Below are 138,628 nucleotides of genomic sequence, written 5' to 3'. Positions count from 1 at the left end.
TGTTTTTTGTTTTTTGGTTTCTTTTTTTGGCTGTGCCACACGGCTTGAAAGATCTCAGTTCCCCGACCAGGAATCGAACCCACGCCACAGCAGTGACAGCCCGGAGTCCTAACTACTAGGCCACCAGGGAACTCCCACTAAGTAAATATTTTTTAATGCGTGGTGGAGTTGGCATGAAAGTAGGGGGTATCGTTAAGGGCAGAAATAATAAGAAAGCAAGAAAGCCATCTCATGGTTTTGAGGCAATTGACCATTTGAACACTAATTACAGCAGAAAACTGAACACTCATGATATTAGGAAATTATTATTTAAAATTTTAGGTGTGAATACAGATAGTGGGGCTCTGTTTTGAAAAGAGTCCTTATCGTTTGGAAATGCATATTGAAGTATTTTCAGATGAAATAGCATGATGTCTGGAATTTGCTTCAGAACCATAGTGAGGACGGGTGGGCTTCGAGACTGGCCACGGGTTAGTGGTTGTCAGCAACGTGTGATGAGTTTGTTGGGGTCATTATACGCTTCTTTGTATGTTTATATATATTTGAAACTTGAAATTCTCCATTAAAAAATATATATATATATTTTATAAATGTATATATTTATTTTATTTTTGCGTTGGGTCTTCGTTGCTGTGCGTGGGCTTTCTCTAGTTGCGGCCAGCGGGGGCTACTCTTCGTTGCGGTGCGCGGGCTTCTCACTGAAAATATGTGTATATATATCAGGACGGTCTGCAGGTAGCCTTGTCCTGGCGGCACCTCCACTCCCAGGAACCTCCCTGAGCAAAGTGGAAAGTCAGATCAGAAACCCCCCCCAAATCTGAGAAACCTCCAAAAACGGACATTTCCAGTGGGTGAACAACAGCAAAAAAATCTCCTCCACCAGGTGTCTTGGGGGTGGGAGGCAGAAGATGTCCCATGTTGGCCTTGGCTCTGAGTAGAACAGAAAAAGTTAAAAAGAAGAAAAAAGTCCCTGTGAGCGTCTCAACACAGCGCTACGGTCCCAGCGCGTCGGAGCCAGAAGCCACATCAAGACTCACCCTCCAGAGCCTGGCAAAGCAGAGGAAACTCCGGAACAAATGCACCTCAGACCCAGCCCTCAAAGAGTTCCCAGTAATAAAGCTATAAAACTCCCTGAGCCCGGCAGAAAATGAGCCACCATGAGCGAAAGTCAGCAGAAAAAGCGAACTGCAGCCCCAAGGCTGTAAAAACTGCATTCTCAAACTGTCGGTGTGAAGTCTTCTTCCAACATTTAAAGAGATGAAAGAGGATATTCAAAGTCTGACGAAGAAGCAAGAAACCATCAAATTTGCAGAAAAGGACTATTCCAGAAATAAAAATTACAATTGAAATCAGAAACTGAACGCGTAGGTAAAACGTCAGGCAAGACCTGAGAGTGTGCTGGAGAGGGACGGACAGAACTACCCAGAGGGAAGCACGGAGGGATGAGCAAATAAAAAAGACATGGACTCACGTGTTCCTGGGGAACGTGAAATGGGGCAGCCACTCTGGAAACAGTCTGGAATATTCTCAGAAGGTTAAAAGTAGAGTTACCATGTGACCCACCAATTCCACTCCTAGGCGTCTATGCAAGAGAAACGAAGGTGTAAATCCACACAAAAATTTGCACTGAATGTTCATAACAGCATTATTCATAATAGCCAAAAGGTGGAAACAATCCAAATGTCCATCAACGAATAAACGAAATGTGATATACGTATACAATGGAATATTATTCATCCACAAAAAGGAATGAAGTAACAATACATGATGAATCTTGACAACGTTATGCTAAGTGAAAGAAGCCAGGCACAAAAGACCACATATTGTGTGATTCCATTTACTTGAAATGTCCTGAATAGACAAATCCATAGAGACAGGAAGTAGATGACTGCTTGCCAGGAGCTGGGGGGAGGCGAGAATGGAAAGTGACTGCTAACGGGTATGGGAGTTTTGGGTGGGGGAGGGTGATGAAAACGTTCTAATGTTTTTCACTTTTTCTGTTCATTGTGGTGATGGTTGCACAACTTTGTGAGCGTACCAAAAACTGTATTGTACACTTTAAATGGGTGAATTGTATGGTGTGTGAACCATAACTCAGTAAAGGTTTTTTTAGGGAGATTGACACATAGATGGAGAGAGATCTAACGGCCCAAATCGATGTCATAAAAGGAAAAATCAGAGAGGGGGGCAGAGGCAATATTTAACGTTATAATGGTTGAAAGTTTTACAGAAGTTATAAAGCAAGCTATCACGTCTTTGGATTCAAAAAACCCAATAAATCCGAAGCAGGATTTTCAAAAGAAAGGAAAGAAAGAAAGAGAGAAAGAGAGAAAGAGAGAAAGGAAGAAAGAAAGAAAGAAAGAAAGAAAGAGAACGAGAGATAGAGAGAAAGAGAGAGAGAGGGAGGGAGGGAGGGAAAGAGGAAGGGAGGAAGGAAGGGAGGAAGAGAGGAAGAGAGGAAGAGAGAGGGAGGGAGGGAGGGAGGGAGGAAGGAAGGAAGGAAGAGAGGAAGAGAGGAAGAGAGAGAGGGAGGGAGGAAGGAAGGAAGGAAGGAAGAAAGAAAGGAAGAAAAGAAAGAAAGAAAGAAAGAGAGAGAGAGAACGAGAGATAGAGAGAAAGAGAGAGAGAGGGAGGGAGGGAGGGAAAGAGGAAGGGAGGAAGGAAGGGAGGAAGAGAGGAAGAGAGGAAGAGAGAGGGAGGGAGGAAGGAAGGAAGGAAGAGAGGAAGAGAGGAAGAGAGAGAGGGAGGGAGGAAGGAAGGAAGGAAGGAAGAAAGAAAGGAAGAAAAGAAAGAAAGAAAGAAAGAAAGAAAGAGAGAAAGAAAGAAAAAAAGAAAGGGTGAGAGAAAGAAAGAAAGAGAGAAAGAGAGAGGGAGGGAGGGAGGAAGGAAGAAAGAAAGAAAGAAATCCACATCTAGACATGTCATAGGTGTATCATTCAGGGTCCCAATCAGGAGACAGAAATCACATAGTCACTGGACAGGGAAAGTTTATTCTAAAGAGTAATTAACCATAGCAGGGCATTGGAGTCCTGGGGGATTGGGTAGCAAGAGATAAAGACAACTATAAAGAAGGCTGGAATAGTACATATAAGGAGCAGCACAGCCCCAGAGCTGAGACAGAGGCCCATCCAAGAGGGTCCCTGGGCAGAGGCCGGACCTCACTGCAGAGGGCGGTAGAGGGAGGAGAAGGCCACTGAGATGTGCCCCCAGCTCCCCCTGGAAACCCAGCCCCAGGGTGACAACCCTCTGCTGCCGCCCCTCCAGCCCCCTCTGGCCCCATTACCACAGAGCAGGCAGTGAGGGGTGGGTTTGGGGCTGGGAGGCAGTAAATTAACTGTCATACCAGGAAAGCAGCAGAACAAAAAGAAAACTCTTAAATCCAGCCGAAGAAAATGACAGAATGCCAAAGAAGAAATGCCCGTTAGACTGACAGTGCACAGCAGAGAACAGCCTTCGAGGGGCAGGAAGTAATCTCAACCCAGCATTCTAAACCCAGGAGAACGGTCCTCAAGAACGGGGCCAAATAAAGATTTTTCCAGACAAAACTAAGAGAGTTGACCAATAAGCCCTCAGTGGAGAAGTGGCTTGACAATGTCCTTCAGTGGGAAACAAGGTCTGAATTACAAGAGGGAATGGTGAGCAAAGAACACGGTAGACATTTGGTTAAATTGAAACAAATTACTGTACAAAATAATGGAAACATCTGATTCGTGGGAAGGAGGAAACGGGGTAGGCCAAAGAAACTAGATAACAGCATTCTCCCCCATTTATTCACTTTTTTCAGTTATTTATGCCAATATGGACTCATGGGTGTTGGTTTTATTCCCTGGGTTATAAAAGCATGCTATCATTATTGATTTTGTTACCTTAGTTGCTCCAGCTTTTGTCATTGGGACCACTTCAGTTGGCTCCTATGTCCCTTTGACTTCATTGTGGATACCTTTTTTTTTTTTTTAATAGCACTTCCTTACTTTCTGGCTCTCCAGGACTATCTTGTATATTTATTCCCTGCCCCAGCACTAAAATCAACCAGTTAACCAGTTTTCCAAGGAACCTGGTTCCTTTTACAAAGAAGGATATTTAGAAACCAAGACCTGGGTGCTAGGTGTGTTTTGTTTTGTTTTGTTTAATTTTAGGTTTATTATCGTGGGCTTTCTAGCTATTTAATCATACCAGCTTTTAAAAAAAAGGATGATTTAACTACTTCTTTTCCAATGTTTATACATATTATTTCCTTCTTTTTTCTAACTGCACTTTTTATTTTGATCTTTATATTTTAAAGCAGGCACGTAAAATTCACATAAAATTCATGAGATACCAGAGTAATTGCATTTTATAGGTAATTTTTATCTCTTGCTTTTTTTACACTTAACACGATGTCCTGAGCATTTCCCAATATTATTAATGGTTCTTTAAAAGCATTATTTGAATAGCTGTTTAATAATGCCTCTGATGGACATACTACAATTTACTTAAGCATGCTAGGTAACTTTTAGCCATCTTCCAGTTTTCCAGTGTTAGACCTGATACTGCCACTAACATCCCTGCACGTACATCTTTAGTTCTCTCCGGTTATGTCTTCATGGAGAGGTAGGTATGAGAGTCACCCTAGGTCAGACTTTATTTAGACTCCAGGCTACATAGCTGTGGCATCAGGCTGGAAGTTGATGAAGCCTCAGGGTTTAGGGTTCAAACCAGAGCCGAGATGAAGTTAAAGGTACATACCTTGACAGCTCCTGTGTGCTCTGTAGGCGCAAGATTTGGATGCATGTTTCTTCTTTTCTATCAACCTGGCATTTATTCATCATTCATTTACTCACTCCACAAATATTTATTGAACACCTACTATGTGCCAGGCCAGTGCTTTGGATACCCAACAAAGACCCCTGCTGTCATGGGGCTTATACTTTAGAGGGAGGGGAGACAGATAATAAGTAAGAAATGTATCAATACTTGTGTAATATGTTAGAAGTACTACAGAAAAATGAAATGTAGAACAGGGTTGGGGGATCAGGAGAACATAGGGTGGTCAGGAAAGATCTCCTTGAGAGGCGAGACAAAGAAGTAAGGGAGGATGAGGTCAAGATGTCATCCGGGGGAAGAACATTCCAGACAGTGGGTACAGCCAAGGCAAAGTTCTTGGGTTGAGAATGTACCTGCTTTTTTTTTTTTTTTTTAAAGAGCATTCAATTACAAGGACATTTTTCCATCTCATTAGATGTTACAAAACTGTTTTCTGAACTCTATGAAGTACAAGTAAGCCTGATGCTCTCCCCCCCACCCCCCAGATAATTAGGGAAGAACTCTCTTTCCCACACCGCTGTCCATGTGCCCCTGGGCTGTAGGGCAGGTCCTGGGAATGGTGACTAGAGTACAAGGGCTGTGAAGTGTCCATGCTAATTCCAGCTCAGGTGGCAGGATGACAAATAAAAGAGTTAATTCTTGGCTTTTGACTTTCAAAACAGACCCTTGAAACTCACAGAAGAGGGAATAAATGCAGAGAAGTCAGAGGAGGGGGTGAGCTGGACCAGGGAGCAGGGCCAGACCCTGAGGAACAGCAGCCTTTCCAGCACTTAGTCCCAAACATTGTGGTCTCAGGACCCCTTTCCGCTCAAAATTGTTTGAGGGTCCCAAAGAGCTCTATAAGAGTTCAATCTGGGGCTTCCCTGGTGGCGCAGTGGTTGAGAATCTGCCTACCAATGCAGGGGACACGGGTTCGAGCCCTGGTCTGGGAGGATCCCACATGCCGCGGAGCGACTAGGCCCGTGAGCCACAGTTGCTGAGCCTGCGCGTCTGAAGCCTGTGCTCCGCAACAAGAGAGGCCACGATAGTGAGAGGCCCGCGCACCGTGATGAAGAGTGGCCCCCACGTGCCGCAACTAGAGAAAGCCCTCGCGCAGCAACAAAGACCCAAAACAGCCATAAATAAATAAATAAATAAATAAATAAAAAGAGTTCAATCTGTTGCTATTTACCACATTAGAAATGAAAACCAAGAAATCTTTAAATGATTTACTCATTTAAAAATAACAATGATCGGGGATGGAAAAAATATTCCATGCAAATGGAAATCAAAAGAAAGCTGGAGTAGCAATACTCATATCAGATCAAATGGACTTTAAAATAAAGAATGTTACAAGAGACAAGGACACTACACAATGATCAAGAGATCAATCCAAGCAGAAGATATAACAATTATAAATATATATGCACCCAACATAGGAGCACCTCAATACATAAGGCAACTGCTAACAGCTATAAAAGAGGAAATCGACAGTAACACAATCATAGTGGGGGACTTTAACACCTCTCTTACACCAATGGACAGATCATCCAGACAGAAAATTAATAAGGAAACACAAGCTTTAAATGACACAGTAGAACAGATAGATTTATTGATATTTATAGGACATTCCATCTGAAAACAGCAGATTACACTTTCTTCTCAAGTGCACACGGAACATTTTCCAGGATAGATGATATCTTGGGTCACAAATCAAGCGTTGATAAATTTAAGAAAATTAAAATCATATCAAGCATCTTTTCCAACCACAACACTATGAGATTAGAAATAAATTACAGGGAAAAAAACGTAAAAAACACACACACGGAGGCGAAACAATACATTACGAAATAACCAAGAGATCACTGAAGAAATCAAAGAGGAAATCAAAAAATACCTAGAGACAAATGACAACGAAAACACGATGATCCAAAACCTATGGGATGCAGCAAAAACAGTACTAACAGGGAACTTTACAGCAATACAATATCTCAAGAAACAAGAAAAATCTCAAATAAACAATCTAACCTTATACCTAAAGGAACTAGAGAAAGAAGAGCAAACAAAACCCAAAGTTAGCAGAAGGAAAGAAATCATAAAGATCAGAGCAGACATAAATGAAATAGAAACAAAGAAAACAATAGCAAAGATCATTAAAACTAAAAGCTGGTTCTTTGAGAAGATTAACAAAATTGATATACCTTTAGCCAGACTCATCAAGAAAAAGAGGGAGAAGACTCAAATCAATAAAGGTAGAAATGAAAAAGGAGAAGTTACAACAGACACCGCAGAAATACAAAGCATCCTAAGAGACTACTACAAGCAACTCTATGCCAATAAAATGGACAACCTGGAAGAAATGGACAAATTCTTAGAAAGGTATAACCTTCCAAGACTGAACCAGGATGAAACAGCAAATATGAACAGACCAATCACAAGTAATGACATTGAAACTGTGATTAAAAATCTTCCAACAAACAAAAGTCCAGGACCAGATGGCTTCACAGGTGAATTCTATCAAACATTTAGAGAACAGCTAACACCCATCCTTCTCAAACTCTTCCAAAAAATTGCAGAGGAAGGAACACTCCCAAACTCATTCTATGAGGCCACCATCACCCTGATACCAAAACCAGACAAAGATACTACAAAAAAAGAAAATTACAGACCAATATCACTGATGAATATAGATGCAAAAATCCTCAACAAAACACTAGCAAGCAGAATCCAACAACACATTAAAAGGAACATACACCATGATCAAGTGGGATTTATCCCAGAGATGCAAGGATTCTTCAATATATGCAAATCAATCAATGTGATACACCATATTAACAAATTGAAGAATAAAAACCATATGATCATCTCAATAGATGCAGAAAAAGCTTTTGACAAAATTCAACACCCATTTATGATAAAAACTCTCCAGAAAGTGGGCATAGAGGGAACCTACCTCAACATAATAAAGGTCATATATGACAAACCCACAGCAAACATCATTCTCAGTGGTGAAAAACTGAAAGCATTTCCTCTAAGATCAGGAAAAAGACAAGGATGTCCACTCTCACCACTATTATTCAACATAGTTTTGGAAGTCCTAGCCACAGCAATCAGAGAAGAAAAAGAAATAAAAGGAATACAAATTGGAAAAGAAGAAGTAAGACTGTCACTGTTTGCAGATGACATGATGCTATACATAGAGAATCCTAAAGATGCCACCAGAAAACTACTAGAGCTAATCAATGAATTTGGTAAAGTTGCAGGATACAAAATTAATGCACAGAAATCTCTTGCATTCCTATACACTGATGAAAAATCTGAAAGAGAAGTTAAGGAAACACTCCCATTTACCATTGCAACAAAAAGAATAAAATACCTAGGAATAAACCTACCTAGGGAGACAAAGGACCTGTATGCAGAAAACTATGACACTGATGAAAGAAATTAAAGATGATACCAACAGATGGAGAGATATACCATGTTCTTGGATTGGAAGAATCAATATTGTGAAAATGACTATGCTACCCAAAGCAATCTACAGATTCAGTGCAATCCCTATCAAATTACCAATGGCATTTTTTACAGAACTAGAACAAAAAATCTTAAAATTTGTATGGAGACACAGAAGACCCCGAATAGCCAAAGTGGTCTTGAGGGAAAAAAATGGAGCTGGAGGAATCAGACTCCCTGACTTCAGACTATACTACAAAGCTACAGTAATCAAGACAGTATGGTACTGGCACAAAAACAGAAATATAGATCAATGGAACAGGATAGAAATCCCAGAGATAAACTCATGCACCTATGGTCAACTAATCTATGACAAAGGAGGCAAGGATATACAATGGAGAAAAGACAGTCTCTTCAATAAGTGGTGCTGGGAAAACAGGACAGCTACATGTAAAAGAATGAAATTAGAACACTTCCTAACACCATACACAAAAATAAACTCAAAATGGATTAAGAACCTAAATGTAAGACCAGACACTGTAAAACTCTTAGAGGAAAACATAGGAAGAACACTCTTTGACATAAATCACAGCAAGATCTTTTTGACCCACCTCCTAGAGTAATGGAAATAAAAACAAAAATAAACAAATGGAACCTAATGAAACTTAAAAGCTTTTGCACAGCAAAGGAAACTATAAACAAGATGAAAAGACAACCCTCAGAATGGGAGAAAATATTTGCAAACAAATCAACAGACAAAGGATTAATCTCCATAATATATAAACAGCTCATGCAGCTCAATATTAAAAAAACAAACAACCCAATCAAAAAATGGACAGAAGACCTAAATAGACATTTCTCCAAAGAAGACATACAGATGGCCAAGAGGTACATGAAAAGCTGCTCAACATCACTAATTATTAGAGAAATGCAAATCAAAACTACAATGAGGTATCACCTCACACCAGTTAGAATGGGCATCATCAGAAAATCTACAAACAACAAATGCTGGAGAGGGTGTGGAGAAAAGGGAACCCTCTTGCCCTGTTGGTGGGAATGTAAATTGATACAGACACTATGGAGAACAGTATAGAGGTTCCTTAAAATACTAAAAATAGAATTACCATATGACCCAGCAATCCCACTACTGGGCATATACCCAGAGAAAACCATAATTCAAAAAGACACATGCACCCCAATGTTCATTGCAGCACTATTTACAATAGCCAGGTCATGGAAGAACCCTAAATGCCCATCGACAGATGAATGGATAAAGAAGATGTGGTACATATATACAATGGAATATTACTCAGCCATAAAAAGGAATGAAACTGGGTTATTCGCAGAGACGTGGATGGACCTAGAGACTGTCATACAGAGTGAAGTAAGTCAGAAAGAGAAAAACAAATATCGTATATTAATGCATATATGTGGAATCTAGAAAAATGAACCAGTTTGCAGGGCAGAAATAGAGACACAGATGTAGAGAATAAACGTATGGACACCAAGGGGGGAAAGTGGCAGGGTGGGGGGTGGGGAGTGGTGGTGGTGTGATGAATTGGAGGATTGGGACTGACATATATACACTAATATGTATAAAATAGATAACTAATAAGAACCTGCTGTATAAAAAATAATAAAATAAAATTTAACAATGATAAGATAATAATAATAAAAATAATAAAATAAAAATAACAATGATAAACCCATTGCATGCTGATACAAATCACAAATTTAATGAAAAATAGCTGCATTTACCAAAAAAAAATTTAGTGAAGATGGCATTGTTTTAAATATTTGCAAATCTCTTTAATGTCTGGCTTGTTGTATCTGTTTCCGCATTCAACTTATTGCAAAATGTTATTTGCGCTGAAGCATAGGAGGGAAATGTGGCCTCACACAGTTATGTGGTTAGAAAGGGGAGAGAGTCCTGATACTCTTCACCTAATTATGGATAGTGTCATTGTCACCTGGCCAGAGCTCAGCGTGGTCAAGGTGGATGCAGTCAACTTTTGGAACTTTGTAACATTAGAGTCCAATTGGATTGAGCTACCGTTGTAGCAGATAGTATTGTCCCAATACCCAAACTGGTATTAGAAGTGGGGTGCTACTGCTGGCGGAAAGAAAAAGGAAGAAGAAAATTACAATGAGTGGCTGGGCTCAGCAGTCAGGCAGCAGGCAGCGTGGAAGATGCTGTCAGACACACTCACACGATACACTGGCAAAACATCAAGTTCAACGTCTCCCATGATGATTCAGAAGGTCACCCATACTCCTCCTGAGCTTGTAGACCGAGGGGAATATGGAAGACGGAACACTAACACTAGTTAACGTTTAGCCAAGAACTAGGAGCAAGAGACAGGCACAGGCAAACTGGACCCATTTTCAAGCAAAAGGGAAAGGGAACCATGTAACTGTCCAGAAATTTGGGACCTTATAGATTAAGAAAATCCATTTGCTTCTAGACACCATGTAATAGGAAACAAGCCAGACCAAGGCTGTGAGTGGCAAAGACCCATCGACACTCAGTGGGAGGCTTCCCTGGTGGTGCAGTGGTTGAGAATCCGCCTGCCAGTGCAGGGGACACGGGTTCGAGCCCTGGTCTGGGAAGATCCCACATGCTGCAGAGCAGCTAAGCCCATGCGCCACAACTACCGAGCCTGTGCTCTACAGCCCGCGACCCACAACTACTGAGGCCGTGCGCCTAGAGGCCATGCTCCGCAACAAGAGAAGCCACCGCAATGAGACGCCAGCACGCTGCAACAAAGAGTAGTCCCTGCTCCCCGCCACTAGAGAAAGCCCGCGTGCAGCAACGAAGACCCAACACAGCCAACAATAAATAAATAAAATAAATAAACTTATAAAAAGAAGAAAACACTCAGGTGGGTAACATGGGGATGAGAGGGCTGTGGTGGTAAGAATTGCGTTGAGGAAGGGATGGGGGTGTGGTACTTGCACATGTAAACAGATGGAAACTGGTCAGAAGTCTGGTCATTCTTCGAGGGAATTGTCCTGCCAAAGAAGCCATGAAACCAGACTTTATAAAAACCCTATGTTCACAGACATAGAAAACAAACCTACGATTACCAAAGGGGAAAGGGAGGGAGGGAGGGATAAATTAGGACGTTGAGATTAACATTTATGCACTACTATATATAAAACAGATAACCAACAAGCACCTACAGGACAGCACAGGGAACTCTACTCAATATTTTGTAATACCCTATAAGGAGAAAGAATCTGAAAAAGAATAGATATATATTCTGTATATATATATATATAAAGAATCTGAAAAATAATATGTATTCTTTATATATTTTTTTATATATATTATATATAGCTATACAACTGAATCATTGTGCTGTACACCTGACAGTAACACATTGTAAATCAATTATACTTCAATACAAAATCAAGAAAATGGGACTTACCTGGTGGCGCAGTGGTTAAGACTCCGTGCTCCCAATGCAGAGAGCCCGGGTTAGATCCCTGGCCAGGGAACTAGATCCCACATGCATGCCGCAACTAAGAGTTCGCAGGCCGCAACTAAGGAGCCTGTCTGTCGCAACTAAGACCTGACACAACCAAATAAATAAATATTTAAAATAATAAATAATACAATAATAAAGAATAAATTAAAAAAATTTTTTTAATTAAAAAAAAAACCCTATGCTGTTCGGGCATTGAAACAAAAGCCACGTGCAGACCCCCAAACTTGCACAGGTGGGAAGTGGGCTGCCCAAGCTGGACATCCCCCGAGGAGGGCATGGTCCCCTTACGCACTTCAGATGTGGCCACAGGAGACAGTGGGCAGGGAAGGACGACCCGGAGGGTGGAGCCAGTGCTTTGCTGTCTCTTCAACAACTGCGCCTGTCCCTCCTGCCTCTCTTCTCTGGAGGTGCTATAGTCAGGGCTCAGTCCTCTGGATCCGTTTCCAGATCTCCTGTCTCTCTTGTCTGGATTTCCATTTTCACAGTCATTTTGCGCTACGTTGTCAGTTTTGCCACCTGATCTTTCAGAAGGTTCTCAGTGGGGACTCTCATTTTTTTCACTTCCTCTTTTGAACGTTTAATTTTGGAAGTTTCAGGAGGCCGTCTTCGCCTATTTGTACGTCCTTTGGGTTCCCCTTATTCTCTTTCAAAGCCTCTTGTGTGAGTTCCGACTTGGCAGGAGCCTCCTGGTTCAGCTGGCTGTCACCCCGTAGAGGCTGCCATTGTTTTCTCTGCTGATGTAAACGTGCAGTTCCTTTGGCTTCCGGATAGGCCGGGTTTGGGGCTTCTGTGGTGGACATTGCCAAGCTGGCCAGATCTCCACACCCCTCCTTGGGGACCTAAGCACTCTGTCCCCCCACCCACCGGCCCTGCTCAGTGTGGGAGGCCGATTGCTCTCAGGAGAGTCCCTCTCCTGGAAAACGAAAGCTGCCTCTTCAAGATCGTAACCCCTTCCTGGGGCAGCCACGTTCAATAATGGGTCACTGTTGGGGTATAAAGGCCCAGGCCCTTTGTCCCAGCTCCAAAGTCCCCTGTAAGATAAGCTGAGGCCTTCTGCATATTTTTTCAACTTCTTCCTTTGCCCAGTTTTGCCTCTTTGGCTTCCCCACAGGTGTTGATCCCAAGAACCCTCCCCAATCAACCACCCACACGCGAATCCCAGCATCTCAGAGTCCGACTTCCAGAGAACGTGACCAGCAAATGTGTCTCTTGGTCAGTAGAAAACCCACAGGTAGTGGAAGACGAGGGATTCTTTGTTCTAGGGGCCTGCAGGAAGGCACCCAGCAAGCTGGGCCCTCCACACAGGTGTGTGGGCAAGGGGCGGTCTTTTCTCAGGTGCAAGCAGAGGCAAGCATGGGAATGGGAAGTCTCTGAAGCCCCCGAGGAGGGTAACTTGTGCTGTAGTCAAAGAGGTGAATGGACAGTGTGGAAATAAACAAAGACCGCCCAAAGGAGAAAAAGTAAAGGCTACTGATTCAGAGCTGGCTATAGCAAGGGGGTCTGCCACCATCATTTGCATCTGGCAGAGACTCAAAGGCAGGCAGAGGAGTGGGAAAGCCTCATGGGGGGGAAAGGGAGACCTCAGGTGTGCCCTGACTGGAGGCTGCTGGCCTGGGGAGTTGGAAGTGGGCTGACTAGAAGTGGGGTGTCCCATGTGATTGGTTAGGGGGCATATTTGTTGTTCTCTTGTTGCTCCTAAATTGGAAACAGGGACAAAAGTTGACAGTTCATAATCAAGTCCTGGCCATATGGGGCTGATTGTTACAGAAGTTATTGTTTCTCTGCCCACATTGTTGCTAGAGATATGAATGTGGTTTCCTGCAAGTCTGACTGCCAGCAGGCTGGCTTCCTGGGCTATTCAGCGTGGATAAGGGGATTGGTTTCCTGGGCAGCTCGTGTAGACTGTGGGTCAGAGTTCTACTCTCATATATGGTTTGGCCATTGTCTGTTTGTATATTCAGTCTCTCAAAAGAGATCCTGGACAAGGGGCTCCTCCTTTGGAGCAAAATCAGGGTCTTGTCAAGGGCAGAGGGACCTCTCATTGCCTGCCCAGCAGGATTCATCACTGTGATGGACCACCAACTCCTGGGTGTCTTTCATTGTTTCCTCTCTGAAGAGAACTCTTCATTGCAATTTGCTAGTCCTGCTTCACGGTTGTGAATTAGGGGAGGCATGCCAAGGAAGAGCAGAGCAAGAAAAAGAAATTCACTCTGAGATACAGCGGACAATCAAAGACAATGAGAACATTCCTAAAAGCTGCAGGAATAAAGACTGATGGCCTTTAGAAGAGGAACAGGAAGATTGGCAGCTGACATGGCAGCAGCATCAATGGAAGTAAGACAGTGAAAGGATATCTTCAGTGTACGAAGAGAAAATAACTGTCAATCTTGAGGTTTTTATTTATTTATTTATTTTTGGCTGCTTTGGCTCTTTGTTGCTGCGCGCGGGCTTTCTCTAGTTGCGGCGAGCGGGGGCTACTCTTCGTTGCGGTGCACGGGCTTCTCATTGCGGTGGCTTCTCTTGTTGCGGAGCACGGGCTCTAGGCGCGCGGGCTTCAGTAGTTGTGGCTCACAGGCTCTAGAGCGCAGGCTCAGTAGTTGTGGCGCATGGGCTTAGTTGCTCTGCGGCATGTGGGATCTACCCAGACCAGGGCTCGAACCCGTGTCCCCTGCATTGGCAGGCGGATTCTTACCCACTGCACCACCAGGGAAGTGCTTGAGTTTCATACCTAAGGAAAATATGTTTCAAGAGTGAAGGAGAAATATAAACATTTTCGGGCAAACAAAAGCTGAGAGAATTCACAAACAGCAGACGCTCACTAGAGTAGATTTGTTTAGGCAGAAGGAATGTGACCGCAGATGGGAGGCCGGGGAAACAGGATGAAATGAAAAGAAAAGAAAGCAGTAAACATACGGGTAAATGGAAATAAACATTGTCTAACAGAGTAATTTGAAAACATCAAATTAAAATACATGACAATGGTAACACACAAATCAGGAGGGGAATAAATGGAGTTATAAGTTCCGAGAGTCTTATATCATCTGTTTAGACACTGGTAAGATAGATTATCAATGTCTTAATTCAGAGGGTAACCACTAAAATAATAGAAACACAGTGCATAAATTATACATTAGCAGAGGGGAGAAGTAGAATAATTTTTTTAATTAATCAATCCAAAAGAAATCATAAATGGAAAGACAAAGAAACACAGAAGAAGTGGGACATATAGAAAGTACAAAATAAGGTGGTAGATATAAATCCAAATAAATCCATAGTTGCATTAAACATAATTACATTACATGCAAATCCATAATTATATTAAATGTTTGAATATTCCAGTTAAAAGACAAATATTGTCAGATTGAATTTTTAAAAATCTAATAACACTTACTTAAAAGAGATATATCTAAAGCATAAGGATGGTGAAATATTGAAAGTTGATGGGTAGAAAAAGACATATATATATATACATATACAAATATAAATCAAATGAAAGATAATTTATATATTAATGTCTGACAAGGTAGACTTTGAGCCAATCCTTTAAAATAAAGATTGCCTCATAAAGAAAAATAGTCAATTCCACAGAAAAATATAACAATTCTAAATTGATAGATGCCTAATAACATGGCCTAAAAATAAGTAAAGCAAAAATTGATAGAACATCAAGGAGACATAGAAAATCTACAATCAACAGAAAATTTTAACACTTCTCTATCAGTAACTGATAGAACAAGTAGACAAAAAATCAGTAAGGATATGGAAGATTTGAACAATATAATTAACAAATGACTTGATTTACACATATAGAACCCTGAAGAACACACATTCTTTTCAAGCACATTCAGAACATTTACACAAAATGACTATACACTGATCCATAAAGCAATTTCAACACATTTCAGAGGACTAAAATAATACAGAATGTACTTTCCAACCATAATGCAATTAATCTAGAAATTGAAAACAAACAAAAAACTGGAAAATTCCTATTTATTTGGAAATTAAGAAACACACTTTTAAATAGCAAACAGATCAAGGAATAATTCAGATGGGAATTTAGAAATATTTGACACATAATGAGAGTACTATATCCCAAAACGTTGGGGTACAGCTAAAGCAGTACATAGAAGAAATTTATAGTCTTACATGCATATCTTAGGAAAAAAAGTTGAAAGTTACCGTGATAAACTTTCATCTCAAGAAGTTAGAAAAGTAGCTGAGTGTGTTTCACTGTCGAAGGGATGATGCCAGTGGCAGGGGAGGCGTGGGACATCCAGGAGGGAAGTAGTCAGTCAGTGGGGTAAGGTTCTCAAGGAGACAGGGGAGGATAGGATCCCCACACCCCAGGTGAGGAGCTAATCCTTGACAAGAGAGAACATCTCCTCCTACTTGACAGAAAAAGATGGATGCAGATTCAGGCTCATTTGCAGGTAGAGAGAGAGGGAGTTGAGAGAGTTCCCATCATTTTCTCTTTGAAGAAGGAGGCAAGAGCTTCTGCTGAAAGTTTGAAGAGGGCGGAAGGAGTGGCAGTGATCCCCTACCAGGAAAACATGGGATTTCTGGCAGCGCAGAGGGCCTAGTTGAGCCAGGAGACCACAGATCTTCCTTAGCACCCAGGGGCAGGCATGAAAAAGGGGGACAGCTGAGTCATCCAGGGGAACGGTGTCACCAAGTGGGTGCACCGGAAGGACAAGGATGATGAAGATGCTCTGCTGGCAACAGTGACTCACCTGCTGGATCACAGAATCCGAGCTGGAGGAGGAAGGAAGGGACGGCAGGGCGAGAAAGCAGAAGGGGGAAGGGGCTGCAGGTGTGCAGGAGCCCAAGATCAGGTGCAGCGGGAGTAGGGAGGTTTGAGAGCTGCAAGGATGGTTCGAGAGCAGGGATCCTGAAGGAATCATCTCGAGATGGAGCCTCTCCACCTGAACCGTGCGGGGTCCCGACTGTGGCTTTGGGAAAGGAGGCTGAAGTGGAGAAGCCATGAAGGTCATTAAGACGGACAAAGAAAGAGCACACAAAGGACAGAGTCCCCCGGGATGATATCAAAGTAGGGGTGGGGGAACTTCCCTGGTGGTCCAGTGGGTGGGACTCTGCACTCCCAATGCAGGGGGCTTGGGTTGGATCCCTGGTCAGGGAACTAGATCCTGAATGCATGCCGCAACTAAGAGCCCACATGCTGCAACGAAGACCCGGTGCAGCCTAAATAAATAAATATTTAAAAAAATAGTAAAGTAGGGGTGGGGAAGGCAGTGGTCTGATGCCATAGGAGGTGGGATGCGGAGGTTGGTAGAAAGCAGTGCCCAGGAGCGGTGAAGGGTGGTACCTCCGTGTGTATTCTTCAAGGCATAAAAAGGTTTTCCCTGGCGCTTCTCCCAGGCTGCCTTTCTGGAAACATGCAGTGGAAATTCTAAACCAGCTTTTAGGACAGACATCTCCAAAACACATGAAATCCACAGAAGAAAAAATCTTGAGGATAGGAGTGTGTGTGTGTGTGTGTGTGTGTGTTTGTGTGTATGATCAGTGAAACCTTAAGTGCCACAGGGAAACTTAAATCAGAAATTTAAAGGAGAGGCATGGGACTTTCCTGTGGCGTAGTGGTTGAGAATCCGCCTGCCAGAGCAGGGGACACGGGTTCGAGCCCTGGTCCAGGAAGATCCCACACGCTGCGGAGCAACTAAGCCTGTGCGCCACAACTACCGAGCCTGTGCTCTAGAGCCCGTGCGCCACAACTACTGAAGCCCGGACCCCTACAGCCTGTGCTTTCCAACAAGAGAAGCCACTGCAATGAGAAGCCCGCGCAGCACGATGAGGAGTAGCCCCTGCTCGCTGCAACTAGAGAAAGCCCGCGCGCAGCAACTAAGACCCAACGCAGGCAAAAAAATAAATAAAAATAAAAATAAAATAAAGGAGAGGCAGAGTGCGGTATTTACCACTGGGGTCTTGGTTAGGGTTCACTGTGATGCCTCATGTGACTTGGGTTATAATCGGGAACAGTGAGTGAGGTTTACTGTTTTGAAGTGTCAGATGTACCTGGGCATTCCGATTCATTTGGCTGGACATAAACAAATGACTGCATGGAACACAGATGAGACCATAGGGCTTATTGCTGTGAAAACCTCAAGCGCAGAAAGCAGCCATTCTGCATTTCCAAGTACACTATTGTTCAAACCAGTGACTTTTGTTGTTCACTTGCTCTGTTACACAGCTGATCAACATAATTCTTAGAAAAATCATTCAGGTTCTGCAAGACTGTAACTGATTTGTTTCTTTGTTTTTTCCTCTAAGCAAAACAGTATCAAATCATACCAAGTCAGATCAAACCTTCTCAAAGAATTATTTTTCCATTCCTTCGTCAGGTCTTTAACTTGAACTTCTAACAATAATCTAATAAGGAATGGATAGATCCAGAGAATAGGGAAAGGTTTGTGTCTCAGTGATTACATGTTATACTATTTTAAAATGTGTATTGGGATTAAGCTGTCTTTTGTTGTTGCTGAAGAACATTTTTCCTAAAAAAATTTTTATAATGGAAAACTTTTTTTACTATAAAAATAATACACATTTTATAGAAATTTTGCAAAATACAGAAAGGCATGATAGTTTCTTTGCTACTTTTACCATTTAGAGTTACAGACGAAAGTTAGCATTATTTTCTCAAGTTCCAAAAAAATACAAAATGAGTTTTTGATTAGAATTGTATTCAACCCATAAATTAATTTGAGGAAATTACATCTTTACAAGATTTTACTTTCCCAGACAGGAACATGATATACCTCTCCATTTATTCATGTATATTTTGAAGTCTTCCATACAAAGAACATTCCAAAACTTGACAGTCCTTAATGTTTCTCACTAATGTATCCCTAGCTATTTTATATTTTTGTCATCAGAGTAATTGACATTCTTTAAGCTGTTTTTTTTATTGGCATACAAGAAATCTACTGACATATACTTATTTTGCATTGGGACAGATTATTAACTTATACATTTTAGTTGATTTTAAGGCGACTCTCTGAGACATTCTAGGTAATTGACCTTATATTATGTAAATAATGAAAACTTGTCTTTAAAAAATATACTCTAGGGCTTCCCTGGTGGCACAGTGGTTGAGAGTCTGCCTGCCAATGCAGGGGACACGGGTTCGAGCCCTGGTCTGGGAAGATCCCACATGCCGCGGAGCAACTAGGCCTGTGAGCCACAACTACTGAGCCTGCGCGTCTGGAGCCTGTGCCCCGCAACAAGAGAGGCCGCGATAGTGAAAGGCCCGCGCACCGCGACGAAGAGTGGCCCCCGCGTGCCGCAACTGGAGAAAGCCCTCGCACGAAACGAAGACCCAACACAGCCAAAATAAATAAATAAATAAATAAAAATAAATAAAAAATCCTTCCCTCTAAAAAAAAAATATATATACATATATAAAAAATAAATAAATAAAATAAAAATATACTCTAGGGACTTCCCTGGTGGTCCAGTGGGTAAGACTCTGCACTCCCAATTGAGGGGGCCCGGGTTCGACCCCTGGTCAGGGAACTAGATCCCACATGCATGCCGCAGCTAAGACCTGGCACAGCCTAAATAAATAAATAAATAAATACTTTAAAAATAAAATAAAATAAAAAGTAAAAAATTTACTCTATTTATTGTTCTTCTCTCATTCCTTTGACTAGAACAATGTTCATTAGGATCTCGTTCCTGATCTCTCTAGGAACACCTCTAATTTTCAAAAAATCATTAAGTCTAATGTAGGATAATAATTTGAAATAATTATTCTTTATCATATTGAGCAAATATCCTTCTATTCCTAGTTTACTGTGAGTTTTTATCCAACTACATTAGCCCTTTTTTACTAAATTTGTAATAGAGATTCCCATCACTTCCTCCCCACCCATGTCATATGTAGTGAATACATGCTTGCAATGACCACACACGGAGTTCCTGATCAAGATTTGCAGGATCTTAGTTCCCTGACCAGGGATTGAACCCCGGCCCTCAGCAGTGAGAGCGTGGAGCCCTAACCACTGGACCGCCAGGGTGTTCCCCCTGATCAAGATATTTTTCGTGATAACCTCTTCAAAATTTTGGTAATCAGGATATACAAGATATGTTGTTTGTATAAGTAGGAGATAAACATTTAAAACCAATTTTTTTTTAAACAACCACTTCTGACAAGAGTCCCTGCTCATCCTCAAAGTCCCTCCACCCTCGATTTTCCATTTCTTGGACTCTGAGCCATGTTCCCTGGGTTCCTGGAATATGAACACCTCCAGCTGCACTGCTGCCCTTGTCCATGAAGAGCTCTGCAGCTGCTGCTGAAGGACATGCCATGTGACAGCCCCTCACATTTACTCAGAGCTGTATTTGCTGCCTGGGGCCCCCAAGGTTTGCCATCAGATATTTCTCTGTGCTGCCACCCTCCACAGAACCCTGGACAAGGTGACCCTGTGGGGTCAAGCCAAGGGCTGAAGGTTGAAACTCCAATTTTATCTGCAAATTTGATAAGCATATTCTTAATCCTTTTCCCCAGGACATCCAATAAAGCTATCAATTATCCAGTTATTAGATGGAGCGATCTATGTATGTTCATGAGGCCAGGATTTGTTAGTGATGTCATTCAAGTCTTTAATAATCTTACTGTTTTGTTTTTGTTTTGTTTTTTTTTTGGGTGGGGGGGGCGTGTGCTTGTTCTATACATTACTAAAAGAATCATATTAAAATCTCTCCCTACGTTGGGGATTTTTCCATTTCTTCTCTGCCAATTTTGCTTTATGAATTTTGAGGTCTTGTTATTGGGTGCATTCCAATTTAGAATAGTTAGAATTATACATCTTCCTGGTGTCTTTAATTTTGTATAATTAGGAAGTGAGTCTCTTTACCTCCAGTAAAACTTTGTAAAAAATCAATTTTATTGGGGTATAATTTACATACAACAAAATGCATTCATCTTACGTGTTTGTTTCCACTTATACACAAACACACACACACTCATGAAACTACCATCACAATCCTGTTTTCACTTCTGCCTTTCTTTACAGCAGAGTGTTTTGTTTTTTAATTAAATTCATTTAGGCAGAATTTACATTCAGTAAAATTCACACTTTCATGAGTTATGACAAATGTATACAGTTGTGTAACCATCACCATAAGCAAAACATATAATAGAATATTTCCATCAAAAATTTCCCTAATGCCCTTTTGTTGGGGCGGCCAGATTTAGCAAGTTTAGCTGAGCAACCTGCATTTTATCTGGCAACACTGAGCCAATTCCTCTTTTCTCATCCCATTCCCTGGTGACCACGGATTTCTGTCTCCATACTTTTGTCTTTTCATGAGTATCCTATAAATGAAATCATATGTCTCTCTCTCTTTTTTTTTTTTCAGATGCTCTGTGAAGAAATTCACTTTAACACTTATAACTTTAAGACTTTGCATGCATTACAACAGTGCATTAGTGACACAAGCTGTAAAATACTTTTCCATTCCTTTGGATTTTGCATATGACGGTTCTGCATCAGTCACTGCAGGTAAACTGAGCAAGCTTTGTCTTTGTGTTTGTTTGTTTTTTAACATGCATTCAACTAGATATGATTCAGAATAGATTAACACTCCCTTCTTATCATTGCAGTTAGCTAAAAAATTGCCTGGCAGCCCACCAAACAGGATTTGCTTTAAGACCAACCCACAGAGTCAGTTGGAGACTGAGGGCACTGGGACATGCTGGGCCGGCCGTAGTAGCATATGTCTCTTCTGTGTGGTTTCTTTCTCTTCGCACAATGCTTTTGTGATTCATCGGTGTTGGTGAATGTATCAGTAATTCGTGCTTTTTTATAGCTGAGTATAGCTATAACACAATTTATATATCCATTCACCCACTAATTCATTTGGGTGTTTCCAGCCTTTGGCAATTATGAATAAAGTTGCTACAGACGTTTTCATACAGGTCTTTGTACGAACACGTTTTCATTTCCCTTGGGTGAATACTAGGAGTGGGATTGCTGTGTCATATAGCAAGTGTATATTTAACTTTATAAGAGACTGTCAAACTGTTTTCCAAAACGGCTCTACCATTTTGCATTCCAATCAGCAATGTTTAAGAATTCAAACTGCTCTGAATCTTTGTAGATACTTGGTATTTTTGTTTTGGGCCCGGAAGGAGGACAAGGCGGTCCTAGTACTGCCCTTTCTTATCTGACTGATTACACAGGGGGTTCAGTTGGTGAAAATTCATCAAGCTATAGACCTGTATGTACACTTTTCTGTGCATATAATAATCCTCAATAAAAAGATTTTTAAACTACACAAAATACCTTTGAATAATTCTACTAAATTAACTAAACATGTGTTGAAATTTAAAACGTGCTTTTTAAAAAACTGAAAGAAAAAAAAAACCATCAGTGTAAATCCATAGTAGCCTGGCTTCATAATCTCTAAGATTTTTTTTTCCCAGCTATCCATAGTAAATATCTGAAAGGCAAATTCATATTTCTGCACATTATAAGTGACAGGTCAGGAGGATCAATCCAATGTGTATATAATTATATTCCTGTCCTCGTCAATTATCCATTTTTATTCTAAAAATTCTCATAATTTCAATGTCCTTAGTTTTGTGTTCAGGATGTAAAAGTGAACTGTCAATGAATAAATAATGACCAGGGCTTCCCTGGTGGTGCAGTGGTTAAGAATCCGCCTGCCAACACAGGGGACACGGGTTTGATCCCTGATCTGGGAAGATCCCACATGCCACGGAGCAACTAAGCCCGTGCGCCACAACTACTGAGCCTGTGCTCTAGAGCCCGTGAGCCACAACTACTGAGCCCACGTGCCACAACTACTGCAGCCCACGCGCCTAGAGCCCGTGCTCCGCAACAAGAGAAGCCACCGCAGTGAGAGGCCTATGCATCGCAACGAAGAGTAGCCCCCATTCTCCGCAACTAGAGAAAGCCCGCGCACAGCAACGAAGACCCGACGCAGCCAAAAATAAATAAACAAAGAAATAAATAATGACCGTAAAGGGTAGAGCGTGAGGGCAAGCATTGGTCTTTTCTTCCCTAGGAGCAATGGTTCACTATTCACTAAGTCAGCGTTCACGGTGACTTTATTAAACATAACAACCACGAGTCACGAGAACTGACTGTAGGATAAACTGAGGCACAGAGTGGCTAAGCCTCTTGCCCACTGTCACTCAGCTAAAAGTGAAGGAGCCAGGGTTTGAAGCCTGGCAATGTTACTCCAGAGCCCTTTTACATGGGGGATCTAGCATGGCCTTACATTCAAATGAGATTATAAATCAACGGCTAAGAGGACCAAGCTGATTTGTTATTTAGCTATTTCTGCATAGAAAGCACCCGAGAGCATCTGTGCCCTGAGACACAGCTTGAGGATTTAAGTGTATCCTTCTCTGTCTTTAATTCATCCGCTGCCATCAGAAGCAGCCCAGCAGGCCTGCTGTCGTCCATATAATACTCTACACAAGCAGCTATGCAGTTCCCAGAGCTGTGCTCAGTGGACGCTAGGTGCCAGGTGACCCCAACCTACTGAAAGTTGCCAGATTCTCCTATGAGAGAATGAGTTTCCCTGTATTCTGGACCATCTCAGCCAGATAGTTCCATTGTTCTCTGAAATCCATTTTCTAGCAACCCCCTAGACTGGGGGCTTGCAAGCATTTTCTCTAAAGGACCAGGCAGTAAATATCTCAGGTTTTTGTGGGCCATACAGTCTCTGCTGCAACGACTCAACTCTGCCCTTGCAGTGCAAAAGCAGCCAGATAATACATAACAGAGGCGTAACTGTATTCCAATAAAGCTTTATTACAAAAGCAGACAGAGGGTCAGCACACCTCTGCTCTAGACTATGAGCTCCTTGAGAGGCTGGGCTGCGTCTTATCTTTGTAATTTCAGCCCTAGCGGGAAAAATTTTTCCAATTTTTACCAAAGAGGAAATAAAAACACAGGATCACAGAAGCTGACTTTGAGGAAGGCAAGCACAGAACTGCAACTGGCTGTTTGGGTGTATTTTCACTTGTGAATTAAACAGAGATGCTGCATTTTTCACGTTAGACCTGAGCTACTTAGGAAACTTAAAGCAAAGGATCTTGTCTTGGGACTTCCCTGGTGGTGCAGGGGTTAAGACTCCACACTCCCAATGCGGGGGGCCAGGGTTCAATCCCTTGTCAGGGAACTGGATCCTGCATGCCGCAACTGGGAGGCCGAATGACGCAACTAAAGATCCTGCGTGCCTAAGATCCGGAGCAGCCAAATAAATAAATATTAAAAAAAAAAAAAAAAGGATCTTGTCTTCACAAACCCTCCTACCTGGCCTGAGTCTCAGCAAACCTATGTCTTTGCAGGGTAAGTTCACCTACACAACCTGAAACCATGAGGTACTGGGTGGTGACAGTTTTAAATGGAGTTTCAGGTGCTCCCAGGGCTCAGAGCTGGCTAGCTGACCCTGTCTTCGCACACCCGCAGTTTTCTGTGTCTGGTTTAGTTTCTTAGCCCAGGACCCTGTTGACATAAAAAAACACACAACCTAAAAGTTGAGAATTATGTTTTATTTGGCAGATAAAACTGAGGACTTAAGCCCGGGACACAGCATCTCAGATAACTCTGAGAGGCTGCTCAGAAGACGTAGTAAGGGAAGAGCCAGGATACATTAGGAGTTTTAGCAACAAAGACCAGGGAGTCAGAACATCAAAAGATTACTGTTAATTAAAGAAAACCAGATATCTCAAGTTAAGGAATTTAGCACTTTTCTATATATGGGAAGATGCAAGAGTCTAGGCTCACTGAAATCATTCCTTTGATATGCACATTAGCTATCTGGGGCCAGTATCCTGTGCTATCTCAACCCGAGTCCCCTCAGGGCATACTGTCAGGGGTGGTTGCAGCGGCAGACTGCTATATTGCAGGGGGTGGAGGGGTGGGAGGGGGTTGGGGGGAGGGGGGTGGACCCGGTTTCTATCCTGAGTTCCCTCAGGGCTCACCACTGGAGGGCTGTACTGTGATGGCTGGATGACTACAACATCCTTTGTTTACGATAGGGCAGGCAACTTTTTTTTTTTTCCATTGATAACCCAAGACACGTTATGAAACTGTCTGAAAATAAAGCCTTTTGGTTTATTCCCATTGAGATCGTCTTTCACAGACAGGCTTTGGTTCGGATTTGGGGGAACTTGAGAAGGTCTTACACAGACTGGGATACGGTCATAAAACTAGTAACTTACAAAGCCTATTTCTTTTTTTCTTTTTTTATTGATATTTTAAATTGAAGTATAGTTGATTTACAGTGTGCCAATCTCTGCTGTACAGGGAAGTGACTCAGTTATACATATATATACTTTTTTTAATATTCTTTTCCATTATGGTTTATCCCAGGAGATTGGATCTAGTTCCCTATGCTGTACAGTAGGACCTTGTTGTTTATCCATTCTAAATGTAATAGTTTGCATCTACCAACCCCAAACTCCCAGTCCATCCCCCTCCCTCCCCTCAAAGCCTATTTCTTTTTTGTTGTTGTTTTTTAATACACGCTTTCTTTTTTTTTTTTAATATTTATTTATTTATTTGGCTGCGTCAGGTTGCAGTATCCGGGATCTTACTTGTGGCATGAGGAATCCTTCGTTGCAGCGCGCCGGCTTCTCTCTAGTCGTGGCGCTCCGACTCTAGAGCCTGGCGGCTTAGTTGCCCTGCGGCATGTGGGATCTTAGTTGCCCCACCACGGACGAACCCGAGTTCCCCTGCATTGGAAGGCAGATTCTTAATCACTGGACCACCAGGGAAGTCCCCCGAAGCCTATACCTAATGAAGGTCAAGTCCCATTCGCTTTCCTCTATACTCCGTTTTGCCCCACTGTTATTCACATCTCACAATTAAGAAACATTCTGTGAGCCTCAGTTTCAGCATCTGTAAAACGGGTGCGAAGCGCGTCACAGTGCTATTGCAGAGTTAAATCACCCAACCAAGCCCAGGTCTTGGCACGAGTAAGCACTCAAAACACGCTGGCTGCCATCCCGACTATGACTTACTCCCAGCGCAGGCCCCCCCGCTCCCCGGCTGGATAAAGTCGGAGGGATGTGGGAGGGCATGTGGCAGGGTCACGCCGTCGGGGTAGGTCTGAGATCACCCAGCCCCGGTACCTCGGTCGCTACAGCGAGGTGTCCACAGACTGTGAGACGAGCACCAGGAACCACCACTTCCGGCAGAGACCTGCCCGAAATAGCCGCTTCCAGCCGCTCTCCAGACGTAGCTGGAGCCTCTCCGCGGTGGGCGGGGCCCTGGGTACAGCCACGCCCCTCGCTTCCGGCTCGGCTCCTGCAGCGCCTGGAGCCGCTGGGCGGCTCCCGGCTCCGGCCGACGCTGCCCCGCCCTCCCGGACCCGCCCTCCCGTGACGTCACCTCCGGGGCGGTCCGGGCGGGGCCAGAGCTGGGGCGGCTGCCCTGAGCAGTCGTGGCTAGCGGTCGCGCTGCCCCGGTGCCGGCCACGTCCGCACGCCGGACCGCGGGCGCTTCCCCGCCGCCCGAGGGCCTCCGGGCCGCCGCAGGCCTGCCACGCCCGGGTAAGGGGCCCTCGCTGCTGTCCGCGGAGCTGTTGTCAGGGCTGCCTGAGCCGGCTTGGGGCTGAGAGAGAGAGGTGGGGACAGGAGGAGGGGTGCATGGGGGCACGAGAGGCAGAGGAGGGGGACAAGAGAAAAGATGAATGGGGACACAGAATGCAAGCTGGAGGTGAGGAATAGGAGGAGAGGAAAGAAGGAAGGAATCAGTTGGGGGCCCAGACTCGGAAGGAGCATGGATGGGAGCCGAAGAGGCGGGAGACAGGAGGAGGGCTTAAGGGGATCCCAAACCAGAGAAGAGACCCTGGTCCCTCCAGTTTGGGAGTGGAGGAGAGGGAAGCTGGGACACTCCCGGATGGGTGGGGAGCTAAAGGGCCCTGCCCGGCCAAGGCTGGGCCCCAGTAAGTGTTACCCTCAAAGAAAGAGTTGGCCCTTTAGGCGACCCAGGCCTCCCCCAAGCCCGCTCTATCTGGGAGGGGGTTGTGAATTTACATTTACCTGCCCGCCTCCTCCAGGTGAGTCTGGGTGGCTAGTTAGTGTGCGCAATTAGCTGTTAGGCTAGTATGAGGAATCCACATCCACATGGTTTGCCATAAGACATAAATATCTACTTAGAAATCTGCCTTTAATAATGGGTTTTTTTTTTCTCCCTGGAGGAAGCATCTCTAAAATTTCAATACAGATGTTCTGCTTATACGCCAGACTTGCCTAATGGACAAAGGAATGTCAAATCTACCCAGACTGCTAGCAAAAACTAGACTCTTGATCAGCATTTAGCCTGATACCAAAAATTCCAAAAACCTGGAAGGAAGCAATGTAATTAAGACGCTCTCCAGTGCTCCGGGTTCCCATCTGCCACACAGACACTTCCTTTGGACCACAGGGCAATGTCTATATACACAAAACCACAAGCCTGTGTTCCTTGGATTCTGATACCAAAGTTCAGCCATGTGACGTGTCAGGGCAGGTGTCTGTGGTTTGCCCTGTATTTGTTTCCGCAATCCCTATTCCTTGGTATGTATAGTTTCTCCAGCTTGGAGTAGGGACTGGGACCACATTGCCGCTGATAAATAAGTTACTAGTGTGATGGAATGTGGCGGGTAACACTTGTGTTGGGCCCAGGAAAAAGGAATTAAGCAATTTGGAGAATTGTAATCCAGAAAAAGGAATTAAGCGATTTGGAGTCTGATTTCAGGTAACTTGCACGCAGCACCCTGTATATAACAAACGGTTTCATAAAAGTTAAAAGTCAAGCCAGGGTTGGGAACATAAGAAATTGGAGATGGGAGGTGTTGAGAGGTAGCACAAAGTCAAGGACCAGAGAAGGATCATGAAGTTGGCACCCAGAGCCACATTCTGAGGGTGCCTTTCTAATATAGGGTTGCCTGGCTCATGGGGTGCTGCCCCTTCCCTGCAGAACTTGTGAGGGGCTGACCCCTGGAAACGGGAACTCCCAGCACCAGCCTAACCTCCTGTCTTTCCACCTGCCCTGCTCTCCTACTCAACACTTAGTCCTTCTTGCTTATTCCCTTCCTGCACAGGGGTCTCTTTCTGAGACCTTGATCTGCCCAGTCGCCCTGCACCAGATAATGAGGATAACTGGCCAGACCCTCATTTAAAGCTCACTAAAGCCTTTGCAGGGGAGACTATGATTCTAAGTTTTGTTAATGCTTTGTCCATTGTGAGTCAACTTAGATTAGCACGGGTCCCCACGTGGGAATCTTGACATTTAGAATACGCTGTTGGAAAGTGGAGTCAGGACCATACCAGAGGGATGAAGTCACGGCACGAGGGCCTGTTCTTGACTCCACACAGCGGCCAATTCCTGTCTCTGTGGGAGTGACCACCGGCCCCACTGGCTGAGGGAAGAGGCAGTGATGGCATCCAACAGAGGTCTCCTGAGAGACCAGTGGGGTTTCCTGAGATAGCTTTAGAGAGACGCTCCATGCGCACGCTCCCCTCATGGATGTAACTGTGTGTGATTGCACACACGTGTACACACATGGCAGCGTGCACGCAGGTGTTGCCATGTGCACATGGAAACGAGTGCGTGTGTAGCTGTGTGCGCGTGTGACTGCATGCATACGCGTGTGTACCTGTGCACATATGCGTGTGTGTGATAGAGAGCAGGCCCGTGGTGGTCCTCAGGCATCACCACCTACGCATATCTGCCACTCTAGGAGGTGCTGAGTTTCTTTCATCTCCTCCTGAGTTTACACTAGGAAAATGCCTCCCTCCTCACTGGATTTTCCCCCGTGCTTTTCCCAAGGAGCGTTGATTCTTTTTCAAACCGTAGCTGCATCTGCTACCAGAGTGGAGCATCTGCCTGGATCCCACGTGTGCCACAAAGCGTGCCATGGCCTGGGAGCGCCCTTCAGAGCCGTCCTCGCCTCCTGCAGAGCCCAACCTCGCCCGACAAGTGCACAGTGTCAAGCCCTCAGCCCCCCGAGGAAGATGGCCCGGCCTGGGCACGCGCCCTGAGCAGCTGCCTCTCGTGAGTGTCCAAAGCCCTGCGGGCAGGGCCGCCTGCTCAGTGACAGGACAGTGAGCCCGGAAAGGGCCCTGAGGGGGCTTTGCAGGGACCGGGTGGGCAAAGGAAAGACAGCGAACCTCAGAGGGCCGAGCCGTCCAGTGAGCGGGAGGCCCGGTCTGTGGCATTTCGCCGGCAGAGCTTCTGCCTTCTTGGGTGGCCCTGGTGGGGGGTCCCCAGGCAGGTATGGGAACCGTGTGGTCCTCTGGGCCGTCTTCTGTTTCTGTGAGGTTCTCTCTGGGCCTCGTGTCGTGAGACCACGATACTGTGGGAGCCCCTCGCTGCACGGGCAGGGGTGCTGCATCTCACTGATGCGGGGTGCGGAGGGGGCGCCTCATAGCAGAAGGGGCCCTGGGAGGACACCGACTAGAGACTGTCCCTGGACCAAAAATGGGTCGGCCCGTGTCTGTTCCAGGGTGAGGAACTGGACGGAAAGGCGGAAACCCATTCGGGCCCTTGAATCATTTCCCCCTGCCTTAACTGGAGCATCAGCTCTGAAGTGCCAGAGGCGGGGGTGGCAAACTGTGGCCTGTGGGCCACGTCCTCCCGCTGCCTGTTTTTGTAAATAAAGTTTTATCGGGACCCAGCCACACCCATCACATACCTATGGTCCATGACTGCTTTTGCAGACTTGAGTAGCTAAGACAGACCGTATGGCCCACAAAAATCTAAAATAGCTGCTATCTAGCTCTCTATAGGAAAAAGCATCCTGACTCTGCTCTGGAGATTTGTAGTGAGGTGGCAGTGGAAGGCCTGGGGTGCATTCAGGAAGCCCCTGTCAGATCCAGGGCTCAGACGTGGGGAGCACGTTGGGCTCAGTGGTGGTGGCATTTTTAATGCATTCAGTGGACGTGACTGGCCAAAGACAGAGTCGTTTAAATACACTTATTTACGGAGAGCCCAGCTGCATTTACTTCAGCTAATGGTGGGGGGGCGGCAGTGGGAGCTCTTTGTGCCTGAAACCTCCCTGGTTCAGTCCTTCCCCCTCATGACATTGGTCTGTTTCTTCTCTCCCCACCCCACTCCCTCTTGTTTCAGTCAGAACAAAGAATGCCTTTTGCTCTGGAGAAAACAGATGCAAATCTGTGGTTTGTAGGGCTGGGGAACCTTTTTAAACCTGTAAGACACCAGGAGCTCTTAGGGACAGTTTTGGCGGGAGAGTGCGCCATGAAGCTAAACTAAAGTTAGTGACTCTCAGGAAGGGATTAGAAGCATGGCGGAGGGGGGTGCCCAGCCTTCCAGCGGAGTTTGTGCTGAAGGGGTTTTTCCAGTCTTGGGGCCACTTTGCAAGACTCCCCGCTGCTCACAGGAGAAAGCAAGCCACCTCTAGATGCCCCTTTGTGCCGCACGGGGACTGCTTTCGCGTGGCTGCCAGCAGGGCTGGAAGTGCTCCTCGAGGGGGCCGGGCTGGGCCAGGAGCTGCAGGTATTTCACGTGTCCGGCGAGGGTGGGCGCACAGGGGAGAGGCCGGGGGTCAGACTTTGAAGGCGGCCTCGCCATGTTAAGGAGCTTAGGAGTTATCCTGGGAGAGCAGGGGGTTTAAGCATTGGAGGCAGGGTCAGCTTTGTGGGTTGCAAAGGCCTTTCTGGCAGCTGTGGCATGGCAGATGGAGCAGGCCCAGGATGGGGACGCTCGAAGGTGACCCTTGGGGCTGCTGGGAAGCCAGTGAGCCTGCCCTGCTCAGCGGGAGGGCAGCCGGGCCGCAGGGCCGTGGAGAGCAGCACTTAGCATCCGTGCCAGGGCGAGGAGTCCATCAGGACGTTTCGTTCAGAGTGACCTGAAGGCTCCCTTCCAAGACGTTCTGTGGAACTCAAGAGCTTCGCCACGAGGGCCAGGGGAAAGGCCGAGGGCCTGGGGCATCTTCAGGCAGCACTGATTGTGGAGGCACCCCCAGGAGTCGCCTGCCCTCAGACTCCCAGCAGTCTGTGCTCTGCTTGCCCTGTGCCCACGTCGAGTTTGAGTCTCGGGACTAGCCCTCGTCGCACGTGACTGGGCTGTTGTCCAAGGGGACCTGGGCCTCGCAGGCGGCCACGTGGGACTCCGGCAGTTGGGCGGGGCTGAGAACAGGATTAGGGCGCACCCAGGACCGGCAGGGCATGAAGTGAGGGGGCACTTGAGGCCACCTGCCCCCTCGGTTCCCCTGTGGTGAGGGACCTGAGCCTGCCAGCACGTGGGGGAGACCTGGGGTGCGCGTGGGGAGACCCCCGCTGTGCGCTCGGGAGGCCAGTCCTGGCTACACGCAGTCCTCATCCTGGTGAGGCTCAGCTGCGGTGGCGTCTCTGTAAGTTTCTGCAGTTGCACCATAACCCTCGGAGACCAGGGCTTCTGCGACCAGGTCCACTCAGCCCACCCTCTGTCCCCTGCTGTGGAACCCCCTTAGTGAGTCTCTCAGCCTCCTCAGGCCTTGCCCCCTATCGCCTGCATCGCCACCCCAGCTGCCCCTTGCCGGAACACCTCGCTTGTCACACCCCTGCCTCGGGCCTGCACGGGCTCGCCTCCCCCCATACCAAAATCCAGACTGCCCCGTGGTGGCCTCTCTCTCTCTCGTTTAAGCCCAGGTCTCACTGCACTGTCCCCAGGCCTCTGGCCCTGCTGTCGTCACCTGCTGCTCCTCCCATTGCCCCCCCACCCCTTTCCCACCAGGTGGATCCCAACCGTCTTTCAGAACGTGGCCCAGGTGTTACTAGCCAGGTAACCTTCCCTGGCCCCCGCCCCCACCCCCCACCAGCTGAATTCCGTGCTTCCTAGGGCCCTGCAGCACCCTGTCCTCTCCCACCCACCTCTGGGGCCTCTGCACAGAGGACCAGCCTCCACCTTACCCTTCGCAGCCTCCCAGGTGCCATCTCCTCCCTGTTTCCCGACACTTAGTCCCTCTACGCTGGCACCAGCCTGCACTGACCTCTTTTCTGTGTCTCCCATTGGAGGCAGGCTCCCTGGAGGAGGGAGCTGTGTGGCTTTCATCTTTCTTTGCTGAGTGCACTGTCTGGCACATGAGCAGGCACTCGGGGAGTACTGGACGAAGGGATGGGTGATGGGCGGTGGATGGGTGAATGGATGGATGGGTGGGTGATGGGTGGATGGATGGATGGGTGGGTGATGGGTGGATGGACAAATGGATGGGTGATGGGCAGTGAATGGGTGATGGGTGGATGGATGGATGGGTGGGTGATGGGTGGATGGATGAATGGATGAGTGATGGGTGGATGGGTGATGGGCAGTGGATGGGTCATGGATGGATGGGTGATGGGCGGTGGATGGGTGATGGGTGTTGGATGGGTGGATGGATGGATGGGTGGGTGATGGGTGGATGGATGGGTGGGTGATGGGTGGTGGATGGGTGATGGGTAATGGATGGATGGATGGATGGATGAATGAATGGATGGGTGATGGGTGATGGATGGGTGCATGGATGGATGGGTGGGTGATGGGTGGATGAATGAATGGATGGGTGATGGGTGATGGATGGGTGCATGGATGGATGGGTGGGTGATGGGTGGATGGGTAATGGGTGATGACTGGCTGGCTAAGTGGACTCTCTCCATGTGGTCAGCTGTCACGGGTGCAGAGAAGTGCTCTGGGCCTGCTTTGGGTCCTGCAGGCCACAAGAGAAGTTGAGGAAGAAGACTTGGATGATCTTGATGATTGGAAGTCTTGGCCCCACTCTTGCTGCTCTTTCATACTCTGAACTCTGAGTGGGATAGTAAGACACATAGTGAGATTGGGTTAAGAAGTGCTATAAACCCGTCAGAGCAGGCACTGGGCAGATCCCTGAACACATGGCTGAGACATGTTATGCTCTTCCTGAATGCCAGGCCCCAGGGGAAGCATTTGGCTGGGTTTGCACCCTGGGACCTGTCGGAGCCCTCCACAGCGGGTGCATTGCCAGGCCTGTGCCCCGTGCGTTACTGACCAAATGCCTTCCTTCTTGACCTTAGATTCCTCAGCCAAGCAGCAGGGAACTGTTAACAGCCTGAGGAACGGCAGGCTGGGAGCCTCGGGCACCGCCCAGCCTTGCTCCCAGCTCACCTGCAAGATGTGGACAGCCCTCGTGCTCATTTGGGTTTCCTCCTGGTCCTTATCTGAAAGCTACCTGACAATCCAGCATCCACGTAAGTGAGAAAGCCGTGTAACTGCTGGACGGGCCTGCAGGGGCCCCGGAGCTCCCAGGTGCTGCGCTGCGAAGGCTCGTTGGGCCAACGTGGGACCCGGCCTCTGAGCCTTGAGAGGGTTACTTACTTGGCCTTGCAAAATTTCATTCCTTCCATAAACCTAGTCTTTATTGGGGAGTTTGTCAATCCATACATCACATATTTAGTTGCGCTTCTCCTCTGTACCAAGCACTATTCATCTCCAGGAATCCTGCTTTGAATCCTATCATAAAGCCAAGAATTCTTGCATGGTGTGAATATCTGGGCAACGGTTTATCTGCTGTGTAAACCTGGGTGTGTGTTGGATAGGTTTTTTTAATGGCGAATCACACCTGTAATGCGAGATTATGATATTTTGGGAATTGGATCAAAAAATGAAGCTCTAAAGCCTTCCATGGGCTTGGGGTTCAGAGAGCGCAAAGGAGATTTTAACTCAAAGTGCCGAGCGCCTCTGTGATGGGCTGCGGGCCAGATGTGTGCAGGGAGGAGATGAGAGGGAAACGTGTTTGCCGGGGTAAGAAGCAAGGCACCGCACAGCCGCCCCGGCCAGCCCCACGGGCCGGAAATTAAGACAGGCTCTGAATAATCCAGCTGCACAGGGTTGAAGGTGATCATATCTTTTCCTCCCTTTTCTGACTCTAACGGTACTCAGTCCTCAACAAGACGCTGGAGAATTCAGAACAAAACTCATCCGTGGAAGCCATTACAAGAGTCTTGAATGAAACGTCTGAAAGAATGACCTCGGTGACACCTTCTCCCGTCACGTTGACCAGAGGGACTTGGGGAGGCGACCCCACCTCTCCTGCGGTCACAGCAGGGACGACGCACAGGACAGAGGCAGGCGCGTCAGCGACGGCAGAAGGGACCCCTAACGGAGCCACCTCCAGGGTGCCCACGCCGCCCGTCCCGGCGTCTGCCTGGCGGACCCCGTCCTCACCCCACACGTGGGCCCCTGGCAGCGGCACACTGTCTGGGCCAGCGACGCGCACGACACCCACGCCGGCCACGGGTGCTCCCACAGCTGCTGCGGCCCTGGCGAATGTAAGCGGCCCCTTGGGCTCGCACGGTCATCCCGGGCACACCCCCGGCCACGCCACAGCCAGCCCCGCGGTGCCCCTGAGTCCCCAGGCACTTAACGCGTCCACACGGGGCCCCACGGTCCAGGCGCCGACGCCCCGGACTGCGGCTGCCGCAGCAAGTAGGCCTGCGCCCACCCTCGTCAGCACAACCCCAGAACCCGGCTCCCCCTCCTCGGCTTCCGCGTCCGTGACAGTGGGGACCACGACCAAGGCCCCCCAGCCGGCTGCCAGCACAGCGCCAGCGCCTGCCCCTCACGCCAGCCCGGCCCCCCCGACACGGCCCAGCCCCGTCACATCCACGCTGGGGGCTGCGGGGCCGGGCACCACTCAGACGCCGGAGCAGGGCGAGCCTGAAGCCGCGCCCGGTACTGCTTCCGCGGGGCCGACCCCTGGGAGCTCAGGGGACTCCAAGGTGCCAGCCACAGACGCGTGCCAGCTCAGCAGCCAAGGCCGGTACCTGGTGGTCTCCAGCGAGCCCCTGGCCCAGTCGCCAGTGAACAGAAGTTTCCTCCTGGCGGTGCTCTTGCTGGGGGTCGCCCTCTTCATCACAGTCCTGGTTCTGTTTGCCCTGCAGGCCTACGAGAGCTACAGGAAGAAGGGCTACACGCAGGTGGATTATCTCATCAACGGCATGTACGCCGACACGGAGATGTGAGGGGAGGGCGCGCGGCCGGGCCTGGGGCTGGGCCCTTCCCCTCCTTCCATGTTGCCTCTGAGGCCAAATCAAGTGCTTCCAGATTCTTTTGGTGCAATTTAGGAGACATGCCAGTTGCTTAAACACATTTAATCGCTGTCTGATTAATTCCACGATCACTAAAGAGTTGCTGCTTTTTTCATATTTATTTTTGTAATGATCACGAGCAGGCAGTGATTCTGCCTTGGGGTGGGGTGGGCGGCCCCGGGGTGGGTCCCAACCTGAATTAAAGCAATGACCCTTTCCGCTCAGACCCTGTCTCCCCGTTTGTGTGGGCTGCGTCCTGCCCCCCCATGGCGGCCGGGGAGCCTTTTCGAGATGCACGTGACGGGGTGTGTTCTTGTAAACGTTGAAAGTAACGCGAGGCCCTGGCCATCTGCTGTGTCTGTGCCGCTCTCCTGGGCTTCGCTCTTAGGCCCAAACCTGCCCCAACCTGGGCGGGAGGAACCCCGGCCTTTGAGGGTCTCTGGCACCACATGGCGATGGAGCCCCTTCCTCTAATCCTCCTTTTTCAAGACTGAGGTGGTGGACGCATGGAGCCTGGTTTGGGCACGAGAGCCGAATGCAGCATGTAAACTACACCTGAGCTACACAACATGGCCAGGTCGGCGGGACCTGCCCAGACCAGGCTCTCGGTGACCCTGCACGGCTCATGGTGTGCCCTGGCCGAGTGGAAACCCAAGAAGCTGGTGCCGTGGGACAGTCATTACTAGCACCTCGCTCCAGGTCACCCCGGAACCCAGGGGAGCGCCAGGCCCGAGCGAGCCCAGGGCCCTCTCCTCAGCAGCACGATTGCCCCGGGGCCAGGCCTCGTGTCCCCAACAGCCCTCAGAGCCCACACTGTGCTTGTCCTGTGTCACACGCTGTCCTTGTGCTTCATGCACGAAACTCATTCAGCCCTCAGCCCCACCCCAGGAGATCAGGGCTCTGATCCCCATTTTAAAGGCGGGGCCACTGAGGCACAGAGGAGACCTGACTCACCCACTGAGGGCCAGAGTCAGGGTTAAACCAGTTCCAGAGTCCAGCTCTTTCCTTAACGATTTTGTTTTACAGCCGCCGCAGCTGCACTTGGCTTTCTAGCTTCTCTGCTTACCGGCCCGAGGGAGCAAGAGAGCTGGCGGGCAGCACGTGGGGCTGCGTTCCGAGGCCAGGTCTGCAGCCGCCAGCTGTGTGACCCGGAGTGGAGTGTTGTGGACTCAGCTGCTTCACCTGGGCACTGGGGAGACAGTCTGTCTGTCATGGCCCCCAGGGGCATGCTGCCTGGAGCGATTCCAGGTGGGGCGTTGACTCTTGCTTTCTCAACTACTCTGAACCCTGAGGAGGAGACCATTCTACCTGGAGACTCCAGTCTCCCCATCACAGAGTCTCCTGAGCCAGGCCTGCGTGTCCACTTCCTCTTATTTAAATTCTGCCTCCTCCAAAAAGGATTTCAAATGGCGCATAATAAAAGACAACGATAGTGAACTCGCAAACCATTTGAAATAACTTAAGAGCCAAGGGTGGAGAAATATACAGAGTAGGGAGGAGGGATGGGAATGGTCCTCACCCGTTTTCTGGCTCCATCCCGGGTTTCCCCAGCCCATCTTTTCTCACTGGTTGGTCCAGAGGGCCCAGCAGATCCCTTTCCCTCCCCAACAGCTATGCTGTGTGTCCTGACAGCGAGGCTCCAACCAGCCTATGCACCTGTGTTTCTCCCTGCCGTAGCGGACCCATCGTACACCTGGGCCCATCTGCTGTGTGATCACAGGTGCTGGCGCTGACTGTGGCTGAGAAAGTGTCAACCTCACTGATCTGAGCTCCAGGCCAGCCTGCAGCTCTGTCCTTGAGTCTGAGAGGCCACCTGCTGCCCGGATCAGGCAGCTCTGCACAGTGTGGAGAATCAGGGGGATTTAGGGGGCGCCCTTTCCTCTGCCGGCATCACCCCAGCCGCCTGTCAAGGGCAGGCTCCACACCCTGGCTGGTGGGGACTCACTCGACAGAGACAGAGCCTTAGACCCACGTGAGCCATGGAACACTGGGTGCCTTGTTCCTCTCCAGGGGTGTAGGACAAGGGGCAACCCACAGGGCTGGCTTTCATCCTCAGCTTGTGACCAGGGGCCTCTGCCTGGCACTCCTACCTCCAAGGAATGGGGGCGTGGAGTGTCACAGGGCCTGCCTGTCCCTCTACCCCAGCCAGGACTCCAAGTCCTTTCCTCCCAAGAATCGGTTGTGCTCTCCACCCCTCCCTCCTTAGGGGTCCTATTCCCAACCATCCACAGTCATTTTGGCTCCCATGGTGGGCCACAAATTCATAACACGCAAGGCCAAGCTCAGCATCAGCCCTCAGGGTTCTTCCTAAAACCAATGGCATCACTGCTTACCTGAGCTGGAGACCTGGGCTTCATCCTTGAGTCCGACTGACCATCCTAAATATTCCTGTGCGTGGGCCTCTCCCCGGCCAGAGTCCTTCCTGCTGTCCTGCCTGGGGCCCCTCCACCACCTGCCAGCTCCAACCCAGCTGTCTTCCACCCTGCGGCCAGGGCCCCCTCAAAATACAAACTTGACCACACCTTTCCCTGCCAACAGCCCTTCCCGAGATAAAGACCAAGCTGCCACGCCAGGCGTTCCAGGCAAACCTTCCAGTCTGTTCTGGCTGAGCGGAGCCTGAGGGAAGGAGCCAACCTCAAGAAAACTCATAGGAGATGGAGAGCACGGAGGGCCCCTCCATGCAGGCCTGTCCAGATCTAGAGGGGCTCGACTTTCCTGGCGGTCCAGTGGTTAAGACTCCGTGCTTCCAAGGCGGGGGGCCCGGGTTCGATCCTGGTTGGGGAACTGAGATCCCACATGCCACGCAGTGCGGCCAAAAAATAAAAAATAAAATAAACCAATCTAGGGGAGCTGCACGTCTGAGCCCCAGGCCATCCCCTGCCTTGGAAGCCACCAGCCTGCAGGGGCCAGGGGGGAAAGTCCCATTCAGACTCAGCTCATCAGGCCCATTCCACACTGGCTGTTTGCCAACCAGCTGGGGATTCAGACATGAAGCTGTCCCCCAGCCCCTCCGCAGCTCGCCATGTGGCGTGCGAGAGTGAGAAGCAATGAGGAAGGAAAGAGGAGGCACACGGGGGCACCTGACCCACCTGGGATGCTGGGGGGTGGGGTGGCCCCTGGCAGGGGGGCCTCAGAGCCTCTTTCCCCTGGCTCTTTGCTCCAGCGACAGAGGCTGTGGCTGGTTCAGTGCGCAGAGCAACACCGGCACGTGGGAAGAGCAGCGTCCCTGTTCAACGGATGAGAGACCGAGGGGAAGGTGCCAGAAGGTCAAGGTCAAGTGAGCCAGATTCGGGGTTTGGTTCCAGTAGAGGCTTTCTTCCCTTCACAGTGAGGAAACCGAGGCACGGGAAAGCCAAGTCACTTGCCCAAGGTCACCCTCCCAGCACGTGGCAGGACGGGATTCACTCTTGGTCGGTCCGTCTGTCTACAGCCAGTATTGGCTACCTCGCAGCGGCTGTTTCCTCTTGGGGCAGCCCCGCGTCCTCAGGCCAGCGAAGTCCACGGGCTCCCCCTGGCGGCCGAGGCTCCCTCCTTCACCCTGGGTGCTGGCCCTGGCTGGAGACACCGGGTCCCCCTCCAGCCCGCTGCACCCACCCCACCCACGCCCCAACTTTGCCCGGGGTGGGGGGACTCCCTCCAGCCCGCCTCTCCTGGCACCGGGACGCCTTCCTGGTCCCCCCACCCTGGAAGAACTCGCCCACTCACTGCTCCTAGACCGGGTCTCTTCTACGGTGGCATGGAATGTTCTCGGTGGAATTATGTCATTTGTGCCTGTAACTATCTCCCCACCGGAGGAAGCCAGGAGTCCAGGGAGCGCGCAGCCCCAGAACCCCACCAGCTGGGTTGCTTGGGGCAAGCACATTCACACTCGGACACGACTTTTATTCCTACAACTCTGCTTTAAAAGAAGGGGACCAAGGTTTATCCAGCACGGGGACTGATGATAGCTAATATTTTTTGAGCACTTGCTATGTCTTGGCTTGATTGCCTTATAGCTCTCATCTCATTTAATGATCTCAGACCCCGGCCTTCCTGCTCCCCCATCCCACCCATAGCTCATCCCACACACAGAAGCCAGATCACCATGCTCTCCTGCCTAGATCCCTCCACTGGCTTCTCACTGCGATTCGGAAAAAAATCCAAACAGGGCAACTGAGAACACATGTGGCCAGTGGGAGGCATTCATGCAAAGTCAGGGAAATGGGGGTTCCAGGTAGAGAGACCGTGAACACAGAGCCCCAGGACGGGGAACAGAGGGGCGAGGGGGAGAGGGGAGGGGACAGGTTGGAGTCAAGGCCAGGGTGAGGAGGTAGGGGCCCCGGGGGGTTTGGGCAAAGGGATAACATCATCTGATTTGGGGGTTAAATATTACTGTGCTGGGAATTCCCTGGCGGTCCAGGGGTTAGGACACAGGGCTTTCACTGCCAGCCTGGGTTCATTCCCTGGTAGGGGAACTACGTGGCCAAAAAAAAAATTTACTTTGTCGAGTGGAGTATTTACAGACGAGGTGATGTACTGTCTTGGGTGCAGCAGGGGAGCGTGGTGGGTGTGTGGAGGGAAGACACATCATCGTGTTGCTGAATACAGAAGATGCATGTAAGTTCATCGCCGGTCATCCTACCCCCTCTGTGTTTATGTATGTCCGACAGTTTCCATAATAAAATGTTAGAAAAAGGGAAAGGAGGACAGTAGAGTTATTTAACTCTCTTAAGTGAAAGATCGCTCTGGTTGCAACCTGTGGAGGGAGTGGTAGACTGGGGGCAGCGTGTATGGGAGGCTGGGAAGCTGCTCCACTGCCCGGGGGAGTGATGACACGGCCTGGACCAGGGTGTGCTCACAGATGGAGAGAAGCCCGTGAACTTGGGGACAGGTTTTGGAAGCTGAGTCAGCAGGACTGCCACTGTTTCTTTACACACATCCCACACGCACAAAGCAGAAGCCGGGATGACCCCTGTGATTTTGGCTTGATGACCTGGGATGCTGGTGATGTCATTTCCTGGGAGGTGGGGAGCAGTGAACCATGGCTCTTTACACATTAATTCATTTCATCCTGACTACGACCCTGTGAGATAACACTCTCCTGATCATTCCCCACCCCCCCATCACAGAGGGTACGCTGAGGCCTGGCGGATTAGTGATCCTGCCCCACTTCACACAGCCGGCAGGGGGCAGATCCCGATTCACACCCAGGGATGCCACCCCGGTTTCCACACTCTTACACGAGGCTCGCCTGCCTCCTGATGGGGGTGTGTGGGAGGACTTGGGGGTAAGAATGGGCAGGAAATCAAGAGTTCTTCTATGGATGTCCTGAGGCTGAGATGTCTGTTAGGTGTCAGGAGGACATAGGATATGAATCTGAAGTTCAGGAAGGTCCCCAAGGAGAGAAAAATCAGGAGCCATCAGCGCAGAGACGACCAGGGGCAGAAGGGGAGGAGGAGATGGAGGAGACCAACCTGGCCCCACGGAGGAGGAGAGAGAAAGCGCAGCTTCTTCCGCCAAGAGAGTCCGAGAAAAGAGACTGTTTCGAGAAGGAGTGGACAACCCTGTCAGCCAGGCAAGAAAGGGACAAAGGAGTGGTGGCCACTTGTCCCAGGACGTCCCAGGTAGCCTCATGAGGGCGGCTTCAGCCGAGTCCAGTGGAGGAGGGTGGAGGAAGGCAGGCAGGTGAGCAAGTGGGCAGTGACCATGGCAACCATCACGAGAGGTTGGGGACTGGTGTAGGGCCAGGCAATTGGTGGAGGTGGAGGGGGGACCAGGAAGGATTCTTTTTTTTTTTTTAATTCCATGATTTTTTTTTAATGTTTATTTATTTATTTTCTTATTAGTCATCCATTTTATAAACATCAGTGTATACATGTCAATGCCAATCTCCCAATTCATCACACCACCACCCCCGACCCCCCGCCGCTTTCCCCCCTTGGTGTCCATACGTTTGTTCTGTACATCTGTGTCTCAATTTCTGCTCTGCAAACCGGTTCATCTGTACCATTTTCTAGGTTCCACATATATGCGTTAATATACGATATTTGTTTTTCTCTTTCTGACTTACTTCACTCTGTATGACAGTCTCTAGATGCATCCATGTCTCTACAAATGACCCAATTTCGTTCCTTTTTATGGCTGAGTAATATTCCATTGTATATATGTACCACATCTTCTTTATCCATTCGTCTGTTGATGGGCATTTAGGTTGCTTCCATAACTTGGCTATTGTAAATAGTGCTGCAATGAACATTGTGTCTTTTTGAATTATGGTTTTCTCTGGGTATATGCCCAGTAGTGGGATTGCTGGGTCATATGGTAATACTGTTTTTAGTTCCTTAAGGAACCTCCATACTGTTCTCCATAGTGGCTGTATCAATTTACATTCCCACCAACAGTGCAAAAGGGTTCCCTTTTCTCCACACCCTCTCCAGCATTTGTTGTTTGTAGATTTTCTGATGATGCCCATTCTAACCGGTGTGAGGTGATACCTCAGTGTAGTTTTGATTTGCATTTCTCTAATAATTAGTGATGTTGAGCAGCTTTTCATGTGCTACTCGGACATCTGTATGTCTTCTATGGAAAAATGTCTATTTAGGTTCTGCCCATTTTTGGATTGGGTTGTTTGTTTTTTTAATGTTGAGCTGCATGAGCTGTTTATATATTTTGGAGATTAATCCTTTGTCCATTGATTTGTTTGCAAATATTTTCTCCCATTCTGAGGGTTGTCTTTTTGTCTTGTTTATGGTTTCCTTTGCTGTGCAAAAGCTTTTAAGTTTCATTAGGTCCCATTTGTTTATTTTTGTTTTTATTTCCATTACTCTAGGAGGTGGGTCAAAAAAGATCTTGCTGTGATTTATGTCAAAGAGTGTTCTTCCTATGTTTTCCTCTAAGAGTTTTATAGTGCCCGGTCTTACATTTAGGTCTCTAATCCATTTTGAGTTTATTTTTGTGTATGGTGTCAGGGAGTGTTCTAATTTCATTCTTTTACATGTAGCTGTCCAGTTTTCCCAGCACCACTTATTGAAGAGACTGTCTTTTCTCCATTGTATATCCTTGCCTCCTTTGTCATAGATTAGTTGACCGTAGGTGCATGAGTTTATCTCTGGGCTTTCTATCCTGTTCCATTGATCTATATTTCTGTTTTTGTGCCAGTACCATACTGTCTTGATTACTGTAGCTTTGTAGTATAGTCTGAAGTCAGGGAGTCTGATTCCTCCAGCTCCATTTTTTTCCCTCAAGACCACTTTGGCTATTCAGGGTCTTCTGTGTCTCCATACAAATTTTAAGAGTTTTTGTCCTAGTTCTGTAAAAAATGCCATTGGTAATTTGATAGGGATTGCACTGAATCTGTAGATTGCTTTGGGTAGCATAGTCATTTTCACAATATTGATTCTTCCAATCCAAGAACATGGTATATCTCTCCATCTGTTGGTATCATCTTTAATTTCTTTCATCAGTGTCATAGTTTTCTGCATACAGGTCCTTTGTCTCCCTAGGTAGGTTTATTCCTAGGTATTTTATTCTTTTTGTTGCAATGGTAAATGGGAGTGTTTCCTTAACTTCTCTTTCAGATTTTTCATCAGTGTATAGGAATGCAAGAGATTTCTGTGCATTAATTTTGTATCCTGCAACTTTACCAAATTCATTGATTAGCTCTAGTAGTTTTCTGGTGGCATCTTTAGGATTCTCTATGTATAGCATCATGTCATCTGCAAACAGTGACAGTCTTACTTCTTCTTTTCCAATTTGTATTCCTTTTATTTCTTTTTCTTCTCTGATTGCTGTGGCTAGGACTTCCAAAACTATGTTGAATAATAGTGGTGAGAGTGGACATCCTTGTCTTTTTCCTGATCTTAGAGGAAATGCTTTCAGTTTTTCACCATTGAGAACGATGTTTGCTGTGGGTTTGTCATATATGACCTTTATTATGTTGAGGTAGGTTCCCTCTATGCCCACTTTCTGGAGAGTTTTTATCATAAATGGGTGTTGAATTTTGTCAAAAGCTTTTTCTGCATCTATTGAGATGATCATATGGTTTTTATTCTTCAATTTGTTAATATGGTGTATCACATTGATTGATTTGCATATATTGAAGAATCCTTGCATCTCTGGGATAAATCCCACTTGATCATGGTGTATGTTCCTTTTAATGTGTTGTTGGATTCTGCTTGCTAGTGTTTTGTTGAGGATTTTTGCATCTATATTCATCAGTGATATTGGTCTGTAATTTTCTTTTTTTGTAGTATCTTTGTCTGGTTTTGGTATCAGGGTGATGGTGGCCTCATAGAATGAGTTTGGGAGTTTTCCTCCCTCTGCAATTTTTTGGAAGAGTTTGAGAAGGATGGGTGTTAGCTGTTCTCTAAATGTTTGATAGAATTCACCTGTGAAGCCATCTGGTCCTGGACTTTTGTTTGTTGGAAGATTTTTCATCACAGTTTCAATGTCATTACTTGTGATTGGTCTGTTCATATTTTCTATGTCTTCCTGGTTCAGTCTTGGAAGGTTATACCTTTCTAAGAATTTGTCCATTTCTTCCAGGTTGTCCATTTTATTGGCATAGAGTTGCTTGTAGTAGTCTCTTAGGATGCTTTTTATTTCTGCGGTGTCTGTTGTAACTTCTCCTTTTTCATTTCTACTTTTATTGATTTGAGTCCTCCCCCTCTTTTTCTTAATGAGTCTGGCTAATGCTTTATCAATTTTGTTAATCTTCTCAAAGAACCAGCTTTTAGTTTTGTTGATCTTTGCTATTGTTTTGTTTCTATTTCATTTATTTCTGCTCTGATCTTTATGATTTCTTTCCTTCTGCTAACTTTGGGTTTTGTTTGTTCTTCTTTCTCTAGTTCCTTTAGGTGTAATGTTAGATTGTTTATTTGAGATTTTTCTTGTTTCTTGAGGTAGCCTTGTATTGCTGTAAACTTCCCTCTTAGAACTGCTTTTGCTGCATCCCATAGGTTTTGGATTGTCGTGTTTTGATTGTCATTTGTCTCTAGGTATTTTTTGATTTCCTCTTTGATTTCTTTAGTGATCTTTTGGTTATTTAGTAACGTATTGTTTAGCCTCCATGTGTTTGTGTTTTTTACGTTTTTTTCCCTGTAATTCATTTCTAATCTCATAGCGTTGTGGTCAGAAAAGATGCTTGATATGATTTCAATTTTCTTAAATTTACTGAGGCTTGATTTGTGACCCAAGATATGATCTATCCTGGAGAATGTTCCGTGCGCACTTGAGAAGAAAGTGTAATCTGCTGTTTTTGGATGGAATGTCCTGTAAATATCAATTAAATCTATCTGGTCTATTGTGTCATTTTAGCTTGTGTTTCGTATTAATTTTCTGTTTGGATGATCTGTCCATTGGTGTAAGTGAGGTGTTAAAGTCCCCCACTATTATTGTGTTCCTGTCGATTTCCTCTTTTAGAGCTGTTAGCAGTTGCCTTATGTATTGAGGTGCTCCTAAATTGGGTGCATATATATTTATAATTGTTATATCTTCTTCTTGGATTGATCCCTTGATCATTACGTAGTGTCCTTCCTTGTCTCTTGTAACATTCTTTATTTTAAAGTCTATTTTATCTGATATGAGTATTGCTACTCCAGCTTTCTTTTGATTTCCATTTGCATGGAATATCTTTTTCCATCCCCTCACTCTCAGTCTGTATGTGTCCCTCGGTCTGAAGTGGGTCTCTTGTAGACAGCATATATATGGGTCTTGTTTTTGTATCCATTCAGCAAGCCTGTGTCTTTTGGTTGGAGCATTTAATCCATTCACATTTAAGGTAATTATATGTATGTTCCTATTACCATTTTCTTAATTTTGGGGGGTTTGTTTTTGTAAGTCCTTTTCTTCTCTTGTGTTTCCCACTTAGAGAAGTTCCTTTAACATTTGTTGTAGAGCTGGTTTGGTGGTGCTGAATTCTCTTAGCTTTTGCTTGTCTGTAAAGCTTTTGATTTCTCCATCAAATATGAATGAGATCCTTGCTGGGTAGAGTAATCTTGGTCGTAGGTTCTTCCATTTCATCACTTTAAGTATATCATGCCACTCCCTTCTGGCTTGTAGAGTTTCTGCTGAGAAATCAGCTGTTAAGCTTATGGGAGTTCCCTTGTATGTTATTTGTTGTTTTTCCCTTGCTGCTTTCAATAATTTTTCTTTGTCTTTAATTTTTGCCAGTTTGATCATTATGTGTCTCAGCATGTTTCTCCTTGGGTTTATCCTGTATGGGACTCTCTGTGCTTCCTGGACTTGGGTGGCTATTTCCTGTCCCATGTTAGGGAAGTTTTCGACTATAATCTCTTCAAATATTTTCTCAGGTGCTTTATCTCTCTCTTCTCCTTCTGGGACCCCTATAATGCGAATGTTGTTGCGTTTAATGTTGTCCCAGAGGTCTCTTAGGCTGTCTTCATTTCTTTTCATTCTTTTTTCTTTATTCTGTTCCGCAGCAGTGAATTCCACCATTCTGTCTTCCAGGTCACTTATCCCTTCTTCTGCCTCAGTTATTCTGCTATTGATTCCTTCTAGTGTATTTTTCATTCCAGTTATTGAATTGTTATTGTATTGTTCATCTCTGTTTGTTTGTTCTTTAATTCTTCTAGGTCTTTGTTAAACATTTCTTGCATCTTCTCAATCTTTGCCTCCATTCTTTTTCCGAGGTCCCGGATCATCTTCACTATCATTATTCTGAATTCTTTTTCTGGAAGATTGCCCATCTCCCTTCATTTAGTTGTTTTTCTGGGGTTTTATCTTGTTCCTTCATCTGGTACATAGCCCTCTGCCTTTTCATCTTGTCTATCTTTCTGTGAATGTGGTTTTTGTTCCACAGGCTGCAGGATTGTAGTTCTTCTTGCTTCTTTTATCTGCCCTCTAGGAAGGATTCTTTCTAAGCTAGAGATCTAGAGCATATTTATTTGTTGATGAGAATGAGCCAGTCGAGAGGGAGAGACGTTGATGAAGGGGAGAAAGGGGGAGAACGGCAGGAGCTGAGTCCTTAAAAGGGGGACAGGGAAGGGGTTCAGCACTCAGAAGAGTGCTTTATCCCCTCCCCATGTGGTGGGAACTCCAATTATGCCTGTTTCCAGGTGGGGAGGTTAGGTGATTGCTCTCAGTCCTCTCTCTTTTCCTCTGCACTCGGCAGTTCTCTGTGCTCCTCTCTGGGGAGCCCCTACTTCTACAAGACTTAGGGTCTGCTTTCTCCAGAGGGTCTGGCTTGTAACCTTGGCACCAACTGTGGCCCATTTAAGCTGCAATGTCCAATTCCCAGGGTCCCCTGGGGTCCAATCCACTGTGGCCAGGAAGCTCTACCCATGGGCTGTGGGTGCAGTCCAGCTGGTCAGAAAGGGGTTTGGACAGAGAAGAAAGGATGTCAACATCTCGTTGGGTTCCTTTTCCATGTGCCAGGCCTTGGGCTGAGCTCTGGGGCACCAAGATTCAAAGGATGTGGTTCCTGCCCTCAAGGAGTTGCAGGTGAGTGGGGAATGCAGACTGGGATGGTGACAGGCAATCAAGGGTTACGGGAGAAGCAGAGCCTTTGCAGGGCAATTGACAGAGGTATGAAAACTATAGATGCAGTTACACATCTCAGTTTCTGCCCTACAGAAGCACACAGGAGGCACATATCAGAACATTCTCAGCAGCATTCTTTGTAGTGGTGAAAACTGCAAATGCTGTAAATAGTCTTCAGTAGTAGCCCAAAGTATGAACAGCAGTTAAAAAGAATGAGCTAGAGTTATCTGTAACTTAGTCAACAGTTTTGCAAGACAGTATTGAGCAAAAAAGGAACAGTTACCAATAGTACTAAGTACCATACTGCTTGCATTATGGGATGACCTATTTCTTCATAACAATATCACCACAAATTTAGTAGTTAAAAATCACACACATTTGTTATCACAGTTCCTGTGAGTCAGGGCTTAGCTGGGTCTTCTTCTTCTGGATCTCAGAGCTTTAATCAAAGTGTCGGCTGGAGCTACATGCTCATCTGAGGCTCGCCTGGGGAGGGATCTACCTCCAAGCTCACGTGGTTATCAGCAGCGTTTAGGTCCCTGCTGGCCGGAGGCTGGAGGCTTCCCTCACCAACTTGCCACAAGGCTCCCTCTGTAGGCAGCTCACAGCCTGGCAGCCTGCTTCTTCAAAGCCAGCAAGGGAGAGCATCTCCAAGCAAGAGAGAGAGGAAAATATTTTATTTTATGGTGATGAAATATACATAACATAAAATGTACCAATTTAACTATTTTATTTTTTAATTTAAAAAAATTTATTTATTTATTTATTTATTTATTTGGCTGCACCGGGTCTTAGTTGAAGCTCGTGGGATCTTCATTGTGGCATGCAGGATCTTTTTTAGTTGTGGCATGCAGGATCTCGTTCCCTGACCAGGGATCCAACCTGGGTCCCCTGCATTGGGGGTGAGGAGTCTTAACCACTGGACCACCAGGAAAGTCCCCATTCTAACTATTTTAAAGTACACAAGTTCTGTGGCATCAAGTACACTCACAATGTTGTATAACTATCACCACTATCTATTTCCAGAAAATTTTCATCATCCTAAACAGAAACTCTGTTCTCATTTAGCAATAACTCTCAATTTCCACCTCACCCAGCCCTGGGCAACCCATTCTACTTTCTGTTTTTATGAATTTGCCTATTTTATTTTAAATTTTTTTTAATTAATTAATTAATTAATTAATTAATATTTGGCTGCGTTGGGTCTTTGTTGCTGTGCATGGGCTTTCTCTAGTTGCAGCGAGTGGGGGCTACTCTTCGTTGTGGTGCACAGGCTTCTCACTGAGGTGGCTTCTCTTGTTGCGGAGCATGGGCTCTAGGCATGCAGGCTTCAGTAGTTGTGGCACATGGGCTCAGTAGTTGTGGATCGTGGGCTCTAGAGCGCAGGCTCAGTAGTTGTGGCACAAGGGATTAGTTGCTCCGCGGCATGTGGGATCTTCCTGGACCAGGGCTCGAACCCGTGTCCCCTGCACTGGCAGGGGGATTCTTAACCACTGCGCCACCAGGGAAGCCCTGCCTATTTTAGATATGGTAGAATCATGTAAGCAAAACCAAACAATATTTGTCCTTTCACTTCTGATTTTAGTAATTTGAGTCTTCTTCCTTTTTTTCTTAATCAGCTACAGGTTTGTCAATTTTTGGTCTTTCCATTGACTTTCCCTACTGTTTTTCCGTTCTCTATTTTGATTATCTCCACTCTAAGCTTTATTATTTTTCTTCCTTCTGTTAGCTTTGGGTTTAGTTTGCTCTTCTTTTCCTAGTTCTTTAAGGTATACAGTTAGGTTACTGATTTAAGATCCTTCTTCTTTTTTAACATAGGCATTTACAGCTATAAATTTCCCACCAGCACTGCTTTTTCTGCATCCCATAAGTTTTGGCATGCCATGTGTTCATTTTCATTCATCTCAAGATATCTTCTAATTTCCTTTGTAGTTTCTTCTTTAACCCATTGGTTGTTTATGGGCATATTGTTTTATTTCCACATATTTGTGAATTTTCCAGTTTTCGTTCTGTTACTGGTTTCTAGTTTCTTTCCATTGTGATCAGAAGAAATACTTTATATTATTTCAATCTTTTACAATTTATTAAGACTTGTTTTGTGGTCTAACAAATCTATCCCAGAGAATGTTCCATACCTACTTGAGAAGAACATGTATTCTGTGTTGTTGTATGGAGTGTTCTGTATATGTCTGCTAGGTCTAATTGGTTTATAATATTGTTCAAGTCTTCTATTTCCATATTGGTCTTCTGTTGGGTTGTCCTATCCATTATTGACAATGAGGTATTGAAATCTCCAAATATTATTATAGAACCATCTATATCACCCTTCAATTCTGTTAATTTTTGCTTCATACATTTTGGGGCTCCTTTGCTAGGTGTGTATATGTTTATAATTACTATATTTTCTTGCTGGATTGAATCTTTATCAATATGTAACATCCTTATTATTGCTTATAATCTTCTTTGACTTAAAGTCTATTTTGTTTGAAAATTATAGAGCCCTCTCAGCCCTCTTTTGGTTACTATTTGCATGGAATATCTTTTTCCATACTTTTACTTTCAACCCCTCTGTGTCTTTGTATCTGAAATGAGTCTCTTATAGACAGCATAGAGATGGATCATGTTTTTTTTTAATCCAATATGTCAATCTCTGCCTTTTAATTAGAGTTTAATCCATTTACATTTAAAGCAATAACTAATGAAAGATTTACTTTGCCATTTAGCTATCTGTTTTCTTATCTTTTTCTGTTCTTCAATTTCGCCATTACTGCCTATTTTTTGGTATTTATTTGATTTTTTCTTTTTTTGTAGAAAACCATTTTGATTCCCTTCTTCTTTCCTTTTCTGTATAGTTTTAGTTATCTTCTTAGTGGATACCTTGGGGGCTACAGTTAACATCTTAAACTCATAACAACCTAGTATGAATGATATCAACTTTGTTTCAATAATATACCAACACTCTGCTCCTATATATCCCTACCCTTACCCCTTTATATTGTTATTGTCATAGATTACATCTTTATACATTGCCTGTTCACAGAGATTTATAATTATTATTTTATGCATGTATCTTTTATATCACATTAGAAAAAATGTGAGTTACAAATTCAAAGTACAATAATACTGGCTTCTATATTTACCTATATAGTTACATTTACCAATGTTCTTTATTTCTCCTTACAGCTTTGGGTTACAGTCTGGTATCCTTGTATTTCAGCCTGGAGGACTCCTTTCAGCATTTCTTGTAGGGAAGGTCTACTGTTAATAAACTCCCTCAGCTTTTGTTTATCTGGAAATATCTTAATTTCTCCCTCATTCTTGAAGGAGAGTTTTGCTGATGTAGAATTCTTGGTTGACAGTTTTTTGTTTTTTTGTTTTTCTTTCAGGACTTTATATATATCATCCCGCTACCTTCTGGCATCCATGGTTTCTGAGGAGAAATCAGGTGTTAATCTCATTGAGGATCCCTGGTATGTGATGAGTTGCTTTGCTCTTGCTGCTTTCAAAATTCTCTCTTTGTCTTTGGATTTTGACAGTTTCACTGTAATATGTCTTGGTGTGGATCTCTTTGGATTTATCATACTCAGCATTTGTTGAGCTTCTTGGATACACATATTCATGTTTTCTACAGACTTGGGATGTTTTCAGCCATTTCATTTTCAAATACTTTTTCTGCCTCTTTCTCTCTTCTCCTTCTCAGACTCCTATAATGCATATGTTAGTATGTTTGATGGTGTCCTATAGATCCTTTAGGTTCTGCTCATTTTTACTCATTCTTTTTTCTTTCTGCCTGGATAATTTAAATTGTCTCACTGATCCTTTTCTTTGTCTGCTCAAGTCTGCTATAGAGACACTCTAGTGAATTTTTCACTTCAACTATTATACTTTTCAGCTTCAGAATTTCTGTTTAGTTCTCCTTGTTTATATTTTCTATCTCTTTATTGATATTCTCATTTTCTTCAAACATTGTTCTCCTGATTTCCTTTAGTTCTTTGTCCATGGTTCCCTTTAGCTCATTGAGCATATTTGGGACAATTGATTTAATGTTCTTGACCGGCAATTGCAATGTCTAGGCTTCTTAAGGGATGTATTCAGTCAAGATTTTTTTTTTCCTGTGAATGGGCCATACTTTCCTGTTTATTTTTATGTTTTATAATTTTAGTTGAGAACTGGACATTATGAACATTATAATGTAGTAACTCTATACATCTGATTCTCCTACTCCTCAGGAATTGCTGGGTTTTGTTTGGCAAGGGCTGGAACAGCCCACTTGTGACTTTTCCAACTATTTTTGCAAGGTGTGCATTCCTTGTGCATGGTCATGGAAGCATCTGTTCCATTAAATTGGTGGTCAACCAGTGACCTGACAAAGCTTTCCTTGAATGTCTGGCTCCCCCACAAAATAAATAAAGGTTGTGTCTCTTTAAATCTCCCCATAGATCCTGCCAGGGGAAGCTGCTGCAGCTGAGAGGGCTGAAACCAAGGCAAGCATCTGCACTGGCCCCTCAGAGTACTGCCACACCAACCAAAATGAACAACCCCACACTTCTGGAGAAAACAAGAACCCTACTGCCCACTCTGCCACCAGCCAGCCACTCCAGAAACATGAGCCACTATCCCCACAGCTGTGGCAGGACAGAGGAAAAGAAGGTGGTAGCTGGATAGTGCACACTTCTCTCTTACCAACAAATGCAGCATCTCTCTTCATTAAACATTCCTCTGAATTGATCCACTGATTAATCAATTTCATTGATTGATCAGTGTCCAATCAGGTTCCAGAGTTACAAAATGGTTGGTTCTGGTCAGTATTGCCTGCTCCATCTTTGCTTCAGTGGAGGGTCAACTCCCAGAGCTTCCTCCTCTGCCATTTTGTGTGACATCACAGCTGTACGTAATATAATCACTTACATGTAATCACGTATATCCCGTCACCTTTGTTGTATTCTACTGGTTAGAAGAAGCAGGTCCCAGATCCTGCCAATCCTCAAGGGGAGGGGAATATGCAAGGTTATGAATATCAGGGGGCTGGGACCATGGGGGTCACCTTAGTTTGTCCACCATACTGCTTACACAATACGTTATTTCTAAATAAACAAGCATACATGTATGTATGAAAGAATGGGGAAAGCTCTGGAAGAAGATGCACTGAACTCAATAATAGGAGAGGGACAAGAATTGTTGGCAGCAGATGGGGAGAAGTAAGGAGGTAAAGTTCTAATTTTTTTGAAAGAAAATATATTCAAGTATTAACACAAAAATGACTAATGAATTGTAAGCATCTCCTTCAGAGAGGCGATATCTATTAATATTTGAGCTGAGTCTAGAGTTCCTCAGGAAGAAATAAACATCTATTAGCTTAAGAATTTCCAGTGATTCCCTTTGCCCCAAACATTTGCAGAGCCCAGCCCAAGAGTACAGATGGAAGCACAGAAAACATATGGCTAAACACTTAGAAGTTAGAAATCTCTTCCACTTTCCTGTTCTTTCCCTTCCCATTGTAAACAGTTTGGTCCAAAAACCATTAAGTAGGGCAGAAAATGGAAGGCGTTCATGCAGGTGGAGGTGGAGCTGTGATACCCTAGAGCAAGTGAAGATGCAGCGCCAGGACTAGGGTAAGGCAGGTGAGGCACTTACCTTGGGGAGAAAATGTAAGAGGCTTCCCCAAAACTAGTAATTAAGGTAAATAACATTCCTTCCCTGGCGGTCCAGTGGTTAAGACGTCACCTTCCAATGCAGGGTGTGTGGGTTCAATCCCTGGTTGGGAAGCTAAGATCCTACACACCTCGTGGCCAAAAAAAACCAAACATAAAACAGAATCAATATTGTAACATACTCAATAAAGACTTTAAAAATAGTCTACATCAAAAAAAAACTTTAAAAACAGATAAATAACATTTTAATACATTATTTTTTGAAAAAAATAAAAATGAATGCAAAAAATCTATGATGAGCAAAATATCAAAATGTTCAACTCAGGATCAGAATTGCTAATTTTTTTTCTTTTGCCTCAAGCTCCATAAGACTCGCCACAGCACCATTACTGATCCTTCATGTGAGCATATGGACCAATGTGGAGTGTCAGAACCTGACTAGGGCCCGTGAGGTGCTCAGCATGGGGCTTCAGAGCCTGAGTGAGGAGGGTGTCCACATAGGAGGCATCTGGTGTAGAGTGTCAGAGCCCTAGCAAGGTGAAAAGGACACTTGTATAGTACTGGCCAGGTGCAGGGGCTGGACGCTCAGGAAGGTAAGGAGGGTGTTCATGAAGCAGGAAGACTAACATGGATAGCTAGAGCCAGAGGGGATTGAGAAGAGTTTCCAGGTGGCTGTGTGCATCCCAACATAAGTTGTTAGAGTCTGAGTATGGTAAGGAGGGCATTCGTGGTGGGGAGCAGTGACAGAGTTGGTTACATTGAAGGGAATTGATCAAGTCAGTAAATAGATTAAGGACTTAGGGAGACATGTTTCTCATAGTTACAGAAGGGAGGTACAAATCTGAAAAAAGAAGAAAACTAAAATGATACCTATAGAGTTGGATGGGAACTGGAGATGTTGGTATGATGTCACAATTTTCAATAAACATCTAATTTCTCCATCTCATTCTTTGTGCTATATTTTTGTCACACAGACTACTTTTACATATGCTATAAATTATGCATTGTTAGTATTTTTGCTTTAGATAATTATATTTTAGGGAGATTAGAAATAATTTTAAAATGTACCTTCAATGCAACAGTTTCCACAGTTCATCTTTGTGTGTCGATCAAGTTTCTGTTTGGTATCATATAACTAACACAGGTCTACCAGCAACAAATTCTCTTAGTTTTTAAGTTTTTCTTTACAAGTCTTGATTTCACCTTCATGTTTTAAATGTATTTTCCCTGTACAGAGAATTCTGGATTGACAGATTTTTCTTTCAGCATTTTAAAGATGTCACTCTACTGTCTTCTGGCTTAGTTTCTGATGAGAATTTGGCTGTAAGTCTTATGTGTGTTCTTTTGTAAGTAATACATTTTCACCCCCCATGGCTGTCTTCAATATTTTTTCTCTATATTGGCTTTTCAGTAGTTTGAATATGATGTGTCTAGGTGTGTGTGTGTGTGTGTGTGTGTGTGTGTGTTGTATTTATCCTGGTTGGGGTTCTCTGAGATTCTTGGATCTATAATTTGTTAGCTTTCATTGTTTTTGTAAAATTCTTGGAGACATTTAAAAAATATTTGTTCTGCTCCATTCTTTCTCTCTTCTTTTGGGACTCCAATAACATGTTTAAAACTTTTTTATATTATCCCACAGCTTTTAAATGCTCTGTTCAATTTTTTCCGCTCTTTTTTCACTTTGTATTTCAGTTTGGGCAATTTCTATTGACATATAATCAAGTTCACTGATTCATTCCTTGGCTATTCCAAGTCTTATGATGAACCTGTTGAAGGAAATCTTCGTATCTGAGACTTTTTAACAATTTAATGCATTTCCGTTTGACTCCCTCCTATAGTTTCCATTCCTCTGCTGGAATTCACCATTTACTTCCTGTGATTATTGATGTTTGCATTTTCTAAAGCTTTTTATACATGGAACAATGCAGTGTATGCTTTTTTTTTTTTTTTTGGTCTGGCTTCCTTCATTTAGTATGTTGTGTGTGTGTGTGTGTGTGTGTGTGTGTGTGTGTGTGTGTATCGATTCATTGCTTTTTATTTCTGAGTAGTATTACATTGTATGGATATACCACAATTTCTTTGTCTTTTCATCTGTTAATGGACACTGGGTTGTTTTCAGTGTTTGAGCTATTAAGCTGCTATCAATATTTGTGTACAAGTTTTTTTGTAAGGATTTGCTTTTGTTTCTCTAGGGTGAATACCTAGGAGTGGTATGGCTGGATCATATGGTAGGTATGTTTAACTTTTTAATAAACTTCTAAGCTATTTTCCAGAGTGCTTGTACCATTTAAAAATCCCATCATTAGTGTATAAGAGTTTTACTTGCTCTACATCCTCACCAACGTTTGATACTGTCAATCTTTTTAATTTTAGCCATTCTAATAGGTGGGTTATGGTACCTCATTATGGTTTAAAATTGCATTTATCTTATGTCTAGTGCTTTGAGCATATTTTCCTATGCTTATTTGTTATGTATGTATCTTCTTTGGTAAATTGTCTATTCAAATCTTTTGACTATTTTTAATTGGCTTCTTTGCTTACTATTGTCTTGAGATATATATATATATATATATATACTCTCAATATGAGTCCTTTGTCAGATATAATGAGCAAAGATTTCCTCCCAGTCTAAGGCTTATCTTCTCATTCTCCTAATGATGTCTTTTGAACAGCCACAAATTGTTAATTTTGGTGAAGTCACATTTATAAATTATGGATTGTGTTTTTTGGTGTTGTATCTAAAAAAGTTTTGCTTCACCCAAGGTCACAAAGATTTTTCTCCTTTTTTTTCTAGAATTTTTATATTTTTATATTTTACATTTAGGTCTATGATTTATTTTGAGCTAATTTTTTTTATATATTGAGAAGTATGGATTAAAATGTGTTTTTGCATGCAGATGTGCAGTTGTTCCAACTCCATGTGTTGAAAAGACTACCCTTGGGACTTTGCTGGTGGCACAGTGGTTAAGAATCCGCCTGCCAATGCAGGGGACACAGATTCAAGCCCTGGTCCAGGAAGATCCCACATGCCACGGAACAACTAAGCCCGTGCGTCACAACTACTGAGCCTGCGCTCTAGAGCCCGCAAGCCACAACTACTGAAGCCCGCGTGCCACAACTACTGAAGCCCATGCACCTAGAGCCTGTGCTCTGCAACAAGAGAAGCCACCGCAATGAGAAGCCTGTGCACCGCAACGAAGAGTAGCCCCCGCTTGCCACAACTAGAGAAAACCCGTGCCCAGCAATGAAAACCCAATGCAGCCAAAATAAAAATTAAAAAAAAGACTACCCTTTCCTCACTGATTTGCTTTTGGACTTTTGTCAGAAATCAGTTGTACATGTATTTGTGGAATTCTGAAATCTCTATTTGTTCCATGGCTCTATTTGTCTGTCTTTATGCTGATACCACACTGTTTTGATTACTTAGGCTCTATATTAATTCTTCAAATCAGCTGTTAGTCCTTCAGCTTTGTTGTACTTTATGAAAGGTGTCTTGGCTATTTTAGGTCTTTTGAATTGCCATGTAAATTTTAGAATTAGCTTGTCAATTTCTTACAAACTAGTCCACTAAGATTTTCATTGAGATTGTGTTGACTCTATAGATTAATTTGGGGAAAATTGACCTTTGAACAGTATTAAAACTTCCAGGGACTTACCTGGTGGTGCAGTGGTTAAGAATCCGCCTGCCAATGCAGGAGACATGGGTGCAAGCCCTGGTCCGGGAAGATCCCACATGCCACAGAGCAACTAAGCCCATGCACCACAATGACTGAGCCTGCACTCTAGAGCCCGTGAACCACAACTACGGAGCCCACGTGCCACAACTACTGAAGCCTGTGTGCCTAGAGCCCGTGCTCTGCAACAAGAGAGGCCACTGCAATGAGAAGCCTGCGCACAGCAACGAAGAGTAGCCCCCGCTCGCCGCAACCAGAGAAAACCTGCGCGCAGCAACGAAGACCCAACGCAGCCAAAAAAAAAAAAAAAGAATCCACCTGCCAATGCAGGGGACACGGGTTCAAGCTTTGGTCCGGGAAGATCCCACATGCCACGGAGCAACTAAGCCTGTGCGCCACAACTACTGAAGCCTGCGCGCCTAGAGCTCGTGCTCTGCAACAAGAGAAGCCACCACAATGAGAAGCCCATGCATCGCAATGAAGAGTAGCCCCTGTTCACCACAAGTAGAGAAAGCCCGCGTGCAGCAATGAAGACACAACGCAGCCAAAAATTAATTAATTAATTAATTTTTATAAAAAACTTCCAACCCACGAATAAGGTGTGTCACTCCATTTATTTAGGTGTTCTTTCATTTCTGTCGGTAATATTTTGTAGTTTTTGATGTACAGGTTTTTCACTTTTATCTCATTTTCCCTACATATTTCAATCTTTGATGCTATTATACATAGTATTATTTGTTGCTAGTAGGTAGAAATACAATTGATTTTTGTGTATTCATCTGGTATCTTGCAAGCTTGTTACACTCACTTATTAATAACTTTTTGGTAGATACCCTTTGGATTTTCAATACAGACAATCATGTCATCTGTGAATAAAGGCAGTTTTACCACTTCCTTTCCAATCTGGATGCCATTAATTTCTTTTTCTTGCCTGATAACACTTGCCTGAAACTCCAGTACAGTGTTGAATATGATGAGAGTGGACTTTAAGTATGATGTTAGTTGTAGGATTTTCATAGTTGCACTTATCAGGTTGAGGAAGTCTCCTTTTATTCCTAGTTTGCTATGTGTTTTTATCGGGAATGTATACTGGATTTTGCCAAATGCTTTATGCATCTATTGAGATGAAAATATAGTTTTTCTTATTTGGTTTGTTAATATGGTGAAGTATATTAATTTTTTAATGTTAAACCAATCCTGCATGCCTGGAGTAACACACTTGGTCATGATATGTTATCCTTTTAATATATCATTTGGTTTGATTTGCTGCAAAAGTATTAAGAATGTTTGTATCTATGTTCATGAATATATTGGTTTGCAGGTTTTTTTCCCCTGTAATGTCTTTGTTTGGTTTCAATATCAGAGTAATTCTGACCTCAAAAAAATGATTTGGAAAATATTCTCACCTCTTCAAATTTCTGGAAGATTTTGTGTAGAACTGGTGTTTTTATTTCTTTCTTAAAAGTTTGGACTTCCCTGGCGGTACAGAGGATAAGACTCCCCGCTTCCACTGCAGGGGGTGTGGGTTCAATCCCTGGTCGGGGAACTAACATTCCCACAAGCCACACGGCATGGCCAAAAAAAAAAAAAAGTTTGGTAGAGTTCACTAGTGAAGTTCTGGACCTAGAGTTTAATTTGTGGGAAAAATTTAAGCTACAAATTCAATTTATTTAATAGACATATGTCTACTTAGGTTGTCTATTTCTTCTTGAGTGAGCTTTAGTAATTTGTGTATTTCAAGGAATTTGTTCACTTCATCTAAGCTGTTGTTGAATTTATTGACAAGTTGTTCATAATTCTCCCTTATCACTCTTTTAATATCTGTAGATCCTATAATGAGTCACTTCTTTCATGCCTGAAACTGGTAATTTGTATCGTCTTTCCTCTAATCTTGATCAGTATGGCTAGAGATTTATAAATTTTATTGATCTCAAAGAACCACTTTTGGATTAATTGATTTTTCTCTATTGTTTCTGTTTTTTATTTCATTGATTTCCAACTTGATCTTCATTATTTCCTTTCTTCTGCTTTCTTTGGGTGTGATTTAATCTTCGTTTATTGATTTCTTAAAGTGGAAGCTGAGGTCTTTGATTTGAGACCTTTCTTCTTTTCCAACATTCATATTTGGTGCTTTAAATTTCCCCCTAGATACTACTTTAGCTGCATTTTGATATCTTATGTTTCATTTTCATTAAGTTCAAAATACTTTCTAATGTCTCTTCCGATTTTTTGACCCATCCATGAGTTTCCAAATATTTGGAGAATTTCCAAAGCTATTTCTGCTATTCATTTCTAATTTAATTCTACTGGAGTCAGAGAACATATTTTGTATGACCAAAATTCTTTTAAATTTTTTGAGGCTTGTTTTATGGCTCAGAATATGGTCTAGCTTGGTAAATGTACCATGTGAACTTGAAAAGAATGTATCTGCTGTTATTGGATGATGTGTTCTATAAATGTCAATCAAGTCAAGCTGTTTGATGGTGTTGTTCCAGTCTTCTATATCCTTACTGATTTTCCAGCTACTTGTTCTGTCAGTTGTTGAGAATGAGGTGTTAAATCTCCAGCTAAAATTATGGATTTGTCCATTCCTTCTTCTAGTTCTTTCACTGTTTTCTTCATGTGTTTTGAAGTTCTGTTATTAGAAGCATAAACATTTAGGATTGCTATGTCCCCTCAATAAATTTACCTATTTTTCATTCTGAAATAACCTTCTTGATATCTGGTATTATTCTTTACCCTAAGACTTACTTTGATATTAATATAACCTCCCAAGGTTTCTTTTTACTAGTGTTAGCATGGTATATCTTTTTGCTTACCAACTAGTTGTGTCTTTAAAGTTGTTTTCTCGTATGTAGCATTTAGTTGGGTCATTTTTAAAAATACAATTGAACTATCTCTGCCTTTTAATTGGGAGGTTTAGACAATTTAAATTTAATATGATTATTGATATGGTTAGGTTTAAATCTATCATCTTGCTGTTATGTTCTATTTGTCCCATCTGTTCTTTGTTCCCCTTTTACTTTTTTTCTGCCTTCTTTTGTATAACTGAGAATTTTTAGGCTTCTATTTATCTCCTCTGTTGGCTTACTAGCTAAAACCCTTTGGTTTTATATTTAGTGGTTGCTTTGTAGTACGTATCTTTAATTTATCATGGTCTGCCTTCAAGTGTTATTTTACCAGTTTACATATAAGAAACTTACAGTAGTGTGTTTCCAAATGTTTAATATTTTTGTTTAAACAGTTAATTATCTTTTAAAGAAATTTAAGTAGTAAGAAAAAAACCCTTATAGTTACCATTTCCAATGCTCTTCATTCCTTTGTACAGTTTCTCTCTGATACCAATTTCCTTCTACCTGGAGGACGTCCTTTGACATGTTAGTTCCCTAATCTTTTCTTCTACCATGTCTAATCTGCTGTTAATCCTCAGACATCGCATGTTTCATCTCAGACATTGTAGTTTTAATATCTTGAAGTTCAATTTGGGTATTTTCACAAGTAGTTTCCATGACTTTACTTAATCTTTCCTTTAGTTCCCTTAGCACATGGGATCCGATTTTGATAACTGTTTTAATGTCTTTGTCTACTAATTCTATTATCTATGTTATTTCTGGTTCAGTTTCAACTGATTGCATTTTCTCCTCATTATGGCTCATAATTTCTTGCTTCTTTGCGTACCTGGCAACCTCCTTTGGATGCCACACACCATTTTTGCTAGTTTTAAGAACAATTTTATTTTGTCGTGTGCTATTTTTGTATTCACACACATATTCTTGAACTTGTTCTGGAACATGGTTAAGTTCCTTGGAAATAGTTTGATTCTTTCTAGTCTTGCTTTATTAGGCGGGAACAGAGCATGTTTAGCCCAGGGCTAATTTTCCACCACACTGAGGTGGGACCCTTCCGAGTACTTTACCTAAAGATCTATAACATTTCCACTCTGGCTAGTGAGAGTAGGGAATATATTCCTGGCCCTATTTGAGCTACTGTGATTGTTCCCTCTGATCCTTTTCCTGGCTTCAGGATTTTGCTCACATGCATGCACTGATTGGTACTCAGCTTAATTACATCTCAAGGGCTTACAGATCTCCAGAGTGCAGTCAGCCTCTCTCTTTCCGTCTCTCTCTCCTTTCCAGTGCTCTTCCTTGTGAACACTAGCCAACTCCAGCTCCTCAACTCAGGATGGCTGCCAGGCTACACCTCAGTTCTCCCTCTTTGCACCACACACTGGAAACTCTCTTCAGACAATAAGACAGTACAATCGTTAGGGCTTACCACATTTGTTTCTTCTCCCTCAGGGATCACTAGTAACGAACAAGGGCAATAAAACTCACACCATTTAAAACAACTCCCAAAAGTTTTAAATATTTAAGTTTAAATCTAACAAAGTATGTATAGAATCTATAAGCTGCAAACTACAAAATGCTGATGAAAGAAATCAAATAAGACCTAAATAACGGATACTGTGTTCATGGTTTGGAAGGCTTGATATATATATATGTCGTTAAGATGACAATTCTCTACAAATTAATCTATAGATTGCATTTGATCACAATCAAAATCTGATTTTAAAATTTATATGGAAAGACAAAGGAATTAGAATAGTCAAAACAAAGTTGAAAAAGAACAAAGTTGAAAAACTTACACATACTCCCCAGATTTTTAACAAAGATGAAAAGGCAAGTCAATGAAGAAAGACTAGTCTTTCAACAAATGGCACTGGAACAACTGGACATCCATATTTAAAAAAAAGACAGAGAGAGGAGGAAAAGAAAAAATTCCTCAACCTGTATCTCACACCTTATATAAAAATTAACAAAATGTGGAGCACAGAGTTCAATATAAAACATACAACTATAAAACTCTTAGAAGAAAACATAGGAGAAAATCTTTATGATGTTGAGTCAGGCAAAGAATTCTTAGTTACAACATCAAAATCATGATGCTTAAAAGAAAAAAATCGATAAATTGGACTTCATCAAAATAAAAAACTTGTTCTGCAAAAGACATTGTTAAGAGAATGAGATATGACATAGATTGGAAAAAATGTACAAATAACCGACCTGAAAAAGGATTTGTATTCAGAATATGTAAAGAACCCTCAAAACTAAACAATAAGAAAACAAACAATCCAATTTAAAAATGGGCAAAAGATTTGGGCAGACAATTCAACAAAGAAGATATAAAAATGACAAATAAGCCCATGAAAAAAGGTTCAACATCATTAGTCACTAGGGAAATGCAAACTAAAACTACATGAGGGGTTCCCTGGTGGGACAGTGGTTAAGAATCCACCTGCCAATGCAGGGGACACAGGTTCAAGCCCTGGTCCAGGAAGATCCCACATGCCGTGGAGCAACTAAGCCTGTGTGCCACAACTACTGAGCCTGCACTCTAGAGCCCACGAGCCACAACTACTGAGCCCACGTGCCACAACTACTGAAGTCCGCACACCTAGAGCCCATACTCTGCAACAAGAGAAGCCACCGCAGTGAGAAGTCCGTGCATTACAACAAAGAGCAGCCCCCACTCGCCGCAACTAGAGAAAAGCCCGCGCACAGCAACGAAGACCCAACAGAGCCAAAAATAAAATAAAAAAACAAACAAAAAAAGTAAAAAATAAAATAAAATAAAAAATAAAACTACATGATACAGCATTCCAGACCTATTAAATGGCTAAAATTAAAAAAAACTGACCAAACCAAGTGTGGACAAAGATGTGGAGGAGCTAGCTCTCTCACATGTGGCTGGTGGGAATGCAAAATGGCACAACATCTGGAAATGGTTTGGCGGTTTCTTTTTTTTTTTTTAATTTTTCTTACTTTTGGCTGTGTTGAGTCTTCGTTGCTGCACGAGGGCTTTCTCTAGTTGCGGCGAGCGGGGGCTGCTCTTCATTGTACGTGGATGAGAAGCCCAGTACGTGGGCTTCTCATTGCGGTGGCTTCTCTTGTTGCAGAGCACAGGATCTAAGCGCGCGGGCTTCAGTAGGTGCGGTGCATGAGCTCAGTAGTTGTGGCTCGCAGGCTCTAGAGTGCAGGCTCAATAGTTGTGGTGCGCAGGCTTAATTGCTCTGCGGCATGTGGGATCTTCCCGGACCAGGGCTCGAACCTGTGTCCCCTGCATTGGCAGGCGGATTCTTAACCACTGCGCCACGAGGGAAGTCCTTGGCAGTTTCTTATAAAAGTAAACATATAGGGCTTCCCTGGTGGTGCAGTGGTTGAGAATCTGCCTGCCAATGCAGGGGACACGGGTTCGAGCCCTGGTCTGGGAAGATCCCACATGCCGCAGAGCAGCTAGGCCCGTGAGCCACAATTACTGAGCCTGCGCATCTGGAGCCTGTGCTCCACAACAAGAGAGGCCGCGACAGTGAGAGGCCCGCGCACCGTGATGAAGAGTGGCCCCCACTTGCCACAACTAGAGAAAGCCCTCGCACAGAAACGAAGACCCAACACAGCCATAAATAAATAAATTAATTAATTAATTTTTTTAAAAAAAGTAAACATATACCATTTGGCTCAGCGACCCCACTTCTAATGATTTATCCAAGGGAAATGAAAACTTACATTCACACCAAAACCTGTGCATGAATGTTTATAGCAGCATTATTCATAGTCGTGCAAAACTGGAAACAACCCAAATATCCTTCAATGGGAGAATCGACAGACAAATAGAAGTACATCCTTACAATAGAATACTACTTAGCAACATAAAGAAACCAACTATTGATACACCAACAACATGAAAGGCTCCCCAAAGCATTATGCCAGGTGAAAGAAGCCAGTCTCAAAAGGTTACTTACTGAAGAGTTCCATTTACATAACACTCTGGAAAAGGATGGAGAACAGATCAGTGATGGCCAGAGGTTAGGGGATGATTTGACTACAAAGAGGCAGCATGAGGGAATTTGGGGGATGATGGGACCATAGTACATTCGCACTGTGGTGGTGGTTACCCAAACCTATGCATATGTTACGTCTCACGGAACTGTATACCAAAACAAAACAAGACTGTATCTAATTTTTCAAAACTCAGCTATACATTAGAAATGATTTTTGATACATTTTATCCAGCATTTCCAGGTGTTTGTAAGCAGAGCGGTTTTCAGGTTACCGTATGCCACCTTCTTACCAGAGAACTTTCCACTCTTTATTTCCTGGGGGCTCTCCCCTCCAGCCCAGCTGTCCACTCCCATGTCCACGCCCTGGATCTTACTGTCACGAGGAACCACTCTTCCTCCAAAATATGCCGTAACTTAGACAAACACTGAAAGCCAGTCGTTCTTCAACAGGGGTGACGTTGCCCCACCCCTGGCCCCAGAGCAATACCTGGAGACATTTTAGTTCATTGTGACTCGGGGTGGGGTGAGTGGGATGCTGCTGAACATCCTACAATACGCAGGACAGCCCCCAAGACAGAATTGTTTGGCTGCCGATGTCAAGAGAACCAAGACAGAGACGCTGTGCAAGCCTGTCCTTTCTCCCTGCAGCACCTTCACTGCAACCCGCCCAGACCACCCACCTCTGTTCATCAGTGGGGAGTATTATCATCTTAGTCAAGACACTTTTATTATAAGAATACAAGACAAATCAAAATAGGTAGGGCCAAGAGTGAACTTCACTGAACACCTCAAAGGTAAAACGGTGGTGGCTGAATAAGAGCTAATATTCACTGAGCGCTTACATGGACTATCCCTAAGCCTGCACAGTCTCCCTTGGAGGTAGGTACCACCCTCTCCCATTTTACAGAGGTTGTATGGAACCCACAGGTGGGAAGGGAGACTAGGCTGCCCCAGAGTTTGAAACAGGAAACCAGAAAGACACACAACATAAGTGGCTATTCTTCCAGCTCTGTCTGGGACCCCCTGGCCTTGACCTTCCATCTTTCTCTGAAAAGCTCCTCACACCTCTCTGTAGACCAACTCATTCTGTTTGCCCTGGAACATGGCATTGGGCGGCCAGCTGAGGGTTGCCAGACTTACATGACCCTGATTCAGGAGACCAGCAGGGTACAAATGGCATTTCCGACTGGCAAATTCAAATCCTCTGTTCAGTTGTTCTTTTAAATTAAAAATTGAATTTTTTCTAGAACAGATTTAGATCTACAGAAAAATTGAGCAGATAGTACAGAGAGTTCCCATCTACACCCCCTACCCCCCATAGTTTCCCCTATTATTAGCATCATGTATTACTGTTGTACATTTGTTACACTTCATGAACCAGTATTGATACACTATTTATTAACTGAAATGCATCATTTACATCAGGGTTCACTCTTTGTGTTGTATAGCTCTATGTATCCACCAATATGTGTGACACCCAACAGTTTTGCTGCCCTGGAAGCCCCCTGTGTTCTACTTATTCATCCTTCTCCACTCCCCCAAATCCTTGCAACCACTGATCTTTTCACTGTGGCTATAATTTTATCTTTTCCAGAATGTTGTATAGTTGGAATCATACAGTATGTAGCCTTTTCTCATTGGCTTCCTTCACTTAGCAATATGCATTTAAGGTTCTTCCATATCTTTTTGTGGCTTGATAGCTCATTTATTACATTTTTTTTAAAAAAATTATTGAAGTATGGTTGATTTACAATGTTGTGTTAGTTTCTGGTATACAGCAAAGTTATTATTATTTTTGGCCGCACCTCGCAGCTTGCGGGATCTTAGTTCCCCGACCTGGGATTGAACCCGGGGCCATGGCAGTGAATGCGCCGAGTCCTAATCACTGGACCACCAGGGAAGTCCCTAAAGATATTCTTTTTCATATTCTTTTCCATTCTGGTTTATTACAAGATAGTGAATATATCTGTGCTATTCAATAGGACCTTGTTGTTTATTTATTTTAGTATATAGTAATGTGTATCTGCTAATCCCAAACTCCTAATTTACCCCTCCCCCACTCCCTTTTCCCTTTGGCAACCATAAATTTGTTTTCTATGTAAGTCTGTTTTGTAAATAAGTTCATTTGTATCATATTTTAGATTCCACATACAAGCGATATCATTTGATATTTGTCTTTCTCTGTCTGACTTACTTAGTATGATCATCCCTAGGTTCATCCATGGCTCATTTTTATCACTGAATAATATTCCATTGTATGGATGTGCCACAGTTTCTTTATCCTTTCATCTAATGAGGGACATTTTGGTCACTTCCTTTTGGGTGATTATGAATAACGCTGCTATGAACATTTATGTGCAGGTTTTTATGTGGACATACATTTTCAACTCAGGTGGGTAAAAACCAAGGAGCACAATTGCCGGATGGGGTGGGAAGACTGTGTTTAGTTTTGTAAGAAACCACCAAAATGTCTTCCAAGGTGGCTGCACCACTTTGCGTTCCCACCAGCAATGACTGAGAGTTCCTGCTGCTTCACAACCTCATCAGCATTTAGCATCATTGATGTTTCGGATTTTAGCCATTCTGGTAAGTGTAGAGTGGCATCTCGTTGTTTTAGTTTGCAATTCCCTAGTAACACATGACGTTGGGAAGTTTCTCCTCTATTTTCTGAGAAGGATATGTAGGACTCATACGATTTCTTCCTTAAGTGTACACTAGAATTGACCAGTGAAGCCATCTGGGACTGGAGGAGGTATTTTGTTTGTGTGTGTGTGTTTGTGTGTATGTGTGTATGTATGTGAAGGTTTTTCATAATGAATTCATTTACTCTGATAGGTAGTGGGCTATCAAATTTTTATCTCTTCTTTGATCAGTGGCAGTATTTTTTGTCTTTCAAGAAATATGCCCGTTTTACATAACTTGTCAAACTTGTTAAAATAAAGTTGTTATTATATATGTATATGACTTGTATCCCAAGTAAATTTAAAATGCTTATAATTCAATAATAAGACAAAAAATCAGTTTAAAAATTGGCAAAAGATTTGAAGAGACATTTTGCCAAAGGAAGATATACAAGTGAACAATAAGCACATGAAAAAACACTGATCATTAGTCATCAGAGAGATGCAAATTAGAGCTGCAGTGGGATACTAGTACATACCCCTTGAAATGGCTAAACTTAAAAAGGCCAACAGGACAAATGTTGGGGAGGGTGCGGAGCAAATAGAACTCTCACGTGTTGCTGGTGGGAATGTAAAATGGTGCAGCCACTTTGGAAAAGATTTATGTGGCAGTTTCTTATAGTTAAACATACACCTACACTTGACCTCACAATTCTACTCCTAGAAATTTACCCAGAAGATATGAAAATATTTGTCCACAAAAGACTTGTACACAAATGTTCATAGTAGTTTTACTAATAATAACCAAAAACTTGAAACTATCCATTTGTTCTTTGCATCTGTGAGGCTGTTTTCATTTTGTTTTCTTTGTTTGTCTTTTAGATTCCACATATAAGTGAGATCATATGGTATTTGCCTATCTCTTTCTGACTTATTTCACTTAGCATAATGCCCTCTAGGTTCATTCATGTTGTCGCAAATGGCAAGATTTCTTTTTTATGGCTGAGTAATGTTCCACTGTATATATATCTACCACATCTTCTTTACCCATTCATCTATCAGTGGACACTTAGTTTGCTTCCATAGCTTGGCTATTGTAAATAATGTTGCAATGAACATTGATGTGCATATACCTTTTGAATTGGTGTTTTTGTTTTCTCCAGAAAAAATACTCAGAAATGAAATTGCTGGATGATATGGTTGCTCTATTTTAAATTTTTGGACAAAATTCCATACTGTTTTCCACAGTGCCTGCACCAATTTACAATCCCACCAACAGTGCACGAGGGGTCCCTTTTTTCCGTCTCCTCGCCCAACACTTATTATTTATCATTTTGATGATAGTCATTCTGACAGGTATGAGGTGATATCTCATTGTGGTTTTGATTTGCATTTCCTTGATGATCAGTGATGTTGAGTATCTTTTCATGTGTCTGTTGGCCATCTGTATGTCTTCTTTGGAAAAATGTCTATTCAGGTCCTCTGCCCATTGTTTAATCAGGTTGTGTGTTTTGTTTTGTTTTGATGTTGAGTTGTACGAGTTCTTTGTATGTTTTGGATATTAACCCCTTATTGGATATATTATTTACAAATATCTTCTCCCACTCAGTAGGCTGCCTTTTCATTTTGTTGATAGTTTCCTTTGCTGTGCAAAGGCTTTTTTATATTTTTTATTTTTTTGCGTGTATCTTTTTCTTCTTTTAAATTTTATTGAAGTATACTTGATTTACAATGTTGTGTTAATTTCTGCTGTACAGCAAAGTGACTCAGTTATACATATATATTTCTTTCATATTCTTTTCCATTATGGTTTATCACAGGATATTGAATATAGTTCCCTGTGCTACACAGTAGGACCTTGTTGTTTTTCCAGTTTGCATCTGCTAGTCCTGAACTCCCAATCCTTCCCTCCCCCACCCTCCCTATCCCTTGGCAACCACAAATCTGTTCTCTATATCTGTGAGTCTGTTTCTGTTTCATAGATATGTTCATTTGTGTCATATTTTAGATTCCACATATAAGTGATATCATATGGTATTTGTTTTTCTCTTTCTGACTTACTTCACTTAGTATGATAATCTCTTGGTCCATCCATGTTGCTGCAAATGACATTATTTCATTCTTTTTTATGGCTGAGTAATATTCCATTGCATATACAATATATACCACATCTTGTTTATCCGTTCATCTGGTGGTGGACATTTAGGTTGTTTCCATGACTTGGCTATTGTAAGTAGTGCTGCTATGAACATAGGGGTGCATGTATCTTTTTGAATTTTAGTTTTGTCTGGGTATATGCCCAGGAGTGGGGTTGCTGGATCATATGGCAACTCTATTTTTAGTTTTTTGAGGAACCCCCATACTGTTTTCCATAGTGGCTGCACCAATTTACTTCCCACCAACAGTGTAAGAGGGTTCCCTTTTCTCCACACCCTCTCCAACATTTATTATTTGTAGACTTTTTAAAAACGGCCATTCTGACTGGTGTGAGGTGGTACTTCATTGTAGTTTTGGTTTGTATGTCTCTAATACTTAGCGATGATGAGCATCTTTTCATATGCCTATTGACATCTGCATGTCTTCTTTGGAGAAATGTCTATTTAGGTCTTCTGCCCATTTTTTGATTGGGTTGTTGTTTTTTTGTTATGGAGTTGTATAAGCTGTTTGTATATTTTGGAAATTGAGCCCTTGTTGGTCACATCATTTGCAAATATTTTCTCCCAGTGTTAGGTTGTCTTTTTGTTTTTATTTTTGGTTTCCTTTGCTGTACAGAAGCTTGTAAGTTTGATTAGGTCCCATTTGTTTATTTTTGCTTTTATTTCTATTGCCTTGGGAGTCTGACCTAAGAAAACATTGGTGCAATTTATGTCAGAGAATGTTTTGGCTATGTTCTATTCTAGGAGTTTTATGGTGTCATGTTTTATGTTTAAGTCTTTAAGCCATTTTGAGTTTATTTTTGAGTTATTTTATGGTGTGTTATTTTATGGTGTGAGGGTGTGTTCTAACTTCATTGATTTACATGAGGCTGTCCAACTTCAAAGGCTTTTTAATTTGATATAGTCTTATTTGTTTATTTTTGCTTTTGTTTCCCTTGGCTGAGGAGACATATCCAAAAGAAATATTTCTAAGACCAAAGTCAAGGAGTGTACTGCCTGTGTTTTCTTCTGGGAGTTTTATGGATTCAGGTCTTACATTTAAGTTTTTAATTCATTTTGAGTTTATTTTTGTTATGGTGTGAGAAAGTAGTCCAGTTTGATTCTTTTGCATGTGCAGTTTTCTCAACATCATTTATTGAAGAGGCGGTCTTTTCCCCATTGTATATTCTTCCTTTGGGTTTATTTCTGGGCTCTCTATTCTGTTCCATTGATTTATGTGTCTGGTTTTGTGGTGGTATCACACTGTTTTGATTACTGTAGCTTTGTAGTATAGTTTGAAATCAGGGAGCATGATACTTCCAGCTTTGTTTTTCTTTTTCAAGATTGCCTTGGCTATTCAGAGTCTTTTGTATTTCCATACAAATTTTAGAATTATTTGTTCTAGTTCTGTGAAAAATGCCTTTGATAGGTATTGCATTGAATCTGTAGATTGTCTTGGGGATTATGGTCATTTCAACAATATTAATTCTTCCAATCCATGAACACAATATATCTTTCCGTTTGTGTCATCTTCAATTTCTTTCATCGTGTCATAATTTTCCGAGTACACATCTTTTACCTCCTTGGTTAGATATATTCCTAGGTATTCTAGTCTTTTTTGATGCAGTTGCAAATGGGATTGCTTTCTTAATTTCTCTTTCTGATGGATTGTTATTAGTGTACAGAAACACAACAGATTTCTGTGCATTAATTTTGTATCCTGCAAATTTACTGAATTTATTTTAGTTCTAATTGTTTTTGGTAGCATCATGAGAATTTTCTATATATAGTATCATGTCATCTGCAAACAGTGACAGTTTTACTTCTTTCTTTCCAGTATGGATTCCTTTTATTTCTTTTCTTTGTCTGATTGCTGTGTGGTTTGGTAGTTTTCTGTGTATTCTAGACTTGGGCAAATGAGTACATATATTGAGGTTAATGATACTGGGGTCTCTCAGTGTTGGGCTATTTTATTTTTAAAGGTCAACAATACGTCCATGCGGTCGATCCTCACTATTCGTGGATTCCGTATTTGCAAATTCCCCTCTAGCAAAAATGTATTTGTAGCCCTAAAATCGATACTTGTGTGCTTTTGCAGTCATTCGTGGACACGCATGTGTGCACAGAGGTGACAATGTTGAGTCTGCAGAGGCCACGGTGCCAGCCGAGGTCAAACTAGGTGATGCCCCTCCTTGTTCCCCATCTCATACTGTAAATAAATGTCCTTTTCACAGTCTAGTTAGTGCCATGTTTTCGCACTTTTGTGCTTTTTGTTGGTGATTTTGCTATTTAAAACGGCCCCCAGGCAATGACTTCCCTGGTGGCGCAGTGGTTAAGAATCCACCTGCCACTGCAGGGGACACGGGTTCGAGCCCCGGTCCGGGAAGATCCCACATGTTGCGGAAAAACTAAGCCCGTGCACCACAACTGCTGAGCCTGTGCTTTAGAGCCCGCGTGCCAAAACTACTGAGCCCACGCGCCTAGAGCCCATGTTCCGCAACAAGAGAAGCCGCCGCAATGAGAAGCCCTCGCACCACAACGAAGAGTAGCCCCCTCTCACGGCAACTAGAGAAAGCCCGAGGGCAGCAATGAAGACCCAGCGCAGTCAAAAAAATAAGCTAAAAAAAAAAAAACCAGCCCCCAGGCATAGTGCTGAAGGGCTGTCTGGTGCCCCTAAGCACAAGAAGGCTATGATGTGCTTCATGGAGAAATCACGTGTGTTACATGAGCTTCCTTCAGGCATGAGCTGTCATGCTGTTGGCCATGGGCTCGGTGTTGATGAATCAACAATATATATTAAATAAGTTGTCTTTAAACAGAAACACACAACAAGGTTGCCTATTGATCAGTTGATGAAAATGCTGTGGCCAGAGACTCGCAGGAACATAACCCTGTATCTCTCCCAGGAGCAATGATTCAGTATTTACAGCAACTGTATAACTGCAACAGAGAAGGAGAATATAAATAATTGGTGAATATGAGGAATGGGTATATAGGAATTTCTTGTACTAGACTTGCAACTTTGTTTGGAATTATATAAAAAGAAAACATTGCCCAGAAAACTGGATCATGTCCCTCTTGGCTTCTCATTGTACTTCAAATAAAATCCAGGTTCTTCAGCAAAACTTAGAGCGTCCTATGTGATCCAACATCTACTCTTTTCTCCAACTTCATCTCTGGATGTCTCCCACTTGCTCACCATGCTCCAGTGTCCATGGTCTTCTGACACTTCCTAGGGGACCACACCAAGCTCCTTCTCACTCTGGGCTCTGGGTTTGCTTGTCCCTTTGCTGGGAATACCTCTGTCCAAGTTCTTTGTGTGGCTGGGTCCTTCTCACACTTCGGGTCTCAGCTTACATGCCACCTGCTCGGAGAGTTTGACCTTGACCACTCTGTCGAAGGCAGGCATTCTGGGAATTCCCTGGCGGTCCAGTGGTTAGGACTCTGCACTTTCCCTGCCAAGGACCCGGGTTCAATCCCTGGTCGGGGAACTAAGATGCTGCAAACTTTGCAGTGAAGCCAAAAAAATAAATAAAAATTAAAAAACAAAAAGGCAGGCATCCGTCAGCATCATTCACCATCCCAACGGCCACTTTGCTTCTTTCATCCCCTTTATCACATCCCTAATTATTTTGTTTCTTTGTTTGTTTAGTTGTTGAATGTCCATCTCCCCTCTTAGACCATAAACTCCTTGAGTTCAGGAACCTTGTCTCTCATGTTTGCTGTTATTTCCCCAGGACCTGGCACATGGTAGTATTGGTTGAAACCGAGAATGAGAATCTCCCTGGGAGAGAGATTGGCTGAACTTGGATCAGATGACCACCCCTGGCCATGGGGGCAGAGTCATGCCAGAAATAACCCCTGTGGAGGCTGAGGGCACGGCTCTTATGGATGAGGAGGTCATGGATTGGGCAGAGCCCATGAAAGGTGTCTAGTCCGATCCTTACTGCTCTTGGACCCTGTGCTTTCAGCCACCTGCCTGGAAAAGCCACAGAATCCAGCCGTCTGCCTCCTTCATGGAGATGCCAAGTGCTGTTGGAAGCAATCTCATGGTGATGTAGATGGTTCCACCACCAATTCACAATTCCCTTCAGCTGCTTTGAGTAAGGCTTCCCATTTTCCTAAGCTGCTCTCCCCTCCTCCACACGAGGACCTTCTCCACTGTCCTCAAATTGCTCACCTTTTCCTCCACTTATTCTTAGCTGGCAACCTCACCTCCATCTTCACAGAGAAACTGGGTGCCATCAGAACGAACTTCCTATTCTTCTAAGCCCTTGTTCAAAGACTTGCCTACACACTCTGACTCCGTTCATCCTCTCTGCTCTCCCTTTAACCCTCTTGATCAGGTCGCCGCTCCCAACACTCCCCTGAAACTGTGCTTGTCCACATCAGGCTCTCCCTTCCCTGTTACAAAAACCAAGGCATATTTATAGTGCCCAGATTGTCTTCCTTTGTTTGCTGTCATACCTCTTCCAGCATTTGGCCCATCCTCCTTCTTATAACGATCTCTTCTTGTCACTTCCATGAGGCCACATCTCCTGGGTTTCCTCCCACTTCTCTGGAAGCATCTTCTTGGCCTCCACTGTGCACTTGTCTGCCTCTGCCCGCCCATTAAATCTGAACCTTTCTTGGCATTTGGTCCTAAACCCTCTTTTCCGTCTACGCTCTCCTGCTGAGTCATCTCATCCATTGCCAAGGCCATTCTTGGATCATCCACTTTGTATAGAGAGAGAATTGGCCAAGTTAGAGCATATATAGACTCATGGGCAGTGGTGAGTGGTTTGGCTGGCTGATTAGCGGCCCCGGGAGGAGAAATTTTGGAAGACTGGGGACCAAGGGGTAGAGGCAGGTGGGTGGCTATATGGAGGTATGCATGAATGCAGTGCAAGGATCTTTGTATTGCATATTAACATCCACCAGCAAACGTCCACACAGAAGAGTCAGCAAACAAACAAGTGGACAGAATGACCCGCCAGCTGACACCAGCCAGCTTCTATCAACAGCCACCCTAGCGCTGGCACACTGGGCGCATGAATGGAGCAGCCATGGTGGCAGGGATGGAGGCTATGTGTGGGCCAACAGCAGGTACACTCTGCTACCAAGACTGACCTAGCCACTGCTTCTGCCAAACGTCTAACCTGCAAGCAGTGATGTTGCCCGTACTGCTCACCGCATGACAGGCCAGTAAGTTGAGAGACGAGTTGTTAGTGCGAGGAATAGTGACTTTATTCGGAAAGCCGGCAGACGGAGAAGTTGGCGGACTCATGTCCCAAAGAACCATCTTGCCTGAGTTAGAATTCAGGCTTCTTTGATACTAAAAGGGGGAGGGAGTAAAGTCAAACACTTTCCAGTTCTGGTCAGCCTGCAGAGGGGATGCGTTCATTTCTTCCTCCCTGCAGTCATTCACGGGTAGACCTGGTCAGGATGTTTCCTGTGAGCTAAACAAAGATACTTTAGCTTAATGCTCGTCACCTGGGAGGCAGGGTTCCCAGAGACAGGCCATTATGTATAATTTAAGCTTATAGGCAACATTCCTTTAGTGGTTAACTTGTAATAGAATACAAAATGTTCTTCCCTATTATGCTAAGACTAAAACTGGGTCCCTGATAAGGCCTCAAAGAGACCAACCAGCCACTCGGTGACAAGTTGACTACTTTGGACCCCTTCCAACACGAAGGGCCAGGTTTCATCTTGACAAGAATAGGCATATTCTGGGTATGAGTTTGATTCTCTCCCTGCAGAGCCTCAGCTGGCACCACGGCTTACGGAGTGATCCATCAGCACAGGGTCCCCCATACCATTACATCCAAGGGACTCGGTTTACAACAAAGGATGTGCAGCAGTGGCCACATGACCGTGGGATCCACTGGACATATCACACACCAGTGCCCCTCAAGCTGCTGGTGTGGTGGAGTAGCATAAGGGCCTGCAGAAGGCACAGCCAAAGAGTCGGGCTGTAGGTGAGAACTTGGTAGGGATGGGATACCATCTTCCAGAAGGCAGTCTGTACTTTATTTATTATTATTTTTTTAAATGTATTTTCCCCATATTTTATTTTATTTATTTTAATTAATTTATTTATTTTTATATTTATTTTTGGCTGTGTTGGGTCTTCGTTTCTGTGTGAGGGCTTTCTCTAGTTGCGGCAAGCGGGGGCCACTCTTCATCGCGGTGCGCGGGTCTCTCACTATCGTGGCCTCTCTTGTCACAGAGCACAGGCTCCAGACACGCAGGCTCAGTAATTGTGGCTCACGGGCCCAGTTGCTCCGCGGCATGTGGGATCTTCCCAGACCAGGGCTCGAACCCGTGTCCCCTGCATTGGCAGGCAGATTCTCAACCACTGCGCTACCAGGGAAGCCCGGCAGTCTGTACTTTAAATCAACGACCTTTCTAAGGAGTTGTGTCCCTTGTAGGAAGAAGACACTAGTTCAGTAACCAAGGAGTGGCCCTGCTTCTCATCACTCCCAGCAACCCATTTAGGGGTTTTGTACCTCCCACGTCCACTACTGTGAGCTCTTCAGGGTTAGAGACTTCCCCAAAGGGGGGAGTTTTCTACCAGGTGACACAGCAAGAGGCCCATTGAACCAGAAGCTATGGCTTCCACCTGGGCACGTCAGGCTCCTTGTGTCCAGGGACCAGCAGATAGGAGAAACCACCACCTTGGCAGGGTGATCGTCAGGAGATAGAGCCACTGGTACATAATGGGCAGGGAGGAATGCACTTGGTATCCAGATAAACTACATGGGCTCCTCTTGGTACTCTCTTGCCCAAGTGCACAACCTTAGCCTGAGAAAAACATGGTGACCAAGGATGAGGGTCTGGGTCACACCGAGACTGGCCCTGCAGCAATAACTGTGGAGACAATAAATATCATTGTGTCCCAAGACCAGCTGAAGTGGCCAGAGCTGTAGTTCACCCATTAACCTTCTCTCCTAAGTCTCCCCTGGGAAAAGTGATCCACCTGAACCCTGGAGAAGCTGCTCCCTATATGGAGAGGGGTCCAAGCGGTAAAGGCGGGGACAATGGTGTGTGCTCCGTTGCACCACTTGGATCCCCTCCAGGAATGGAAGACATGTTGCCCAGCTGCTGGTGTGCTGTTGGCAGGCAGCCCCCTTTAGGGGTGGCCTCAGCCGCCCCACCCAGGCTCACGCCCCGGTGGCATCAAGTACGTTCACATTGTTCTGCAACCGTCACCACCAGCCATCTCCAGAACACTTTCCATCGTCCCAAACTGGAACTCTGCCCCCTTTAAACTCACTGCCCATCCCCCTCCCCCAGCCCCTGGAAACCACCGTTCTACTTTCTGTCTTTATGATTTTCACTACTCTAGGACCTCACATAAGTGGAATCATACAGTATTTGTCTCTTTGTGGCTGGCCTATTTTACTTAGCATAATGTCCTCAGTGTTCATCTACATTGTCGTGCACGTGAGAATTTCCTTCCTTGCACAGGTCGAATCATGTTCCACTGTGTGGATGGACCACGTTTTGCTTATTCATTCATCCGTCCATGGACACGTGGGTTGCTTCCACCTTTTGGCTGTTGTGAGTAATTCTGCTATGAACATGGATGTATGGTATTATTATTTTAATTAAATAAGCAAGCATTTGCAGAATGCAGACCTGAACCAGATACTGGTACCTCTCCTGATAGAGCGCCTTTGCCCTTAAGTTATATTTCATCGTTGGAAACTCTGTTCCCAGATAAAATGAAGAGGCAGGGCTCAGAAGGCATGGTGGGAGCCAGGGACTCCTGCCTCACCTGACACCAGAGCCCTGTGCCCTGTGCCCATGGCTTTACCTGCATCACTCCCGGGGCAGCCGGTCTTAATTTGGAACCAACTCTGTCCTTTTTCCTTTGCTGCAGTTACTTTTTCTCACTTCCAGGAAGGGTTTTAAACCCTTTTAAACCAATTCTGCTCTTCTTCTCCCTTTCTCCCTTCCCTTCCGTTCCTGAAAGTTCCAGTCTAAAAGCCATTAGGTGGGACTTCCCTGGTGGCACAGTGGTTAGGAATCCGCCTGCCAATGCAGGGGACACAGGTTCGAGCCCTGGTCCGGGAAGATCCCACGTGCCGCGGAGCAACTAAGCCTGCGCACCACAACTACTGAGCCTGCGCTCTAGAGCCCGCGAGCCACAACTACTGAAGCCCGCGTGCCACAACGACTGAAGCCTGCGCGCCTAGAGCCCGTGCACCGCAACGAAGAGTAGCCCCCGCTCGCCGCAACTAGAGAAAGCCCGCGCACAGCAACGAAGACCCAACGCAGCCAAAAATTAATTAATTAAATTTTTAAAAAATAATAAATAAATAAAAGCCATTAGGTGAGTTAAGGTGGGTGCCCACCTGCACGAGGGGAGCCACAGCAGAGGGTGTCTGCACAGGAGGGCAGCGGGTCCAGGGTGTAAGGAGGATGCTCATGTCGGGAGGGGTCCATTGTGGGGTGTTGGAGCCTGAGCGGGGTGACGGGGGGCACCCGTGCGGGGGGAGTGGGAGGGTGGCCCAGCACAAGGGGTCAGAGTTGAGCGAGGTGGGTGTCCACATAGAGGGGTGGTCTGGCACGGAGTAGGGGGGCCTGAGCAGGCAGAGGAAATCGTTCACTGGGGGCCAGCTGGCAGTTGCTACACAAGGTCATTACCTACAGGGGGGTTGTATGTAATAATGACAAATAAGTATTAACTACAGTGGAGCCATGTTTTCAACTGTTGGTGAAGGGAGTTACAAATGTGGAAAGGAAGAAAACTATCAATAAATTGAAACCGTGATGTTGGGTTGGAATTGGATTGAGATCTGTGTGGACTGAGATAGTTAGGTATAGAAATATAGATGTAACAGTGTGTGTGCTTGCACATACACATACAAACGCGTGTGTATACTATATACACTTATACGTGTACACACACACCCACACACACATTCTCTGGCTCGGTCCACTGAGAGGCTCTGAGCACACCAGGCACCCAGAGCTTGGCTCCCCTTAAAGGAACCAGAGCTCCCTGGAGAAAGGATTGATCCCAGGCTGGGCCTCAAACAGCAAAGGAGACCTATAGAAAGAGACAGAAGTCAGTTGGAAAGGTTCCCACTGGTCCAATCTGGGGCAATTTGGGTACCAAAATGAATAGTGACACAGTGGGTTGAACGGTGCCCCCAGAAAGATGTGTCTGCATCTTAGTCCCTGGAGCCTGCGAATGTGACCTTATTTGGAAAAAGGGTCTTTGCAAATGTAATATTTTTTTTTTTTTTTGGCTGCGTTTGGTCTTCATTGCTGCACACGGGCTTTCTCTAGTTGCGGCGAGCAGGCGCTACTCTTCATTGCGGTGCGCAGGCTCTAGGCGCGCGGGCTTCAGTAGCTGTGGCTCACGGGCTCAGTAGTTGTGGTTCGCAGGCTCTAGAGCGCAGGCCCAGTAGTTGTGGCGCACAGGCTTAGTTGCTCCGTGGCACATGGGATCTTCCCCATGATCTTCCCGGACTAGGGCTTGAACCTGCGTCCCCTGCATTGGCAGGCGGATTCTTAAACACTGCACCACCAGGGAAGTCCTGCAGGTGTAATTTTAAGTTAATGATCTCTGGATGAGATCATTCTGGATTACCTGGGTGGGTCCTAAATCCAATGAAAGGTGTCATAAGAGAAAGGCGGGGTGGGGGTGGGGCAGTAGTTCCCTGGTGGTCCAGTGGTTAGGGCTCGGCGCTTTCTCTGCCATGGCCCGGGTTCAATCCCTGGTCAGGGAACTAAGATTCCACAAGTGGGGAGAGGGCTGTGGGAAGACGGAGGCAGAGGCTGGAAGGGTGCGGCCACAAGCCAAGGAACGCCTGGAAATCCCAGAGTTGGAAGAGGCAGGAAGGACCCTCCCCTGGAGCCTCTGGAGGGAGCGCGGCCCCACCCACACCTTGATTTTGGACTTCTGACCTCCAGACTGTGAGAGAATAATTTTCTGTTGTTTTAAGCCACAGGAAACTAACAGAAGTGAGAAGACAGTCACCTCCCTCTGGGCCGAGCCCTTTCTGGGTTGAATGACTCTTCTCTGCTTGGTTTAAAACCCTTTGTAACGAGACGTACCCTGTGAAGAGCCTGTGCTGGGATCAGGCTGGAACGAGATCCCTACAACCAGGTCTCCCTTCAGAGGCTCAGAGGCAGGATGCGGCGGGGGCGGGTGGCTTGGACCAGCGTGTGACTGTGGCCGCCTGTGGTGCAAGTCGTGTGGGAGGACCTGTGCCTATCCTGCTCCAACACTCTGGGGACTCGTTTGCCCTCCCCACCCTCTGGATGCATCTATCTACACGTCCACCCGGACTTCTCCTGGAAACCTCCATCTCTCCAGCAAGTTCTCACCAGTCCCCGAAACTCACTGCCCCAAACTGGGCTCTGCTGTGTTCCGCGGTTGACGGAATGTCCAATCTCCTGAAGGCTGGCACTGAGGCCTGGGCACTGCAGCGGGCAAGGCCTGGGGGCCGGGGAGTGGATTTCGTGCCTGTGTACGGTGGGGACAAAGGAAATGAAGATTCTGCGTCTTTGGTGCTCACCCTTTCAGCTGCTCATGGAGGGGGCTCGTCACATTTCTTCCATTCTTTGATTAAACAGCAGGAACGACCCTACGGAGAGAGAGTTGAAGCCCCTTGTTTCCCCCTTGGTGAGCTAGCTCCCTCTGCCATCCTAAGGCCTTCTTGAACCTCTAGGGGCCCCCAACTCTGAAGCCAGGGTCTCCACTCTGAATGCCAGGGCCAGGGGCCCAGACACCTTCTCTGCCTGGCCACCCAGAATGCTCTGGCCGGAAATCATCTCTACCTTTGACTCAGGAAACAGCACCCCCAGGAATTTACCGGGGGACAAGCCAATAGCCTAAAGTGTACCTATGAGGTATGACAAGGGAATCATGGATGATGTGATGGAGCAAAGAGCTGACCCCATGTGCAACTCATATATCCTGGCCTGAGAAGACCAAAGTTGAATTAAATTTGGCTGGAGGTTCCCCATTCGGTGCAGGTCAGAAGGCGTCTGGGGGATGGCCCAAGGGCCTGCAGCAGGGAAACTCACCTGGTGGTAGAAATTTCCATCAAGTCTATTAGAAGCAAGGGCAGCACCCCCGCCCCTTCAAACATCAGTCAGCAATAGCCAGGTCTAACAGTGCCAGATGGCCGAGCAAGAATCTTCAGGTCCCTCACCTGCACGTTGAACCTGGAACGTGCACTCTGAACCTGGGTCACTCCCAGAAGCAATGTCTGGGGAACAGCCGAGGAAACACTATTTTGCAAAATTTACTCAACCGCCAGACAAGTCACGGAAAAATTGGAGAGGTCTTCATTGAGCAGTAGCCCAGTTCAATTCACTTTTTTTTTCCAGATTGTCCCTCTTTTGTTTGAGTGTATAATTTACATTCAGTAATTTGTACAGAACTTAGACTTAAACTGTACATACCCAGGCAACCAGCCCCAGATATAGGATGTTTCCATGACACCAGAAAGTGTCCCTACCTAGTCAATCCCACCTGCCCGGAGGCAAATGATGCTTCAGATTTCTATCCCCATAGATCAGTTTCTTTCTCTTCTAGGACATCGTATGCTTGGAATCAAGCAATTTGTACTCTATAGTTTCTGGCTTCTTTAACTGCAACATAATGGTTTTGAAACTCATCCATGTGTAGCTCATTCATTATTATTTCTGAGTAGGATTTCACTGCGTGGATAGACCACACTTTGTTTATCCATTCTTTTGCTGGTTAGCATTTGCATTGTTTCCAGTTTGGGGCTATTATAAATAAAGCTGTCATAAATATCTTTGGAGAGAGAGAGAAGGGGGGATGAGGGGGAGGGAGAGAGGGAGAGGAACACAGATTATAACTATGTAACAAAATAAGAGCCCATAAGTCCATACTGATATATTAATACTTTGAAAGTTTGATGAGAAATAGAATGTTTACATCCTCCCGAAGTTCCTCTCCACAGAATACTTACTTATTACAAAGGGAAAACAAGTGACTTTCCAGTGCAGAAGCCTGGCACACACTCCTTAAGGGACCCAAGTGAATATCATCAGCTATGGGTCAAACTGAAATCCCTCGCCACCTGAGAGGATGCAGTGAGAAAAACACAGCCTTGCTTCTGTGACATTCCTGCCAAAGATACCTGACCTTAATCTAATCACGGAGAACTATCAGAAAAAACTAAATTGAGGCACCTACTACAAAATCATTGTTCTGTAACCTTCAGGATTGCCCAAGTCATGCAATTAAAGGGAAGGTTGAGGAACTGCTCCAGAGTGAAGGAAGCTGAACCCCCAACAACCAAGGTAACTTGGGGCTCCGGACAAGCTCCCTTGCTATAAAGGACATTACTAGGGTCATTGGGAAAACTTGAATACGGTGTGAAGATGAAATTCTGGCATCCACCCACCAACGTTAATTTCTCGATTTCGATAGTAGTTGCCTGGTTTTGTCAGAGGAAATCTCAGCTGCCTGGAAACACACCCTACTCTGCTCAGAAGTCTTGGAGCATCTCGGCAACAACTCACAGTTCAGGAAAATAAAATTCTTTGTGCTATACTTGGAACCTTCCTGTGACTTTGAAATTATTGACTAATAAGAGTAAGCTTTCCCTGCCCTTGAGGAAACCAGTTTTCAGCTGCCATTGGTCCTCTCTGTGTGTATTCCAGGTGTGTCTGAAAGGACAGGGGTGGCTACGGCTGGGCTCCTTTTTGGTGGTGGTGGAAACCCGAAAGAGTACCACCCCTCAGGGGCACAGGGCTCTTCCCGGGCCCAATGGGTTGCCCCAGGCAGACACAAAGCCCAGGGCACCCCTGAGCTTGAAAGGCAGGGAAGTTTGTGCACTTGCGGGCGTGGGTGGTGGAGAAAACTCCTCGACTTGAGCTTGAGCCCCAGAAACAGGAGAGTGGTTAAAAACCTGCTTACACCTCCTTTTATCCCTGTAGCAATCCTGGAAGGTTAGCATTAGCCTTCATGGATTAAGCCTCTGTACCAGTGCCCCAGGCACTGTTCTGAAAGCTGAGTACAGAGCAGTGAACAAGGCAGACAAAGCCCCCTGCCCTCAAGAAACTTACAGCCTGGAAGAGAGATGCAGTCAGTACATGCAATGAATAAGTAAAAGATACAGGATGCTAGATGGTGATGTGTACTAAGGAGAAAACAATATAAACAAACAAAACACAAAGGACATGGAAAGAGGTGGAAGTGTGTGTGTGTGTGTGTGTGTGTGTGTGTTTTCAATTTTAGCCTTGCTATATTTGAAATGCCTATTAAACACCTAAGTGTGGTGTCAGAAGTTCAGAGACATGCAGGCTGTAGATGGGAATTTGGGCATCTTCAGTACATAAGCGATTTTAAAGCTACGAATAAGACTACTTAGGCAGGTCCAAGGACTGGCACCTTTGCACAGTTGAGGGGTTGGTGTGTAGACAGGCTGCATCATTTGCCCCAAATCACATGGCTGGTGAGTTGTGGAACTGGGATTCAAACCCAGGTCAGACTCATGCCAAGCCCCTATTCACAGCTGCCGTAAAGTTGGCTGCTGTTGCCGCTGTTGACTTGGCCTTGGGCAGGTCACTCGACCTTTCCTCATCTATCAAAGGAGGGGTGGGCAGTGGAGGGGCAAGGATGGTGCAGCGGGCCGCAGCCACCCAGACAAGTCCCCGGCATCATCCTGGGTGTGTCCCCGGCCCCTTTCCCCCGCCTCCTACTCGGGCACCTGCTTTCATCAGAACAGCTCTGCCTTCCGGGCAGGGGTGGGGGACGGAGGGGGGAGGCACGAGTGCAGAGTCCAAAAGCCAAGATATCACTTAACAATGAGAAGCCACTCGCCACCCAGCCAGGAATTCTGGGCTCAGCAAGACCTGTGGGCCACCCCTTTGTGGGCATAGGATTCCAGCAAGTAAATCCCTGCCGGCCAGTTGCTGGGTGAACCTGGTATTTGAAGAAGGGGAGATGGAGAGTGATGCAGGGTTGGTGGGATCAGGCTAGGTCTCTGAGGTGCCCCTGGGCCCTACTGGGGGGACTGGAATAGACTCTGTGGCCTCAGCCCACACCCTGGCAAGGGTGTGGCTCCCAGGTCAGCTCCGGGCTGGGCTGGCACTCCTGGCACTTCCGGGGCTGGTCTGGGCCCCTTCCGCCAACTCAGTCTTTCTTTAGAGTCGTCACCTTTCCTTCTGTCCGGGATTGGTGGGGTCCCACGGCCTCTGTGGCTTAGCACCTCCACTTGGGGCATCCAGCGGCTTCCCGGTGTAAACGCCAATGGCTCCTGTCACGTGGGGGCTGGGCAGGTGCCTGGCCACAGTACTTCCTGTCCCCCATCCCCCCTCCTCTGCCAGCTGGCAGGAGGAGGCCTCCAGCTGGCCACACTCCCTGTGGGGAAGTCGAATTTCCAGTCTCCCCCAGGAGGGCCGCTCTGGGCTCTGGCCTCTTCCCAGCTCAGCCCTGGCCTCCCTTCCGCGTGGCCCCATCCAGGTCCTGAGCTCCAGCTCGGCTCTGCAGAGAGCTCCGGCCCACCCTGGGCCTCTCAGCTGAGGCTGGAGGAGAAGCAGTGCAGGGGGGATGGGGGAGGGACAGAACCAGAACTGGGGAGCCAGAGGAACCTGTGTCTGGGTTCGCCCATCTGCCTCCCCTGCCCTTCCCCAGCCTGCTCCCTTGCAAGTCACCACCCAGCACGCTTGGCCTGGCGCTGGGCAGTTAGGGGTAGTGAACGGGAGTGCCAATGTCTTGGGAGTCTGGGGGCTTTTCAGAGTCAGGGTTTGGGTGTTAGCCTCAGGGGTCACTGTCGGGGTGGAGTCTGGAAAGCTTGGAGTGGGGAAGACATTGACGTTTGGGGCTGTGAAGGGCTGCCCAGGCATGGCTGGACTTGGGGCCTAGGCACCGAGACCCAGGGGGATCCACACAGGGCTGTGGTGCCCACTGTGCTCTCCTCCCTTGGGCATCCAGTGAGGAAACAGGGTGGCAAAGGCAGTCTCAGTGGGATGCAATTTGAGTATTTGGAGCCAAGCACTATGAAAATCTTGGAAAGAAAGTTTAGCGATAAATCAGAAGCGAATAAAACCAAAGCCATCATTCGTTAGTTGTGCTTGCAGAGAGGAACGTGGCAAGGCAATTTCTGATGTCACAGATGACCCGGAGGCTTTTAAAGAGCAGAGGGTGCAGGGCCACGTGCCTGCATCTGCTTTACCGGAAGGGTGGTGAAGGCTCTGCACCCCCCAGCCCCCCAACCCCACCAGGTGGGCTTCCCCAGGGGGGAAGGTGAGAGCAACGGGAGGAGCTCTGTTTTGTGAGATCTAGACCTCCCTTCACCTCTGTTAGATACATGCCCTCAGCAAATCACTGTGCCTCAGTTTCCCATCTGTGGAAGGGGATAAGCATCATGTCTGCCACCCAAGGTCAAGGAGGAGGGGAAATGGGGTAAGCACTTATGTTGGTGGTTGGTGTTCGTTGGACCACAGACCTTGTGGTCATCCACACTCTCCACTGAAGCATCCTTTCTGGTGTGCCTACTCTGTGCTAGGCCCTGGGGATGGCAGGAAACCATGGCAGATGTGGGTCTCTTCCCGGAATAGAAGTAACGGCCTGTGCTGCCCGCCTCCTCTCTGCAGGACCACGCTGGGCCTCCACCCGGCCCCAGGGCCTTTGCACTTGTTGGGCTCACCTTTCCTAACCACTCCCTTTTCCTTACATACTCTAATCCACTCTTCCGGTTGGGGGAGACCTTTAGGCATCTGCCCAGCTTTTGGCCACCTCAACTTCTTGACGTCTGCACTTTTGACCAGAGTACTGGATAAGGGCTCTGGCTCAAGCCCTGACTGGCTGTCTTAGAGATCACCTAACCTCTCTGTGCCTCAGTTTCCCTACGTATAAAATGGGGAAAACGGTCCCCACCTCCTGGGGGGTCGTTGTAAGGAGTAAACGAGATAGGGCACCAAAGCTTTAGGACGGTGCCTGGTATCCAGTAAAGGCTGTAATACATGTTACTCTCATTATCGTTATTTTGTAGTCATTATCATAAACTGCAGGATCCAAAGGGCGAGGCTTCGCACTCTCCCAGCAGGGCAGCACCTGGCCCGTGTAAGCCTCTCGGCAACTTCCCCACCAGCCTAAAGCTCCTGGAGGGAGCTGCATCCTTGGTACCGGCACTGCCCAACTAGAGCGAGAAGCGGAAAAACCCGTTTCTCGTAAAGCCCGGCACACAGTAGGTGCTCAAAAAATGGCCGGTTGACACTAGGAAGCCAGTGGCCCGATTAATGCAGGCTCACTCCCCCCTCCCTCCCTCCCTCCCACACTACGCGGTGGAACGCTCAGGCTGCCCACATGGTCTTTAAGGGTGTATCTGCTTCCAACGACACCCATTCCCACAACAAAGAGGCTCGCTTCCGTGGGGCCACCTCCCCTAGGCGCACCCGAGAGAAGCAGTGGGCGAGGAGCCTGCCCATTCCCCAGGGCTGTCCCCGGTGGGTGCAGCTGCTGCAGGGACCGAGTGTCGAAGGCGGCCTCGCGGGGCCCGGGTACGTAGGGAGACCTGAGATCCGGGTGGCGCCCCAGGGACGCGCGGCGGCACCGCCTCCAGCCGCGATTTAAAGGGCAGCGAGGAGCGGAGGGATCCCTGCCGACTGCTCAACACGGATCCCTCCGCCGCGAGCGAAGCGAAGCAACGACTCACCTCGTCCCCTCAAAATTCGCTTTTTGTTCCTCCGCCGCGGGAGCACCCGGCAGGGAACTCATTTCTTTCTCGGGTTTCTCCGCCTCCCCCCACCCCTGGTCCCGTAAAAGCAACAGAGGCGACCAGAGCGCCACGAGCCGAAGTGGTGTCCCTCCGCCTGGCCGCGGGCACTCCTTTTCGTGTCCTTCCACCGTTCCCGGGCGGCGTCCGAGCGGCTCACCGGGGGCGGCGACGCGTCTGCGGCGCGGGCGGTGAGGCTCTGGGGCTATGAGGTGAGGGCGCCCAGGCACCGGAGGCGGCACGCGCGGCGCCAGGACCCGGGACGCGGAGCCCCCAGGCCAGCGGCTGCCTTTGGGACCCCGAGGCCGCGCGAGAGGCGAGGTGAGGCCCGCGGCGCGGGGGCGCGGGGGCGCGGCGCGGTGGGGGCGGGGGGCTCCGGCCGCGGCTGGGACTCATTTCCCGACAGCGGATGGAGCGGGCGGTGCTGCGGCTAGGGCCGCCATCTTGGATTTTACTCTCCATTTTTCTCTGGAATTATTTTTGGTGATTAATATTCTTGGGGGACGGGGAAGTGTCGCCGGGCAGCGCGGGCCCCCCAGCGCAACGGCGGGGCGGCGGGGCCTCGACGCGCCCCGAGGAGGAGCGGGCAGCGCCCGGCGGTGAGCGGGGGGCGGGCGCCGGTGCGGGGGGCGCAGGGGCGGCGGGCTGGGGGCGGGCCGGCGGGAGTGGGGGCGCCGGGCCGGGCGGGGGCCGGGGCCGGAGCCTCGGGGGTGTGGGGACGGCCGGGGGAGGGGCGCGGCGGCGGCGGCGGCGGCGGCCGGGGGGCGCGGGCCCTGCAGTGGGCGCCGCCGCCGGAAGGGAGCGGTAGCGGCCGCCGGGCAGCGCCGGGCCGGCCCGCGGCCGCACGAGGGGAGCAGCCCCGCCGCTCGCGATTGGGGGACTCTGTTTTCCCTCTTCTCCAATGGGCAGCCGTGAATGGTCTCGCCCAATCTGCTCCCTCTGCCGCGCTCAACTTTGGGTTGTTTTTGTTTGGGCTCGAGCCTCCTTTCAGATCTCCTCCTGGGCCCGTTCTCCGCCCCGCTCCGTCCCTCCCCTGACAGCGGCTCCGGCTCCTGGCCGGGGCTTGCCTCCCGGGCCCCCTCAGTGTGCCGGTGTCTCGGGTCCCGAGAAAAGGCGTCGGTCCTCCCAGAGTGACTCGATTCTTTCCACGTATCCAGAGATGATGTATCAGCGTCACCCCTACCTATGAGAGTGGGGGAAACGTTTACAAGATGACAACTCGACCCAACTTGCTGGAATGGTAGAGAAGCATGTTGGACCCAGAGAAACTCACTCCCTCTCTATTTGAGTTTATTTGACCCCGTGTTAGAGCTCTTTTACTTCCGACCCATTGACTGGGGGAACTTTAAGAATACTGAGGGGGTGAACATGTGTTCTTCGAAGTTAATTTTTCTGAACTTGCCGTATGAAATTCACCCTGGGGGGGGAAATCTTATCTAGAGCGGTAGGCAGAGGAACTGATCGGTTGTGATCGTGCTTCTTTTCATCAGGACCTTTTTAGATTTAAACCATTTTTATATAAAGTGTAGTTGAACGTGAATTTATAGGGTCATCAGAGGAAACAGTTGCCAGCTGAAGCTTTTTTTTCCTTTGATATTAAGAACACGCCTGTAACTTTTGATGACTAGTCTTAAAAGCGTAAATATTTTGAAAAGGGAGGGGGCAATCAGTTTAGCCTGAAATAATCGCAGATAATTTGTGCATACTGGGAAGTTTACTTAAAGAGTTACTTACTATAGGTACAAGTTTACTTTGTAGCCGAATGTTTAGCAACTTCCACCACCGGTGTGGGCCCGTCATCTCTAAGCATTGTCCTTTTCCTTTCCAAGCCCCGGCCCCAGTGGTTTCCCCTGCCTGGTGCCTTTTGGTCGCACCCTGCCCGGCATTCCTGCATCCCCTCCCCCGGATTGATACTCGCCTTCAGGAAGGCCCAGAGAGAGTGTTACCTCCTGGACAGATCTTCACACCCCTTGCAGACCTCTTACAACACAAGGGCAGGGGCTGACCCACTCAAGAGAAGGCACACTTCTGCTTTGTTCCCTGAGCAGTTGTTACATTGTATCATAGTGGGTTGTTGACCGTCCCCTCAGCTTTCTTGTGAGCTTGTTATTTATCTCCTCTGCTCAGAGCAGGTATAGAGTAGGTGTTCAGTAGACACTGGATGAAAAATGTTGATTTATTAATAGAGCTTAGTGATATATACTTAGTTTTTTTTTCTTTTTTAAAAAATATTTATTTATATATTTATTTGGTTGTGCTGGGTCTTAGTTGCAGCAGGCGGGCTCCTTAGTTGAGGCATGTGAACTCTTAGTTGCGGCGTGCACGGGAGATCTAGTTCCCTGACCAGGGATCGAACCCCAGCGCCCTGCATTGAAAGCGTGGAGTCTTAACCACTGCGCCACCAGGGAAGTCCCTATATTTAGTTTTTAAAAATATGTTCATTCCATTGTTATTGAAAACGTTGTTGTCATTGACACAACAACTTAGTTTGGGTGTGAAAAGAATAATGGGGATACTTACTCTTCAAGAGGAGAATAGAGTAAGGCTTAATTTTTTATTAGCCCATAAACTTTGAAACCACACTCAAAGTCATTTCCACGTGCCCTCTTGCCTGTGTTTTCATTTGTCTTCACATACACACTGAAGTGCTTATGTTTTGAATGCTCCATACCTGAACCAAATACCAGTGGGCAAAATGGGGGGAGGGGAGGATAGGGGTATAGCAAAATATGCATGTGAAGGAAGTGGTAGCAGGTTGTGTGTCTTTGAGCTTAGAGTTTTGTGGGTGGAGCATGTTGGTTTATAAATTTTCCCTTGGGTCATCTGTATCTGGGATTGAATCTGATTTCTCTTTGAGTATCAATTTGTGGACTTGTAGGACATGAGCGTGTGGCCTGGTTGTGTCGCAAAGTCACTTTTGTGTGAAGCATCTGAGCAGCTCCCTGGCCACAGGAATGCCCTTCCCACGGCTTATGAGAGCACATCCTTCCAGATGAACGATGTCAGTTCCATTATTTTCTACTCTTGCCTGCCATATATGAGCTCTACTTTCTCTCCACTCACAAACTCCTTCCCCTTCATGGGCAAGAGTTACACGACTGTGTCAGCCCCAGAACACTAATTGTTGAGTTTTCCACACAGTGTTAAAGATAGGGACCATGTGTCTTTGTTCCAGTATGACACACTGTTGGTTCCATAGATACACTGAGTAAATGCAGGAAGAGAGTGTAGGATAGGTGTATCTCAGATAGAGCTCTATGCAATAGAAGTTTTATGTGTAAGATGTAACTTAATTTTTTTAGCCTGATTTTTAGTTATTTTTTATTTTTGGAAAAAAATGTATTTTCCTGATGTGTCTTGCTGTAGGAAATGGTTTTAATTGCAATAAAAAGCACAAACTTAAATTTATTACAGGATAAAACTAGCCAATGCACTTTAAATTTCAAGTATTAGGGAGTTCTAACCATTAGAACACAGTGATTTGAAAAGTAATTTTTTTCTTGGACAGACTGTCAACTTTGAAATCTTTGAATTGAATCTTGTGGTTTTAAATGAGTTTCATTTAACAAGCTGAATGGGGAAGGATCCTAGCGAACAAATCAGGGGACCCCGGGGCTTAGGAAGGTTTCACAACTTCCTTTAAATTCTTTCTATCAACTCTACATTCCGCCCCCCCCCCAAAAAAAAACCTCCACAAATCTGTTTTTACTTTAGTTCTTACAATAATCCCTTTTCTTCCCTGTAATTTGGTGTTTCCTAGAAGATTAGAAGTGCTGGTTGAGAGGAAACGGCATGCCTGACCAATATCTAGCCCTGTGTTTTTCTATTAATGTGATTGGAGTTTGTCCTAGTCAGATTGCAGAAAGTCTAAGTAAATTTTCACTTACAGATACATCTTATTTTATTCAACAGACGTATCCCCAGATTTTAGTCATGCGCACCTTATTTTACAGGCATTACGGGATTTTGCTGTTTTAAAGGTGCAGGATAGAGAGAATCCATCTGTGCGTGAGAGACTCATCACCTTAGTGTTGTAAATCAGCATTTATGTCTAGCTTAAAAAAAAACAAAAACTTTTCTTTTGATCCCCATATTGCTCAGAGGCAGTAAGTTAGAGTGGATATATTATCTTTACATAGTTGGTGGTGGAACCAGAACCATTTGCGTTAATTCTAAAATGTTGTCACAAAAGGGGAAAAAAAAGTCACTGATTTCCGTAGTCATTTACACTCTAAATTATGCCTTGCTTCATGATTTTCCTTCCATCGGGTTAAAGGGTTCCTAGGACCACTGGACCACTTTGGTCACTCACTGCCTCTGGTTCCCACGTCTGCCAGCCAGATTTGAAGCTGGCTGGTATCTGTGTGAGACAGAGTCAAACCCTGCACCATCTTCTAAGGTTGTAGATAATTAGAACTACAGTTATACGTATAATTCTGGGGCTGGATGAAGGTCCGCTGGAGTAAGAATCAATACCTGTGTTCCAGTCTGCTGCACCTTATTTGTGTAACACACTGACAGGGCCAAGCCTTAGTTTCTTCATCTGTAAAATAACTAAACATTAATTTCTGAGATCACTTCCAATTCTAAATTATACTTTATCTTTTACACTTGATCGCCACCCATTTTCTCACTTCTAAGAGCTAATTTAATCATATTTTGACATCTCTCCAATTGGATTACATAGTTCGTCTGTATATTCCATATAGTCTTGTCTCCTTGTTTTGAAATATTATTAAGTTGATGGTACAGCTTACATTCAGTTGGGTTTTAGAATTTGGAGACTAGGGTCCCAAAAGCCTAATTCTTAAGGTCTATATGGTTCCCACATCTCTCTGGCTCCTCCCTGTCAGTTGCATTTCTGCAAGATGTCTTGTTTTCTGTATTATAAGAGTACACAAAGAAATGAGTAAGTGGAGCTAGGAAGCATTCCCCAGTGGTAAGCCTGTTTGTTTGTGGGTGATGCACATGTGACTCAAATATTGACGTAAACCCCAGACTTAGGCCTGAATGCTAGGGTTCTAGACTCAGCCTTACCACTTAAAGCAGTTTGACTTCAGGAAGGCAACTTCATTCTGAGCTTTAGCCATCTCATTTGTAGTGATAATACCTGTCTCGCCTACCTCATAGGGTTGCCAAGCTGGTGAACCCTCAGTCATGTGTGTTAGGGTGCAACAAACACCTAACTTGCGCATCTTTATAGGAACACTGTGTCAGTACATCTCTCATGACACTAGGATTGCCTCTCAGCTTTAAGGCAAAAGATCCCTTCAGTGAAGGGTCATTCTGCTTCCTATTCTGCACTCTTCTGCTCTGTTCATCAGGTACTTGGTTTTCACATGCTTCTGTTTGGTTTTGCAAGGTCCCCCACTCCTTAGTAGCCCTGTGCAGATTTTCCTGAAAGCTGAAACTCTCGTGCGCCCTCTAGTGTTCCCTGCACACAACCAATATTCCAGCACCACGAACAGTGCCCGGTGGCTCCCAGTAGGTTCTTGATAAATGTTGGATTGACTTGATTCTAGGTCTTCCGAATGATTCATTTTGTCTGTCTTATTTTTATAACAAGGTTGAAATATATGATCTCTGAAAAGTATTAATGATCTCTGAAAAGTATTTTTATTTTCAAAAAAAATCTTTATGTTGCATGTTATGAAGGGATATGTATTTTTAGCAAGAAAACCAACCTACTCTTAGGAAGATGGATCCCCCCAGCTAAAGAGTAAAGGGGGCTGATCCTTCAGCCAGTGAGCCCGTAGAGTCTGGAGCCGGAGAGGCCATATACAAACCTGCTTCTCCCTTCCCGTTAAAAAAGAAACAAAAATCAGACCTCATTCAGAGGAGGATTTAGACAAAGCCAGTTGCCTCAGAAAATATTTGTTTGGTGGATATAAATAGATACCAGGAGTGTTTCTGATCCAGAAAGAAGGTGATTGTTTCTGTATTTATGCTTTTGATTTATTCTCCTTGATCATCCAGTCTAAAGTTCGTTCCTATATTATTCTCTCCTGATATCCTAGTTGTTTCCTTTATAGCGCTTACCAGAATTTACCATTTCATGCTTATTTGATTGTCTCTCTTCCCACACTATACTCTGAGCTCCATAAAATCAGGAACCTTGTCCATTTTGTTCTAGGGCCTTACTCTTCAAGTATGGGGCAAAGCATGTTGAAAAATTTGAGTCAGGATTATATTGCTTTCTTATATGGTGTTAAGAGTATACAGTCTTTAAACCCCACCTTGGCTAATTTTTTTTTCTAATTCTCTAAGCCTTCCTCTCCTTTGTAAAGTGGGGGTGATAACAGTAGTATTGTATATGTTGTATATATTTAATGTTTTTATTATATAAATTATGTTGTATAATTTAATATTATATGTTAATGAATACTTAAAATATATTGTATATGTTAAGGGACTGTGATGTGGGTAAATGATGTGATATATGTGAAGTTATTAGCACAGTTCTTGGATCATAGTAACGAGCAATAGTGTGAAATGGTGCCCAGAGAACTGGAGCTAAGAGGTGTCTCTCTGTCTTCCCCATGGCACTCGGTTCTTCACTCACATCTTGAGCGGACATTACTTAGCTGTGTGTTGGACACTGTGCTAGGCATTGAGCGGCATGCCCCAAGCGCTGTAAGTGGGGAATGCTCCTTTGCAAGGCCTCTCTGACTCTCACGGTGCCAGCATGTGTCACTTGCTTATTTTATTTCCTTTTCTCTTCACTCCCCTTTTCCTTTCATTTAACTGACCATGATAAAGCTCAAAAAAATCTTTTTTTTTTTTTTTGGTTTCACATATTGGTAGCATATTATCTTGTCAGAAGAAGTGAATTACTTTGGGCAGGTAATACGTGTCCCTGAGCCTGTTTCTTTCTTTCTTTATTTTTGGCTGTGTTGGGTCTTCGTTTCTGTGTGAGGGCTTTCTCTAGTTGCGGTGAGCGGGGGCCACTCTTCATCGCGGTGCGCGGGCCTCTCACCGTCGCGGCCTCTCTTGTTGCGGAGCACAGGCTCCAGACGCGCAGGCTCCGTAGTTGTGGCTCACGGGCCCAGTTGCTCCGCGGCATGTGGGATCTTCCCAGACCAGGGCTCGAACCCGTGTCCCCTGCATTGACAGGCAGATTCTCAACCACTGCGCCACCAGGGAAGCCCCGAGCCTGTTTCTTTTAATCTAAGACTTTTTGCTCTTGAAATTCTGTGATTTTTTGAATTAAGATAATGTTGAAATGCTTGGTGAATCGTAAAGTCCTCTGTTAATGTTACTCTTTTCACAGTCACTTCTCTCCTGAGTTTTAACATCTTAAGACAGCTTCACCTGGGTAGTGCCCCATCCTCAAATTCAGCAAACCAAATTTTCTCATCTTTCCTGCAAATGTGTTCCTTCTGCAGTCCCTAACTCAGTTCATGGCAATCTTGCAGTCTCCCCAACTGAAACTTCTACCCCAACTAGAGATTTCTGACTTGACTTCCTTTCTGTCCCTCAACACCTATGTCTGATTTGTCACCAAGTCTTGCCAAGCTCGTATTTGAAACACCAGAGCTTTCCTCTCTCTTCCCATACATGTCTACTCTTTGTTGCGTTTAGTTTTCTAACTGGTCTCTCTGCTTCCAATCACATGCTTTTTGGCTAGTGGGATCCTTTCTATGAGTACAATTGAGCAAATTCTGCAGTCTTTCACCTGTGTAACTGGAAAAAAAAAAGTACCTGCTTTACAGGGCGTGACAAATGATAAAGTTAATATAGGAAGCACTAAGTGAATGGAGGAGCAATTATTTTAACAAATGGAGTTACAGTAAGATAATGTTTTGTCAGATACACAACAAGGTATATTCTATTGTAACAAAATCTGCAGTCCCTCTGAATGTTGACATGTGAGGCATATTCAGTGATGTTTAATTATACATTGTTGCCAGAAGTCACATTCCTTCTCTTCAGGAGCTGTAGGAAAAGCAAAGCTGATCTCAACTCTGTATCATAAATTAGCACCCCTGGTCCTTTTTTATTCTCTTGAAAATTTGTACTTTTCTTAATGGATGCGGTGATGTGATTTTTTTTTTCTTTCCTTGTGGGAGTTAAGGTAGGATGAGGAATGGAGGGGAAAAGTCTACTTGATTGTTTAAAGTTTTGTGAATAATACATCAAAATATCTTCTTTGTTTCTTTCTTAGTTACATGAAAAGAGGAGACAGCTGGAGACCTTTATTGTATTAGCAATTTCTGCTCATTTAATCCTTGTGCCAAACCTCTTTTCATTTTACTAATGAGACATTAGCGAGGTTAAATGGCTTGTCCAGGGTCACATTGCTGGAGAGCAGTGAGTGGAGCCGGGGCGGCACCGATGCTTTGACTGCACCCGGAGCCACTGTGCGCGCTGCCGCCTGCACAGTCTGCCACCTGGCCTTTAGGACCCAGCCCAAGAACCACCTTTCGGAAGTTTTTTCTCACCCTTGTCTTTGCCCAGTAAGAATCAATTGTCCTTTGTTCTACTTACCTCATAGCCTCTCAGGAACTGTGGGCTGTACTTACAGACTCTTGACACTAGGTGGCATCTGTTTATAGAAAAGTAAAATGCTGTTTGGGTCTCAGAGACTACTCTAACAAAGGAAGCGTCCTTGATTTTACTTATAGGCACTACGAGGTAAGCGGATGGGTCAGATACAGAGAGATGGGGAGGAGATTTTAGGGAGATTAGGGGCAGAATTCCCCTCAACAACCACGTCAGCTAAAACCTTTATTTTAGAAATACCTACTGAGACAATTGGAGACACAGATCTTTCTTATATAAAACCCTTTGTTGTGATGCGTGTTGGTGTACATGTGGTGTACATAAATAAGGAACTGTGAAGCAGTATTTTCTGTAATGAGTTTATCCCATGCTCAGCTGTAGTTCAGTGGCTGAATAAGTAAGTATAAGTGTTGCAAACGTCTGATCGTAGACTTAACCAGTGGTGGCTGTTTTGCTGTTTAAAATGGTCTGCTAAATGAAAAAGTCTAATAGTTTTGATTTTCTTTTTTTTTAATTGTAAACATATGTAAATATAATAGTGTTCAATATGTTACGTCTAAGGAAGATCTTGGTTAACTGTGCTTAAACAGTGCATGAGTAATTAGATGTAATTGAGACACCAGCTTTATCTTCAAAATCCATATAGCTCTCTCTGTAGCCGTGTTTCATATGTGCAGTTGAAGGGGGAAATGTCTTTTTTAAAAAGTGTATTTAAGACAACTTTTTAAAGGTGCTTAAAATCTCTTTTCCTGTGACATGTTGGAATTTTATGTATTTCTGGAGTCTAATTAGAAAGCATTTTTACTTTGATTTGCTTTTTCATGGTCTCTGTATTAGTTTCCTGTGTGTGCTGTAACAAAGTACCACAAACTTGGTGGCTTAAAACAGCAGACATGTATTCTGTCACAGTTCTAGAGGCCGGAAGTTCACCATCAGTTTCACTGGACCAAAATCAAGATATGGGTAGGGCTCCCTCCAGAGGCTCTAAGAGAGCACTGTTCTTTGCCTCTTCCAGTTTCTGGTGACTGTGGCATTCCTTTGCTTGTGGCCACCTCACGCCACTCTTTTCCTCTTCTTCTCAAGTGTGTGTGGTGTCACATCTCCCTCTGCCTCTCCCTTTTAAGGGCACTTGTGATGACATTTTGGGCCCACCTGGATAATCTCTTTCATCTCAAAATCTGTAATTTACTCATATCTCCAAAGACCCCTTTCCTTATAAATTAACATTCATAGGTTTCAGATTAAGACCTGATAGATATCTTTGGGGACCATTTTCCAGCCTCCTTTAGAGAAGTTATTGCAACCAATTTAGCAGGATTAGTGACGCTGTCTCTAGCCATCATTTTATCCTAAAAGGGGGTGGGTGGAGCATTATTATGCATTGGTGGGAAACTGCTCTCTTCAGGCACCATCCTCTTGCTGGTCTGATTGGGGCTTTGCCACCTGAGGCTACTTGAGAAAGCTGTTAAATTGGCTGAAGCAAAACGCATATGAGTTTGACTCTACAAAAGCTGGAAAAGGAAAGCAGAAATGATACTTTTAATAATAGCATGTCATTAGTAATTATTTTACAAGTATAAAGACCTATTCTTTGCTCTGGAGTTTGGTGCTAGATACCCGATTAGCATTGAATCTGCATGACAGCTCCAGTTTTAGAGCAAGGGCTTAATGCTGAATTAAGGAGAAGAAAAATCCCCAAGACTTTTCTTTCGTACCACTAGGACTAGTTGAACTCTGACAGGTCATCTAAATTCTTAAAAGATTTATTTCTGACAATGTTTATGGGAGCAAGTTTTAAGGTTATAGGTGAGATCATGGATTCATGGTAGGTTTCTAAGAAATTGGCAACTGGGCAATTACCCTGTCAAACTGCATTAGAGAATTACAATGGAATAGTGATCCCAGATGCTCCTGATGGCTTCTCAGGGCTTCTTCAACTGGTCTGATTGTGTGAATTATTACTGTAGGATTCCATGGAACCTTGGCTATATGTTAGTTGCAGATGAATTTGGAATAACCGTTGATAAAGACTGACATGGAATTCTTTGGTACATATATTATAGAGTCCTTTTGTAATTTTAGGTTTGAGGGAGAGAACTAATACCCACTTGGGCTTATGTGTAGCAGTTACGTTTGAGACTGGAAAGGGGGATATGATATGAATGGATCTGTGGTATGTTGGGCCTTGTGCTAGGTTCCAGTGATACGAAAGTGTACCTTAGCTCGTTTATACTTCAGTGGGGAAGGCAGGTGTCACCAAGTAATTACATAAAGAAGTGAATACAGTTGTAATAAACACCATGAAGGAGAAATATTCAAGCATATATCAAGACAGTCTACTGGGTGGAGGACTGGGAGGCGAGGGGACTGCTGGGCAGGTTGACAGTATCCCAAGTGCAAAGGCCAGTGGTGGGAAGATGCCTTGCACACTAGAGGGGTGTAAGCTAGGCTGTGTCTGGAGTATTAATTAGCTGGAGCGAGGGGTGAGACTGGCAGGGCTGGATCATGCAGGACCTTGTAGGCCTTGGTAAGGTAAATTCTGTTAATGGTAGTTCTTAACAGTTTCAAAATACTTTCATTTTTGCTCTTGCGTGTAATTTTCACATGTGAGATAGGCTGCACACATGCGGCCCTGGAAGGGGGAATTGGTTTTTCACTTAACGCGTGGGATGTTGTTGGAACCGATAGTAGTCTGAGTAGTTTCACTCCTGGTCCACCTCGTGCTCTTTGTTCTTTTGGGGGGGGGGGGGGCTGCGTGTTTGTTTGTTGTTTCTTCTTCGGACAGTGCTTTCTTTCATTTCTGTGCTTTTTATTTGTGTTTGTCTTCCTTGTGCTTATTTTAAGTATAAAGCCCCTGGGAGTCTGGGATTGTGACGCTTGAGCATCAGAATCCACAAGCAAAGGCATCGAACCTTGTGGAAGTAGTTCAGTGACAGTTCTTCAGTCCCGTCAACCTAGAAGTCTGATTTTTGAATTGCTGTGTTTAAAGTTTTAGAAATTGGCTTTAACTTACATACATATGGATGATGCAGAAGGATTTTTGTGAAATCTATTTTCCTTATATACACCTTTATTTTTTAATTACAAAGTAATATTTGTTCATTTTGAAAAGTTGAACCTTTTGAAGAATATGTCATGTAACAGTTAAAAAAATTGCTTGTAATCTTTTTCTCCAAAGATAAAACTGTTAACTGGTGTATCGAATTGTTTTCTTAGCAAATTGTAACTGAATCACTTGAAAAATGTTTGTTCTGCTTTTTCTCAATAAAGATTTTCAAAAGTCCTCTAGCAAGCTAGAGCCTGCTTTTTAAAAATGTATGTTATCTTTTCATTTTCAGCCACTTGGGGATTGTTTCCATGTCAATGGATGATTTCTCTAAGATGAACTCTCTGCAGACAAGTTCAGCGTGTAAACTGGCTAGAGTTCTTGGTAATGGCACAGGAATTATTTTGAAATTCTTGGTAGTCTTTCAGAATCAATATTTTCATTTTTCTGACAGATGTTTTGAAATCCTGATTTGTGTTTAGGATATTCAACAAAAAATTCCTTTCCAAAAGCTTTAAGTGAAAAAGAATTGAAACCAGAGTTCTCAAATTGGAGGTGAGCAGCTGAGCTCAAAGTCACTAAGAGTTTATGGTCCTTGTGTCCATCAAGGGACAGCGGGAGGCTGGGAGGGTGTTGGCATTTGTGGAGGGTCCATCACTGGGAATAGAGCGGGCACTTTACATGAACCAAGCGCATTTTTCTATGAAACAACTCTGTGCTTTCTTTAGAAACGTGAATATCAAGTATTGGGGGAAGCGGATTGCTTGTTTTTTTTCCAATTATAAATAAATAGGTTCACTGTAAACATTTTGGGGAAAAAATCTTTTTTTGATGTTAATCCCATTCCCCCAAAGACAGCCATTGCTGTTGGTGATTTGGAATGTATGATGGTGTGTGTGTGCTTTTTACCTTAGTGGTATTAAAATGTGATTAAACTTTCCTCTTTAAATGCAACTCTTATTTTAGCAGTTTTCTAGTACGTTTTGTATTGTCATAAATTGTGTGCCCTTTTGTTTACATTTGATACTAGAATCAAGTATGTGCATCCTTCCCCACCTATTGGTCCAGTGAAACCTTTCCTGTTGATTTCAGGTAGTCCCTGGGGGTGGGCGGAAGGTGTACCCATGCCAGAGCATAGTCACAGCTGCGTTTCCTTAGAGCCTGGTTGTGTCATTTTTGTGAACACTCATAAAAATAGAGGGGGGCAGAGCCTTGCACAGAACCCTCAGGGATTCTGTCCATCAGCACTCAGGTGATTTATTACTCCAGGCCAGAGAACTAATTAATCTGTTCGTTTAGAAACTTTTTTTTTTTTTAAACAAAGATCCTTATAAACTCTCTCAAGGCATGCTGGTCTCAAATTAACCTATTCCCACCATCTCCCATCCTGTGAATATTACGTATATCTTTTCTGGCACCTGAAATTTGGACTCTTTTCCTCTTGTTTGAAACAAATAACAAGAACTTAGGACTCTCTTTATTCATTATTCCTTAGAGTACTTTCTGCCATCTCATTCTTTCCCCATGAGCCCATGTTTCGAGACATTATGTCCATTTCAGAAGTTCTCTGTCGTTTCTGAGAGAGGCTCACAGTGGCCCATCTGTCATGACTTTGAACTGTCAGAGATTTGCCTTATGAGCACTGCAGCCTGTGCCCAGCTGGGTCACTCCTTCCTGAAGCGCTGGGCCCTGGTTTGCTTTTGCTTCTCCTCCTGCCTCACTAGTTGCTCCTTTCAGTATCCTTAGCTGCTGTTTCCTCATCTTGATCGCTAAATATTTGGGTGCCCCTCAGTCCTTAGACTTCTTTTATCTCTACTCACTTCCTAGGTGATTTTCTCTTGCCCCATGGCTTGAAATCCCATTAGTCCCCCGACTCCAAGTTTATACATCCAGCCTGGGCCTGTCCTCCAGATCCAGCTGCCTAAACATCTCTGCTTGGTCTCTAATAGGTGTCTCAAACATGACCAAACCAAACTCCTGCACCCCAACCCCTGCCAAAACCCGACCTCCCTGTGGTCTTTGTCACCTCCATAACTGCTAATTCCATTCTTCCACTTGCAAGCACATCTGAGCCCTCTCTCTTTCACACAGTGTCGGCAAAATCTTCCGAAAAGATCCTGAGACCAACCAGTTCTCACCGCTTTTGCTGCTGCGAGCCACCAGCATCTATTTCTCCTCTCATTGATTGCTGTGGTCTCTTAACTGCCTTCTCTCTCGTCCCCCCAAATTGTTAGTCGCTTTATTAGACCTGCTTTTTCAAAAGCATTCAAACTCTTCGCTGCATGACAAGCAGCCAGCATGGGCCTTTAACACTTAACTCCTGTCACTCCTCTGCTTTCTCCCTGGGAGTTAGTGCCCAAGTCTCAGCAGGGGCTTGGAGGCCCTCTGGCCTTCCTCCTGCCCCTCTTACCCCCTACTCTGCTCCAGCCACACTGGGCTCTGTGCTGGTCCTCGGACACACCAGCTGCTTTTCTCCCTCGGCTTTGTACTCGCCCTTTGCCTGGTGCACCCTCCCCAGTGCTGCTCCGCTTTTCCCTGTCCTGCCCTGGCTCCACCTGAAACACTCCCTGCCACTTAGAAACTGCTCTGTTTTCTCCAAGGTGCTGGCATTTATTTGTTAGTTTGTTGTTTCCCAGAGCTTTCTTCATTAGAATATAGGCACAGATGAGGGTTAGAAACCTTATTTGCTGTATCCTCAGTGCCTGGAACAGTGTCTGGAATGTAGTAGATGTCTAATAATTTTCATGATATTTTTATATTGGGAAATCAGATCAGAGAAAGATTTGTAGCTGTTAGGCCATTTAAGGAGTCGCCAGTACTCCTTTCTTGAAAATTGTTTTTCTGCCAATTTTGGAATAAATTTGAGGTAATTTTAACTTCTAGATATAGTCAGTGGCCAGTTAGCTCGGATACGTCCACCAAGCCATGACCATGGTAGTATTTCCATGTGAGCCAGCTGGGTTCCAAGCCAGAGAGACTGCACCCTTGCTCTGTTGGGAGGGGGAGCTCTGGGGGAGCCACCCGATGTCTTCAGCTCCTGTTTCTCCTACTAAAATATCCACTTGTGTTAGCTTTTGAAATTCCATCTCCACCTTTAATATGTAAGTGTTCTTCCAGCTCGTAGTCTTACGGGAATGATCATGCCAACAGCAGATACTGCACTCATGAGGGCAGAACAAACAATGACCTGATGATTAGTAGAGTATATGTTCGTTTTGAGCTAAAAGTTTATAAATAGCCCCCAATTTCTGATAGCTTTACTAGAACTGCTTTTACAAAATATTCATTGTGAGCTTAAGTCTTTTGCCTTAATGATAGCTGTTGTTATCTGGACGAGTGGAGAGTATTGGCGCCTCTGCTAGAATACATCCAGACATAACATGCAGTGTGTTCATACTAGTGAAATTCAGCCACGTCTTGTGATTGACAGTGCTTGTTATGCTATGGTACCTTAAGTTCAAACAAAATAATATCAGTTGACTGCAATATAAATGAGACCCAGGGTTAGGAATTGGCTCCATTTTGGATCATTAACCCACGTTTAATTGAAATGATGTGTAAGTTAAGAGTGGATCTCAGTCTGTGTTCCACACTGTGTTCTAGTACACAGTAGCTAGAGTGTACTACTAAAATGATTTATTGGTGAACTTTTCCAAATTCTTGGGAAAAATTAGGTTGATAGGTATAATTTCCTCAAATTAAAAATTTTTATTCCATACTTCTTAAAATTTTGGTATTTGCTCTTTGCCCTAACAGATGAACAAATGAATGAATAAGTAACTTAGAACAATAGTTCTGACACTGGAAAACTAGTGTCAGAATCACCTGGAGGGCTTATTAAAACACAGATTGCTGGGCCTCGTCCCAGGTTTTCCGCTTTTTATCTCTGAGTAGGAAGCTTGGTTGCGACTTAAGGATTCTCTGGAGAGGTGACTTGCTCTTTCTTTTGTCTTTTAATTCTGTCTAAAGCCACATTGCTCTCTTCTGTTCCGTATAGTTACATTTTATGTGTTAATCATTGAGGACTCCTAAGAGTCTTAAAAACACATTCTTCCATCATTATCTGTAAGTTGTATGTTATATGTGGGCGTTCTTGAGATGAATTTCCTAAAGGACCCAAAGCACTTTACCACCTTCTTGTTCTTTTTCTCTGGAGGTGCGGAGTCGGGGGTGAACCAGAAAGCATAATGGCAGGTGGTAGGGAGGTTGATGGTGGTGATGGCTGATTCCTGCCATGTCTTGCCTGTGCCAGAGCTGCTCCAGCCGCCTGTGACAGCACAAGCATCTTGAGGAAGAAGAGAATTGGAAGAGGTCAGGTTATAATTTATAGTTTAAAAAAAATACAAAGGTGGCAGCTCCTGTGAGGTGGTTTAGACCACAACCTAATTTATTTATTCTTTCATAAGTTGAGTGCCTTTGATCTACTTTGTGCTGTACTGGAGAAAAGAAAAACAAGTTCTTGACCTCAGGAACTCTCAGTCCATTAAGGAGGCAGACAGGCCTTCGCTATATGGTGACATAAGGGCTTTTACCCAGGTTTTTTTTTTTTTTTTTTTTTGGCTGTGTTGGATCTTCATTGCTATACGTGGGCTTTCTCTAGTTGCGGCGAGCAGGGGCTACTCTTCGTTGCAGTGCGCAGGCTTCTCATTGTGGTGGCTTCTCTTGTTGCGGAGCATGGGCTCTAGGCACACAGACTTCAGTAGCTGTGGCACGCAGGCTCTAGAGCACAGGCTCAGTAGTTGTGGCACACGGGCTTAGTTGCTCCACGGCATGTGGGATCTTCCCGGACCAGGGCTCGAACCCGTGTCCCCTACATTGGCAGGTGGATTCTTAACCACTGTGCCACCAGGGAAGTCCCTCACCCAGTTTTATAGTAGGGGTGTCCACCTGGATTTGGCAGTGAGGGTCAAGGAAGACTTCCTGGAACATGAAGGAATTAGCCAATCAAAAAGACAGATCGTCTAAGTATAAATATAAGATATTTGATCATCAGTAGGGGGTCTTCTGTTTAATTTGATAAAGTGTATTAGTTGAAAAATATTTAGCTTAGAACTGATGTATCAATATTTTACTTGCCCTTTCCTATTATTTAAGTAGCAGCATTTTTCTGGGTTTAGTGAAGCCTACAAGAAGAATCAAAAGATAGGCACAATAAAAGTTGAATACTAATTGAATTTTAATAGTGAAGGAACCAAGAGAAAATTACATGTTCGAGAACAATTGTAAAAGTATCCTTAATATGGATGAGCTGTTTTTCACCTTTTTACCTAAGCATGTTGCTCTCACCCACATTTTACCTCACTGTGAATTCACACAAAATTCCTGTGACGTGAAAGAGACTGGAGGTCAAGTAAAAATTAATATTTTGTATTTGTGTTGGGTATCATTAAAGGCGTCTCCAGGTGTACATTTCTGGGAGCACTTCAGAATAATTTATCATGTGTACTTTTCTGTGTGTTTGGGAAAAGTGAGGGAAAATGAGCTCTGTCTGGTGTGGTGAGATGAGAGGCCCTTGGGCAGCAACGCCGGGCTCCCCTCTGGCTGCGGCTGCAGGCTGATTGTGTGGCAGTGAGCGTGCTGCCTCAGCTCCATCTGCACATTGAAAGAGTCGTGCTAGAATCTTAGAGTTCCTTTAGCTCTCAAGTTCTGTTTTTACCCTTTCTTATCCTAGAGCCTTTTTAGTCTGACTTAACACTAAAGCATAATTCCGTAATGAGGTGATGTCATGGACATCCTTTCTCACTCCATTACCAACAAATGTAACCTATTATACTTTCACTTCCAAAGGTCCTTATAAATTACAAACATTTCTCACTATCCAAGTCATTTTGTTCCCAGATTCAGCTAATTAAAATTCAGATAGTGAGGGATACCACTATATTAGCAAATACAATAATCTCAATTTTTGTTGCCATCGTAAAGGAATGCTAAGGCAGGTATTTCATGATGGGCAATACTTTGATATTCTAATGTTGGTCCCTTAAATATCCTGAATCCTGACTTCAAACTAACAGCAACAAAAGGGTGTTACAAGCTGTTGTGGACGAAGCTTAACTGAGATGCCTTTTCTTCAGTTCCTCGGAAGAGAAGAGAGAACTTCCTTGTTTACTCACAGAGTTAATAGAATGTTACCAAAACGTGTAATTTGAGCAGGTTATTGAGCTATATACCTAGGTATCAGGGTAATAAGCAAAGATGATTCTTACTGGCAACTGAAAGAGATAAATATTTATTGAGTACTTGCTAGTTACCAGTCGCTATTCAAAGCACAAGCAATGAGCAAGGCAGAACGAGTCCCTCCTCAGAGTCTGTGGGTGCTGTAGACCTCAGCGTGACGCGGGATGGAGGGGGAGCCAAGGTAGTCTGTGAAGAGTGGAAACACTAATTGCTAAGTTACTTTTAATACTCTGAAACTTTCTCAGGGGTCTGTGTAGCATGGTCTTTTATGTATTTACCTCCCCATTTTGTTTTGTTTTTTCATGTTTTGTTTCTGTTAGGAGAGAACATTGAAATTATTCTCTAAGCTATTTGAAGAGAGTGACTCAATGCACCTGGGTCAGGCTGTCTGTGGGTATGAAGTGGTTGGGAGAATCCAAGAACATGGTGGTGAATGGCAGGAGAAATGGAGGCAAGTTGTCTAATGACCATCAGCAGAATCAATCAAAATTACAGCACACGGGAAAGGACACCGTGAAGGCTGGCAGAAACGCAGCCGAGAGGAGGTCAAGCAGATGTATGTACATATTTCAGCTGTCACTCTTTTGATTGTGATATGGGGCAGTAATTCTTTCCACTTTGTAATGTGTATTCTGCTCTCTTGTTGTTTTCAAAACAATTTTTTTATGTTCTCACAGTTAACAGTATAGTTTTTTTACTCTTTCAAAGTTATATCAACTTTTTTCTCATCAAACATTGTATACAACTCAAGTTTAATTCTTAATATAATGTTTTTATATGCATAACTTTATATTTTGTAGAATTTATAACTGAATGGTTATTTGTTCTATTAAAAATATTAAAGTACTGCTATTAAATTTCTTTTAAGTTCAAACTGTGTTTTTTTATATTTGATGTAAGTTTAAGTATGTATTTCTTTAAAAATTTATAGAGTAATATGAATGATAAAGTCAACCCTAATTTACATGATAAGTGGAAGTTAGGGCAGCTTTTCAAATTGTCACCATTTCTTCTATTTATATAGGGTGAACAGTTTATCCTAACAGAGAAGCAGTATTGATAATGAGTTACTTTTTTACCTCTGTATCTCTTGGTGATAATGAGGCTACTTACTGAGAGTTGAAGAAAGTGTAGATTTGATACATGTTTCATAGTTCTTTTAAGAGTAGTAAAATGCCCCAGGATAAGTGTAAAGCTAAGTAGGCAGCTGTATAAATATTGTCCAAAATTAGATAGCCATGTTAAGGACAACTTTATCTTCCTTCCTTCCTTCCTTCCTTTCTTTGTCTGCACCATGCAGCTTGAGGGATCTTAGTTCCCCGACCAGGGATTGAACCCGCGCCCTTGGCAGTGAGAGCGCGGAGTCCTAACCACTGGACCGCCAGGGAAGTCCCAGACAACTTTTTGTATTTCTTCTTTTCCTAAGGTTAATTTAGCCACAACTAAATAGCGTTAGTTTGTGTTGGAATTGGCCTACTTCCAGTAGATTTGGATTGATTAGCCTGGGGTTTGCTACAGTTTCAGATAGAGTGCACCAGTTCTGATTTCATTTCCTTCTTACCTTTTATGGGTTTATGCTATTCACTGGGCCCAGGCTGCCCTTAACTTTTCCATATCAGATCAGGTCACTGTTTCTGTTTAAAAAGAAACAAAAAACAAACAAAACAAAAAAACCAGACAGAAATCCCTGCTTGGGATAGGGGTAAGGAGAGAGCCCAAGACTAATGGGTTTGCCTCTACCTGGACACCTTCTCACCCCCTTAGCATGTGATGGGAACCTGAAGGAACTGAGAAATGTAGTGATCATGGCAGTGGTGTTGGCTCTGGTCAGTAAATTAGGCATCTCATCTCTTAAATCTTTTTTTTTTTTTTTTTCAAATTGCTGTTGGCCTCCTTTTTGGGCATCAGTGCAAAAAGATCTTAATTAGTTTGGTTGTCGGAGGTACAGAAGAATTTAGAAAATGACCATTACATGAGCTACACTTTGCCAAGTGTAGACAGATTTGGAGGGATGGGTTGGAAAAACTCAAGAGAGTGTGAAGATGAACAGCATCACATTGAATGTTATTGGGCAAGAATGGTGCAAAAATAGAGCCAATGATGAAGAGAAACATAGCATTGCATCACCTTAGATAAACTGCAGCGACTTCACCTAACATCAGAGCCGCAGAATACACGAAGCAAAAACTCACAAAATTGAAGGGAGAAATAGATAATTCAACAATAATTTGGAGACTTCAGTTCCCCACTTCCGATAATGGATAGAACAGCTAAGCAGAAAATCAACAAGGAAAGAAGACTCAAATAGTCCTATACCAATTCTTCCTAACAGACATCTATAGAACACTCCACCCAACAGCAGCAGAATACACATTCTTTTCAAGTGCCATGAAACATTATTCAGAATGGACCATAGACTAGGCCATACTTTAAACCCCTCAATCAATGTAAAAGGATTGAAATCATACAATATGTGTTCTGACCACAATGGAGTAAAATTAGAAATGAATAACAGAAATTTGGGAAACACAAATATGTGGAAATTAACTCACTCCTAAATAACCAGTGGGTTAAAGAAGAAATCAAAAGGGAAATGAGAAAATACGTTGAGATGATTGAAAATGAAGATACAACATACCAAAAACGTAACGGGATGCAGCTAAAGCAATGCCTAGAGGGAAATTATAGTTGTGAACACTTGTATTAAAAAAGAAGAAAGATCTCAATCAATAACCTTTAACCTTAAAACACCAGAAAAAGAGAGAGAGCAAAACTAAACCCAAAGCAAGCAGAAGGAAGGAAATAACAGAGTAGAAATTAACAAAATAGAGACTAGAAAGAGAATAGAGAAAATCAGCAAAGCTAAAAAGTTGGTTCTTTGAAAAGATCAACAAGAATTGGCAAACCCTTAAGCAAGACTGATTAGGAAAAAAAGACTCAAGAATCAACATTGAAAGAGGGGACATTACTACTGCCTTACAAAAATAAAAAGGATTGTAACAGAATACTATGAACAACTGTATACCAAGCAGTTAAGTAACTTAGATTAAGTGAACAAATTTCTAGAAAGTAGTAAATTACTGAAACCGATTTAATAAGAAATCTTATTTATACAAAATCTGAATAAACCTATAGCAAGTAAAAAAGATTGAATTAGTAATTTTAAAAACAAAACAAAAAAAAAAACACTACCTACAAAGAAAAGGCCAGTATTATCCTGCTACCAAAACCAAAGACATCATAAGAAAAGAAGACCTATAAACCAATATCTCTAATAAATATGGATGCAAAAATCCTCAATAAAATACTAGCCAACCAAATCCAGCAACAGATGAAAAGAATTCTGTAGCATGCCCAAGTGAGATTTATCCCAGGAATGCAAGGTTGGTTTAATACCTGAGAATCAATTGATGTAATACCATATGAATAGAATCAAGGACAAAAACCATACTGTCATCCCAATAGATGCAGAAAAAGCACTTGACAAAATCCAACACCCTTTCAGGATAAAAACAGCAAACTAGGAACACAAGGGAGTTCTTCAACCTGATAAAGCTTAATGTCATATTTAATGGTGAATGGTTTCCCCTAAGATCAGGAACAAGACAGAACTATATTTGTTCTCACCACTTCTATTCAGCATTGTACTAGAAGTTCTGATTACAACCATTAGGCGAGAAAATGAACTTAGAGGCATCCAAATTGGGAAAGAAGAAGTAAAACAATATTTGCAGGTGACATGATTGTGTATATAGAAAATCTTAAGGAATCCACTAAAATATTAGAATAAATGAGTTCAGTAAGGTTGGAGGATACAAGATAAGTATACAAAAATCAATTGTATTTCTATGCACTTTCAGTAAACAGTCCAAAAATGAAATTAACAATTTCATTTACAGGGCATCAAAAAGAAATATTTAGCAATAAATTTAACAATAAAGTGTAAAACTTATACTCTGAAAATGATAAAACATTGTAAAAGAAGATCTAAACAAATGGAAAGGGCTTCCCTGGTGGCCCAGTGGTTAAGAATCTGTCTGCCAATGCAGGGGACGTGGGTTCGAGCCCTGGTCTGGGAAGATCGCACATGCCGCGGAGCAACTGAGCCCGTGTGCCACAACTACTGAGCCTGCGCTCTAGAGCCCGTGAGCCACAACTACTGAAGCCCACGTGCCTAGAGCCCATGCTCCGCGACCAGAGAAGCCACCGCAATGAGAAGCCCGCGCACCGCAACGAAGAGTAGCACCCGCTCGCCGCAGCTAGAGAAAGCCCTCGTGCAGTAACGGAGACCCAACACAGCCAAAAGTAAATAAATAAAAAATACATAAATGGAAAGAAAAATAAATGGAAAGATATCCCATGTTCATTGATTAGACTTAATATTGTTAAGATGGTAATACTCCCCAAATGACCTGCAGATTGAATGTAGTCCCTATCAAAATCTCAACTGGCTTCTTCGCAGAAATTGACAGGCTGATCCTAAAATTCTTACGGAAATTCAGGGGATCCAGAATAGCTGAAACAGTCTTGAAAAAGAACAGTGTGGAAGATTCATACTTCTCGGTTCCAAAGCTTACTACAAAGCTGCAGTAATCAAGACAGTCTTATACTAGCATGTGGATAGATATATATTCGTGGAATAGAATTGAGAATCCAGAAAGAACCCTCATGTTTGTAGTCAACTGATTTTTGACAAAAGTGCCAATAAGATTGAGGAAAGAATAGTCTTTTCAACAATTGGGATTGGCAAAACTGTATATCCACATGCAAAAGAATGAAGTTGGATCCGACCTCACACTGTATGTAAAAAACTCAAAATGGATCAAAGACCTAAATTAAAAGCTTAAACTGTAAAACCCCCCCAGAAGAAAACATACACATAAATTTTCATGACTTTGGATTAGGCAGTGGTTTCTTGGATATGACACTAAAAGCACAGGGAACAAAAGAAAAAAAAAAGTAACATGAAATTTACCAAAGTTGCAAACTTTAAGGGATACCATCAAGAAGGTGAAAAGACAGCTTACAGAACAGGAGAAAATATTTTCAAATCACATATCTGATAAAGGACTAGTATCCAGAATAAAGAACTCTTACAAGTCAATAATAAAAGGCAAACTCCGATTTTTAAATGCACAAGGGATCTGAATAGACAGACATTTCTCCAGAGATAGACAAATGGCCAATACGTGAAAAGATGCTCAAAATCATTAGTCATCAGGGAAAATCAAATCAAAACCACCACTTCACAATCACTAGGATGTCTGAAATCAAAAGGACAAATAGTAACAAGTGTTGGTGATGATGTGGAGAATTTACATACACTATTTTTTGGGAACATAAAATGGGGCAGCCAAATGTGGTCTACCCACACAGTGGAATATTATTTGGCCATAATAAGGAATGAAGTACTGCTGCATGGTACAATGTGGATGAACCTTGAAAACATGCTAATTGAAAGAAGCCAGTCACAGAAAAACACGTATGATTCCATCTATATGAAATTTTCAGACTAGGCAAATCCCTAGAAACAGAGTAGATTAGTGGTTGCCAGGGTCTGTGGGGGAGGGAGAAATGGCTAGTAACTTCCAGTAGGTATGGGGTTTCTTTTGGGGGTGATGAAAATGTGCCAGAATTGATTGTGGTGATGGTTACACAATTCTGTGAATATACTTAAAACCATTGAATTGTACACTTTAAATGGGTGAACTGTACGGTATGTGAATTAAATTTTAATAAAGCTGTTATAGAAAATATAACAACTTTGATAGTTTTATACATACTTACGTGCAAATAATTTGATTCAAAATCATATACTGACCCTTTGGCAAGGACTTACATGTAAGTGTTTATTTATTTATTGGAACAGTGGGTGAAAAGGTTAGACGTCTCACTTTGTCACTCATTCTTCCACCTCTTAATTTTGAGAGGCTTAAAGTTATACTGCTGGTATCCTCTGTAATTGCATGTGCTGACTCCATGAAGACCCTCAGTGACGTATACATCAAACATAAATCAGCACTGATGAAACTTCATCCATACAAATTTGGCCTTCCTTTCCTCTCTTTACATTGTTTTTCTTCCACAGTTAAACCCAGTTACTTCAGTTATCTTTTTCAGCCACTTCCCTATTTTTATCCATTCCTTCAAAATCTGTTTCAAACAGGTGTTAGAAATAGGCCTATCAGTCTCTCTCTACTTCTTTCCCCTCTTCTCCTACCTAGCTTTGTGATCACAGGCAAGTTTCTTAAGCTCTGGGCCTGAGTTTCCAGCAAAGTGGGGATGATAATCACACATCTGCCCACAAGCAGGAAGTTGAAGGTAACGCCTTGAGACTCCTTTTTGGTTCTTGAGATTTAGCCTTCTGGCCCTTACTGCAGAGGGTATCTTGTGTTCCTCTTGTTTCCTTCTCATGCCAGCCCTGTCTGTAGTGGCCCTTTGTGCTGTCTTGCTACTGTGATGAACATCTGCCCATTTCCTGTGTCTCAACTCTTCCTTGGAGAGGCAAGTAAGGCATCTGAGCCAGAGTCTCACAACTATCCAGACCCTGTTCTTGGGAAACCTGATAATATCATCTAACAAAAATGCTCTCAATAATTGGATTAATTTACTGCATTTGGTTTTCTGTTTTTGCAAAGGGTACTCAGTTCTTAATTAGTAAACTGATAGAAATAAGCAATTTCAATTCCTAATTACTAACTTGAATGGGCAGTGAAGCTAAAGGTTTTTAAGGTAGATTTAAGTAGTACTCAGTGCGAGTTAATTTTTCTTCTTTTTTCTTCTCACAGGTAATGGTAATTCAGGATTCGAAGGACAGAGTCGATATGTACCATCTTCCGGAATGTCTGCCAAGGAACTCTGTGAAAATGATGACTTAGCAACCAGTTTGGTTCTTGATCCCTATTTAGGTTTTCAAACACACAAAATGAATACTAGGTAATTTTAAGTCTTTATCCTGAGTGGAACAGATGATATCGTTGAACTTAAGAAAATAGATGGCTAATTTTACTTCCAGTCAAAATTTAAAATGACATTAAAGGAAAGGTTTTGCTGCAGGAGGATTTTCCATGTGTGAGCCAAGAAAAGCAACATAAGCTTCCATGAGTTGTCAGTTATAATTCCGTGTTCTTATTTTATCTTGGGATACTTCTATTAAAATACAAAGTTGGAGAGGCATCTCCATATTATGTTTTAAATGTTGATGAGAATTAGCTGAAAGAAATATATGCATCTTGTAAAACCTTGAAAATGTGTATGATTTTTTTCTACCTAAATTAGGTTGCATCAGTTTTTTTCATGATTTTATTACAAACTTTTAATCTTTCAAGTACTTTCCACTGTATATAGGGAATTTTGCCATTATGTTTTATCTTTGAGACTCAGCTAGTCATTATAAGTTAGAGTGAATATTTTTAAAGACATGTGCTTATATTCAGTATACAGGTAAGAAAATAGATGTGTAACCGCTTTATTGAGTATCAAATGCCATCTATATAAAATACTACATAGCTCTTGAAATCTGTCACCCTTTAAATTTCTTTATTCTAATTCTCTTAAACATCATCTCGCTCCCAAAAAGGCCTTTAGATAATTTCGTAATTAACTGCCACCAAGCACTAAATCAGAACTTTACAACTTTTTGTTACCTCTTAACTTCCATGGCAAAGGCTTTCGAGTCTGGTAGAAAAGCCTAACATCAGGGATTTAGAATGTGGAACAAGTTCTGGACCACTGTTCACTCTTACCGTAGCTGCAGTGTCAGTGACTGCCCTAGAGGGACTTGATCACCAGGGGGGTAGTCACCAGTAATTAATTGGGGGCAGGTGATTAGAGGAAAATCGTGTGTCCGTTTTTTCCTATTTTAATTCTGTCCCTTGCTAGAATTAAAACAAGATAATTCATTTATCAATTATATTCTAAATCCCAAAAGAAGTAATTCAGGTTAAAACGTGCTTTTGGTATTTTCATGTAATTTCCTGTCATCATATATCTTTACTTACTAAAATGAAGTGAAAGTTGGAATGGACTTGAGAGATTATTTAAATAGTTCCCTGCCATCAGAGGGGCACATACTTAAATTTTCTACATAGGCAAATGGATGGCTGTTCTCTGCAAAATCAGCAGAATTGGATGCCCTAGTGTCCAACTAAAAATCTAGTTTGCATTATTTTAAGCCCACATACCCTATTTCCCAGTGAACCCAAGAGACCAGGGCTCATTCTCCTACTATTAGGGTCCTAATAGTATTTAACTCACCTGTTAGCCTTTTTTTTTCCGAGGTAAGAAATGTGATTCACTGTTTCACACGACAGTCTAGTGGCATTCAGAATATTACACAAAGGCCCATAATTATGGCCTGGAGTCATCAGGAAACAGATTCTGTTCGTTATGCCTTGTGTACTGAAACATGGAAGCAAATAAACCATTTTGAAAAGTTTTCCATCAAAATTACAACAAAAGTTGTAGCGGCTTGGGAAAGAACTCCATGTATTCAGAAGCCCCCATGCTTTGACTGTTCCAGAGGATGAAGAGTTACCTGTTATTGGGTTCTGCGACAGTAAATAACTCATGTTTTCTAAAAAGTCCTCCTTGACAACTGCTTCTTTTAATTTACATATGAGTCACTTGGGGAATCTTGTTAAGATGCAGGTTCTGATTCAATAACTGTGAGGTGGGGCCTGAGAGTCTCCATTTCTAACATGCTCCCAATTACAGTTGGGAAGCAAGGTCCTAAACCGTCCAGCCTACTGAGCTTTGTCCCGATGTGATAAATGGATAGAAAGTTCCTTATCAGTCATTTTCTAGGGCTCACTTTAAAACATGTAATCCTAAAATGTCAAGTTTAGGATTACCACACAGATATTGTTAAAACTTAAGACCTTACCATGTCCAAGTACCCCTAAATTCATATTTCCCAGTGCAACATTCAATCCTACTCAGACGCTTCCTAAAATAGCCGTTCATGGTGTAGATAATGCTGCTGCTGCCTGGTTAGACTGCGCTGGCTTTGCAACAGGGTCGGCACTGAGGCCAGCGCGGCGGAGCAGCTGATGCTGCTGTGTCCGCAAGGTGTGCTCTCCGCCTTTCAGCAGAGGCGGTCACTCCAGGGGCACTTTGACAGACTCTCGTAAGCTGACATTTGGGGAATGTACAGAACTTTTATTAATGAAGCTTGTTAATCTTAATGAAAGGTATGTACGTTTTCATTTAATCTTAGTGGATTTATTTGAAAATTATCACTTATAGTTCTTTATCTTCTGAGCAAGAATTTACCAGAATGTCACTTACACCATTTTCAAAGATATTTTATAGACAGTAAGGAAAATCTATAGTGCTTTATTTGAATAACCGTAAATATTTCTTAAATTATTAGCTTTTTGTGGACTTCTCTTTCTTTGGGGTACAAAAGAAGTGACTGGAGGACGTGTTTGGAACTTTGGGTTTTAATTCTCCAAACTGTCCGTCTGTTACTTATATAAGTGGTCTCTTTGTTCTCATGTTTATACATCTGTGATTGGAACTTAGTTTCTCTTTTTTTATGCCCACTTCCTCCTTTCTACCTATTTCAGTTGTACCTTCAGGAATACTGTTCAGAAACAGTAGATATTTAATTATTTGGCTATATTATGAATTGCTTATGTTTTTACCCTTAACGTATCCCTGTATTTACTAAGAAGGCAGGCAGAGTTGTGGGATGAATGCCTAGAAAAAGCATAAACAAAATAGTAATTTCAATTTATTGGGAAATGTTTCAATTTAGTTGACTTTTGTCAGTTATGAAACTTAAATTCTTCCTTTTACCCAGAGAATAGAGTTGTTAGTAATACCTCTAATTTTTTTTAAAAAGCTAGTGGAGAGATGAATGTAGCGAAGCAGGAATGGATGCTTTCAGTAATGCGCCCTCGTTCAGGCTGCGTGACCAGCGATTTCATGGTATCCTGAGGAGGTGGGGGACATCACATTGTAAAGAAATGGGAACAGTCCTCTCAGGGCACAGACTTCAGCCTGTGTAGTCCTTACTCATCCTTCCACTACTGTAACCATCTAATTTTTATTTTCCTTATTTATATATTTGATTATTCGTATCCACTGTTGAATATGAATTTATAAATTACTTTAAATGCCTCTTGAAAATCAAGTGCTTGACTAGAAAGCATAAAGAAATTTTTCGACCTTCTAACTTAATATAATCAAGGGTAAAATGATGTTATGTGGGAAGGAAGGAGTTTTAGCTTCCTGGACTTTGTTATCATGCTAGACCGACCCGTGGCTTCATAAAGTTCTTGAATATCACAGCGTTTTAGGGATTTCTGCTACAACCAATATTGTAAGTCTGTTTAGAAATTACAAGTACAATTATACAAATAGTTTTTTATTGTTGTTGTTTGTTTTTGCATTTATATAGCGCCTTTCCTTCGAGGAGCTCAAGGCATTTTTCAAAATCTGACAGTTTTTCTCACAACAACCCTGTGAGGTAGGTAGAGAGCATTACAAACAGTAATAAGATACAAACTAACCTGTTTCAGCCTTTATAAATGTTCTTTTGTGTTAAGTAATTGGAGGTGTCAGCATAAACCCTATTTTTAGAACATTTTGCAAACCTTTTAAAATAGTTTGGTCTTAGTAATAGCTATATTTAAAAAACCACTGTACTCCATAACAGGGTAATTTTAAGAGAAAACATTCATCCAAAAATCAGGAGTCACTCCATGGGATTAGCTGAGCACTGATTGCAGGACTCAGCCAGGTATGTTTCTGGTTGCTGTTTATTTTCAGGTCAAGAAGGAATGAAGAGCTGTGGTCCTAGCATGACTCCTCCACTCGGCATCTACGAACTGTCAGTTCGCAGTTAATCTTTCTTCAAGGGGGAAATGTGTTCACGATGTTGACTCATGGTTTTATTTTATATCTTAAATATTTGAGCATTTTTCTCTCTCTTCCTCCCTCCTTCCCTTGCTCCCTTTTTTCTGTCCCCCCTCCTCTTTCCCCTCCCTCCAGTAGCTCTTGGTTGTACATGCTAATGGAAGGGCACGGTAGTGCAGCTAATACAAATCTGCAACTTTTCTTCATTGCCACAGTGGTCTCTTGGGTTTGGAAACAGAAAAACCAAATAGCAAGAAAACCTGGGAAGTCAGTCTCTGGAAAGAGTGGGGAACAGGTGTGTGGGAGTGTGAATTCATATGTTTTTTCCTGCCCCTTTTAATAGTAAATAGTTGTAAATGACATATTTTTAAATTTCTTATACCAGCCATTGATCAGAGAGGTGTGGAAAGAGAAAAATAAATGTTTGGTTTATTTAGAGTAGCAAATGTTAAATATTAAGAGGGAAGAGGGGCACGTTGATGTGGAAATGCCGAATACCTGTTTCTCTTGCCTCCCCTGCCATCCCAGCCCAGCCCACCCCACCCCCAAATACTCAGTTTGTTTCCACCCCTTTCACGGTGCTGTCAGGGTACCAGCCAGCGCTGTCTCTGGCCGAGCTCGGTGCTGGCGCGCAGCGGTAAATACAAGTCAGATCCTGTTCTCGTGACAGAGCGACACAAGAGGGCTCCCGTGGTTCAGATGAGAGCGGGGCCGACAACGGCCTGGGTAGCAGTCCCAGTGCTTCCAGCACTTAGCCCTCATCGGGCCTTATTTTCCTCATTTATGGAACAGGAGATCATTTTTAGATAATCTAAATTTTCTCCTAGCTTTAGGAGCCATGGCATAAGGATAGCTTTGTGCAATTCGTATGGGAGATTTAGAGTGATCGTGGTTAAGCAGAGGACAGAGCGTATTTTTCTATTCAGTCATAGAAAATTACTTGAATTTTTTCTAAGGTCCTCAGTGCCTTTTGCTCTGGCCCTGATAGTCTTTTAACAATCTTATGTTATTAAATAATTTTTATTTCCCCGCAGTTTTGTTACAATGGGATCTGACTGGAACAGTCAGCCAGGTGATTTTGATGTCCTTCTATAGGGTTATCGAAAGCAACTGCCTCTTCCCCTTCCCATCTGCACCCAGACCATTTTCTTCCTCCTTTGCCTCACTATCATTTCACGCCTATAGCAGCCAACTGTGACAGTAAGTTTTGACAGTAAATTACATTTTAAGTAAAGTAGAGGTTCTTGCCTAGTGGGCAACAAGGGACAGTTTTGGGGGTTTGTGTTTGAGGCAGTAGAAGGCAGGAAAGCAGAAATAAAAGTCACAGGATATGTGGAAGGCAGAATATTATTAACTCAAGAGTTGATTATTTTGTGTTGGTTTTAGCATGTAAATTGTTTGGCATCATGAACAAAGAGTAAACAAAAGGATAGCTGAAAGGTATTTTTAGATAGGGAGGAAGTTTCAGGAAGCAGAGAGCACACATAAAACCTGTCAGGAATAGCCAGTGTCCATTCCAGGTCTGTAACTTATTTTCTGGCATGTTCTTAAGATCTTCAGGTGAACTTAGTCCTGACTCTTGCTCTCTAATGTGTTGAGCCATGCATTTATTTTACAAGTGTCACCGTTGGTCAGTCCCACGTTGAACATGTAAAGATTGCTTGGCTCCTGTCGTTTGTAGCCCCGTCCATCACTTACCATCATGGATTATTCATCGTATTTGCTCAAAGTGAACTACTGCTTTTCTGTTTACTGCGTAAAACTCTGGTTATCTGTTTCCCATCACTTTGTATTGCCTGGAGTGGTGTGCCTTAGCTAACAGCTGCTTGGTGGTCTTATCTGTCCTTCATTTGCAGATAACCCCGTGGTGTAGGGTTGCAGCCAGAAGGATTTAGACTGGGTTTCTTAGAGAAACCCAGTCTTGACGAAATCACTTAATGATGGCTGCAAGTAAGTAGTTTAATATTATAACTGTATGGAAGTTTGGATACTTTCACAGTTCTGCAAATCTTTATGTTAGTGGTTCTCTGATACCATAGTCTGACAGCCTAATTAAAGACATTCGGAATTGTCTAAAGGACTTCCACTCGTCTGTCTGTGAGGGCTGGTGTGCTAACTGATTGAAACGGGAAATAAAACAGTGCATTGTCCGTTTCTTCATATCATGTCTCTAGAACTCCTTCAGATTGTTCTACTTAGTAGTTGTAAGAGCTTACTGAAACTGGAGTCTGCAGCTAGTAAGTTCCTAGAGGTGTCAGCATGCTCACACATCTGAAGACCTCTAGAGATCCCGCCTAGTAAATTGTATTACTGTCCTGTTCCTCATGTCTCCCCTCTTCCTTGTTCTAGAACTCTCCTTTACTGTTGCTCGCCAGCTGACTCCCTCAGCTCCTGTCATCTCTGAATCAAGCCTTAAGATCCTCTGCTTAGAATTTCTCTCTCTTTGCCTTCCTTCTTTTGATTCCTTCCTGCCTACAGTAATATTCTGCTTTTTCTTTAGAAATCTAAATTCACCACTTTCCTCATTGCCCATATGAAAGTCAACTCCAGACCGCCCCCTTCCCAAACAAACCTTACACCTTAGTTATAATTTCCATACTTTAAAGTGCTACGGCAGTGTTGTTTGTACCACATGAACATGCATTTGCATATTGATGCCTTGCTTATCTGTTTGGTGCATGAATATGTCTTTCGGTCCCAGCAAAATTTTACCTTCAAGAACAGTAGCCATGTCTTCTAGCTTATATTTTCCACCATAGCACATGTGTACACAGCACCTAATAAATAAGCCTTGGTGAAATATTGTGGCTTAAAATCTTACTGAAATGTGATGAATACATTTGTGATAGCTTATCTGGAAAACAAAATACTGCTTGAATGCTTCCTTCGCTGGAGTCTATGCTAGATGTTATCTCAGTTTAGAATTCTCAGGTGTCTGCGATGTGCAGTTTTAGATGCTAGAGCAAGATTCATAGTTCAAATAGTTTTTCTCCTGAGACACTAATATTTTTTTCTTAATGTATTTCATTTGAAGAGCAGTCTGTAATTCCTTGTTTTGTTGGATGTTAATTTTAAAAAAAACCAAACCTTATTTTGGAAAGTAGACCAAATGAAATCGACATGAGAAGAAATTTTGGAATTAAGATCCAAGTACCTTTAATCATATTACATGTTTTATTGAGAACATAGCTTTAAAATGAGTACAACTTAAGTTTTACTTGGGCCATGATTGTATCATGTGTTAATATGTGCATAGCCATGTGATATTCTGTAGTCATTATAGCTGATTTTACATGGAAGCCTTCTAAAATTCTGCCCCCACAGTTTTTCCTTCCATCACCACCACAACAGTATCACCGCTAGAGTTGTACTTTTGCACACTTTTTGTTCTCTGAACGCAGTTATCAAAGATTAATTTGACATGGATGTTGGAACATCAAGGTGTGTTTCAAGACCTGTTGGGATGCTTAGTGTGGGGTTCTTCTAACTGTGCACATAGAGGCTGTTTTTGTTTACGGCATGATTTTGTCTGCTTCCTCCTCCTTCTGAAGCTTATTGCCTTGCACTCTTCTGGCTTGATTCTGCATGTTTTAAAAAATTCTTGTCATTCTAACTCAATTAGATGAGCTCTATTCTAGATCTGTTGTTTGGTGCCTCCCAAAGTAGATGACTAGTTATAAAAGCCTGAATCAGACAGCTTTCATTTGAATCACCTGGTCACCTCTCAGTTAATGAGCTAACTGAAATAAAAATATTAAAGTATAGTTTGAAGAAAGAGAAATTATATCTCCTGGTGATCAATATTACTTTAGTAATAATTATCAAGATTACTTATTATTACTCTTTTGTTAGGTCTGGCTGTTCTTAGGTTACTTTTTTCTCAAGATCTCTTAAGCAGTGGCCCAGGGATGATGGACGATAACTAAAGTTATTGTTCTGATTTCTTTCAGATTTCGGCCTATTAAAGGAAGACAAGAAGAACTAAAGGAAGTAATTGAACGTTTCAAGAAAGATGAGCACTTGGAGAAAGCCTTCAAATGTCTGACTTCAGGAGAGTGGGCACGGCACTATTTTCTCAACAAGAACAAAATGCAGGAGAAATTATTCAAGGAACATGTGAGTTTATTAACCAAATTAATACCATTTATCTGTTTGGATAAGAGTAAAGGAAACTAAAGCCTAAATTTTAGGGAACACTGAAATTTTAAACCCAATTTTCATAAAACTAATCAATATGAAGACCTAATAACACATCAGATAATTTGTATGACTATCCATAGAGAAAACTCTGTCATCTAGAAGGGAAACTTACTGTGAACTTTTAGAGTAACATAGCCAAGTCACCAGGTACACAAGTATGGGAAATTGTAAAATAATAAAATTTGTTACTTAATCTTAAATTTTTTTATTGTTGGTGGTGGTTTGCTTTTATAATTCTGAGGAAGTCTAGCAAGATAAATAATGTAAAGTAGGTATCAATTTTTTTTTCTGTTTTAGGTGTTTATTTACTTGCGAATGTTTGCAACCGACAGTGGATTTGAAATACTGCCTTGTAATAGATATTCATCAGAACAAAATGGAGCCAAAATTGTTGCAACAAAAGAGTGGTAACTATTACACTAGTATAAAGCCGTAAAGTAATTTGTTTAAAGTTCTCTCTTAAATTACTGTTCATGTGCTAAGAAAGTTGTAGGAAGGAATAAGGCCAGAGCTTACCCTAAAGGAGCCAGTGCAGTGCCAGTGCCTCAGCCCAGTGACTGGGGTCGGGACAGTGAAATTAGAAGTCTGAGTTGGGGACTTCCCTGGAGGTCCAGTGGTTAAGACTTCGCCTTCCAATGCAGGGGGTGCGTGTTCGATCCCTGGTCGGGGGGCTAAGATCCCACCTGCCTTGGGGCCAAAAAACCAAACATAAAACAGAAGCAGTATTGCAACAAATTCAATAAAGACTTAAAAAAAATTTTTTTTATAAAAACAAAAAAAAGAAGAAGTCTGAGTTGAACCAGATCCTATCTCTAAGCCAGAATGCTTTGTGTTTTCCTTTCATTGAGTCTGGATGCCTGCTCAAGGACCACTGAAAGGTTAGGGATGCCGGGGTTGACCTGGCTTCCAGAGTCAGTCTTTTACTGGCCTATAAGAAAGGTTACGTAGGAATTTCATGCGTAGAAGCTTCCTAGCACAATGCCTGCTTCAAAATACGTATGTGTGCCAGCTTAAATAAAAGTAGTAAAGTTGAGCCCAGCTAGGAGGGATAAAAGCCATACATGAAAGAGAGAATATGTGATTATATCTTTCCTCTAATGCCTGTTCCCTGCCTCATCTCCCAGAAGAAACATGTAGCCCCTCTCTTACACCACCCCCAGTATTTTTTATAGCAAAAATTTTAGGGTCAGGTACCTGAAAATGGAATGGGAAAGAGCCTTCCTCCTGGGCTTCTTGCGTGGGTGTGTGTACGTGAGTGAGTGTATCTGTTTGCTCCGGGACGGAATCCAGCCTGCTCATCGGCTCCCGTGGCTCCGTGTTGCACATGGCTGTGGAGGTTTGAGGTCTTGGGTTCTAGAGCTGCACCGTCCAGTACCATGGCCACCAGCCACGGGAGGCTAGTGAACCCTTGAAATGTGGCTAGTCTGAATGGAGAAGTGCTACAAATGTGATACATATGTGAGATTTTATATTAAATTGTAAATATTTTTCATTAATATTTCATACTGATTACCTGCTGAAATAGTATTTGGGTTATATTGCGTTAAAATATGTTACTGAAAGTACTTTCACCTGTTTTTCCTTCCTTAATGTGGCTGCTAGAACACTGACGATTGCTTGTTTGGCTTACATTCCATTTGCTGTCGCTGCTCTACAGGGCGGCGTCCCAGTTCTGGGTTCTCCTGACCCTCCTGCTGCTTGTCTCTGTCTCCTTCTCCAGTGTCAGCAAGTTGAATGCAGTGCGGCGGGTCTTTGAGTCCTTTCTGCCTGCAAAGCACTATGCTGGGTCCAGTAGGGGATTCAGAGGTGTAGGTAGCACGATTCCTAGTGGACTTTCTAGTCTCTGGTAAGGGTAAGGCAGCTAGCTGCACAAGTAACTGTGCACAAGGCTGTGGGGCTTCCAGGGAGAAGGAGATGACATCCAGGTGGGGATCCAAGTGAGTCAGCTAAAACATGCACAGCTAAGTCTTCTTGATTCCTGGTATTTATTGGACAGGCTTATTTTATTAAAAGAAGCCTTACGATTTATAATTACTAGTAATTTTTAACATCACATATTTTAAATAGGAAACGAAATGACAAAATAGAATTACTGGTGGGTTGTATTGCCGAACTTTCAGAAATTGAGGAGAACATGCTACTTAGACATGGAGAAAACGACTTCAGTGTCATGTATTCCACAAGGAAAAACTGTGCTCAGCTCTGGCTTGGTCCTGCTGCGTTTATAAACCATGGTAAGCTCTGTTTCTAAGGTGTTAGCTCTAGTGTTGGGTAGCACTGCTAAAACATAGAATGACCTTATCCTCCTTTAAAGGAGGGTTGGAAATAGAAATTCTTCTTTTTGCATAAACGTATTAAAATAAATATTCCTGTAGTTTAACTTAAGACCTGAAACTTCTATCAAAAGTTGGTAAAATTATGTGGAAAGCTTATTTCAGATTTCTGTAATTGTTCGTGTTTCAGATCTTATCTACAGTTAATTGACTTTATCTTTTGGACATTTTTCAGATTGCAGACCTAACTGTAAGGTAAGCATAAAAAATATTTTATCTCAAGTATTTTGTTTTTGCTTCAGGTATGAGTTTCTTAATGAGTTGATTTTATTTCAGTTTGTGTCAACTGGTCGAGATACAGCATGTGTGAAGGCCCTAAGAGATATTGAACCTGGAGAAGAAATTTCTTGTTATTATGGAGATGGGTTTTTTGGAGAAAATAATGAGTTCTGCGAGTGTTACACTTGTGAAAGGTAAAGTATTAAGTAAGATATTCGGCTCTTGCATTCTTTTAACCACCTGATGATTATGAGCATGAGCTCACGTTATCTTCTCATCCTTTCAATGATAAGGGATAGTCTTTTATGTTCTACAGCATTGCACCCAGTACAGCATGCATAAGCAAAGCCAAAGAGTACAGAACTATTTAGGGGCCCCAGCACCTGGCCCTTTAAAATGTTAAAATCATTACCAGCAGTTATCATTATGAGTGAATCAGAATGCAAATATGCTTAAAGAGAGAATGGGAAATACCTTACACACACACGCACACGCACACACACACACACACGGTGCCAGGGTGGGGTTGCTCCGAAAATGGCCAGTGAAGTTCACCACTGCTAATCATCTAAAAACCCTGAGGTTGTCTTGGGTACTACCAAGCTGTGTCTTCTGGAATTGTTATGTTTTGATGCACGTGCTCTTAATAATTTCTAAGTTCAGTTACTTGGTGAAGAGCTGCTTTTTGTGACCCGTCAAGATTCTGGAGTCCTTATAGAAATCCCCCAAATCTGACTTAGCTGGACTCCTTGTCCACACTGCTCGTCTCCTTGTGGCGACTTCTGCGTGTCTGAGCTCAGAGGCAGCTTCACAAGCTTGTCCGGGCCAGTGCTGCAGGAAGGCCCCCATGCTGGCATAGGCCACACAGGGAGCACGCCTGGATTTGGTTTTTTGGTTATTGTTCTTGTTTTTTTTATTGAAGTATAGTTGATTTACAAGATCATGTTAGTTTCAGGTGTACAGCACAGCGATTCGGTTATACGTGCACATATGCATATATTCTTCTTCAGATGAGCACACCTGGATTTGTTGAGCCCATTTTACGTGCTGTACTGGGTGCTTTACTCACCCTGACTCATTCAGTCCTCACAGCTGTCCTGGGAGAGAGCTGGTAGTGTGGCCACACTGCAGGTGCAGAAGTCCAAGTCAGCCTGACCTCAGAGCCTTTTACGCATGGAAGCAGAGATAGGCGGTGGTACTACTTCTCCGCCAGCCAGCCGGCCTCGGGAGAAATGCTGATTCCCCAGAGCCCACGTTTCCCTTCTTTCAGGGAAGCCAGCGGTTTCCCCTGTGTCGTGAGAGAGCAGAGGCATGGAGTCGTGGTACAACCCCAGCTGTTTCTCTCCCAGCTCTGGGATCTTTGCCATGAAGGGAGGGCAGAAAACCTATTTCTGATGCTGCTGAATTTTTGCCCCTTTTGCAGGGAGGGAGTGGGAATGCAGGGGGATAAAATTTATCTTTTTCTAAATTAAAAAAATGGTTCAAACATTGGTTAGGTCTTGGACCAGTCCACAAAAAGACCCTTTAATCCATGAAGTAGTTTAATTACAGCTGAATAATGCTTTAAAACCATCTTATAGAGATAACATAGTATAACGGTGATGCGCATGAGATCTGGCGTCAGACTCCCTAAGTTGGAATCCTGTGACTCTGCATTTCATTAGCTGTGTGATCTTGGGCAGCTTAGCTGCTTTTGTGCCTTAATTGCCCCATCTGTAAAATGGGGATAACATTAGAAACTATCTCATAGGGTTGCTGTGAGGATTAAATTTATCTCACGAAAAGTATGTAAAACAGCACACAGTTAATATTCAGATGTTAGCTATCAACTTATTTTGTGGTTTCTGGTTATTCTCCCATTAGAATGCAAGTTCCATGAAGGCAGAGATTTTTATCTTTTTCATTTACTGCTGTACTCCCAGCCTGCAGAACAGTACCTGACATGTAGTAGGTGCTTGATAAATATTTGGTGAGTGAATGAATGGAGTAAGTAATATGCTAAATATGCTTTTGGAGGCTGTCCTGAAAAATGTAACCACATACACAGGATTCCAAACCACCCCTGAAACAGCTCTTTGCCTAGTTTAGAACCCCATGTGTCATCATGTTCCTTGGGCCCATTAGTTCTCTTCCAGGAGACTGTTTCTCACTGGTCGGAAGGGCTGTCCTGCCTACGCCACAGGGTTAGCGTGAGGAATAAATAGAAACATGTGCAAGTCCTTTTTAAATGGAAAGGCCTCATACAGAGCCGTAGGCTCAGCTATTGTCGGACTGTTTGGGGAGTTTGATTTAAAGGTTGGCCGGGAATATTCTTGAAGTTCTCAGGAACACCGGATTGTTTCTGCCTTTCCAGAAATTAGGCGAGAGGATGAGACCAAAGGAACTCATTCAATTATTCATCATGTAGTAACTGAATAGTTAGTTACTTTATGTTAGGCCTCATGCAGGCACGGTAAACAAGACTAGCACAGCGCCAGCCGTGAGGGCAGTGCCGTGAAAGGGACACACGCACAGTGTGCTAGTTGCTGAAGGGTGAAAAGAGGTGGCCCAGTGAAGGAAGGAGAGTGGACAGAGGGTTTACAGAGGTGCTGACGTCGTGGGTACAGTGTCCAGGATACATCTGATGTGCGCTTCTGGGAAATAACCGTCCCAACAAAATAGTAATTGTAATACTTTCATAAGTAAGTACTGCAAATTTCACTCTAGAAAATTTGAGAAATGAAATCTAATGAGGGACCGAAGAATATGAAGGACCAAATTGTTTTAAAGCTTATATGAAAGCATGTCTGATGATAGCCAAGAAAAAATTTCTAAAGTATAGTTAGGGGCAGTTGGCCTTAATAGATATTAAAAATTTACCGTGAAACAATTGTGATCAAAACTTGATGATACTGGCTGATGTGGATAAACAAGAGGACGTGAGCAGACTCTTGAAATAGAGCCGAGTGTGTATGAGGTCTTAATACCACGTATGGGGAAACGATGATTTCTTTAATAAATGATAGTGACATAATTCATTGTGCGCCTGGAAGAAAACCAAGCTCAACTCCCATCTCACACCATACACAAGATAAATTCCAGATGGATTAAAATTTTAAATTTAAAAATGTAATGTAAGATGATTAGAAAAAAAAATTAGGAGAATGTATACGTCTACCCTTGGGGTAGTAGAAATCTTCTGAAACAAGTTAAGACAAGAAATGGTGAATATGAAAATTTTTGAATAGCTGAAAGCAAAAGTCAGATTAATGACAAACTGAAGGGGGAAAAATGTACATATACGGCAGAGTTAATATCCCAAGGACAAAAAGCTCCTATAAGCTCATTAAAAAAAAAGACAGACTTCCACTAGAGAAAAGAGAGGTAAGGAAGATGCTACACAGAAAATGATGGCCATAAACAGGGAAAACAATAACTAGGTATCTGTTTTCACTATCAAATTGGCAAAATTTAGAAGTATACTCTGTGCTGCTGGTGAGGATGTGGAGAAACAGGCACTTACACAATGTCACTAGGGCTGTAAATTGCTGTAACCTTTTGGGAAAGAAATCTGGCACTATTTGTTCAAAATCATCACACCCTTTTGTCTGGTAGTCAGTTCCATATGGAAGAATCTATCCTATGGAAGTAGGAGCATTAGTTAGTAAGGATTTGGTTTCAAAGCAAGGTAGCAGCAGCGTTCATGGTGGCAAGCAAAAACCAAAAACCTAGAAGTTTCAGTAATCACCAGTAGTGCTTGAATAGATTATGGAATGTTTAGTCTGTGTAAAAGGTACAACTTTCAAAGCATGTTCAGTTCAGATTTACTTGTGCATGACGTAATAAGAAAGCTGGGGGATAAAAAAGAAAGCAAGCTGGTTGCTGAGTAAGATGTATGGTATTATCCTCTTTGGGTTTTGTTTGCTTAGGAAGAAACAACCATGTGAATAGGTGTGTAGCTCATGGCAAAGGAGCAGAAGATGAGGTGCTGGCAGATGGTTAGCACTGGCGCGGCGGAGGGGGTGGCGGGGGGCTCTGGGGATGGAGGCTGGCTGGGGAGCACTATTGACTTCCTCTTTATGGAGACAGAGCCTAAGATTGTCTCACCTGTTGCAGCAAACACAAGCATGTGTTACTGTCATAAGTTAAAAAGAAGAAGTAAAGGAAGTAGAGAAACAGATGAATGGGAGAGTTTTACTTTAAAAAAAAAAATTTCCAGATAATTCCACCATGATCATTTATTTTGTATTTAAGTATGGCCCATCTTTCCAGAAATGTTACAAGTTATGGTAAAAAGGCACAGAATATCTGAAAAAAATTTATTAATTCATTAATCCACCTGAGATGAAACAGCCTTTAGGATTTACGCATTTACTTTCTGAATATACTTTATGGTGGAGTGGAGTGTAATTGTCGGCCTGCCGTGGTGAAGGTTACCTACCTAGAGGCTTTTACAGTGATTTCTAATGCACCTTTTGAAAAAAGAATTGAGGCAGTCCCACAATATGTTTGTTGTTTTTACAAAAGCATTAATAAAAGTAGAATTCCAAATCCATTCTAGGAAGGCGAAGAAGGCAAGAATGCTCACCTTAGTCACCAGACATAGTCTCTGCATTCAGACTAGGTCTGTGCTCCTCCCTAGCGTTCAGAGGTTTAAGAGGGAGAGAGAGAAAATAAAATTTTTGTTCTCCCTTAGCAAAAGGTGAAATACTCAGATTCCTTGGAGGAGAAGAGTTATTTTCTCCTCATCTAAATCCTGAAAGAAATAAATCACATGGGATCTTTTGGAGGGCAATATTGCTTTCATAATGGGAAGTGTTCACAATTTTGCCTCAAGTTCAGAAGCTGTTATTATCTGGCTTTTCTTTAACAAGCTAAGGCCAGTGAAAGGCAAGTCAGTGAAGGCAATTTTGGCCAAAGAGATTTATCATTTTTTAAATGCAGTATGTAGTGCTTAATTTTTTTAACCTCATTAATTTATATTTTATTTATTCTTTTGAGCAGAGCGAGTAGAAATTTACCTTTATAACACTGGATAAAGCAAAGATTTGCAAAGCTAGGTTCATTAAGGAAGTTTAGGAGGACTTCTTATTAAGCACCCACTTCATTAGAATTTACATAAATATAATATAATTAAAGCAGGTTACAAATCATTCTTAGCCAGTGGTAAAAGCAAGTCTTTGAATGTCCTTTATTTAGTAACATTTTGTTAATTATGTTCATTCAGTAACTTTAAAGGAGGAATTTAACAGTTTTCATTATTCCAGAAGTGAGATTTTCACTAAGATAGCCTAGCCTTCTTATACAGAATTTCAGTTAGTATTTGTTTGTATCTAACATTAGCTTCTAAGTAATGACTTAATTTATGGAAATTCGCTGGTTCCTCTTTTAATTCCGTAATTCTCAATATTCAGTAACGTAGTGTTAAATTATGCAGAACAAAGCTGGGGTATAATTAACAGGTGGGTTATTTCAGTTACAGTTTAGACCTAATTATTGTACCAGTCGGTTTTGAAATTGAAATTTTATTTATTTATTTTTACCTACACTTGAAATTCTACAGGGTCCAACCAATAGCTTCTCATGGGCAATTAATAATTGATTGACAGTAGTCATAACAAATTGTTTTAAGTCTGGGGCTTTTCTGCATTAATTTTATATATGTATGTGTTTTGAGAGTCCTAGGCTTAGCGGCTTTCCAGTGGCGATTAGGGCCTCATCAGTTCATCACACCTGCTGATCTGATGTGGCCAAGTGCGCTCAGCAACCAGGCTTACGTCAGTGAGAATGCTGTTTGTGTAACCTGTGCTGTTTCTCTTTCAGACGGGGAACTGGTGCTTTTAAATCCAGAGTGGGACTGCCTGCGCCTGCTCCTGTTATCAATAGCAAATATGGACTCAGAGAAACAGATAAACGTTTAAATAGGCTTAAAAAGTTAGGTGACAGCAGCAAAAATTCAGACAGTCAATCTGTCAGCTCTAACACTGATGCAGATACCACTCAGGAAAAAAACAATGCAAGTAAGTAAGGGAGATTTGATAAGCATATCTTTTTTTTTTTTTTTTAAGTATTTTCACACAGTTTGCTTTCTAAAGCATGCTCTAATAGTTTTGATCTTTTAAACATTGAGAGAAACTCTGGGATTCATGCACTTCACCAGCACTGCAAGGTTCTAGAAGTGATTCGAGCACAAAAGCAGTCTGTATCATGCCTCCAGATTTAATATGGTACTGAATTGTCTGCTTTTCTTGAATACCGGGTAACTGGATATTAAATTCTCCATCGTGTGTTCCAGGGTCATCATATGTTTGGCAGAAAGCTTTTCAAGGTGTTAGTTTCTCTGTAATGATATTGTTAGGTCCGCAAAAAGACAAAGGACGGGGTGGCATCACACAGGCACATACGTGTTCTGCGCCTGGCCAGTCTGTTAGGATGAATGATGGACTTGGGGAGTTCATAGCTTCTGGCCTCAAGGCTTCCACCCTTTTACTGCTTGCTTGCCGTTTTCAAAATGAACTGACCCAATTCACCAAACCACCAGTTACCAGACTCAGAATTGTGATAGAGGAGCAGTTTGAATGTCATTATACTATGACGTGTTGTAATAGCCACTCGACCGAAAGTAGCAAGAGAGATGAAAAGGAGAAAGAAACAAGCTTTAAGATACCAGTTGTGGGGGGGGGGGGCGGGGGAGGCAAGACCTGATGGAAACTGGAAAAAGAGAATGAAGAATAAAGAGAAAAGAGAGAGAAGAAATCCTAAGTGAGCACAAGAAAACACATCACGTTTGTGGAGCCTTGAAGTCCTGGAACCATCCTGATTGCTACTGTTTTTCATCCGGGTAACACCAGTTTTCTCTAGTTGCCACTAAAGCAGTAGGCTCCTTAGTCTGACTTGTCTCCGATAGGAATAAAGTTTAAAAGTTTTAACTTGATAGTCCCCGAAGTATGCCTGTTTTGGCACTATAAATGTCCATACATACTTGTTAGCAGTAAGTACCGTCTGAGGTCTGATTATTTTAGGCTCTTCTGCCTGTCTTCAGATGTTTTCAGCCCAACTCTGGGTACTCCTCTCCACTACAGAAAATCCCAAAGAAAAGGGAAGGTGTCTCCCGTGATGGTGAATGTCACTGCCGTGAATCCTGACTCTACCTACTGCTGGGAGTCAGAGGCCAGGGGTAACCTCTGCCGTGGAAAAGCGATGCTGCATTCCTATTCCAGTCTTTAACGTCCAAAGTGAACAAAGAAGAGCAGTTAGTTCGTCATTCACTGTTGATTGTTGGTTTTAATAATAAACGCAGCATAATCAACATTTTGTTTTCTGAGTCTGGTTCCTTGGTGAAACTGGCGACTTGTGAAGCCCATTTTATAAATGTCTACATAAAAACACTTAGGAGTGTGCTGCCAGCCACATGTGGAGATGGCCACGACACTGTCCACATGGCTCTGTGACATTCGTGCAGGTGTTTTGTGTTCTTATGCGTTAACCATATACTGCTGTGTAGATACTGAACTCAGTACACCACTTAGTTTAAAAAATCAAACTAGGAAAAATTTTTGGAAGGTGTTGAGTGTTCTAGTATGTGACCATCTATGGGATATTTATTAATAAACCAAATACATGTTCAAAGCCTGCTAGTTGTTAAAAAGAGATAGAAAAGTGTATGAGACCTGGGCCCCTCCCTTGGGGAGTTTACGCCTTAGCTCCAGGATGGGACGAGTACACGGTAACTATGCAGAGCAGGCTGTACATGCCACTTCCTAAAGCCTAGAGGGAACAGGTGATCCTTTGAGCTGTAGTCTCAGCATTACAGAGTAGAAATACAGCACTTTACCGTGACTGCTTATATTAGGGTGCTTACTTTATTCAGATTACTTTTCTGCAGAATGATTGTCTTGAGTAATTCAAGGGTTGGCATAAGTAGCTTTGAGGGTCATGTGACAGTTGCTAGACGTGGCTCAGGGCTCTGAAGGAGCTCGAGGTTTACTCCAGTGGTCTCTGAGAACATTGTGCACTAAGTATGTTCATAGCAGTGTTTTCTCGGGCTCTTACATGTGTTCTTTTAGGCTGTATTTCTTTTGCTGTTTGTGTCTTGACCAAACCCTTCTACCTGTTTGAAAGAAAAGACTTTTTGAGACTGCAGTGGATGCAAGGCCAGAGGTTCCCAAGCCTTTCTTCCAAGGGGCGTGGGCATACACCTTGTGTATAGATTCCGAGTACCCATCTTATCCTGCAGTTTGGTTAGAATTTAGCAGCTAACAGCTAGAGAGGAACTGCTTTCTTTGAACAGCGTGTTTGTTCTTTTTAAAGAAACGTTTCTGCCTAGTTGGAAGAAAAAATTATTTCTTCCTTCCATGCAGGTCCTTTTTTGGAAGGTGTCTCAGGAACCACAACCTGACTGTTTGCTTTAGCATCCAGAGAGGAGGCAAGCAATCCATTTTCACAGATTCAGTCCACAGACCTGAATTATAATGCCATTACTAGAAGAGTCGGGTTTTTTAGGCCTCTTGTGCCTCAGTGGCTAGGCCACCCCCAGAGTGCTGCGTCCTGGACGTGAGTCACTGAAAATGCCACAAGTTGGTGCAAGTCCCAGAGGACTCCCACCAGTGGAATAGGTTCACTCAGCTGGACCGAGGAGCGCCTGTCCTGGAGACAGTGGGCTGGGCCACCACCTGTCACTCTGTCGCCCGCCACAGACATCACTGGCTGGTCTGAACACTTTTCTGCTGAGCCTGCAGGCTGCTTCAGAATCCTTTCCAACACCCTTTTCCAGCCATTCATTCCTGTGTTGGTTGCATGAGGTGGAGCCTGCTTCTTGTGCCTGACAAACTCCTTGAACTGAAGTCTTTAAAATCCTATTGAGGGTTTTTTGGATCCTCATGTTCGGAACATGCCAAGCTGTGTGTGGCCCTCGTGTTCCCTTGGCTCCACCGTGTGCGTTTCTGGGGCTTGTCCAGTGCGGAGCACGGGTGCAGCCCGAGCGTTCTGGAAGCTTTGATGTCGTTTTGCTGCTCCTGTGTCTGGCTGTCACTCTCGATGCCCACACAGAGCTGCCTTGTGATTTTGAGGACACCCTGAGGGAACCGCGATAGCCATACCATGGGTCCTTTCCCAGGAGTTGGGACTGGCCCCGTAATAGCTCTGTGGTGTCCCTTAGAGGCCGTGTGACGGTGTGGTGAAAAGCTTGAGATCTGGAGCCACAGACCTCAGTGCAAGTCCCATCTCTGCCGCTGACCGGATGGACGCTCTTAGGCCCGCTAGCCCACCTGAACTTGGTTTTCACTTAGTGTGATAGCTCTTACTTCAAAGAATGCTTATTATGATTGAGATCATACTAGTTTGGCCATTTGGCACTGTACCTAGTATATACTAATTGCTAAGAATGTGTATCTTCACCTGAAATTACTGTCTAGGTTTATGCATTTGGGATTTGTCCCAGCCATGAGGGAAGAGAGCCACACATGGTGTGTTAGTGCCAAAGCCAGGGGAGCCGTGGCCGTGCCTTCCCTCCACTGTGTCAGGATCCTCAGTCTCTTGATAGACTTTTCTTAGTTTGCCATAGTGACCACCATCTCTCCCTCAGCCTGCTGTTGCTGGCACTCACCCCCATGCCCCCCGCGATAGTGTAGCAGCGCCTTCGTGGCGCAGTGAAGAGCCCTGGGTGCTTAGTCACGTTGCTCACATTTCTCTTACCCAGCCGGACTGTGCCTCTTCTGCCGTTTGGCTTGAGCACACCTTTTAGCTGGGCTTTTGTTGAGATAACGCTTTTCAAACAAAATGAGAATACATTGATAAATACATAAATATGTAAGTGAAGTCTCTCTATTGAAATAATACGTAGCATCAAATTCAGTCTCTCTTGTGCTCTTTAAAACACACACTGAAGTGCTTTGTCAGTGGTTCACTGCAGTCAGCTAACAACGAACCTCTCGGAAGGAGGGGTGGAAGGGGGAGAGCCCAGATTCAAAATCACCATAAGTGAGATTCATCCAATGATTAAAAGTCAGTGCCCGAGTGAGGAGAATCTCAGGTGCCATGAAGAGTCATAGGAAGGGTAACCTGTCATGTGTAGAGTCATGAAAGGCTTCCTGAGAGAAGTGTTTGCTGAGCTGAGTCTTAAAAGGGGAGGAGAAGTTGGCCAAGTGAAACGTGCTCAAAGCAGAGGGAACGTCACAAATGAAGGTGTGGGCATGAGTGTAGGATTTGCATCAGTAAAGTTCACCAAGGCTGGAGTAGAAGGTGGGAAGGAGGGATGTGAGCATAATTTCACATTTTGGACTTTATTCTTAGGTATTAGGTTATTGGCAGGTTTAAAGCCCAGAAGTGACGTGGCATACTAGGAGAATCATCTGGGCTGCGTGGTGGGGGATGGAATGTCGGGGAAGCAGTAGGGAGGCAAAGAAAGGCGGGAGCTAGTGTCAGAGTCAAGGCAGGAAATGGTGGCATCAGGAATGGAGAGAAGGAGGGGGTTCCAGCGACACTGCAGGAGTGGACTCCACAGGAGTGGTGGCTGGTTGGTGAGAGTTAGCGAAAGCAGGCGTCAAGGATGACCTCCCAGTGTCTGCTTGGGCAGCTGGCTGGGTGGTGGTGTCATTGACCAAGGTGGAGAACTTAGGCTTGCTGGTGAGTTCCCTTTGGGCATGTTGACTTGTGAGAGGCTCTTGAGACAATCTTAGCGGGCAATCAAGGTCCCAGTGGACCTTCGGTGATGCGGATCTGTAATTAAGGCGAGAATCAGGCTAGAGACCGTGGTTTGGGAACTGCCAGCATATCGACGGTGATAGCCGTGGAGGAGTGGCTGCTTATCACCTGGAGGCTGAGTAGAGTTTTCAAGGGGCCTAGGATAGCAGAGACCTGAGGAGTGCGGTCCACCGGGCAGATGGAGGAAGAGTGCCCGGGACACGGAGGGAAGGCCAGGAGAGTGTGCTCTCGCGAGCAGCCAAGGAGAGGGATTTCAGGAAGAATAATGGTTAGCAGCGTCACATTCTGCAGAGAAGGAAGAAAACGGTACGGGCTGAAAGGGTCCGCTGGATTTCGTGACAAGGAGACTGTGAGGGAGACTGGCAAAGGCGCTGTTTAGGAGGACGGGTTGGATCCAAATTGCAGGGGGATTGCAGTCAAGGATACACGGTATGAGTGATCATTGTGGAGGGGTGGCTGCAGGTATGAAATGAGAACCGCTGACCTTGGTCATAGAATGGTCCTTGAAGAGCCATAGACAGCAAAGTCTCACCATAGCCACATTTGAGAAAGGCAAGCACCAGCACTGGTGTGTTTACATCATAAGCACATCTACTCTCACCTTGTAGGAAGCCTTGTAAGCACGAAGAAATCCTTTAGCAAAAGCAGTCCCTAAATATCCTTATATTTAAAAAATTATTTCTGGTAAGTTTTGTATAATTCAGTTCATAATACGTCGGTTGTTCTCAAATTGAGTGGCACCCAAACTTTACTGCTACTACTAATCTAAAAAAAAGTTGCCTCCCTGGTAGCAGCCCACACAGATAAGCGTGTTCTTGGTTCAATCAGTGGATCTCATTCCTGGGAATTCTGCTGATTTGGAGATCCCAAAGCCATTCGTGAGCCAGTCTTCCTGAGCGCAGAGACTCCTGTTCTTGGCGCTTTGATATTTTTGGAATGCTGTTATGCATTCTTGCTCCTCTCTCTCAGTAAAAACTAACTAATGGTGACCTAACTTGCTCAGCCATGCAGAAGGAAGATCAGTCACCCTGGCGACCCCCAGGCGTGTAGTAAGCAACAGTCTTGTCGGGCAGTGTGCTGGGCTTACCCACGTTCACTGGTTTTTATTCCCTCTGTTTTCTGGTGAGAGGTGGTGACGATTCGTTTGGTCATCTCAACTTCCCTAGTGAATGATTTAAAGGGGTATTTTGATGGGAAGAGCTTTTCAAGTGGGGGATGGGGAGCAGACTAATTAATCGAGAAATTGACTCACGTAAAACACTATGAATATAAATCCAAAATGTAAATGTAGAGAAAAACAAAGATGGCGGAAAGGAAAGTCAGTGGCTCACCACGGGGCCACCTTACACTTGAGTCACATATAAGCCTTTTGAGAAGCCGTTCAGCTGTCACGTTCTCAGGTTGTCATCCCCAGTAGGATTGTCACAGCCTTTTTGTATCCTTGTCCAGAGTAAGGAAGTTGGGCCCCCCTAACTCTAGCAGTGCGCTTCTTCCCTCTTTCGGTTTGATTGTCGGCAGCGGGCAGTCAACGGAGGGTTGGGGCCAAGTAAGTTCCGCAGCCTTCAAAGTCTCTGCTGGTCCTCACAGCATTGAAGGGAACAGCTTAGACGGTGCGGTATTTTGGGATTAAATGTCTAGTGGGAGTAACAATATATGGTTCTTAGGATCTCTCTTTCTTATTTGAAAACATCGTGGTAGAATTTGTCTCAGAGCCCTTTAGTCACCTGTTGCTGTTCTGGATTACTAGTCAAGTAATATACTTTGAGTTAATGAATAATGGATTTTAGAAACATTTTAAATGATGATTTTAAGAAGAATTTATGAAAGAAAAATATTATTTTTACTTAGCTTCAAATATTTTACGTGGTAAAAGACTAAATCAGGAAAAGAAATACTCAGTTTGGACCAGTGTCGTGATAGATTAAGGGCACTTAGAGTGAAATCCAGGTCCTTGCTGTGCTAAGAGCTCGTTAACCCTAAAATTACTTACCTGGAAAGTGAATAGATGCTTCTTAAATCAGAGGCAGAAATTAGAAAGAGAACGTAAAGGAAAACTGTAGGAAGTGCTTGTGTGCTGGCAGAAATGCAACTGGGGTCTGTCTACCACGCTTTTTGTATAATCTAAACATTTCATAGCTAATCGTCTGGGTGTTGGCATTGTTTTGTTGAACATTACCGTGTTACCAAGACTGTTTTTCATCCTTTTTTTTTTTTTTTTTTAATTTTGCAGCTTCTAACCGAAAATCTTCAGTTGGTATGAAGAAGAACAGCAAGAGCAGAGCATTAACAAGGCAGTCCATGTCAAGAATTCCAGCTTCTTCCAACTCTACCTCATCTAAGCTAACTCCTATGAATAATTCCAGGGTACCAAAGAAACTGAAAAAACCTGCAAAGCCTTTACTTTCAAAGATAAAATTAAGAAATCATTGCAAACGGCTGGAGCAGAAGAGTGCTTCGGGAAAACTCGAAATGGGAAACTTAGTACTTAAAGAGCCTAAAGTAGTTCTGTACAAAAATTTGCCCATTAAAAAAGATAAGGAGCCAGAGGGACCAGTCCCGGCCGCGGTGGCCAGTGGGTGCTTAACTAGACACGCCGCGAGAGGGCACAAGCAGAACTCCGGGCGAGGCGCCCCCGCGCACGTGGAGGGCGCCCCCGCGCACGTGGAGGGCGCCCCCTGCGCCTACACCACCAGGCGGTCCGTGAGGACGAGGGTGAATTTGAAGGAGACCTCCGACATCAAGCTTGAACCAAATACGTTGGATGGCTACAAAAGCAGCTTGACGGAACCTTGCCCAGACAGTGGCGAGCAGCCAGCCCCTGCGGTGCAGGAAGAAGAACTGGCTCATGAAGCTGCACAGAAGGGGGAGGCCAAGTGTCCTAAGAGTGACAGCAGCATGTCAAAAAAGAAATCACGGCAAGGGAAACTGGTGAGACAGTTGGCAGAAGCAGAGGAGTCCGCTGCGGTGCGCGATTCCCCCGGCAGAGCTGGCGTGGGGCGAGAGGGGGTGGGGTCCCACCCTGACCAGGGCGAGCACAGCAGCCTGGAGGGCGTGCCCGGGAGCTACACGGACTGGCCCCCTTCTCCTGTTAGTGGTTCTGTGGTCGCATCAGACAGCTTCAAAACAAAAGACAGCTTCCGAACTGCAAAAAGTAAAAAGAAGAGGCGGATCACTAGGTATGATGCACAGTTAATCCTAGAAAATAACTCTGGGATTCCCAAATTGACTCTTCGTAGGCGTCATGACAGCAGCAGCAAGACAAATGACCAAGAGAATGATGGAATGAATTCTTCAAAAATAAGCATCAAGTTAAGTAAAGACCATGAAAATGATAATAATCTCTATGTAGCAAAGCTTAATAATGGATTTAACTCAGGATCAGGCAGTAGTTCTACAAAACTAAAAATCCAGCTAAAACGGGACGAGGAAAGTAGGGGGTCGTATACAGAGGGGCTTCACGAAAATGGGGTGTGCTGTAGTGATCCCCTTTCTCTCCTGGAGTCCCGCATGGAAGTCGATGACTATAGTCAGTATGAGGAGGAAAGTACCGATGATCCCTCCTCTTCGGAGGGAGACGAAGAGGAGGATGATTATGACGATGACTTTGACGATGACTTTATCCCTCTTCCTCCAGCTAAGCGACTGAGGCTCATAGTCGGGAAAGACTCTATAGATATTGACATTTCTTCCAGGAGAAGAGAAGATCAGTCTTTGAGGCTTAACGCATAGTAAGCTCTTGGTCTTAATTTGACCAGGGATAACTACTTTAAAGAAATAAACAATTCCAGTCAATTACTCCTCAACTGAAAACATTTTAGGGGCAGCACTTCTGTTGTCTTTTCACTTATCACCATAATACTGTAGAAAGTGTACAGCGTACTGACTCTTCTTAAAAGTCTGATTTGTGCAAATTTTTATTGTACTTTTTAAATAGCCTTCTTATGTGCAATTCTGAGTTAGAGGTAAAGCCCTGTTGTAAAATAAAGGCTCAAGCAAAATTGTACAGTGATAGCAACTTTCCACACAGGACGTTGAAAACAATAATGTGGCTACACAGTTTTCTTTTTTTAACTTTAAGAGCATCAACTGGCTCTTTAATATATGACTAAAAAATAATTTAAAACAAATCATAGTAGCAGCATATTAAGGTTTTCTAGTATATGCTAATATCACCAGCAATGTTCTTTGGCTTATTGATTTATTTGCTAGATGTTTCCCCCTTGGAGTTTTGTCAGTTTCACAGTTTGCTGGCCCAGGTGTACTGTTTGTGACCTTGGTTAAGGTTAAATAGCAGACCATCGGTCGGGTGGGAGTGAAATTGGTTTCTTTAAAAAAAAAAAAAAAAGTACAATTACATGCGTGACAGCTAACTTTTCATTCAGTACGTTATATGTACGAGGGTAGCAGTGTGCAGGATGAGTTTCGATACAGCGTATTTATTGCTTGTCATGTAAATTAAAGACCTTGTATTTAACACTTTTCAATCCTTTTAGATAAAATTGTTCTTTGCAAGAATGATTGGTGCTTATTTTTTCAAAAAATTTGCTGTGAACAAATGTGATGACAACAAGCAACATTTATCGAACTACAGCTATCTTAATTTGGGTCAAGTTTTCTGTTGCACTTGTAAAATGCTACAAGGAATATTAAAAAACTCTATTCACTTTAACTTATAATAGTTTATGAAATAAAAACATGAGTCACAGCTTTTGTTCTGTGGTAACCTATAAAAAAATGTTTGTCTTTGAAATTCAGTGTAAAGAACTGAAAACAGTGTATATGTTGTAAATATTTGTGTGTTGTGAGAAATTTTTGTCATAAGAAATTAAAAGAACTTACCAGGAAGGTTTTTAAGTTTAGAAATATTCATGCCAATAAAATAGGAAATTATAAATATATAGTTTTAAGCACTGCATCAGTGGGAGTTCTTGGCTTATGTTAGTTTATGTATGAAAATATCAAAGATTTTTTTGACTATATTATCAGTTAAACAAAAAGAGGAGTCATTTAATTTGTTTTTGAAGCACTTTGAGAAGAGAAATTAATTTTAAGTAACTTAATGAGCAAAATTTTGATTACTACTTTGTGTTCAATACCAACCTTCCATTTCTCTGGATTATTTTACAAATCATTGGACAAAGAATTTGGGAATATAAATCTGTAGCAGGTGTTTGACACCAGTGGGTCTCTTTATTTCTGGGAAATGTGTACATGTACTTTCAAATATACAGTGTTCCTAAGTGAAATCAATTTAGGGGATTCGTGTAGTGTCTAGAAAAGTAGCCCATATCTTTAAATACTAAAAGGAATCTGCAGGTAATGAGAAGTCCAGTGGAGAAAACCTCAATGCTTACTGTTACTACTTACTGATTCCTACCAGTTTCTAGGTTCCTGGGGACATTATTTAAATTAAGTTCCTTAAAACTATTGCTAGTAGGTTCCAAATAGAAATTAGTAACATTCATAAAAGTTCTTTAAATTTAGAATTTTTTTCTCCTTCTGTTCTTCAAGGAATTACTTCTGTAGTCTTCTGTCGTCTCGTCCCTGTTTGTTACGGTGCAGTTTCATCCTCAGGTATTAATGTGGGAGCAGGTGGCTGACCTCCTCGCCCACTCACACCCCCTTTGCTCGCTCCGTCTAGAATTCTTCACCTCTCGAGGTAGGGCAGCCCTGCGAGGTCTGTCCCAAAGCACTCGGAGCAGTCTACAACCTCACCCAGTCCTCCCGGTGTCTCTGGGTGGCAGTGGGAGACTCAGGCCACTGAGAAGGTCACGCTTAGACCCTGTGTCTGGGAGGTACCGGAGAGCAGGGGGTCATCTTTTGTTCCCACCGTAGTTTGGAGTCTTTCAAAGAGGTTCAGAGACTAAATCTTGAACTGTTTTCTTGGAATACCGACAACAGCCATTTCAGGAATTTCAGTCTTAAGGAAAAAGTAACAAAATACCGCATTTCCCACTTTTCTCCATTTTTAAGCTTAATTTTAGTAATTTATTTATGATGTTTAACTTTATTGAGGCCTCGTCTTTGGGGGCTGACCTTCCCGTGGGTCCGAGCAGTGACGTTAGGTGGTGGTCACTGCCTCGGGAGTTGGTGTGCACAAGCACTCGGCAGCCGCTGCCGGCGCCTTCCAGGGAAACCTAATGTCCGTTTTTACAGTTAGGGGCCTCGGAGCTGGTCTAGCTCTGCTGTAGAACTTCACTGTGTGGGATGGCGAAATCCACACACTGATGACCACTTGGAAGAGGTTGCATTCAATAAAACTTTTAGCTAGAGCTTATGCAATGATTGGTAAAGATTTTGGCATTGTAAGAATTAGGAAATGATCATAGAAATATATGTAAAGTATTCAATTTTCAATCATTTTTCAAATTACTGTTTTAAATTGTTTTGCTGAGTTGTAATACTTTTGAGATACAATGTATTCCTTGTACTGAAAGAATGAAAAAAGGACTTTTTCAGCATTTGAGGTAAGTTCTTTAATGTTTCATTAAAAACATTTTTTACAAATATTTTGTACATGCACTTGCAGTATTGAGGTTAATCATTTTAATAAATTCGGAAATTAAAACAGTTTGGCCGGTGTTCACTGTATCTGAGAAGAAAAGATCAAAGTGGTGACTTTGTCCACAAGGTTTTCACGTACAGTAGAATTTGTAAAATCACACTTTCTGAAGCTTTTCAGTATCTGTGAGTGTTCTGAGCCCTGGTCTCTTTTTGCTTCTGGTGCCGTTTGGTTTAAACCGGGGGTAAGCACTCGTTCCTCTCTCGGTGGGGAGACCACTTTTAAACTACATAGCCCCCTGGCCCTCGAACCCAAGAAGGCTTTTGCTACCCAGTTATTAATGGTGCCTGATTACTTGGTTTTTTCCTTCGCTGAATTGGACAGAACGGGCATATCCAGCACTGGCGTGGGTCGTTTTTTTCTCCCGGTTACTGTAGCAAAACTTAGTTGAGAAAGGAAATGTGACTGGCTTAGGAGTCAGGAAACCTGAATGTGCCCAGCTCCGCAACATGTGGGTGACCCCGGGAAAGCTGCTCACCCCCAGATCTCCTCTTTGCAGCACCTGCAGGTCAGCGTGGACACCCGGTCCTGTTGCCAGTTAAGCTTCAGGATGAGCCGCGTCCACTCCCGGTGGGGGCGGTCAGGGTGAGTGGTGCAGACCAGGCTGGGAAGACTTCCCGATCAATCGAAATACCCACGCGAACTTGGGTTCCCAGTATGAAAAAAGGCTAAGAGGTGGCGCACCTGTTAAATCCACAGCCCCTTTCAAGGCTCGGGTTTGCTGTCTACGCTGAAATGAGTCGCTCCTTCTCCATAACCAGTGGCAGCTCCCTCGCCGCCCAGAGTCCTCGTGTGAGTTCTGTTTCTCCAGTGCCGACTCTGTTGTTAACACGTGCCCATGATGTTCACTGCAGAACCCAGCAGCACTCATCGGGGTGCAAGCACGCTGCTGACCTCAGGGGCACTTCAGTAGCCCCAGGGCCACGGTAAGTGTGACCTGTCCTGCAAAGGAGGACGAGAAGGTCTCCAGCCTCCTCCCTCCCTGATGTCATAGAGCTTGGGCAGCGCTTAGTGTTTGCTAGTGACAGGCCCAGAAGAAAAGTGGATTTTGACTCTTCAGGAAGGGGCAGGGTACGTTGGACGGGCAGGGTTGGGCGGGGGGTCTCCCGCTCGAGCTCCCTCCACCCTTTTTCCTGCACTTCTGCCACTTGCCCTCTCCCAGAGGGTTAAGCTTGCGTTCTTGGAAGCAGTTGAAAAGCTGCTAACCTGGAGGACAGAAACGGCCTACAGCCTCACAGAACTAACTTTGGTAAAGTCCTTTTTACCAGATCCTGTTTTCTCCTTGTCAGATTCGTGAGTGTTTCTGCTGAGCTGCAGTGCACAGTGTCTTCTGGGCGTCACCCACCCTGTCGGGCCTGCTCTGCGCAGGGGAAGCAGAGCACTGCGGGGTCTGCTCAGGCCCACAGGAGGGCTGCCAGCGAGTCGGCAGGTGCCCCCCTCCCAGGCTGAGACCCTGAGCAGGCAGTGTCCAGAGTGGCAGGGGCAAAGTTGCATTTCTTTGCTGTTTGTCAAGCAGTGATGATGTTAGGTGCTGCTGGGGGTGGGGAGGCAAGATGTGTGTGTCTTCAGTGCGGGGGGGGGGGGGGGGGGCGGTAACTAAAGCCCTGGGAGAAGGTGAGATAACCTGGGGAAGGAGGTCAGGCAGGTGCTATCGCTCTTTGGTCCTCGTGCCCTGGGGGAGCGCAGTCTGGGGAGGCCCTTCCAGGAGGAGCCAGGCAGGTGGAGGAGAGAGCAGGCGGAGAGGAGGTTTGACTGAAGGTGGAAATGACGAAACTGGAAGGGCGGTGGGGTTAAGGATTAACAAAGGACAAGCGGGTCTGACCGTGGAGATGGAAAGCTTCCACAGGGTGGGGAGGGGAGGGGTTACTCAGAGTCCGGGGAAGGAAGGGTGGTCTTAGGATGATAGGTCTGTTTTCCTTGCAACAAGAAGAAAAGAGGTGGTAGGTGAAGTGGGGGGGGCCAGTTCCAGCATGAAGGTTTCTATTTTGTCTAAAGTAGGAGGTGAGGTCACCTGACTGGGAAGAGATGAGGGGCCCAAAACTTGAGCATGAAGGAGATTTGAAATCAAGAAAGGGGACGCAAGCTGACTATAGGAACCTAGTGTGATGCATCACAGAAGTCTTAGTACCAGTCAGTGTTCTGGGCACCCATGGGAGCAAAGGCTGGTGGCAGCACTTCTCCGCACAGGTGTGAGGCTCTC

The 138,628-nt window shown here is 43.9% G+C and overlaps 2 protein-coding genes across 6 annotated transcripts; both read left to right on the top strand.

Annotated features, from left to right (window-relative positions):
- The first annotated feature begins 26,147 nt into the window (after nt 1–26,147).
- Nucleotides 26,148–34,835, top strand: C10H11orf24 (chromosome 10 C11orf24 homolog). The gene is made up of 4 exons (XM_061203858.1): nt 26,148–26,277; nt 28,541–28,765; nt 32,737–32,910; nt 33,602–34,835. The coding sequence occupies exons 3-4, from the start codon at nt 32,835–32,837 to the stop codon at nt 34,681–34,683; spliced, it is 1,158 nt and encodes a 385-aa protein (XP_061059841.1). The 5' UTR covers nt 26,148–26,277; nt 28,541–28,765; nt 32,737–32,834; the 3' UTR covers nt 34,684–34,835.
- Nucleotides 34,836–83,792: 48,957 nt separating this feature from the next.
- Nucleotides 83,793–133,682, top strand: KMT5B (lysine methyltransferase 5B). Of its 5 annotated transcripts, none has more exons than XM_061202170.1 (11): nt 83,793–84,167; nt 101,892–102,127; nt 108,360–108,507; nt 111,977–112,045; nt 116,385–116,550; nt 116,932–117,041; nt 118,702–118,868; nt 119,143–119,162; nt 119,244–119,380; nt 124,989–125,185; nt 132,097–133,678. In XM_061202170.1, exons 2-11 carry the CDS (start codon nt 101,968–101,970, stop codon nt 133,593–133,595), a joined length of 2,673 nt encoding a protein of 890 aa, XP_061058153.1. In that variant the 5' UTR covers nt 83,793–84,167; nt 101,892–101,967; the 3' UTR covers nt 133,596–133,678. The 5 variants fall into 5 exon arrangements, with proteins under 5 accessions (XP_061058153.1, XP_061058155.1, XP_061058157.1 ...); XM_061202174.1 differs by lacking the exon at nt 132,097–133,678 and adding an exon at nt 126,248–126,476 and having other exon boundaries at nt 83,794–84,167; XM_061202171.1 differs by lacking the exon at nt 83,793–84,167 and adding an exon at nt 84,291–84,445.
- The last annotated feature ends 4,946 nt before the right edge of the window (nt 133,683–138,628 follow it).

This window comes from Eubalaena glacialis, chromosome 10 (assembly GCF_028564815.1).
Source record: "Eubalaena glacialis isolate mEubGla1 chromosome 10, mEubGla1.1.hap2.+ XY, whole genome shotgun sequence".
Lineage (NCBI taxonomy): Eukaryota > Metazoa > Chordata > Mammalia > Artiodactyla > Balaenidae > Eubalaena > Eubalaena glacialis.
The sequence above is the reverse complement of the archived record's forward strand: the minus strand, read 5'-3'. Positions and strand labels throughout refer to the sequence as shown.

Bases quoted from the DNA above. Each gene is read 5' to 3' on its own strand.
- C10H11orf24 (XM_061203858.1), top strand. From the start codon at position 32,835: ATGTGGACAGCCCTCGTGCTCATTTGGGTTTCCTCCTGGTCCTTATCT. The intron at 32,911-33,601 runs GTAAGTGAGAAA...AACGGTACTCAG, and splicing joins CCTGACAATCCAGCATCCAC to TCCTCAACAAGACGCTGGAG.
- KMT5B (XM_061202170.1), top strand. From the start codon at position 101,968: ATGAAGTGGTTGGGAGAATCCAAGAACATGGTGGTGAATGGCAGGAGA. The intron at 117,042-118,701 runs GTAACTATTACA...TATTTTAAATAG, and splicing joins ATTGTTGCAACAAAAGAGTG to GAAACGAAATGACAAAATAG. The intron at 125,186-132,096 runs GTAAGTAAGGGA...TTAATTTTGCAG, and splicing joins TCAGGAAAAAAACAATGCAA to CTTCTAACCGAAAATCTTCA.